Source organism: Callithrix jacchus, chromosome 2 (genome assembly GCF_049354715.1).
Source record: "Callithrix jacchus isolate 240 chromosome 2, calJac240_pri, whole genome shotgun sequence".
NCBI lineage: Eukaryota > Metazoa > Chordata > Mammalia > Primates > Cebidae > Callithrix > Callithrix jacchus.
Window position 1 is genome coordinate 187,675,225 of NC_133503.1, and position 121,896 is coordinate 187,797,120.

At 41.9% G+C, this 121,896-nt stretch overlaps 1 protein-coding gene and 2 long non-coding RNA genes across 5 annotated transcripts; all 3 read right to left on the reverse strand.

The window, feature by feature from the left end:
- Positions 1-4,956: 4,956 nt before the first annotated feature.
- On the reverse strand, positions 4,957-9,823 carry LOC118151588 (uncharacterized). Its single transcript, XR_004739982.3, has 2 exons — positions 9,347-9,823; positions 4,957-5,184 (listed from the first exon to the last, which is right to left on the reverse strand). It is a non-coding gene; the product is annotated as an uncharacterized LOC118151588 (long non-coding RNA).
- A 21,463-nt stretch (positions 9,824-31,286) lies between these two features.
- Positions 31,287-40,710, reverse strand: LOC128931397 (uncharacterized). Its single transcript, XR_008479749.2, has 3 exons — positions 40,333-40,710; positions 39,908-40,087; positions 31,287-32,103 (listed from the first exon to the last, which is right to left on the reverse strand). It is a non-coding gene; the product is annotated as an uncharacterized LOC128931397 (long non-coding RNA).
- Positions 40,711-60,193: 19,483 nt separating this feature from the next.
- Positions 60,194-121,221, reverse strand: LOC118151589 (uncharacterized). Of its 3 annotated transcripts, none has more exons than XM_054252319.2 (2): positions 121,098-121,220; positions 60,194-63,365 (listed from the first exon to the last, which is right to left on the reverse strand). In XM_054252319.2, the coding sequence occupies exon 2, from the start codon at positions 63,188-63,190 to the stop codon at positions 62,075-62,077; it is 1,116 nt and encodes a 371-aa protein (XP_054108294.2). In that variant the 5' UTR covers positions 63,191-63,365; positions 121,098-121,220; the 3' UTR covers positions 60,194-62,074. The 3 variants fall into 3 exon arrangements, 2 of the variants coding, with proteins under 2 accessions (XP_054108294.2, XP_078222053.1); XM_078365927.1 differs by lacking the exon at positions 121,098-121,220 and adding an exon at positions 91,555-91,698; XR_013532684.1 differs by lacking the exon at positions 60,194-63,365 and adding an exon at positions 91,555-91,698 and having other exon boundaries at positions 121,098-121,221.
- Between the last annotated feature and the right edge of the window lie 675 nt (positions 121,222-121,896).

The window sequence follows — 121,896 nt, forward strand, 5'->3', positions numbered from 1 at the left end:
ATCCTAGGGTGTGTAACACAGGCTGGAGGAGGGAGATCTCACTTTTATTGTAAATAGCAGAATTGTTTAAAGGTAGCTACATTAGCAGTCAGATCTCAAAGATGGTGGAAACACAAACATCTCCTTTCTCATTTGGGTCGGGGGCTCCAGCATAATTTCTCTAGACCAGAAAGATGGAGGCGTCTTCTCTTTCCTTCCAACTACATCCCTCACTCAATCCTAGATTGCACAGGGAAGTCAACAACATGTGTGTCCCCCAACAAACTCCAAATCCGTCTCTTCATAGCATTGTCAATAGATTGCCTTCATCCAATCTTGGAAGCAGTCTGGAAAAAGAAGCAGAAGACAGAAGAAAGGGGAAAAGTACAAAAGTAATTAAAGCTCTGCCAAAAAATCAATTAACGCCGATATACACAGAGAAATGAATGACAGAAACCATTGCAGCAATCATTTCCTTGTAACTCCTTCAACTGGCCAGGGCCAAACCAAGGTGTGCAAATAATCTGGGCAACTGTATACTTTGGCACACCTGTGTATACATATCTTCAACATTTATTTAGAGAAGGAGCTGGAAATTGCAAAGGCGGGACCAGGAAGGAACTGGCAGAAACGTTCAACTGCATGGCCAGAGTCCTGAGCTGTAGCTCCAGAGTCATGTGTCCTACTCTGCAGCCCTACACGTAGCAGGACCCATTCACCCCAGAGGCAGTGTAGCCTATTTCTTTGAGATCTCAGCCCCATCCCTCTAATGGTACCAAAGTACCCTGCATTTACATATAGTGCTCTCTTTAAAGTAGCCATGATAGACATCTACCCAAATTTACAAACAGAGAAACTGGAGTCCAAAGAACTATGTAATTAGCATAAATGCTGGGACTATACACTGCACATAATAAAATAGCATCAAAATATACAATTATGTATAGCACCTACGCACTGATATAGGTCAAACAGCTGAATGATTTAAAGGAGTTTTGTCATCAGTCAACTAGGTACTTCTTTTTTTGTTGGCTTTCTCTGTTGGCCAGTCTAGAATGCAGTGGCACAATCTCGGCTCACTCCAATGTCTGTCTCCAGGCTCAAGCAATTCTCCTGCCTCAGCCTCCCGAATAGCTGGCATTACAGGCATGTGCCACCCAGCCTGGCTAATTTTTGTATTTTTAATAGAGACAGGGTTTCACTATGTTGGCCAGGCTGTTCTCGAACTCCTGACCTCAGTTAATCATCTCTCCTTGGCCTCTCAAAGTGCTGGGATTCCAGGTGTGAGCCACCATGCCTGGCCAACTAGGTACTTCTTAATGCAGTCACTTTGGCATGATACAAACAAAATCTTTCAAACTACAACACATCGTAGAAACAGCAAATACTACTGTTCACTTAGCAAGGAAGGTTACAAGTAAATCTTCCAATATCTCCTCCTAAAGAAGTATTGTAACAAGATCCATTTGTATTAAATCAAATCACCGGACTAAGGCATCTATATTTTACCATTTACTCAAAGCAAGAGACAAAAGGACAGGCTTTGGGTTCATTTATATCAGCATTCTTCCACAGGTAGTCAGGGGAGGAAAGAGTACAATGTAATTTGATGGTGGATGAATTTACACAAATAGGAGACTAAAAAAGAAAGGTTATTGTGACCCAGCACTCACGGTTACCTTTTTAAAGTTGTGGGGAAAAGAAATGGCAAAGCTTTCTATTTCTGTGAGCTTTTATTCTAAAAAATTGAATTAAAAATAACAATACCTAATCATCTCTAAATTACTTCAACTAAAAACACCAGCAAAGACCTTACGATGTTTTTTTAAAGAATTCATTCTCATAATTTCTTCCTTGGCCCTAAAAACGATGGTTTAAAAATAGCTTGATTTGCATCTTATTCTTTTACTGCCTTTCTACAAATACTTCTGGAAAGGCTGTTGCCTGCTTAGCTTTCACTGTGTATGAGATCACTCTACTTCCCTCACCTGGAACTGCCCTGTTCTCTGTCCCTGCAACATGAAAGGCCATCCAATAAGGAGCATCCTTGCTAAATGATATCTTTAAAATATGTATAGCTATGTGTATTTTCAAATGCACAATTGGTTTCTCAAGAGAGAAGGGAACTCATGCCAGAAGCAAGGAAAAGATTGAAAGGCAGGCCAGGAAGCAGAGCTGGCCCAGAGCTGGAATATGGCAAAATGCTAGTATTATTTAAGACACCAGTACCATACCCTGATGATGAAACAGAAAACGTTCCCTTGCCCCCTCACAGGGTGTGTGACAGGAGAAGTGTCTGGCTTCTCCAGTGACCCACTGCTAAAACCTCTAGGGGAGCATGCAGATGGGTGGGTTGTGGGGCTCGGACCCCACAGGAGTGTCTAGAGGTGAATGTTTACAGCTGAAGCCCCAGTGGGTGTGAGTTACAGGGTGGTCTTTTAGTTTTGCCATCTGCAGGTGACTGGTGTTAGCTGAGTGAGACCCCCTTCCCTATGGCGAGAACAGAGGACTTTCTGTATCCCAGGGTTCTTGCCTTGGTGTACTGGAAGAATCAGATCACACATGGGCTTGGAGAATGAGTGGCAAGGCTTTATTGAGCAGAAGTAGCTCTCAGCAGATGGAGGAGCCAGAAGGGAGATGGAGTGGAAAGGTGATTTTTCCCTGGAATCAGGCCACTTAGCGGCCTGGCTCTCCTCCAACCGCCCAGCCAAACTCCACGGCCGTCCCCAGTCAGTGGCCTGCCAGCCTTTGCTGGTGCAGGTCCGTGTGCTCTTCCTGACATCTTCTGGATGTCCAGCCACTTCTGTGAGTGTCACTAAGCTCTCTTGGTTTCTATAGGCACAGGATGGGGGCATGGCAGTCTTGGGAAATGCAACATTTAGGCGCAAAGGCAGGAGTGCCTGCCCTCACCTAGGTCTGTGGGCAAAGGCTCAGGAGCAGAGCCCTCGCCAAATACCCGCCCTTCTCCTCCCAGCACTTCCCTGCCCCCTCCTGTGTCACCGACATCTGCATTTGTAGCTAGGGTAACCACGATAGTCTTCATATAGCTGCAAGCGTCTGGCTAATACACTGACATGGTTTGGGTCTGTGTCCCGGCTCAAATCTCATGTTGAATTGTATTCCCCATGCTGGGGGTAGGGCCTCATGGGAGGTGACTGGATCATGGGGGCGGATTTCCCATGAATGGTTTAAACCATCCCTTTGGTGTCTGTGAGACAGTGAGTGAATTCTCAAGAGAGAGATCTGGTTGTTTAAAAGTGTGTGGCATCGGGTGGGCACGGTGGCTCATGCCTGTAATTCCAGCACTTTGGGAGGCCGAGGTGGGCAGATCACAAGGTCAGGAGTTCGAGTCTTGCCTGCCCAACATGGAGAAACACCATCTCTACTAAAAATACTAAAAAAAATTATCCGGGTTTGGTGGTGGGCACCTGTAATCCCAACTACTCCAGAGGCTGAGGAAGGAGAATCACTTGAATTCAGGAGGTGGAGGTTGCGGTGAGCCAGGATCCTGCCACTGCACTCCAGCCTGGGCGACAGAGCAAAACTCCATCTCAAAAAAGAAAAAAAAAAGTGTAACACCTCACTCCCTCTCTCTTTCTTGCTCCTGCTTCAGTCACATGAGGTGCCTGCTGCCATCTCACCTTCCACAATGAGTCAAATCTCCCTGAGGCCTCCGCAGAAGCAGATGCTTCCTGTACAGCCTGCAGAACCCTGAGGCAATGAAACCTCTTTTCTTATAAATTACGCAGTTTCAGGTATTTCTTTACAGCAATGCAAGAACAGCCTAATACACACAGAATGTCTTCGAGTGAGGGTGAAGACAAGCTGAACATTTACTTCTTGAAATATCCACTATATGATAGTCAGATGTTTAAAGCATGTATGCATATAGCTTACATTATTAAAAATTATTTTAGAATAGAAAAAGGAAGAGTTTTAAAATATTATTTTGAACCATATCAAATTGCTGATATTTTATAATTTTTAGACAACAAAATTCTCAAATGAGAGCTTTGGGTCCGACAAGTTTGTTTTGCCCTGGGCAATTGATCCTTCTTCCAAGGAAAGCTAGGAAGTCTTTCAGTGACCTCTTAGTCCTCCTGTGTAGCTGTCTTTCTTCCACTTCATCAGAGCATCTCCCCTTGAATCCCCACTCCCCCAAGTCCCTCTTGCCCTTGCCTCACTGGTGTAATTCAGAGTGAAGCCACATCCAAGACTATCAGACGTTTTGCACATCCAAGCATGATCACTCCATGTTATATTATGCTAAGAGAGTCTCTGTAACCTTCTCTGCTTTGAGTTAAGTTACATAAGTCCCCTTTCAGTTACTCAGCCTTCGTGAGTGCCAGGTCCCTGAAAGGAAGCTACAGGAGCAGGTAAAAATTCTTTCCATATTTATTTGTATGGAATTTTCACTTTTCAACTGTATACCAGATGTAAGGAAGTGTTCTTGCTCTGGGGCCATCTGTCATTGCAGAGGTAGGTTAGATTCACATAATGATAGAGTAGAAAAAAAAATAAGCAAAGTGACTCAGGTTTAAATCCTGTCACCTGCTGTTATTGACTGTGTTCTTGACCTATAGAATTCTTAACTATAAAACTGAACTTGGGGCCATGCCTAGTCATAAAAGTTCATTGTAAAAATCAAACAAAACAAAGTCTGTTAAGTATTTTGAAATGCCAAGACACAACCATGTGATCGGGGAAATGTACATAGGGAACAGAGTTGAAATAGCATGATATTAGAAAAGTCAGAAAGCAGCTGGACACAGTGGTTCACACCTATCACCCCATCACTTTGGGAGGCCAATACAGTCGGATCACTGGTGTCCAGGAATTTGAGACCAGCCTGGGCAAAAAAGCAATACCTTGCCTTTACAAAAAAATATATATATTAAAACACACACACACACACACACACACACACACACACACACACATACAGAAAGGAAACTACAATGGGTCAAAGTTAAAGGCTCTAGTTCACTTCCAAAAGGCATATTTATTCAGAACACATCAAGGAGTCTATTGGAATTGCAAACATAGTCATCATACTTAAGGATAAGGACAGCCAATTCCTTAGATGCAGGTCTTCTGAGTCAGCGGACTCCTCCCAGGTCCAACACAGTCCTGGGCTTGCATCCGGGTTACCATCGACTTCTGTACTGATGCTTGCAGGGGAGGCTCCATGGACTCCCTGTATCTCTGGACACAGAAAAAAGAATGGTCAAGTTTTTCATGTGACAGTACAAATTTAATTTTTAACCTTTCTTTGTCACGCATGTCCATACTTTTCTTTGTGATCATCTCATCTGCAGCTTCTGAAAAAATAGGGGAAGATCTCATGGACTGTTAGGTTGGAAGGACATAGCTGCCCAAGACTTCTTAAAAGTTGACTCTAAGGGGACTCCTGGTTATGAATAGAATGCCATGGGTTGCAGGAGAACACAATCCTGTTAGACTAACTAAAAAACACAAATTAATTGCAAAAAATCTATTTAAGGAGATCAGTGAATTATAGAAACAAAAAGAATTAGAACAAAAATTCCAGACAGCAGAGTGTTTTACCTAGGTTAGGTAACTTTCACAGGCTATTTTCTCTCCTGGGATATCTGCTGATTTGAAACAGCTCAGACCTGGTTCATGCCGAAGCACCATAGGAAGGAAAGAGAAGCCAGCAAAGCTTGTGGCGTTCATAGAAACAAGCACAATTTGGAAACAAAAGTATCCCCGAATGCCTTGCCAATTTTCCTCAGAGTACCCTTGCTAAATTGAGGCTGAGTAAAAGGTTAGAAGTTTCTGCAAAGTAAGTTAAAATCACCAGAAGTCCCATAATAATTGGGAGAAAAAGTTCCACTTGAGGAAAGGCGTCTGGCACAGAACATGGCTGGTCTCCCCAAGATGCTCATCAAACTTGGATGGAGCGTATGGCAGGATACCGAACAGCCTGAACGTTCCACTGTCAATCAACAGTAAGGAAGAGATGGGCCTGACGAATAAATACAAAACTAGAGGTGGAGGGGATCTTACTAAAATATCCTCCTAGTCTTGATCTAACTCAGCCTCTTGGATTGAGGTGATGATCTTACCACTTCATCTGCCCCACAGAGAAAACACAAATTCCTATCTGGTTGAAGTAGCTTGATACAGAGCTTTGACATGTGTTTTATCCACAATATCTGGCATACAGTCACAAATTACTAACATAAAAAGAAGCAAGAGGTTGTGATCAATTACCAGGTGAAACAAACAAACAATATAAGCAGATGAAAATAAAAGTATATTTTATTTAGCATCTTAATATTACATTGAGATACAATGATCAATATATTAAAAAGATTGAAAGACAATATGAACAAATGATGGAAAAGATCTAAATCTGTAGAAAGTAATCATTCTAAGACTGAAAAACGCAATACTTGATATGAAGACTTCATTGGATGAGTTGAACAGTATACCCAAAGATTGCCTTGATGATCCCAAAGACAGATCAGCATAAAATATTTGACTAAAGCACAGATAATATAAAAGAATACACATATCAGTCACATGCAAGTCATAGTGCAAATGCCTTCATTCCTATTATTGGAGTTACTAAAGAAAAGAGAAAAAATAGGATGGGCGAAATATGTAAAGGAAGCATAGTCAAGAATTTCCCAAAACTCAGCCGGACATGGTGGCTCATGTCTGTAATCCCAGCACTTTGGGAGGCCAAGGTGGGCGGATCACCTGAGGTCGGGAGTTTGAGACCAGCCTGGCCAACAGGGAGAAACTCCATCTCTACTAAAAATACAAAATTAGCTGGGTGTGGGGGTGCATGTCTCTAATTCCAGCTACTCAGGAGGCTGAGGCAGGAGAATTGCTTGAACCTGGGAGGCAGAGGTTGCAGTGAGCTGAGATCATCCATTGCACTCCAGCCTGGGCAACAAGAGAGAAACTCCATCTCAAAAAAAAAAAAAAAAAAAAATTCCCAAAACTCTTAAAGCTAGCAATCTTCACATTCAAGAATCTCAGCCAACTCAGGACAGCTATAAAGAAGACCACAACTAGGCATTTCACAACTAAACTGCTGAAGACAAAAGACTTGCTGATTCTAATGGGCTAGATGATCAATGTGCCACATTCCTTATTTTAAACCCAAATAAAATATTTCACAAATTATCTGAATATTGCTAGTCTAAAAAGGAAATTCATTTCAACGAAGTCAAAACAAAGAACAAATGAAAGATGGATAAATTGTGTTTATCATTCAAAGGTTGTAGCTGCTTTTCAAAACAAATAAAAACCATTTGTTTCTAATTTGTCTTATAACTGAGATAAATAAAACCAATTTTAAGGAGAAACTTTATGCCTGACAAGTATGAGTCAATTGGAACATTGAGAAAATAATTCAAAAGAAGTAGAGTTTAGAACATTACATTTTAACTCTTATTTTGTTTTGGTTTGGTTTGGTTTCTGGTTTTTGGTTTTTTTGAAACAAAGTTTCACTCTTGTTGCCCAGGCTGGAGTGCAATGGCGCCATCTCGGCTCACTGCAACCTCCGCCTCCCAGGTTCAAGCGATTCTCATGCCTCAGCCTCCTGAGTAGCTGGGATTACAGGTATGTGCCAATACACCCAGCTAATTTTTATATTTTTACTGAAGATGAGGTTTCACCATGTTGATCAGGCTGGTCTTGAATATCTGACCTCAGGTCATCCACCCGCCTCAGCCTCCCAAAGTGCTGGGATTACAGACGTGAGCCACCACACGAGCCTTAAATCTTACTTTGTATGTTGACTTTAGAAAGCACAGATACACACTGTAGAAAGCTTGACAGAGGTTGCTCACATACCAGAATAATAGAGAATCAGGTATAACTGTGGGTAGAATCAGAAATAAGAACCAACATTTACTGAGCCCTTAACAGTGCCAGGCATTGGACTCTCACAGAGATCATTGCAGATATGAAATGAACTTCGCGTGGATCATACATGGATGTGGAAAAAAACTCATTCATTAGCCTGAACCTCCATAAGGTAACTCATTTCAGACAGTTCAGTATTTTCAGTTCCATCTCAGCCCTTTTTGCTTTCTATTGAGAAATAAACATTCATTCTAGCTGCTGGCTTCTGGATTTCTCTGGAGTGTTGCAGATCCAAGTGGAATCAGCCTGGGATCCCATCAACGTCTTTCTCCAGGAACTAAGCTTGTGTTCCTCTCCTTCCTCCTCTCAGAAACTATGGACCCCTCTTTCTCTTCACTCTCACCATCCTCTCCCCACCCACAAGCCTGACTATGAAATGGAATGTCACCCTACTTTTAGCTCCCCTTCCAGTACACATATTCACTTCCTCTTAAACTGTTTCCACTAATCACTTTGGGAAACAGATAATTACAATCATAAGCATGAAGGGAAAAAAATGAAATCATAAACATGAAGAAATTCAAAAACTCATCATTTGCCTGGAGCCTTGCTTCCTGGAGCACTCTTTATTCTCCATCTGAAATTATAACTAAGCACAGTTGGGATTCTGCCCCTCTTCTCCCACTGTCTCAGCTAATTTATTTCTGGGTCCTGTTCGTTAATTGAATTAAACCCTGCTGATGTGATGAAACATCCGATGTTTCCCTAGTCCAAGTGCTTAACTCACAACTCTGAGGCCCACCAGAAGAGGTCTCTGCTGACTCTACCAGCTCCTTCCTCCATAAGGTGATGATCTCCAAGGTAAACTATCCACCAGCACCTGGTACCTCTCCTTACCCTGACTCCTTGGAAAAAAAGGAAAAAGAGAATACAGCAGAAAAAAATTCCTCAAACCTAACGAAGTGTCCCAGTCCCTTTGGACAGAACTATGTACCCATGTGTCATAAGTAAACCTAAACAACAAGAACTTTACCATGTCTTTAAAAATTCCTGAGTTCCTGGCTTTCAAACCCTCAATGTGTCTCCCCTATTCACTCAACTGAGTCATTACCTTTCCAAGCTGGACACATAGGAGCTATCTTTTCCTCCTTCCTTATCCTTCCTATTTGATCTATGGTCATCACTTCTTCTCCTGTTTATTTTATAGCCCCCCTTTATCCTCATTCTTTTTCTTTCATATGCTGAATGTATTTGCTAGTTACATGTTAGTCACTCTTGAATTATCTTGGAAGAAACTCATACCCGCTGGTGTTTCCGAGATCGACTTTCTATACCTGTTCTGTACTTTCATTTTGGTGACTGTCTTTCTATTGTTTTAGGTTAATACTATTGTTTTCAGACCTTAAATAACTTTGATTCCCACAAAGTAGAGGGTTTTTTGTTGTTTGTTTGTTTTTAGCAGTTCCTACTTAAATCTTTATAAACACAACAACCGAGGAAAAGGGGGTTACTTTATATCTACCTTCCACTACTCCAGCTTTGATTCCTGGCACACAGCATGAAAAGCAAGCAGAGGAACACAGCAGTGAGCAACTTTCACCACGTTTCACCTTTTCTTCCCCCTTATTGAGGCTATCTAAAGAAGACATCACTGTGACTACTGGGAGAAGTCAGGCCTCAGAAAGGAAGTTGAAAATTATGTAAGAAATGAGCCCAGTGACCTCCATTTCCTTGCCTCCTTGGTAAATAATTTGTGGTTTTCCGAAACTGGAGGCATATTTTAGAGTTCAAGCAAGCTTGGCAGTAAATTGTCCCAAGACTCATAAAAATGTGCACACAGGGTTTTGCAGACACCAAATCAAATAACTAAAGTGAAGCGAAACCAAAACAGAGCAGATGCATGTGTGCACAGGCATATCCCAGTCCCCAAACTGCAGACAGAGTTGTCTGTCTTTCACTGCATCACATAAATTCTAGAATATTAAACAGTTCAGTAGTAGGGAGGCTCAAGTCACTCTTCCATTAACCTCCAAAATATTTCTAATACCCGGTTTTGACTGCTTTCATGAAAGAGATGGCTCCTGGGTTACCACTTCAAACTTCAGAACAATCCAGGGCTTAGCAAAGCCATTATCCTCTGCCTCTTGTCTTCTACATGTGTCGAGAGAGGCTGGGAAGGGAAGTCAGAGCTGTTAGTAAAGAAACCATGAGGACAGAGGCAGGACAAGCAAAGGCACAAGTTCTGGTGTTGGAGAAAAAGAAAAACAAACTTGGGGAATCCTAGCAGGCGGCAGGTCACAGGGATTAAGAAGAAACTGGCTCCAACTTAAATACTAAGTGTTCACTTCTATTTCCCTTCTGAATAAAACATTAAGTGATTGTGCCAATACCCTCCAGCAGTTAGCAGAAGAGTCCCAACTAGAATACACAACTTGAGACAGTGAGTTCACTGCTCAGTGGACATATACGCAGATCACAAACCCTTACAAATAGGACTTTCTACATCATCCCAGGCCCTCACACAGTTGTTTTCTAAAGGCGCCTGCCAGTATGACCCTCTTCAAGAGAAACCAGATCATAAGGCTTGTTCTCTTCTCTGCTGCAACCATGCAGTGGACCTTGGAATGACACAAAGGGAGAACCAGAGCCACACAGTGGCCTCCAGAGTGTCCACCATCTGCTGAGCTTACACCTCCACCCGCCCTGCCACCCTCACCTCTCAGGCCCTTCCAGCTGAACCCCTTTTTCACTCTGTCCCAACCAGATGGGACTCATCTCTGGCTCCGTGCCTTTGCGCTTTCTACTCCTCCCGCAGAGATCTTCTCACCCTGTTCTCTCTGTTCAGACATCACCTTCCCAGGGAGGCCTCTCTGACCATATCCTCTAAATGTGTAAATGACAACTCTTCAAGACTCCTGCCCCCACCTGGCTCTGCTTTTGCATACAGCACTTACCACCTTCTTTATTTTTTTCTTTGAGATGCAGTCTCGTTCTGTCCCCCAGGCTGGAGTGCAGTGGCGCCATCTCAGCTCACTGCAGCTTCCACCTCCTGGGTTCAAGCGATTCTCATGCCTCAGTCTCCTGAGTAGCTGGGATTACAGGCCAGCTTTGATTCCTGGCACACAGCATGAAAAGCAAGCAGAGGAACACAGCAGTTAGCAACTTTCACCACGTTTCACCTTTTCTTGCCCATTATTGAATCTATCTAAAGAAGACATCACTGTGACTGCTGGGAGATGTCAGGCCTCAGAAAGGAAGCTGCTGACTAATTTTAGTATTTTTAGTACAGACAAGGCTTCACCACGTTAGCCAGGGTAGTCTTGAATTCCTGACCTCAAGTAATCCATCCACCTTGGCTTCCCAAAATGTTAGGATTACAGGCATGAGCCATTGCGCTCGGCCCTCACCCTTATTGTAACTCTACGTGTTTTTTGTCTCCCTCATCAGGGTGTATAAGGGAGACCTGTGGGGATCGCTCCTGTGTGAGGCCCCTAGGAAATGGGCCTCGCCATACGGTGAGCTTGAGCCCTGACACAGATCCCCGGTTGGGGGAGTCAAGCTGAGGGAAAGCAGGAACCGAGAGAGGGACTATGTTATTCTAAATAATTAACAGACATTACTTTATGGATATGAGGACTTGGGAGGCAATGTGTCCACTTTTGGCTTCTTATGGTTTATTGCTTGATTGTGTTCATTTTGGACCCTTGTTACCTTCATTGTAAAATATTAACTTAAGTATTTACACTTGGTAACTTACTTACCGTAACTTACTTACCATAGCTTACAGGGTGTGACTGTAACTTACTTACCTTGACCTATTGGGCATAACCTACTTACTGGGCGTAGCCTACTTACTGGGCTTAACTTACTTACTGGGTGTAACTTGCTTACTGTAACTTAAGTATGTTGATCTGGCATAAACAACTTTAACTTCAGAAAAGTATATAATGAAACACATTGCAAAAATAAAATTGCTGCATGAGCATAGCGCATGTAGCCCTCCAGACCTCGCCTTTTCTATCTCCTTTTTTCTGGCGCGCGCTCTCTTCCAGGTTTGGGACCCTCTCGCTGGACGAGATTCCCGGGCTCACATTCAGTTCACAACAGGTGTAAGCTCTGTGAAGCCAATGAGCTTCCCTCTCTTTTCTTCATTGCGATATCCCAGCATAAAAAGTCATGTATTGTACACAGTAGGATTCAACAAGGAGATCTATGTGTTATTTATATGTTTTATGTATCTCATTTACAGATATGTTGTTTACATATACATCTTATTTACACATATCTCATATATATGTGCACAATATACATTTTGTGTTTATACATATATGTGATATATGTGAATAAGGTATATATGTTTAAACTTCACGATGGCTTCAACTTTACAATGGTGTGAAAGTGAAACACGTTCAGTAGAATCTCTACTTCAAGTACCCGTATAACCACTCTGCTTTTCACTTTCAGTACAGAACCCAATAAACCACATGAAATAGTCAACACTTTGCTATGAAATAGACTTGGCGATAGATGATTCTGTTCAACTGTAGGCCAATGCAAGTGTTGCACATTTGCATGGTAAGCGTATAAGCACATTTACAGTGGGCTAGGCTAAGCTGTCATGTTCAAAAATTCGGGTGCATTCATTGCATTTTTGACTTGGAGTATTTTCAGCTTACAGTGGGTTTATTAGAACTCCATCATAAGTTGAGAAGTGTCTTTCTCTTTCTATTTCTCTCTCTCTCTCTCTCTCTCTCTCTCCTTTCTCTAGCACTCTCTCTCTGTCTCTCTCTCTCTCTCTATATATATATATATACACATATACATACATATATATACATATACATACATATATATGTTCTGTGTATGTATGTATAGAAAGACAACTCTGTTCTGTGTGTGTGTGTGTGTGTGTGTGTGTGTGTGTGTACACACACAGAGAGAGAAAGAGAAATCAAATCATCCATGGCTAAATTTGAGAATAGATTTGTGTAATGATCTTTATTTTCCCAATCAAAAAGTTAATAAAGAAACGGAATGGACAAAAACAAGTACCAAGCAATATTGTACTTAAGGTTTTCCTCTTTTGATTTAATGACTAGACTTATTATGAATAAAGTTATGACATAACTTCTTATGAAATAAATTATTTGGCAGAATACAGGTTTCTTGGGGATCAGGAATTTTCAGACATTCAGAAGTCTGTTCTAGTCAGTCCTCTGGGGCTAATAGAAAGTTATTTGTTCAGTGTTTATGTGAAGCAGGAACCAGCAGAAGTGGGTGAATAAGCAGTCAAAGCACAGGGAGATCTTCAAGGATGACGGCTGTCGGAAGTCGAGCTGCGTATCTGGAAGCCATCTCTTCCTCAATTCATGACTTTAAGGATGAGTTGAACTTTTTAAAAAGGTACATGGTGGTTTCTTTATAGTTTGGCACAGTCCCTGTGGATTCAGGGTGTCCCAGACACAGGGAGCAAAGTGGGTGGCAGAGGAATCTAAGGGTGGTTCGTGGTCACTCTTTGATCCAGCAGACAGTTTTTAGACTTCTAAACAGTTAGCATTTTATGGCCTATTTAGTCATTTAAATCTTCATGGGCATTTGACCAGCAGAAGTGGGTGAATAACTACAGAGCAGTTCAACCTACACTTTCAATTACAAAAAAAAAAAAAATGAGGAGGCAGGGGTTTGCTGGTGAATAACAGTCTCTTCATGAGCTTCCCTGAAAAATAAAACAAAATTAAAGACTACTAAAAACTTATCTAACAATATTGACATTTCTTTCCCCAAAATATCAGCTTTAAAGAACTAAATAGAGGGTGGTGGAGAGACTGAGTCTTCCTTTATTACTGTTCTCTTTTGATCATTTCACTGCTCTTACTTTATTTTAATAACACGTCCAAAGACTGATTCAACCTCCCTCTCCCACTTTAATAAAGGTTCATTAGTGGATTAGGAGAGATTTGAAATCGAGCCCAGTGGTGTCAGCAGAGACAAGTTCCAAATAGCCCTTCAGCACATTTTGAAAAGTGCCAAGCTAGCAACTCGGAAAAGAGCCACCAATAAAATGTGGGTGCACTTATGTACATGGAGCCCCAGTGGACAGACAAAGCAACCCCACTTCCAGGAGGGGCAACATGGCTCACTGAAAATGTGCAAGGGAAAGATTCTTGTGTCTACTCTGAGCCAACTCCAACAAAATAAATACAGCCCATTCACATGAAAAATAGAGAGAAACTGATGACCGCATATATTATTACAATCAAAATAAGCGAATAGGTGCAGCCACTTGGGATACTCTGGGATCCCAGCATCCTCTTTGAAATCTACAAGCCCTTCTCTATAGTAGTGTGTTCGACTGCCCTGCCTGGCCTACAGAGGAAATCAATCACAGGTGTTTGAAAGCACGTAGGTGGTTTACACATCAATGCTTCCATTCCTTCTAAGCCTTCTCCAGGGGTGAAACTAGGGAGGGAGCTGTGGACTTCATCCTTTTTCCCGTTTCCACAGGTTTTTTTCAAAATTATTTCTGATTATGTTTTCAATATGTATATAAAAATACTACTTCTACTAATATTACCAATAATGATAACAAGCTAACATTTGAGCACTTGTGAATTTTTCTAAGGACGTTATAACTGTTAGCTCATTTAATATTCAGGATGCTGTAAGACACTATAACCCATACTCTTGATTGACTGACGTAAGCCTCATCTACAATCCCTTTTCTCTCCCAAATTCAAGCAAAGGTGGTCAGGAGACACAAATCAGGCCGATATGTGAGTTTCTGCTTATTGGAACTTTGAGAAAACTTTTGATTTTCTGATAAAAGGGCCAACTCAGCTAAAATTCTCTGTCTGTATTTTTCTGTCTGAAAAGTGGAACTGCACACAAAGTATGGCAGAGACAAAAAAACCTCATTTTTCTGACATTATTGACCAGCAGCACCTGCTATTTGGGTTTCTCTTCAAGCTACTGTAAGGTATAGTTTCTGGTGCTTGCAGGCAAAGGTATTCCTTTCACGTGCCATTTACAAGTGAGGAAATTGAGACATGATCAAATGAAGCCATCTGTCCGTGATCATCCAGGTGGGAAGTGCAAAAGCTTAGTTTAAACCCAAACCCTTTTTTCCCAGAGTCCACATGACTAACCACTATGGCATGCTGTGATGCTCCTGGCAACCATTAGATTAGAAATATGGACATTCTGGGCTGGCCTGGTGGTTCACATCTATAATCCCAGCACTTTGGGAGGCCCACACAGGCAGAACACTTGAGGTCATGAGTTTGAGGCTAGCCTGGACAACATGGTGAAATCCCATCTCTACTAAAAATGTACACAAAAAGTAGCCAGGCATGGTGGTGCATGCCTGCAGTCCAGCTACTCAGAAGGCTGAGGCAGGAAAATTGCTTGAGCCTGGCCGGGGGGTGATAATGTTGCAGAGAGCCAAGACTGCACCACTATACTCCGGCCTGAGCAACAGGGAAAGAAAAAGAAGAAAGAAAGAGAGAAAGAGAGAGAAGAAAGAAAGAAGGGAGGGAGGGAAGGAAAGAAAGAAGAAAGAAGAAAAGGAAGGAAGGAAGGAAGGAAGGAAGGAAGGAAGGAAGGAAGGAAGGAAGGAAGGAAGGAAGAAGGAAGGAAGGAAGACAGAGAAAGAAAGAAAGAGAAAGAAAGAAAGAAAGAAAGAAAGAAAGGAAGGAAGGAAGGAAGGAAGGAAGGAAGACAGAGAAAGAAAGAAAGAGAAAGAAAGAAAGAAAGAAAGAAAGGAAGGAAGGAAGGAAGGAAGGAAGGAAGGAAGGAAGGAAGGAAGGAAAGAGGGAGAGAAAGAGGATGGAGGGAGGGAAGGAAAGGAGGGAGGGAAGAAAAATAAAGCAGGGCTCTTCTCTCACATTTTAAAAATATAGGCATTATTGTGATTCTTTTACTCAAGTTCTCTGTACAACTTTCCTAGTAGCTATGGAAGCACAAAGTCAAGTTCTGGGGATCTTCCTGCCTCTGCTTGCAACTGTATTGCCATCTCACCTATCCTGGATCTAGCCAATACTTTAATTCTTTAATTTTAAATTATTTTAATCTGTGGAACATGCCAGTATGCCAAAGTTTTCTAACTGTATTCATTTATATAATGTCCCAGAAAAAATGGAAAGAAGAAAGAAAAGGGGTGGGGTATAAGGCAGTGAAGAAGAGGGAAGGGAAGGAAACATTGTTATAATTAATTTTACCAGAACTGATACAGTGTATTGGCATAACCTTTTGAACTTTCTATTTGGAAATAATGTTTAACTCTATAGAAAGTTGCAAAAATAAAAGTAGTATAAAGATCATCCATTCATTTAGCCTTTACCCAGATTCTGCTGCTGTTAACAGTTTATTCCCATTTGCTTTGTCATTTGTGATAGCTGATAGATGATCAATAGATCAACAGATTGATAGGCTGACAGATGATTGATAGATAAATAGATAAATAATTTTTTTCTGAACACTGTTCTTTACCCCTGCATACTTCAGAGTGTATCCTAAGGAATATTCTTTTCCACAACCACCAGTTATCAACTTTATAGATTTTCATTGACACAATAATTTTTTCTAATCTAACAATCATATTCCAGTTTTGTCCATTGACCTCATAATGTCCTTTCTTGCATTTTCTCCCTCCAGTGAAGAATTGGTAGAGCTTTATTATAAAAGCTGTTTGTTACTGCTGTTGCTGCTGCTGTCACTGTTTACGTGTTAATTCAATTATCTGATGGAAAACTTTTAGCCCCTGAATAGGGGTCAACCCATGGACAGCCCTTAACAGGACTCAGGCTTCCAAAGGTAGTTCATACTTGACCTCATCTCTTCCACGCGTACCCTCTGCTTTATCCTTTCCACTTCCTTTTTGTTACAGAAAGAAACAAACGGCAGGGCTCATGTTAGACTCAGGTGAGCTGGGACCCTCCCTCAGTCCTCATGATGCAGGGGCCCATGAAAATGTCTTTCATGATGGCACACCCTCCCACCCCCAATCCCTGGTTTCTGGGCCTGGCTAGAGTTGGTAGTGTTGTCTGGGCAGGTTTCCTGAGCCCAAATGGGGCTTTGCTTGTACCCAGTTTCTCTTTCTCCCCTTTAGAGTTCTTTCCCACACACTCTCTTAAGTGCAAGGTGGACTTGACATTCCAAAGAGCTCCAGAACTCATGCCTGCAAACTCATTCTGGGGCCCTGGGGCTGACCTCCAGTTCCAGAAAAGCAGCCTGGTGAGTAGATTGATTCTGCTGACTGGCATGGGATTGCTGTCATGGGGCGGTGTGCGATTGGGCTGCCAGAATGGTGCTGACACCCTGATTTTGACTGATTCTCACTCCCTTGGTCACAGGATGAATTCAGGACTCTGGGCCCCCAGCAGAGTCAGCCAGCCCTTGAGTTCGGGCTGCATGTGAGGTTTCCTGCCTCTTTAGTTATCCCCCTGCTGCTACTGTGGTGCTGCTTCCTCGGCAGCAGGCAATGTTTATGCTGTGCACCCCTGCTACTGAAACCCAGGGCCATCCCCCATCCCTCTGCAGGCTGCATCACAGTGCTTGAGGGTGGCTTCACCCATCTCCTCCAAGGGCTTTCCAGATTGTTCTGCAACACCAGCAGGCTCCTCCCATCCATGTTCATTCTTTCCTCTAGCTGATGTGGTGACTGCGCCTTCCCAGGTTAAGCTGAGCCAGATAAGGGTCAGGGATTCCTTGCATAAATGGGATCATTCTTCTTTCTCCACCACTAGAAACAGTGTGAGGAAACCAAGGGTGCAGTCAACATCGAAAGAAATCACATTTTAGGAATGCTGAGATTACAGCCTCAAAGGTTTGAGAGAGGGCATGGCTGGAAAATGTGTTGTTCTATATTTATACCATAAAGTTCCAGAGGATAAATTTAACATGGCCATAAAATAAATGACTGTGCACATTTTCCTGCATACTCTGTGCATTTGTGATCATCTTCAAAGAAGCACAGGCGCGACCTCTGGAAAAGCCATCGGAAGCCAGTATTCATGGGCAACAGGAAGGATGGTGCAGCATCATGACTAATAATATAACCAGCATGAAACAAATAACACTGAGGACTTTAGAGGCAAGGAAGAGTCAAAATGTCCCAATGTAGACAGGTTCTGACAAGCCATAGGGCTTGAATAATCACAAGATTGCACACTTTTTTCTCACAGTGAGAGATTTGAAATTACCCAGGACCAGCACATTTGACGGTAACAAATATGAAGAAATAATTCCTGGATCCGGAAGGGAAGAGGAGGTGTCGGGATACTACAAAGAATTATCAAGTCGTCTAGATAATAAACAGATACATCAGTACCTCTTACCCATCATTCTAAATCTTCAGTGATCAGTCACTAACCCTCATACACATTTAAAATTTGGCAAAGCATTTTTCAAAGGAATTGCTTGTATAAATGGGGAACCCACACACAAAAAAAATACTTGACTGGCTGGGCGCAGTGGCTCACATCTGTAATCCCAGCACTTTGGGAGGTGGGTGGACCACAAGGTCAGAAGTTCAAGAGCAGCCTGGCCAATACGGTGAAACCCCGTCTCTACTAAAAATACAAAATTAGCCAGGCATGGTGGCGGGCACCTGTAATTCCAGCTACTCAGGAAGCTGAGGCAGGAGGATTGTTAAAACCCAGGAGGTGGAGGTTGAGGTAAGCAGTGGTTGCACCATTGCACTCTAGCCTGGGCAACAAAAGCAAAACTCCGTCTCAAAAAATTAGAAACTTACCCAGAGTCCCAGACAACCTAGTGAGGGCCCTAAGACAAGAGGTAGGGTAGACATGTTCTCCATGTCCTCATTCTAGGAAGGGCATCACAAAGCGTGAAAGCATTCCAAAGACAGCTCTGAGTTTTTCTTATACCGTGATCAATTCCCATTGACTTTTAAGCACTGTAGAAAGTAGAAAAATTACAACTGGAAAATTTTTCTAGCATACAGGAAGATACCCTCTGAAACTTAAGACCAGAGTCAGAGAGACTGACTTCAGCCCAAAACAGTGAAGTCTCTCCAAGGCCACATGCACAGCCTTTGAACAAAGAAGAAAATATGGCTGTGCAATTGCACAACTTGAAGCATGGGGACAGGCTGCCAGTCCAGCTAGAGAAGGAAGCAAACAATCCCATTACTGCAAGCTAAGGAGAAGGACAGTGCATCAAGACAAGAAGCTTCTGTGGCAGTGTCTAGGGAGTCACTGTGACTTTATTCAACAGTAAAACAAAACTCGGAAGAGAAGCTGATCTGTTTTCACAACTGGTTGAGTCCCAGTCACCCGTTCCTTGGAAACCGCTTCATTTTCTTTCTGCTTCTTTTGTGCTACACCCACGTTTTCTTCCCCTTCCCTCTGGGTCTCCCGTTCTGCAGGATTAGAGTTCAGCCCAAAGCGGTATGTTCTGTTCCTCCCTAACAGCAACACTTCCAGATTCGGAAGTGCCAACCTATACAGCACAATTCTTCTCATGTCAGTTTCATTGTTCTTTCCCTCCTTCGCTTTGTGATAATTATGCCTATTGGTATCTCCATTCATTTTTCCAAAGAGCAGTAAGAAATGTATAACCCCAGAGCAACAGAAGCACAACCCACCACTACTTCCTTTTTTTTTTTTTGGAGTCTTTGGCTTGGATCAAGTTACCATTTGCTGTATTCATATGCTGGCAGGAAGAATTACAGAAATACATAAGTTAACTCTAACTTCAACAATACTGGAAACCATGATTCATTCAAACAAAAGGAATTTGCAGTGACTTTAACATTCAGAAAGGCCAAATTATGCTATCCTTTTTTTACTGAGTAAAGCATATTCCGCTAAGGAGAGTCTAATTTCTGTATTTCTGTCACTTCATCGGTAGTAGAGGATGTCTACACCTCTTTTTTTTTTTTTTAATTTCAGACATGACAAAGAAAAAGAACAAAAAATTAAAGAAAACAAAGAGTATGGTAAAACTGTGGGAGGGAAAGCAGGGAACAGAACAAATGAAAGAAAGAGATATGTCTGGTAGGATAGAGAAGGAATTAGTTCCGTGTATTAGATATTGACACTCTGGGGATATGGTCATCGGCCAGATGTCATATATGTTGTAAATGAAAGTGGGGTAGCAATAGCAGAGGTTGTTTTGAAAACTGAATTGGCTAATGGGAATTTGCCACATGACTATCTTACTCTATATATAAGGAACATTTTAAGCCCACTCGTTACACATCAGTATAATTTTTTATTGTTACATTTGAATGTCCCTCTTTAAATCACAGTGAGGACTGTGCAGGAAAAATGAAACCTGGATTCACTTAGCACAATTCCCTTTTTTTCTCAGCAATTCTATTACATAACAATTGTGCCACATGTCATAATACAAATACCAACAGACAGCTGGATACAGGGGTTCTTGTAATTCCAGCAGTTTGGGAGGCCAAGAAGGGAGGATTACTTGAGGTCAGGAGTTCAAGACCAGCATGGACAACATAGCAAGACCTCGTCTCTATGAAAAATCTTTTTTAAAAAAATTAGCCAAGCATGGTGGTGTGTGCCTGTAATTCCAGCTACTCAGGAGTCTGAAGCGGGACGATTACTTGAGCCCATGAGTTCAAGGCTGCAGTGAGCTTGCATGACTGCACTGCAGCCTGGGTGACAGAGCAAAACACTGTCAAAAAAAAAAAACCCAACCAAAGAATTTGGATACATTGGTTTTTTTCTGACTTTACAAGGAATTTCAGTATATGAGGAGATTTCATTGCTTAAATTATTTTGCTAAAATATTTAAATAATAGCCTGCCTTAGTGAGTGAGTGTGATGTTCTAGGCACACTTTCAGCTACTTTAATGTAATCATTTATGGAAACCTCACAATAGCCCTTCCCTCATTTTGCAGATGAGGAAACTGAGGCTCAAAGGCACTGAGCAACCTTCCCAAAGTTTCACATCTGTAAGTGATGAAGCTGGGTTACAACCACCGGGCAGTTTATCCGAAGCTACTTTTGAACTCTCGGATATTCCAACACGTTAAATCAATTAGCATCAGCTAGCATTTCTTAACGACTTTTTGATTTGATTCTACTTGCTGCCTCTACAGTTATTGTCATTCATCCACAAAACAAATATGCTTTCTCAATCTCCTGATTTTTAAAGTGCTCTGTGCTCCTGGACTTGGCAGAAGCTGAGTATTTATTCAGGAAGAAAACAACTGGTGAAATCTATTACACCATTCAGACACTCTCCCATGCAATAGATAAGAAACTGTCATGGATAGTTGAGTAATTTTTGAGAATCTACAAAGTCCTTAGAGCTGCACAGAAGAGGAAAGAATATTATCTCTACCTCACCTTCTTTAAAAAGCCAAAGAGAAACCAGCAGCACTTTTTGTTCCTGTACCTGCTGTCACAACATATACTTTTAGATCTGATCATTGAGATGAGCAGTGTTTCATTTTTTATTTTAAACCCCACCCTACAACCAGCAGAAGAGAAATTTTCTAAATCATGCAGACCCATATTACTTCTACAGTGGAGCTGGTGAAGGAGTAGGGTGCTGTTTTTAATTCTAGAAACCAACACACACAATGGAAATCTGATCCTACCATGCCGTACCTCTGGGACAGCCTCACCTTTCAGTCTCATAACATTTAATTGCCTATATAATTCACACTTTTAGAATATAATTATGGGTTAATATCGCATTTGCACACAAACTTCACACAGGCACAATAAATCAATTACAGCACCTGAAAAATCAAAGACATGTTATATCTCTGAGGTATTTACTTATCCATAAGCCTGTTTAGAAAAATTTCCCCTCCCTTTTTAGTTTGTCTCCAGGGCTAATAACCTAAATCCAGAAGACTCAGCCATCCCATCATTTCTACATCTCTTTTGTTCAAGGAGAGCTCTAAACTCTATTTTAGGACTTTTTCTCAAACAGGTTCTTTTAATGGTAATATTCAAATAAAGGCAGAAATACTTCAATATTAACAACTAGTCTTTTACTACCTCATTCTTGTAACACATCAGGCAACCCTGTGAAATCTCACAAGTGACATGTGATTATCAGCATTTTACACATAAAAAATTTGAGCTGAGAGAGGTGATGTAATATTATTACTCGTTACATGGCTGGGAGATACTATAGTCAAGTTTCATATCTAAGTTTTCCAAGGCTGAAATGTTCAGCGAAAATCCACTTTAATATGAATCAGTCCATATGCACACACATTTTATTAAACAACATTCTAGAAAATATCCCAAGCATAGACTGGAAGCATTCCCTGAGGTATTTTCTATGAATTCAAGCACACTACGGCTACCACCACATGAAAGACAGACGTGAAACCAGACTTGAAATGAAAACCAACAGAACTATTTTTATTGCCCATGCTTTGTATAAAAAGCAGGAGGAGAAAAAAAAACCTGAAGATCAAATGACAAAGCACTTTCTAAATCTGTCACTTAGCAACACACCGCTAAATTCTTGTTTTCTTCGTCCCAATATATTACAAGCCTGCCTTCTACAGAAGATTTTCTATTCTTTCTCTCTCTCTCCATACCCCACCTTCCCGCAGTGGGAGAATGACAGAGCAGCTGATTAATACATGCATAATACCAAAAATGTGTAAGACATGTAAAGTGAATTTTTTTTTTGTCTTCAACGTTGTCTGTGTTCTTCCCATTTTTGCTAAATTTTCAGGTATAAGCATTGTATAATGAAGTTCCAGGATACCACAAAGCCAGATGAAACAGGAAAGACATAACTTTCACCCCGGGAGATGCGCACATGCCCACAAACCCCACCCCTGAGCTGCCCCTTTCTCTATGTCTGCATTTCAGACCACGTCTAAAACATTTGTGGGCAACTTGTAATTCTTGCCAAATCCATATTTAACCTTCTGTAGTCACATTAGTGGATGGGGCTTCAGCATTCATTGCCTAGAAAACAGATCAATAGTCTCACTATTTTGAAGGGCATCAAATCCTCCAGGTCAGGGGCGGAGAGGCAGTGGGCCTCAAGAGAACCAGCAGCAGTCAGATCAAGCCTCACCGAGCTCCCTGTGCCAAACAGAGCAGAACTTTTCTGGGGCTTGCTGGGGCATTTCTCGTCTGGCAGGGACTGAGTTGCTGTGCTTCTGGGTGCTCAGAAATGCATCAGCCTGGGCCAACAAATCAAGGCCGAAGCTCAAACTAATTACAGTATGTGTGTGGCCAGAGCAATCCCAACAACCCCCATGATTAAACCTCAGAGGGGTTTCAAAACAGCGGCAGGTAGAAACATTCCAGCCCAGCCATCATCTCTCCCTTCAACATGTTCAAAAAATTGTTGGGCAAGATTACAGGAGATTCTCCCTCTCCCTATTATATGTTTCTGTAACAAGCTGAGTCTCCTTAAATGATAAGCAGATAGCCTTCTTATCAGAAAAATAAGTAATGCTTTAAAATTACCTCCAGCTCACTATTCTTTTTTATCATTGCTGTATCTGAATAAATGTTCAAATGAAAACTGTGTTGCCTCTGTTTAACAATCATTAAGGGCTGAGATGCTTCCAAAGACCGTGAAGAATGTGCTCCTGTTCAATTTAAATGATCTTCTCAATGTGGAATATGAGTAGGTTTTGTTAAGGCTTTCAGATTCGTTTCTAGGTCACATATCATCAAGTTTGTGCCATTCGCAACCATGAATAAAATGACAATTTGTAAATGAGTAAAGTGTAAAATTGCATGCACTACAATTTGATCCTTTCATTAGAAAGCTGAACAACCTGGCTTAGTTCTGGAAACTCCTTCAATAGACTGAGTTGGAAAATGTCCACCAAACTATGTGTTTATTTGAGAAGTAAAACACACCATATCCCACATCCAATGTCAAAAACGCTCTTGGCTCCACCTTCAAAGGCTTCCTCTTACCTAACCACTGCTCACTGCTTCTGCTGCTTTCATGCTGGCTCAAGCCATTATCCCTTGCCTAGATCACAGACTCGTTGTGATTCCATGCAGCCCCTCAAATGTCTGTCCCAAACACATGACCCTCTGAAAACATAATGATCACGTCACTGCTCTGCCCAATACCCTACAAAGGCTCCTCAGTTTCCTCTGAGGAAGAGCCAACACCCATAAGGGCCACCAGGCTCTCCTTGAATTGCTCCAATTGGAGTTTGCCTTGTCATCCCTGACCCAGCATAATGGCTTCTTGCTGTCCTCACTTAGGCCTTGGCTGTAGCTCCTCTCTGCCTAGGAACCTCTTCTCTACATATCTGCAGAGCTAATTCCCTTCACTTTCTTCAAATCTTTGCTCAAATTATCCCATTTCAGTGAGGCTTTCCCAGACCACCCTATTTAAATGGTAACTACTGCCTTTCTTCTTCCCCCACTACCCTACTCTACTGTTCCCTGTTGCCCTAGCATTTAGTCTCTTCTGGGATATTACATAAATTACTGCTGTATTATGCTGATGGTGTATCATCTATCTTTGTTCATTTGGTTCACGTGTGTATCTCAAATCACCCGGAACCATACTTGACCCATAGTAGGGCCTCAGTAAATATTTGGTAATGAATATTGAAAGAAAGATGAGTTGGAAATGGCTAGAAGTATGCCGTCCCTTACCAATATACCAATAGAATCCATTGCAAATTTTGGAATTTCCTTTTTCTTACATGCAGTTCTTAATATTGGTTTACCTCTCCAACATAATTCACAAGGAAATAAAATAAAGTTTAATTCCTCTCTATCTATTCCAACCAATTTACACTTTTTGAGGAGAGAAAATGGAAAGTGGGCCCTGTGAGCTCAAATTTTCTCCATTGTGCATAAACGTTGGCGTATGTGTATCCACTGTTAGAATGGCCTCATACATTGTAACGTCAATTCAGAAAAAGCCAAGTGAGAAATTCAGCTGAATATCATCTTAAACATTCATCAGAATTGTAAGCTTTTAAGTCCATGAAAGAATGCGGACTCACATCAAGAAAAGCATCTTTACCACTTTATATAAACTATACTTTTAAATATCTTGAGATTCCATCAATTGTCTTTAGACGGTACAATGGTCTTAAGAAGTCAAGGAAAAATATATTTACAAATCCTAAAAAACAAAAAAATGTTAGGTTCTATCAGGTCATCCACCTGGATAAAATCTGCAGATTTCTGTGAATAAAGAGAAGAATTGAGGGGCTATGTGTATGAAACTTCAAGCCAGAGGAATGGGCTACAGGACCAAAGAGGCCCACCCTTATTACATTTAAAGTCCATGAAATGACAACCGTAACACAGGGCTCCGTGTATCCATCCCACTGTGATCGTGCAAAGACTCCCGGTCTTAAGTAACCTGAATTAACAGGAGAGAGCCTACTATCTTCCATAAATTGGGAAGCATCTTTTTGCCTTGGGAAAATATAGAATTATGAAAGAAAATGGTAAGAGCCTGAAAATCTTGGTATATTATCTGTGTTTCAACAGAATCTAGAGGCCAGGTGTGGTGGTGTGAGCCTGTAGTCTCAGCTTCATAGGGCTGAGGTAAAAGCGTCCCTTGAACCCAGGATTTTGAGTGCAGTCTGAGCAACATAGCAAGATCCCACCATTAAAATTCTCTTTAAAAAATGTTTCATTAAAAATAGTCATAATAATGTATGCATGCCTGTAATTCCAGCATTTTGGGAGGCTGAGACAGGCAGATTGCTTGAGTCCAAAAGTTTGAGACCAACCTGAGTAGCATAGTGAAACCCCATCTCCACAAAAAACACAAAAAAATTCACTGCGTGTGATGGCATGTGCCTGTAGTGCCAGCTACTGAGGAGGCTGAGGCAGGAGGATCGCTGGAGTCCAGGAGGTGGAGGTTGCAGTGAGCGGAGATCACACCACTGCACTCCAGCCTGAGCAACAGAGTGAGACCCTGCCTCAAATAATGATAATAACAACAACGTGGAAGAATACTTGGCACAGAAAAGGTGTTCAATGAACTGGCCATTATTATATTAAAATGGAATCTATATGTATTTAATACGCTTCTCATGACCGCTTCTCAAACCAAACATTTCAAAATACTTGGAATGATTTGGCCTGTTGAAGAGGCAATCTTTTAATGTTCATTTAAAACATATGTTTAAGTCATTGTCTTAAACTTCAGGTCTTAAGATCTAAGTCTTAAGATGCTACGCCTGTTTATTATATAAGAATATCAAAGGTAATTAAGGCCCTCTTTATAAAGTGTATTTTTTATATTTATAATAGTTATTTAGGAGGAAGGAAAGTTTTATTTGTTAAGGCAGATAACAAAATTAAAGTTAAAAATTATAAAATGTATAAGTTCCTACTTACTAGAGTAATTATACCAGGATGAAATGGGGTTTAGGTCTGTAAATAGAACCAACATTATTCCAAGGCCCTTTAGAAATTATTGTGAAAATCTGCTAAGTAGGATAGAATAAAACAAAAAACCAAACCCAAGTATGGTCCTGGACTGGCTACATCAGTACTATCTGGAACTTGCTAGAAATGAAAATTCTCAGCTGCACCAAAGACCTACTGAATGGAAGACTTTGGGGTGATGCCCAGGCATCTGTCATTTAGCTAGCCTTCCAGGTGACTCTGTGTATGCTGAAGCTTTTAGTATTTTAAGATTCTTGCTGATGTTTTTATAACATTGATACTTTCAAATTCATATTATCAAAACTCATATTTTCAAATTCATATTTTTAAAACGTTTCCTCCTACGCATGAGGAAACATACCGAAGTCAGGGAGGATATGCGCAGGTTATATGTGTGTGTTGCATGATGCTGAGGTTTGCTCCTCCACTGATCCCGTCACCCAAGTAGTGAACATAATACCCAATAGTTTGTTTTCTGACCATTGCCCCGATGGAAACCTCCCCACTTTTGGAATCCCTGGTGTTTATTTATTTATTTTTGAGATGGAGTCTCAAAAATAGGCCTGAGTGCAGTGGCACAATCTTGGCTCACTGCAACTTCCACCTTCTGGGTTCAAGCAATTCTCCTGCCTCAGCCTCCTGAGTGGATGGAATTATAGGTATGTGCCACCACACCTGGTTAATTTTGACGTTTTTAGTAGAGACAGGGTTTCACCATGTTGGCCAGGCTGGTCTCGAACTCCTGACCTCAAGTGATCCACCTGCCTCAGTCTCCTAAAGTGCTGGGATTACAGACATGAGCCACCGCACCTGTGCCCCCAGGGTTGATTGTTCCCATGTTTGTGTCCATGTGTACCCAGTGTTTAGCTCCCACTGATTAGTGAGAACGTTTGGTATTTGGTTTTCTATTTCTGAGTTAATTGACTTTGGATAATGGCCTCCAACTGCATCCATATTGGTGTAAAGGATGTAGTCTCATTGTTTATGGCTGCATAGTATTCCATGGTGTATATGTACCACATTTTCTTTATCCATTCAACCACTGATGGGCACCTGGGTTGATTCCATATCTTTGCTATTGTGAATAGTGCTGTGATAAACATGAGTCAAGGTGTCTTTTGGTAGAATGATTTATTTTCATTTTGGTGTGTGCCCATCAATGCAATCGCTGGGTCGAATGGTAGTTCTATTTTTAGTTCTCTGAGAAATCTTCAAACTGCTTTCCATAGGGGCTGAGCTCATTTGCATTCCCACCAACAAGGTATAAATGTGCAGAGACTCCATTTTGGAATAAGCACTGAATAAGCGGGACTTGAGATAGTCCCGCTTTCAACTAATTTGTAAAATGGGATTGATAAATCGTCTTAAGTTGTGAAGAAAAGGGTAGACATTGTTCCTACCTATTCCTGTAACCACCCAGACCCAACAGGTTCTCCTTGCTGGCTGCCCAGAGTCTATTTATCTAGACAGGAGCTGCAATAGAGGTCACTTGAGGTCAGGAGTTCGAGACCAGCCTGGCCAGCATGATGAAACCCTGTCTCTACTAAAAACATCAAAATTAACCAGGTGTGGTGGCACACACCTGTAATTCCAGCTACTCAGGAGGCTGAGGCAGGAGAATTGCTTGAACCCAGAAGGCGGAGGTTGCAGTGAGCAGAGATTGTGCCACTGCACTCCAGCCTATTTTTGAGACTCTATCTCGAAAATAAATAAATAAATCCTTCATGCAGAGCTGCAGAGCTGGGTGTGCAGGAGACCAGAGTTTTCCGATTACTCAAATCACTCTGAACGTGTCTGGCTATGATGTTTAGCTGCACGACTTCTAAACCATCAATTCTAACCTTGTGGCGAATTTGTTGGTCCTACAAAGGGAGTCTGGGCCCCAGGCAAGAAGAGGGTTTGTTTTGGGAAAGGGCTGTTATCATCTTTGTTTCAAAGTTAAACTATGAACTGAGTTCCTCACAAAGCCCAGGAATGAACTAGAGCCGCTTGGGGGTTAGAAGCGAGATGGCGTCGCGTCGATCAGGTCAGGTCTCTTGCCACTTTCACAATTTTCTCACTGTTAAAATTTTTGCAAGGCGGTTTCATTCCTGAAGGCTGTCCTCTTCATTCTCTTGATGGGGTGCTCCTCCGGAGGGATATTGCAATTTATCAAGCCCTTTTTCTTACCCTCCTCCCTGGAGAGTAGAACGGCATCCGTGGCAGCGTCCTTCCCCTTCCTGTTACTGAGGTTTCCTCTTCACAGAGTGGCTGCTGAACAGGACATGCATAGAAGCAAACAATGGTGAGATGCTCCCTAACCGGCTGCAGAGAACCAGAGCCTTTAACGCTGCTGGTTTGAGACAAAACATTGAGAGCCCCACTGGTGAGCGTGAGTGACGCAGGCCTGAGAGCCTCGCTGGGGTGTTGAGAGGAAGAGGCAGCTTGAGGACCCAGCAGTGCTCGCTGCTTTGTGTGCGGGGGCACCGTGACCCTAGCCCTGTGTCACGACAGCTGGTCACCCATCTGTCCCCTCTCAGTGCAACTGGGGAGAGGATAATATGAAGGCCAAACCTAAGTGATTCCGTTTTGTTTTTCCACTATCTGCTGATGGTTTTGACAAAGGGATTAAAAGCAGGAAACATTAGCCCTCTCTCTCAACACTAGTAGCAACAAATATGGAGGAAAAAGGGTATTCTACGGGAAGTACAAATGGCTATCAGATAATTGCACTCATTTAACTTGAACAATGAGCCTGCTATGTTTACTCTGCGCTCCTGAGTCTTTCTCATGCTTAGCCTGCATACGCGCTATTTTCCTCTTAATAAAGTTTAATGTTTAGAGTTCAGGGGAAAGGTCAGCATAAGTTATTTGAGAGTTCTATTATTTGTCTCTGAATAACTTTTCAATTTAAAATATTTTAATCTAATATTCTGTTTGGCAGCTAATGTTTTGGAGAAGTTAAATACATTAATAAATATATGAATGCATGTATGTGTGTATGTGTATATATACATATATATGGCTATGTGTATGTGTATATACATATAGACACACGCATATATAAATATGTGTGTATATGTGTATATATACACATACATATTTTATATATATATATTTGGCATACTCTTGAAAAAATTATGAGCTTTATTACAATAACTTCTTTGTAGGCAATCTATCTTCTCTGTAAAGTTTGACTAAAGTAATATGCTTTTTTTTTAATGAATATGCCTGGTAACCTAACTCTGAAGTAAGTAGGCAATAACGTGCTTCTGTGTCTACAGAAGATGCTTTATTAAGTCTTCCTGATAAATGGGGATTATCCAATGAAATATTTATGAAAATAATTTTCTTTTGAAAGAGCCAATGCTGCAAAGATGGCTACCCAGACTTACAAGGACAACCTCAATTTGAAACATGGAATCACATTGCTATGTTCCAGTGCCAGTTTTTTATTAAGACAATGACTGGTTATATAAGGAATGGCAGAGCTGGGACACACATTGCCTCACAGGTTAATCAGTTTGGCTACACAGGACACTGAGGGTGAGAGGCTTGCTACCTTACTCAAAGCTACATAGTAAGTTTGTGTAAGCATCAAAAGCAGGACCCAGAGATTCTACCTCCTAGCTCAGTGTTCCTCCCTGAATGATGAAAGTATGTCCGGTTGCCAAGGAGAGGTCACTCATCAATGGACCCACCTGGGGAACCTAACTCTGAATCACCTCCTTAACCAGTGCTTTCCTGGTGGTGGGGAAAGTCATGGGCTGGGTTGGGCAAGGCAAGATTTCTGCAAGAATCTGTCTCCACAGTCCTTAGGGCAAAAAAAGCCAGTATAATTTTATGATTATTTTCTAATATTTCCAGTTCACAGGTTCTAAACCTGATGGTGGAGATGTGACTCCCATTTGGGTACTGTCCATGGTCCCTCTGCCCCACCTCTCTTTGCTTTTCACACTCACACTGGCCCAGCTACAAACAAGGGAATGGTCTGAAGCTCTGATGGTCTAAAGCTTTGCCTGGTACAAAACGAGGCAAAGTGCCCCATCATTTCCCTACAGGGATGCTGGACTAATGAATATCCAGGGAAACCCTGAAAGACATAAGGGGTCCCAGAAGTACACCCCAAAACCCGAATGGAAAGTGCAAAGGGAATTGAGCACACAACCTCTGTCTTTCTCTGCTGAGCTGATGTCTCACCTCGATCTCAGTTGAGAAACTTGGAGGTGGAGCAGGTTGTTTGTGTGGATCTGTCTATTCCTTCTCACCCCTAATTAGCCTGTGTTCCAAGATGGAGCCAGGATCCTCCACCCCCATCCACTCTATGATGAGTCATCTGTCCCTCCTGGGCACTGCCCAAAAGGGGAAGCCAGTCTATATCACCTCAGACGTGACTTCATTCTAACAACTCCATCAGGTGTTCAGTCAAAAAAAAAAAAAAAGCACCTGGTGACCAGTGTCAGAAATATATGGCTTATCCCCTTCTTCTCTCTTTGGATCTTATCAAATGCAAATCCTCTTTTGTTCATGATTTCCAAGAAGTAGATTTGAAGACGAAAGTAGATATTTGAGAGATTGGGGTGGGAGACATGGGAAGGAATAAGGGAGAGGAGGGGAGAGGGAGCAGGAATATGTAGAGGACGATCCTCGGACTGAGGGGCAGTTGTGACACCTGTGACAGGAGAGACAAAGTCGCATGATTTGGTAGGAGGGGCCTCAGTGTCCCGCAACCTCTGAGAGCGTCATGTCCATGCAGATGGCAAGCCCTGGAGCAAAGCTGACCCACTGGAGGAAACCCACGTTCTGCAGGAATGGCATGGTGCTAACACTTCTGCCTTGCTCAGTCGCAGGCTGGGAGCAGTCCAGGGAAGAGGTACCTTCTGCATGAATGCCCCAGTGCATCTGAAGACAGAGCGGCTGGAGGGTGTTCCCCAACCTCCCACCTTGAAGCAAGTTCTCTCAAAGGGAGAGCTGAGCAAGGCGCCTCTTGGCTGCCACATGTATACCTGCTATCTTGATATTTTGCTAGCTCTGCCCTAGAGCTTTCCCCAGGAAGACCAACAATTCAGCACCTGAAGAAGAAAATAGCATTAGCAATACACAACATAGGCACACTGGTAGTTCTTTTATCTTTTATTTTTTTTGGGCCAAAACAATTAGTCCTTATTACTGAAACAAGAATATTATATTTCTTTAACTCAATTATTGTATGTTAGAGACAAGAGGAAGCTTCAGAAGTCATTGAGTCGGTTTATGTGTGAAGAGATCTGATCTAACTTAAACAGGCTTTCTCTCTTACCTCTTACCCACCATGTATTTCTTGATCTTTCTTCAGTTCATTCACCTGGAAACCAGACATCTGGAGAAAACCAGACCGCCTGGAGGAATTCCAGGACTGCCCTTACTCTAGCACAATTCTAGCAGAGGCTTATGTGTGGATTTGATATCCATGGATTGTTCTTGGCCTCATCTAAATTCCAGCAAATGATCTCGCCCCACAGAATGCCCAACTGTGCTTACTTTATTGAGATAAACAGGGCTTATGTTTGTCCTGTGTTCCAAATGCACGTGACTCCATCCCTTGCCTGTTCTTCTCTTCCGCTAAAATCTACCTTCCTGTTCTTCACGTCCGTGTTGCCCTGACGACAGCTCAATTAGCTTAAGTGCAGCATTTTTTGAAATAGCTCAGAGCACGTATGTTCTCCAAGTTCTTTGGTCTCCTACACTTGGCTGTAGAATGTTTTTCAAAGCTCAGCAACCTGATTCAAATTGCCTAGAAAGCTTTTAATACTAGTTTGTTTCTCAGGCACACTGACACCCACTGTGTTCAATAATCCGTGGAAAGCCCATTTTTTGCTTCTTTTTGGCACAGGATAACTGGAACAATCAGATCATGTACTTAATTGGCATCACATCAGAGCAGATTTGCTTCTTAACCTAGAAGAGAAATAAGAATATCTCACTAATTGACTTGAAAGCTAGAACATGTGTTCATTTCCTACATCAGGCAGGGTTCTCATTGTTTATGTAAAACTCGAGGCATCTATCCATAGGCTATTAAGTTTCAGGATGCAGACAAGTCATTACAAAAATCCCTTACGCATGGCTCATCTGTATGCTTGTCTATTTTAGGCTAATATAGTGACTTCACTTGGAACGTTCTTTCATCACACTTCCACTTTTTCCTTATGATTTCAAGATAGTGCAAAAAAACATTGAGTCTGTACTGAGTATTGGGTACTATGTGCTAGATGCTGTGCACACAGCGGTAAACTGAGATCTTAATTATTTTGCAATGTAAATTCCATAAGCGTAAGGAATATGCTTCCTTTATTGCTGTTCCTTCCATATCATGAAGAAGAAGTTTTACCGAGAGCCAAAAAACATCATTATCTTTCCCAGGAGTGATTGTGGATTACAGAGCAATTCTACTCAGACACCTAGATAATATAGCTAAACACATTGGTTAAAGGGCTTTTTATATTAATAATAAATAATAGGCACTATTCGGCCAGGAGCAGTGGCTCATGCCTGTAATCCCAGCACTTTGGGATGCCAAGGCAGGCAGATCACGAGGTCAAGAGATCGAGACCATTCTGGCCAACATGGTGAAACCCCATCTCAGCTAAAAATACAAAAATTAGCCAGGCGTGGTGGTGCATGCCTGTAGTTCCAGCTACTTGGAAGGCTGAGGTGGAAGAATCACTTGAATCTGGGAGGTGGAGTTTGCAGTGAGCTGAGACTGGGCCACTGCACTCTAGCCTGGTGACAGAGTGAGACTCCATCTCAATAATAATAATAATAATAATAATAATAGGCACTGTTCTCATATTGGTAGATAGACATACAAAGATATTTTTACATATAGATATGTATGTATATACATATATATACAACTAATTTTCATTATTTGTAGTTTTTATCTTCTGTAAAGTTGTAACAAACACTACATTAGCAAATATTGATCCACTGCTCCTTTGGAAACTACACAGGTTTCTAAGAGCATCTGGTCACAATATTTTGATCAACTCACCAATTCATAATTGATTTGCTTTAGTTGTGTTTCTTAATATATAATGCTGATTCACTAACATTAAGCTCAACAGCACTGTAACTCATGTCTGAATGAAGCTTCTCTGACACACGTATTTTCTCCATAAGGCACCTCATGGACTTCCTGCCCTTAGGAACACTAGACAGGCCTTGAGCACTGCACATGGGGAACATTTTAGACATCAAAATCACCCACAGAAAGCACAGAAATGTGAAAATGTGGCATTACATATAGAGAGGGAGAAAAGGACCCTTGTTGCCAGCACGAGAGCTGAAACAAGAAGGCAAGACATCTAGCTATCTGAGCTCGCTGGGAAATGGGAGTCAGGCAATTCTCAAATGTTGCTATGCTGTGCATACCCACAAATGACCACAAAAATGCCACAAGACTTGGCTGATTAACTTGGAGGTTTGAAATAAATATGGGCAAGTAGGCAAAATTGCAAATACAGAATCTATAAATAAAGATAAGTGACTGTATGTGTATAAATACACACATATATCCATGTCCAGAGGAGGTTGTGTGTGGAGATGTTTAATCTCTCAACAGCCACCTGAGGCAGATAATACTCCTATTTTATAAACGGAGGGGGGAAAAGTTAGGTAGCTAGCCAAAAGCTATAAAGCTGGCAAAGTATTTAAATTTGCCAGGGATTTGTAATCCGGGACATGTTTACCTAATACTCAGTTAAGAGTTAACCGTTAGTTTTTGTCTTTTTTTTTTTTTTTTGCTTTATTTTCTAAATAAACAAGTTTCTATAGAAATAGAACATGAAGGCAGAAAATTACACATATCCTAAGTGTACACTTGATGAATTTCACTGAATGAAGAAGCCCAGGCAACCAGGACTGAGATCAAGAAACAGATCAGATACCCTTGAAGCCTCTTGAGGACGTCTCCCTGTCACCACCACCTTTCCAAGGGCAGCCACTGTCTTGACTTCTAAGTATTAGTTACTATTTAAAGTAAGATTCACATCTAGTGCCTCAACCTTGGTTTCTAATACCGTTCTTCAGTCAAAGGAACCAGGGCTCCTTGGAGAAATAGCTAGCTCTAAGACTGAAGCAGGAACACCTGGGCATCCTGTAATGCCAGAAAACAAAGAAGTCCTGAGCAGTAGTCACAGTAGCAAAATCATGGAATCACCCTAAATGCCCATCAGTGGTAGAACGGATAAAGAAAATGCGGTACATACACACTATGGAATACTACACAGTCATAAAAGAAGAACACGATCATACCTCTGCAGCAATATGGATGGAGCTGGAGGCCGTTATCCAAAGTGAACTAGGACAGGAACAGAAAACCAAACACTGCATGTTCTCACTTACAAGTGACAGCTAAACATTGAGTATACCTGGACACAGAGAAGGGAACAATGGACACCGGGGCCTGCTTAAGGGTGGGAGGAGGGAGAGGAAGGAGAGGTGGGAGGAGGGCGGGAGAAGGGAGAGGATCAGAAAACTACCTACTGGGTATACGCTTATTACCTGGGAAGGAAATAATATGTACACCAAACCCCCAGGCCAGGCAATTTATCTACAGAACCAACCTGCTCATGTACCCCTGAAATGAAAAGGTTTTTTCTAAGTGCTAAGAAAAAAAAATCCACAGTTATGGGCCTGTCAAGAGGACAAAGGCGCCAACAGAACATGCTCCCAGTGGCTTACGCTGGCACAGTTCAAGCACAAAGATGAATCAAATCTTTTGGGTCATAACCCAACATACACCATGAATACCCATGAGTTGATACTGATATAAATGATTGAAAAACTAAGTCAGTGGTGAAAACTAGACAATTTTTGAATTAACTCTTAACTGAGTATCAGGTTAAGTCTTAACTATCAGGTAAACATGCTCTGGATTCTAAATCCCTGAGTTTAAACACTTTGCCAGCTTTATAGCTTTCGGCTAGCTACCTAACTTTTCTGTCCCTCCGTTTATAAAATAGGGATAGTAGCAGTATCTACCTCGGGTGGCTGTTGTGAGCATTTGACATCTCCACACACACCCTCCTCTGGACATGGGTGTCTGTGTGTACTTATACACACATACTGTCACTTATCATTATTTATAGATTCCATAGACAGTTCTCCAGTGCAGAAGAATTCCAATATATAAAGATAATCTGCCTTCAAGGAGATAGAGAATAACTCTCCACTCCTTACGTGTGAGCTATGCACAGTTACTTTCTTCCAGAGAATCCTGTTCTCCATTGCGGCCCCGACCGTGAAGGCAATCTACCCTTTACTGATCTTCCTTCAATGACTTCCCATGGAGAAGAGTTCAGGTATACTTAAAAAACTTCAAACTAGGATTCACGAGACCTGAACTACTGGCTTAATTTTGACACATACTATTGGGTTGTCACAAATTTGGATCCTCCTTGCAAAATTGAGAAGAGAATTCTCTTTTGTCCTTGTAAGTTCTCATAATTGTGGTTATATGTACAGGCTCCCAAGACTGAGTTCAAATATCAACACCGCCACCTACTAGCTCTAAGCTCCTAGATAAGCAACTTGATCTCTTTCCACCTTAATATCCTCGTTTATAAAGTAAATAATAGTGCCTACATTCATGAGTGTTAATGAGGATTAAGTTACATGATACATAAAATGTGTAGCATTTGATGTAGGAAACAACCAATATATACGAGAAGCTAATCATAATACCACCAATAATAATATGCCTGCCCTTGGAAATCTACCCTGGATCCGAGATCATCTCCAGACAAGTCTTGGTTTAAAAGCAAAAAGCAATTCTGTGATTTCTTCTGCTTTTCTGGCCTCTCAATCCCCCATCTGTCGGACACATATTTTTCTTTAAATATATTGATACATTTCATTGACTGAGAGTTGAGGTCCCACTGTTCTAGGATCACTTTTCCCCTCATCAGTATCTTTGTGAATCCGTACTCTGCTTCCTTAAACTCAGTTTCACAGTGTCCTCAGGGGCTTTCTCATGTTTCCAAATTCAGCATTTATTTTATTTTATTTATTTATTTATTTGTGAGGCGGAGTCTCACTGTGTTGCCCAGGCTGGAGTGCAATGGCACTATCTCAGCTCATTACAACCTCTGCCTTCCAGTTTCAAGTGATTCTCCTGCCTCAGCCTCCCAAGTAGCTGGGATTACAGGCACCTGCCACCATGCCCAGCTAATTTTTGTATTTTTAGTAGAGATGGTTTCACCATGTTGGCCAGGCTGGTCTCAAACACCTGACCTCAGGTGATCCACCACCTCGGCCTCCCAAAGTGCTGGGATTACAGGTGTGAGCCACCATGCCAGCCTAATTCAGCATTCTGAAAGAGCTCATGGTAGTACCCAGTTTGGTCATAGCTCTGACTGGAGGTACTGTGGTTTCTTTGAGTAGACAAATAACCCTGTAATTAGATTTCAGTTACATGGCAAACATCTACCTACAGATCTTTAACACTTCATATCTAGAAACAGATTGAAGAAAAATGTGGAGCACACCCTCTTTACAATTAAGCCAAGTGGAAATGTAATATCTCATTATAGGCCTTGATTCAGTGTGTAATTTCTATTCATATGTCATATAGTAGACAGTAAATTAGAAAAAAATAAACTGAGATTCAAATGCTAAATTCATATCTACCGTACTTTGATATTAAAATGTTTCTTTGTTAAAGACTCAAAGTAAGCTTCGAATCCTCTCCAACTGAGATGCAGACAACTTTGGCAGGCAGTCGCGAACTCCTTCAATCTCCACCTTCTCACCTGCATGAATGCTTGCAAGCCAAATTCCCATCAGCAGGGCAATTTCGCAAACTTTACAAACTAATCTGTGTTCCTATTAGTAGTCATTATGAAATGTTTACGACACACAAAAATATGTGAACACCCATGGAATATCCACTAATTTAGAAAAGCCAAATGGCCAGTCGCTATGGCTCATGCCTGTCATCTCAGCACTTTGGGAGGCTGAGGCTGGTGGATCACCTGAGGTCAGGAGTTCGAGACCAGCCTGGACAACATGGTTAAACCGCATCTCTACTAAAAATACAAAATTAGCCTGGTGTGATGGTGCACACCTGTAATCCTAGCTATGGAGGAGGCTGAGGCAGCAGAATCACTTGAGCCCAGGAGGCAGAGTTTGCAGTGAGCCGGGATCACACCATTGCACTCCAGCCTGGGCGACAAGAGTAAAACTCTGTCTCAAAGTAAATAAATAAATGAATAAATAAATAAATAAAATTAAAAAGCCAAATGTTGATAATGAATTAAGCCCCACCCCATGACCTCCTCTCTACCCAACAAGAGTATCAAATATGTGAAGTGGTTAATATGAATTATCCTCTTAGAAAGATCAGGAAGTATAAGGTGATGTCTTATGCTTTGGGTAACATGCCCAAAGTTGTAATAAAGCAAATGGACATTCAGTCACAAGTGACTATAAAGGGAAATTCACACCCAAAGTTTCCTGGACAAACCATGAGCACAGTAAGTCCAGAGGGTGAAGAGAGAAACGGAGCTTTAAATCAGAGTAGGGAAATTCTTCAAAATAAGTAATGTATGTTATTACTTCACAGTAAGTGGATTTATTTCCCAGATTATGACAATATAGGGAGACAGCAAGACCAGGAAAACCCTGGACTTTGAATTCAAAAACCTGGGTTTGGCTATCTGCTATACTGACTCATCAAATGTGACATCAGGAATGAGTCAGAGAGTGTGATAATGTATCAGTTCTCATTCAGCTGCCAATAGGGGCATCAGCACAGCTAACTTTTAATGATCTCACACACAGTGAAACTCTAGGTAAATGGTTGCAAATTTGGTGCAGTAACAAACTGATGTTATCAGAGACGTAGTCTTCTTCTTATCCTCCCTTCATCCTTCATACCATTTCTCTATTTTCTGTCTCTGTCATCCAAGATATGCGATGAGTTTTTTTTTCCTTAGGCTAATTGTCTCATGGGTTCGACCGAGATAGCTGCCACAGAGCCAGAGTCATTCTCTTGCAGAATTGCATTCATGGCCGGAAATCAGGGCAAGGAGCAGAACCAGGGAGCTGTCTTCTTGCACCTGACCCTTTCCATAGAAAGAAACATCTCTCCCAGAAGCCCGTAAGTGGAATTCTCCTTAGATCTCATTGGTAACATGGTTACCCTGAGCTGCCAGGACAATCATTTATCAACTCTTGACAAACAACTTTTCCAGAATGAAAATGCAATGATTCAACTGCTTGATATTCAGCTAACAGTACCCATCAAGGATATACCTCGTTATTAATGGAATTGTGTGTTAGTTCGTGTCTATACTTGTATGCACACAGTCACACGTATGTTTTGATCATAAAATAATTGGGATACTTATTCCCTTTTATCAGAGTAGAACAGAGTAAATGACTGGAGATTTCTGCCCTTTCAAATAAATAAGGCATTTTACGATTACTTTGAAAATAATTTGCTAATGACAATTACTCTTAAATGTTCCTTAAACTTTACACATGTACTTAAAAATAATAAAATTACTTATGTAGTAATCACAATTTTAATCATAGGAGTCTTGACAGATTTTGTAATAATCACTGGAGTTTGACTACACCTGTGATTAAAGCCATTTTTAGTTTTATTTTTGTGATTTATTATATTATTTTTCAGTGTTTGCTTTTTAAATAATTGTTAGAGGAAATATGTAACCTTTTATAAAAGTAATTTGGGGTGTAAATCAATTTTTTCTCTTTCCAAATCGGGCTTTCGTTGCTATGAAGAAAATTAATGCAAAGTATCAAAAAGATAAGTAGCTAATAAGCTTAATGTCTACTGGGAATGAGGAAAATTATATTCCTCTTATAAAAAGGAAAAGTTATTCACCTCTGCCAAGAGTCATAGAGATATAAAATACTCACACAGAGATTTGCATAAATTGACTACAGACCATTATTAAAAAAATGAGACTCAAAAAAATAAAACAGGAAGATGGGTAAAGATAAATCTCTAGTTGTTTCAAAGAGCTAAGAAATACATGAGACAAAAGCCCAACAACTTGACAAATAATTTCAGGGACTTTGAATGACATATTTCTTGGAGAACAAAAAACTATGCTTCTAAAATGTCAACAAATTCTGAAAGAATTGAAAGTAAACACAGGTTAGATTAAACCATGGTTGACCATGAAGGGTGAGCATCATGCCTAGATACTGATGTATTTAAACGTTGTACACACATTGATCTTTGAAGATGATGCACTATAATACTGCTGTCAAGAGTTGCTCTTCTTTTATTGATTCTTAAAAGAAAGATATAAATTTAAGTGTTCAAAAATCTTTGAAACTCCACACCAGCTGCCCATGAAGAAGCCGTAGTTCCTAACTTGTTCCCTTTCATACCTCCAGCATCCAGCACACAATAATATTCTTGGTAAAATCTTAACTTTTACTATCTTTATAGTATTTTTTAATCATTTTTTAATAAAAATGAGCCATTTCATTTTAGCAAAAATTAAATCACAAATATGAAACTGCAGTTCACTTCAAGGCAAATTCATAGAAATAAGCTTTCAGTGGTAAGATGAGAGATATTAACATGTAAAGGAAAGCTGCAAATATCACCACAGCCCAGGAAAAATGCAAAAAGCTATTGAGTAGTCAGGATCTGTTACTCCATAGAGAAGCTGTTTCTCTTTATGCAACATTTAGTAATTATTTCTAAGCAACTACTTACCTGATTCTTTCAGAATTATTTAGGTGGAAAATTCAGACTCTTTTCCCTTAAACTTGGATGTAACTCCCTCTCAAGAGGAGAAAACTCAGCCTCCCACCCTCCTCCATGAACACAGGACTTAGGAGGGGAAGAGATTTCCTGTTACCTCGTCATCGCTTTTCCAAAGCACAGCTCCCCCACCTTGAAATAAAAACACCCGTGTTGAGGCTTATGGTACTCAGCTTTCCTGATCTCTCCTATCAACATGCTGACTCTCTCCCTGACATTTGTGGAAGATTCGAGTATCTTGTAGCTGCCTGCTTTTCTTCTCTATCTCCGTTCCTGAAAACGCTGCAGATGCTATCTGTGTATTAAAAGGGATGATTGACCTTATACCCTGGCATTAAGTACTTACTACCCTCGAACTTCTCAACTGCAGACTTTACCTCCAAAGCCAACTGAGCCACCCCATTCCATGGCAACTGTAGGGCATGGCCTTTGCTCTGAAATCTTCAGCTTTGCCTTATCACTGCAGGCTCGTAGTCTTCCCTCTCACTCCAAGCTTGAAATCCTTCCCTGTTGCATTCTCGATTTAAAAATCTAGTCTGCTGGCTGGGCGCAGTGGCTCACGCCTGTAATCCCAGTACTTTGGGAGGCCAAGGCAGGTGGATCATGAGGTCAGGATATCGAGACCATCCTGGCCAACATGGTGAAACCTTGTCTCTACAAAAAAAAAAAAAATTTTAATCTAGTCTGCACCCTCATCTCAGCACACAGAGCCCTCTGCAGTCTCTTCTCTGCCCGTTTGTCTCTCTGCATTTGCTACCCCACACAAACAGACTTGCCCCTTTCAAGACATCCTGGAAGGCTGTGTTTCCAGTGTGGCTTTGAGCTTCCAACACGGTGCTTCTTTTGTCCTGCTTTTTCTCTTTTGGTTTACTCCTACTCAGTCCTTCAAAACTGGTCTCAAAGTGTTCATTTCTGTTAAAAGCCTTTCCGTGCACCATCTGTGCAGTCTGCTTTATTTGCTCCTGGCTCCCAGAATATCCTTTATATAACTCTCGGGTACACTGGCTAAGGCCAGGAGGACGTCTTGCCCACATTAGTAACTGCCACACCCGGGACAAGGAAGACAGTGGCTAGGACAAGCCTTGAGGATACTTCTCAGAAAATATTAACACCAGAGAAACCAGAAAAGAGGGTGTAATTTCAAGTTTAAATTTTTTCTACTATGCACTTTATACTTGTTTGCTAATACCATCAGATATTTTTATTCACCCCTAGATAGTGGTTGCATTTGATTCCCTACTGAAGACACACACTGCATGGTTACTACATAACAGTACAGTACAGATGATGTTTGAAGGTTGGATGGAAGATGATCAAATGAGGTTAAGCTTTCAAGTTGGGAAAAAGCGGAGAAGGTAGGAAAAAGTATTACTATAAATTTTTTAAGTCATAAACATAATTATTTCTGTTTCTTTCTTTCTTTTTTTTTTTTTGAGCTGGAGTTTCGCTTTTATTGCCCAGGCTAGAATGCAGTGGCACAATCTCGGCTCATCACAACCTCCACCTCCTGGGTTAAGCAATTTTCTGCCTCAGCCTCCTGAGTAGCTGGGATTACAGGTGCCCGCCACCACACCCAGCTAATTTGCATTTTTAGTAGAGATGGGGTTTCTTCATGTTGGTCAGGTTGGTCTCAAACTCCCGACCTCAGGAGATCTGCCCACCTTGGCCTCCCAAAGTGCTGGGATTACAGGTGTGACCCACCATGCCCAGCCTATTTCTGTTTCTTAAGGGCCATTCTGAAAAATGTGAAGAAACTCACCACTTGGTTAAATTTCAGTCATCAGCTGAATTATCTAAAATAGGAAATCTGAGTTTGATTCCACTTTCATAAAAGAAACAAACCAGCAAAACAGGTGTTTAGAATTACTGTATTATAACCCTATAAGAAAAAAAGAATGTATTAAACTCCTCCAGTCCACAGGTCACTATACCCTTATTAAATAGATATATCACAGAAACATGGAGGACTACCGCCATGTACGTATGCGTAGTTTAAAATAGAAACGCAGCAGCGCGTTTAACACTCAGTCTTCTCTTCATCTTAGTTCTCCTTGAAAACCATCACCAGTGCCCTGGCGGCTGAAAAATTGAGCTGTAACTCAATCTGTGCCATTAACGGCAGAATCCTGGCTCAGACTATTAACCTATTTTGATTTCAGTTCCTCATTTGTAAAATGAGGAGAAGGGAAAGGATGGGTGATTTTTCAAATGTTTTATTAATCAACGGAACTCCCTTTTTTTCCCCAAAGAAAATGTTAGCAGGAATCCTGAGATAGGAAATCCGAAAGGCAGGATGAAGAAGATTCAGCCTTCCTCTCTCCCCCCAGGCATGCCCTAGAGTTCTGGGAAAGAGAGTTGGAAAAATAGCTCAGAGGGTCATATTTTGAGACTTTCACAAAAATCCTGGCAGGTCCTTGAGTGGGCCTGTAAGAAAGGATAAAACTAAGGCAGGTCTGCTAAACTGATAGCCTGCCTTAGCTCAAAGGAAAGAGAACACATTTTTCCTAGTTTTAAGTCTGAAAGTGGAATGAGAGTCCTGGGATAGCCTTGGAGGAATCTGTCTCCACCTCCCCGGTTACCATGTTGACTCTTTGAATGGTATTTCTGATGGCCTTTCTGCCCTGCATCTTCACTTTCCTGAAAACCCCTCAGCCTGCTCCCGTCCTTGAACCCAGTTTAACCTCTTCCTCCTCTTCATCTTCCTGTTAATCCACCACGTGGCTCCCAACACCCACAGTTTGGTCCATGATCCGTTCCCTCTGTGACCCACCGCAGCAGGCAGTGCTGATTCAGGAAACCAGGGTTATATTCACTGGAAAACAGATGCCTCAATGGCAATAGGATGAATGAACTTCGTAACCAAGGCGCTCATGGGTCCTTTATGACCTAAGATCTCTGAATCTCTTGCATTGTCTTGCTCAGTTGAAACAAGCCAGGGCTTTGTGTTTCCTCGCACCCACATTCAAGCAGCCAGCGCTGATGACACTTGATTTTCCTCACTCTCCATTCCTAAGACAAAGTGAGAAAATGCTTCCAAAACTAGCTCTAAATTGGCTCATTTTTGCTCTTTGGAAAAAAAAAAAGAGAGAGAGAGAAAGTCTCACTTTTTTACTCCTACAACTTATTTTAAAATTTGCAGAGGAATTCCGACAGAACTACTGCAGTTTTTAAAAATCAGTTAGCCTGTAAAATGTCCAGATATTCTTCGGCACCCAAAGCCTAGCCGGCAGCTGGTGCCACACGGGTCACTATTGTTATCCCACGCTGAGATTCACTTGTAAGAGCCTCACACACAGTAAACAAATGTCAGAGAGCGAACACAAAGCTCTCTCTAAACTCAAGACCTTCTAATTCTCGTTACTTTATCTGTTCACTGTCTAAATGTTTACCTGTCCCGTCAAGGTTCCAGGCATCTCAGATGTCAACTAAAAGAAAGACGCTGTGGCAAAATTAGCGTAAGTAGAGAGGTGATTTGGTCCAAGCTTGAGAATTGCAGCCCTAGAGAGTATTCATGGATTTTTAAAGGAAAAGAAGAACTCAGTTCCTGAGTTGTTTACCAAGGAATTATGTTAAAACAACATAAGCTGTTGATTGGCTATACCTTGTTCTTTGTATCACAGATTACAGGAACATGAAGATAATATGTTAGGCAGCTAATTTGGAGCAAAACGCCTTTAAGAAATTACCCCCAGGCAGGGAGGCAGGGTGGGGAGGGAATAATTGAAGTTCTATACCCTCTTGTCTCTCTGGGCCTGATAAATTTCACAGCCCTCACATAGCTCAGAATGCTCTATTTTTCTCTCCTCACAGACATGTGCCTTAGAACCCTATACTTTGAAAGTGAGAAGACAAATAATGCATTCCAGGGATCTCCGAGGTGATCTCCATCCAGCCCACTGCCGCGGCCTTGATCCCTTTCAACCCACCCTCCTCCTTCAAAGCCATCTCCTGGGGCCCAGCAGTCTCTCTGAAGGGGATAGAGATGCAGTGGCTTGAAGCTACAGATCCCAGACCTCCTGTCCTAATGACATTTCGTTGGTGTCCATCCAGTTAGTAAACAACAGGCAGGGAGGCAGTTAGTTGTTCTGCTTGCTGAGATGATGAAATAACAGACTCTTACTCACAGCTTCCCCTTTCTAAAGTGCTAGGTCACCGCAGGACTCATTCGGCGCCCCGTGGGAATGGAGAAAGGGATTACTTGTCAATAATACATGAGCACAGAAAGCCCTAGAAATGTGTGCCTAAGGCCAAGTTGAAATGGGGAGTGGGGGAGAGAGAAGTCCCTTGATGACACAGAAGGGAGAGAAAAGCTTTCTCAGAGCCCTCGTTCTGCTACAAATTTTCATTCAGCAAACACTTCTGTCCTCCTGGTCCTCCCACCCGGGTCAATTTCACATCAGCACTCCTGAAACAGGAAGGGTAGCAAATACAGCTCTTTCTAGAAAAGGGCAAGGGAGGGAAAAGAATAAAGGGAATCGGGAGAGCATTGATGGTGTGTGAGTGGGTACATGTGTGAATATAGAGTGTATGTGTGTGTGAGTGTATATGTGAGTTGGTGTCTGTGTGAGCATGTGAGTGTGTGTATGTGTATCTCTGTGTGTGTTCATCTTTATTATTACTCCTTTTATGCTTCAACATTGCTGTCTCACAAATTGCCCCCAGAAATGATTTTTGTTCTGTGAAATCTAATTTCCAATCTTCATCTCAATGGCGATGTGCACATTAATTTCTCAGTATTTCAAGGAATACATGGCTCTGTGTAACACTTTTCCAGATCACTGAATTTAACCTTTTAACTCAAACTTTCACTTTCAAATGAAACACCTCATATGCTATAAACTTATTTTCCTTCTTCAGTAAAATATGCAAACATTATTCAAAGTTTTCTTGATAGCTGAAGATCATAGTTCTGAGCCACTGTTTCTTTATGCTTTAATATAATCAGCCCTTCGTGGGCCATGACATGTAGCATGGTGACTTTCTACACAGCAAAATGGTTCCGGTTCTCTTCCTCACAGACCTGACAGGTCCTCCTCTTTATCACTGCCTGCTAGTCACTGATAGCCTAGGAAAATGACAGTCTCCATCTGCAGCCGATCAGCCACCACACTTGCGCCTCTCCACTAGGCTAGGCCGCTTTTCATTTATTTTGACTTATTTTATTCTGTTCCTGCTCCCTCCTCGAAGCTTCCTTCCCTTCCCCTTCTGGTCTGCAGCTCTCGGGCTGGCTCTAGCTGAAGGCTGTGCTGTTTGGTTCTGCTCTGATAAGTGCCGATCTCACCACCTTGAGGTATTTAGGTCTCCAGTTCTCATTTTTTCAGTTTTTGTTTTGTTTGGGGGTTTTTTTAATCCTAGTTCATTTTACCGCTGGAAATGCTTCCTTCCCCTCCCTCAACACCTTCCAACCTTCCAATTTAAGGTTTGATGTCATTCTGAGAATAGGAGGTGGCCCCAAAGCTGCCTCCGGATGCTCCAGGCTCTGCAGTGATTTCCAGATAGAGGATAAGGAATTGACAGTTGGAGAAATCAGAGCCAGCAGCTTTCCCTAAAATACATTAAAACTTTCCCTAACATTACATTAACTCCGAAAAGAGATGAAATAGGCATTTTGAGGGATGAACTCAACTTTTTGCTCTAAAAACGAAAATCCTAATATATAGGATATACAGGTATTGGATTCAGCAAACTATATGCTATATGAACCTGAAAGTTGCCTCTAATTTCCCAGCTGGTAACGTCAATTCTACAGGGATGGGCAGAGTCCATTGCCCCGTGGTCTCAACTCACTTTGGGAGCAGACCGTGTTTACCTGCCACAGTTGAGAGCAATCTTCCCAGTCTCGTACTGCTTCCTTTAGAGAAGGACGCGCTGAAGGCGGCCACCGCCTGTTCCACCTTCTGCAACCCTCAAGCTACCAGAATTGGACTTGACAACAGTTTGTCGAAAAATGGACAAGAGTGCCAGATATTCATTTGTCTATTCAAATGTCCAAGCTACCTTCCTAGTGAAATGTTGGTTGCAATTGCATTTGAATTAAACTTTAAAGTAGGGAGGAAAGAGATATGTGCATTTCCACATTTCAGTTCCTTTAAATGCTAGATAGACGTCATGATAGTCAGCCAGTCCCGCTTCCTGAGATTATTATCAGGCATACGAAAGAAAAACACTGAACTATTCTAGGGAAGTGCAGAATATATGACATTACAAGATAATGCCTTTCAAGGAGTTAATTTTCCATTTCCTTTAATGAATATAATCACTTGCTATCTCTTTGCTCTCCAGTCCATCACTTAATTAATCAGCTCCTCTATGCAAGGTGAACATATTCTGGTCCCTGAATAAAGTTGAGGAGTCCATCAGGCTCCAGGCACAGCTCTGTGGAGTTATCTGTATCCACAGCATCCCCTTGCTGGGGTACCGGTAGTCCACAGTTAATGCAGCCCTGGTTGACTAGGGGAGTGGCTTAAGCTTGATTCAGATGAAAAATGCACAAAAAGTTTTCCCACTCATCTGTCAAAGAACAACCACATTTTACTCCCCCCAGAAGGTAATGTTCCTTTATCAGATAAAAAAGTGTGGCTTACGTCATTAAGACCAAATCTGCAGGCAAAACTGAATGAGTCAACCATTAGCACACGGTCAGGAATTTGACTACCAAAGCCAGCACTGGTTTGTCATCACAGCTGGGTCAGTAGGTAGAAAGCTGTGAGGCATTGAAGGAAATTTTGGAAAGTAAAGACATCATATGCAGTTCTACAATACTAATATGATGAATTTCACACCATGAAAAGATTTTGAATAAGTATTGAGTAGAAGAGTCACGGTCTGCTCCCAAAGTGAGCTGAGACCACTGGGGAATGGACTCTGCCCATCATGAGAACTGAGGTTACCAGCTGAGAAATTAGAGGCAACTTTCAGGTTTGTATCGCACATAGTTTGCTGAATCCAATTCCTATACATCCTATATATTGGGATTTTTTTTGAGACAGAGTTTCACTCTTGTTACCCAGGCTGGAGTGCAATGGTGCGATCTCGGCTGACCGCAACCTCCGCCTCCTGGGTTCAGGCAATTCTCTTGCCTCCTGAGTAGCTGGGATTACAGGCACGTGCCACCATGCCCAGCTAATTTTTTGTATTTTTAGTAGAGACTGGGTTTCACCATGTTGACCAGGATGGTCTTGATCTCTTGACCTCGTGATCCACCCGCCTCGGCCTCCCAAAGTGCTGGGATTACAGGTGTGAGCCACCGCGGGATTTTTATTGACAAGAGTCAATGATAAGTTGCAGATTTCTTCTAGAGCCTGTGACCAAGATATAGCCCTACCACCAAGCAAGTTTGGGGCCACAGAAGTTGGGTTGCTCAGTTAACTTCTGCTATCCTAGTGATGCTGTAGCAATGTACCACAAACTGGGTACACTGTGGCTCAAACAACAGAAATTGATTGTCTAGCAGTTCTGGAGGCTGGAGGTCCAAGATCAAGGTACTGGCAGGGTTGGTTCCTTCTCAGGACTGTGAGACAGACCTGCTCAACGTCTCCTGCCAAACATCTGAGGCTGGGTTCAAGAGATTCTCCTGCCTCATAGAAATGTCATCCTGATCTCTCCCTTCATCCTCACATGGGGTTCTTCCCATGTACCCCTCTATGTCACCAAATTGCCACTTTTGTTAAGGACAACAGTCACCTGTGTCCTTATTTTTACTCCTTTCATTCTTCAACTGTTTTCTGACAGATTGCCCCCAGCAATGATTTGACTAGAGCCCACTTAACGGCCTCATTTTAGCTAACCTGCAAAGACCCAATTTCCACATAAGGTCACGGTCTGGAGTACAGGGGTTCAGGGCTTGAACATTTGTATTGGGGGAGAGAGTACACAACGCAACCCCTAACATCTTCCCTGGAGGTCAGTGCTGAGGTCTGAGGGAGGAGGAAAGAATGCTCGTCCAGCTAGAAACCTGTTTGCCAGCTGATCATTGAGCATGTATAGGAAGACAAAGCTAAAACCGTGACAGAGAACTGTGTGGCTAGATGGAGTTTGTCAAACCCTAACTTTGGATTAAAATCAATGAGTTCATTACTTTCCATATCTAGAATTTGATATGGTTCAGGTCTGTGTCACCACTCAAATCTCATGTTTGATTGTAATCCCTGGTGTTGGAGGTGGGGCCTGGTGGGAGGTGATCGGATATGGGAGTGGTTTCTCATGCTTGAGCATTATCCCACTGGCGGTGGTGTGATAATACTGAATTCTCACAAGATCTGTTTTTTTCAGTTGTTTGTTTGTTTGTTTGAAACAAAATTTCACTCTTGTTGCCCAGACTGGAGTACAATGGCACAATCTCAGCTCACTGCAACCTCCACCTCCTGGGGTCAAACAATTCTCCTGCCTCAGCCTCCCAAGTAGCTGGGATCATGCATGTGCCACCATGCCCAGCCAATTTTGTATTTTTTAGTCAAGATGGGGTTTCCCCATGTTGGTCGGGCTGGTCTCAAACTCCTGACCTCAGGTGATCTGCCCTCTTTGGCCTCCCAAAGTGCTGGGATTACAGGCATGACCCACTGTGCCCAGCACAAAATCTGTTTTTTCAATAATGTGTGGCACCTTCCCCTTCTCTCTTCCTCCTGGTCCAGCCATGTAAGACAAGCTTGCTTCTCCTTTGATTTCTTCCATGACTGTAAGTTTCCTGAGGCCAGCCCAGAGGCTGAGCCAACGCCAACATCATGCTTCCTATACAGCCTGCAGAACCATGATCCAATTAAACCTCTTCTTTATGAATTGCCCAGTCTGAGGTATTTCTTTATAGAAATATGAGAACAGACTAGCACAGAATTCATCTTTACCTCGTCTGAAGATGAAAATACATTCAAAAGAATATGCAAACTTCTTTCAACTTGCATCCATCATAATCCTGCATAGGTCAATATCATTGGGTGTTTTAGACAAAATAATCAGGAGAGTCAGCGAGGCACTGGACACAGGCTCTTTACTCAGAACAGAAACAAAAAGGAAGAGCTTGCACCAGGCTTTTATTTATTTCCTGTCATCAAACACACAAAATACAGGTCCACTGAAATTGAAAACATCACCAAAATATGATTTTGCATTCCAAACAAGCAGGGGGTAAAGCTTCATCCCTCCCACCCCCTTGAGGGTGAGCAGGACATAGTGACTCACTTCAAAGATAGTGAAACATAGTAACTATGCAGTGCAGACAGCTGGTAAGCACGATCTTACCCAAATGATCAAGGACAACATCACTAGTGATAAATCGTGTGTATGTCATGTAACCTTCAATAAGATGTGATGAGCATGGTGTTTTGCTCCTGTGTTACTTACTCTACGCCAAAACCTATAACCCCACGCTAATCTTAAGAAAAACATCAGACAAACCAAAATTGAAGAGTACTCTGTAACAAACTTGGCCAGTACCCTCAAAACTTTCGAGATGATGAAACACAAGGAAAGACTGAAAGGCTGGGCATGGTGGCTCACGCCTGTAACCCCAGCACTTTGGGAGGCCAAAACGGGTATATCACCTGAGGTCAGGAGTTCCAGACTAAGCTGCTGGCCAAAATCATGAAACTCTGTCTCTACTTAAAAAAAAAAAAAATTACAAAATGTAGTGGTGTATGCCTATAATCCCAGCTACTCAGGAGGCTGAGGCAGGAGAATCGCTTGAACCTGGGGGGCTGAGATTGCACCACTGCACCCCAGCCTGGGTGAAAGAATGAGACTCCATCTCAAAAGAAAAAAAAGGAAAAAACAGAAATTGTCACAGACCAGAGGAGACAAAGAAGACGTGACAACTAAATGCAATGTGGCAGCCTGGGTGGGATCCTAGGATAGAAAAAGACATTATGAAAAAGTAGTAAAACTTAAATATAGGCTGGAGTTTAGCTACTAGTAATGCAGCAACAATGGTTACTTAGTTTTGACAAATGCACCACAGTAATGTGAGATGATAACATGAAGGGAAACCAAAGCTGCATGAGAAATATATATATGTTTGTCCTGTCTTTAGAACTTCTCTGTAAACCCCAAATTTTTCCAAAATATGAAGTTTATTACAAAAGAGATAGATATAGATAGATAGATAGATAGATAGATAGATAGATAGATAGATGATAGATAGATGATAGATAGATATCATCATGTGGCAAAACATATCAAGCCTTGTTTTCTACCATATTCAAGTCTAAATATAAACCCACATTTAAAATTCTATGTAAAATATAGAGTCAGAAGTATAATACTTCAAATTTGAAAGAAAAAGTAACACAATGCTGCTCCTTGTTGATATTATTAAGACTTGAAATTTTCCTGTGTTTGAGAATGTTCAAGGGTCATGGTCCATGTCAGGCGGGATTACTCATGACACAAACCATACTGAAACTCCCTGCTCATAAAAGTGAAGCTCCTATTGTTGACATAATTCAAAAGAGAACCTCTATCACATGCCAATGTCACCCAACCTGAACCAAACAGAAAACATCCTAGTGCAGTTTTCTGCCCCAGATCCTGAGAAATCTCAGTTGAATGACTTGCCATGAAAGTCAACTTTGGGATGGGGAGCAATGTCGGAGCATTTGCCTGTGTTTTTTCTGGAATCTCAAGTACTTAATTTTCTCACAGTTATTCAAAATTTAAAGCTCTGGTTATTTGGATTCAGTGGAACATTTTGTTTACATGTATATGAAGAACTCAGAGTAAAAAGAATTCATTTCAAAGTTCATGGAATTTCAAAAAGAAATAAAGCAGACATCCACTGTGAAGTCATTGCATCATAAACTAAGAAAGCGTCCTGCTCCAGACCAGGGGGAACCACGGTGTGCTGAAGGAATAGAGACAAGAAAAAGTCCTTCTACAGAAAATCGACTCTATTACCTATACCAAGCAACAAATTTGGAAAAACCTTTTAGGCTAATTTCCAGGGGCGCCCCAGCCTTTCCTGACCCCACAATTCAGGAGGAATTCCCTCTTGACCTCAGCCTCTTTGCTCTGTTCGGGCCTTCAATTGAGTGGATGAGGTCCACACAAATTAGAGAGGAAAACTCATTTTATGTGGTCTACCAACGCAAATGTTAATCTCATCCAGAAATCCCTCACAGACATATCCAGAATCATGCAGAGGCAAATATCTGGGCACCTTGTGGTCCAGTCAAGTTAACACATAAAAGTAACCATCACCCATGCCATTCCTTCTATCAGATGTGAAACCCATTCCCCCCTCCCTGAATCAGACCTAGTCTGTGACTTGCTTTGACAAATGGAACAGCATTGAAGTGCTGTTGTGTGACAGGGAATCTTGCATCTCCCATGTTTTGCATTAATTTTTTTTTTGAGACAGAGTCTCACTCTGTTGCCCAGGCTGGAATGCAGTGGCGCAATCTTGGCTCACTGCAACCTCCATCTCCTGGGTTCAAGTGATTCTCCTGTCTCAGCCTCCCAAGTAGCTGAGACTACAGGTGCATGCCACCACACCCAGTTAATTTTTTGTATTTTTAGTAGACAGGGTTTCACCGTATTAGCCAGGATGGTCTCAATCTTCTGACCTCATGATCCATCCGCCTCAGCCTCCCAAAGTGCTGGGACTACAGGCATGAACCACCGCGCCTGGCTGTTTTGCATTTTTAGAAGACAGCTAGTATGTAAAGAATCTTGAGTTGGGCTACAGAATGATGAGAGAAAATGTGGAGAGAGAGAGAGATCCAGCAAGCCCACAGACATTGTAGACATTCCAGCTGAGGCAGCAGGGGTGGAATAACTACCTCAATTCTAGAGCAGTAATTCTGGCCAGCAAATGAATGAAATGAGGCTGACTGCTGAGACTTGTAAAGAAATTAGAGGGTTCTGGTGGACTTAAGTTTCTGGTTCTAGCCATCTAGATGTATTTTCTGTTTCTCCTGTTGCATAAGATATGTTGTTTGCTTCTAATAAATTCCCCCTTTATTTTTAAGCTAGTTAATGTCACTCGAAAACAAATAGGTCTGGCAAGGTGCTGTGGCTTGTGGGCGGATCTCTTAAGGCCAGGAGTTCAAGACCAGCCTGGGCAACATGGTAAAACTTTGTCTCTACTAAAAATACAAAAATTAGCAGAGTGTGGTGGTGCACATCTGTAGTCACAGCTCAGGAAACTGAGGTGTGAGGATCACCTGACCCCAGGAAGGCAAAGCTTGCAGTCAGTCATGATTATGCCACTGCACTCCAGCGTGGGCAACAGAGGGAGACCCTCACAAAAATAAATAAATAAATAAAAGGTCCTGAATAATATTTTGCTTCAAGAGTCATTATAAATTTCCACCCACTAATTTTCCTTGTAGAACGTTCTAAGAAAATAGCCAGCCAGGCGAGATGGCTTACACCTGTAATCCCAACACTTTGGGAGGCCCACAGGCGGATCACAAGGTCAGGAGATTGAGACCAACCTAGTCAATATGGTGAAACCCCATCTCTACTAAAAATACAAAAATTAGCTGTGTGTGGTGACACACACCTGTAGTCCCAGCTACTTGGGAGACTGAGGCAGAAGAATCACTTGAACCTGGGAGGCAGAGGCTGCAGTGAGCCGAGATCGCACCACTGCATTCAAGCCTGGGTGACAAACCAAGACTCCATTTCAAAAAAAAAAAAAAAAAGATAAAACAGCCAAAATCCTGGGGAAAAAAATCTGTGCAAAAAATCCATGCACTGCAATATTTGTCTCATTGCAATAATAAAAAATAGACAGTCTAGATAGCCAGCTATATGGAAATTATAAAATAAATTATATCATCTTTATAACCAATATCTTTAAGACTATGATGTGTCTACTGAGTGCGGTACCTATTTACTTTGTTTCTAGATTTTTTTGCTATTTAAACATAAGTAATATTTATAACAGTAGATTTTTTAAAAGAAGGATAAATTATATGTGCAACATGATTATAACTGTTCTAAAAATTATGTGGAAAAAGTCTAGAAGGAAATAAACCAAGATTACAGTGTGAATAATATATGCTAAAGCTTCTGGCTCCATTTTACATTTTTATAGCAAGCAATCATTAGAAAATTAGTAGTTATTCATTACATAAGTTGAGAATATGGCCCTTTCTGTCTTCCTACACTCAGAAGTCTACAAAATTGATGGGACATTTGGGCCACATATTGTTATAAATACTATATTCTAATTTCTTGAATTCTTAACTATCATATAAAGATGCAAATCATAGACAGTTCAGTACTCTTTGATATTCAGTCAACCTATTTGTGCTTTACAGAACCAAAATGCAATTGACATCACTACTGAACAAGTTTCACCTTATCCCACACCATCATTGTCTCTTAATCATGCAGTTAACCACCTAGGGCAACAAATTTTTTGTCGGAGTAATTACGTGTTCTCCAGTTCCCTTTTTTTTTCCAGATGGAATCTCCCTCCCGTTGCACAGGCTGGAATGCAGTGGCATGATCTCAGCTCACTGCAACCTCCACCTCTCAGGTTCAAGCAATTCTCCTTCCTCAGCCTTCTAAGTAGCTGGGATTACAGGCATGTGCCACAATGCCTGGCTAAGTTTTTTTTTTTTTTTTTTTTTTTTTTTTTGTATTTTTAGTAGAGATGGGTTTTAGCTATGTTAGCCAGGCTGATCTCAAACTCCTGACCTCAAGTAATCCACCCACCTTAACCTCCCAAAGTGCTGGGATTACAGGCTTGAGCCACCGAGCCTGGCCCATTTTTATTTTTAAGCAGCAATTCAATGGAAAATGAAAACAGAAATTCAACAACTTAAGCCAGTTTTCTTTTGCCATATGCTTGGACAACTGAATAAAATCTTTTGGTCCGCCAATTATTAATAACGTCCAAATTACTGAAACACTCTTTAGAACTATTAGTATTAATGCAACATGTTTATCATTGTATTTAAAAAGAAAAAAAATGAATGCTCACCCAGTAATTACTATTTGTGACTCATTACCCCGGAGCAGACAACAAAAGAAAATGCTTGACAACTTTTAAGGAGACTCAAATTACTGCTCCAGAATTATTAAGATAGTTATTACAGATTAATTGGATATCAGTTAATGGTGTAAAAGAACATTTACTGAGTCTTTTCAGGGTTCAAGGATTAAATTTAGCAAGTAGCTAGCTATTCAGGCAGAACTTTTTAATTTTACTTTTTTTTTTTTGAAATAGGGTCTCACTCTATTGCCCAGACTGGAGTACAGTGGGAAGATCAGAGCTCACTGAAGCTTTGACATCCTGGGTTCCAGTGAGCCTCACCCCTCAGCTTCCCAAGTAACTGGGACTACAGGCAGGTGCCACCACACGTGGGTAATGTTTTCGCAGTGTCATCTAGGCTGGTCTCAAACTCTTGGGCTCAATTGATCCTCCTGCCTTGGCCTCCCAAAGTGCTGGGGTTACAGGCATGAGCCTCTGCATCCAGCTTTTTTATTTTTCCCATTTTACCTCTATGTCTATATCTAACTGTTCTACATATGAGCTGGTTACTCAAATCAGTTAATACCTATCTATTTAGTGCTTATTATTTGCTATGAACATGTTGGAGATCTAGAAAGGAAAACACTAGAATAGTTTCCTGCCAACATGGAACTGGCTTCCCACCATCCTCTGACTTCCCCATTTGCATTAAGGATCTCACATAATCCAAAACTCACACACTGCTTTGCATTGGAGCCTGTGGCACCTTTTATGGGTGCTGAACAGATCAGAAGCATGACTGAACAGATCAGAAGCATGACCTAGCACCTGAGAAACATCTCGGCTTTCTTTGGGAAGCTTTTTCTTTGAAAATGATTAAAGTAAAAACTACTTCAGCCCTGAGTATGATATTCACCCAGAGTCAGGCTGCCCCTCATCGGTTACAGAGAGGTGTCAAGATGAATACAAGCTCTCTCCTCCTGCCCTTCTGTCAGGTAAACATGATGTTAGATTATCAAGAAACTTCAGCATATTTTTTTAAAATAATCCTCTTTCTCTCTTCCAAGGAAATGGTTTACGGCTGATCAATTTCCCATCCATGTCAACTAGATGAATAATACAGAATTGGAATAAGGTTGAAAGATTCAAAATGGGAGCATAATAGGGAGAAAAGGGCCATACATAACTAACAGCCAATTCTAGAAAATTGCATAGTAATATGTCTAACATTGTATTTATCAGATGCAATGAAAAGGATTTAATTCTGAGACCAAATATGTCCTGCAAGCCACGTTGTCTGTTTCTCTGCCTATGGTGACAATGGAAACTTGGGTTGCTGGTCAATATCATTGCCACCACAAGTATAGAAGTTACCTCAGAGTAACACCATTGGAGCCCAGACATGGAGAGACACAGTCCTACTGACAACATTTGCTCTCCTGGATCCAGCCATGCCTGAAGTTGGATGCCCCCTTAATGTTTCCCTTTGCATTAAAAAAAAAAAAAAAAAAAAAAAGAAGCCTTACTTGGCTTAAGCTAGCCTAAGTTGGGTTTCTGTAATCTGCAAGCAAAGAGATCTGACAAATAGAATCAGTTATAATACTTACACAAAAATAATCAAAACAAAAATATTGAAACTTGAAAGAAAAAAAAGTCACTCATAGGAACCAAAAGGAAGGCAATGTACCCTAATGCCATTTTTTTAAATGGCAGTCAAAGAAAGAAATAGAAACTTTTATCTCTACCAAGGATTGAAGAAGTTATGATAAAAGGATAAGGGTGAATTCAGAATAAGTTTAAATTTGGAATTAAAGCAAAACAGTTTTAGAATGAAAGGTACAGAACAGAATGCAATGCTACAGAATCGCAGTGTGCCAATAACAATGTAACCATCAAAAAGCAGAAGACGAGAGAGAATTCAAAGGATAAATGAATAATTAATAGTGCCTAAAATTTAAAGGTATTATTTAAAAAACAATGACTTCAACTTATTTAACTGAGTCCAAATCTTTTTTTCTTAATGTAGAGGTGTCTCTAAGGAAAAAAAAAATGGCAGGGTGGCGAGGAACTAATCCGAAGTTCAGCAATTCCTTTGCTTTCTTTTTTTTTTTTTTTCTAGTTATTTTAGGTAAAAGTTGGCCAGGTGTGGTGGCTCACACCTGTAATCTCAGCACTTTGGAAGGCCAAGGCAGGTGGATCACTTGAAGTCAGGAGTTTGAGACGAGCCTGGTCAACATGGTGAAATTGCATCTTTAATAAATACACAAAAATTAGCCAGGTGTGGTGGCATGCAGCACCTGTAATCCCAGCTACTTGGGAGGCTGAGGACGAAGAATAGCTTGAACCCAGGAAGTAGAGGCTGCAGGGAACTGAGCTCACGCCACGGCACTCTAGCCTGGGCAACATAGCTAAACCTCGTCTCAAAAAATAAAATAATAATTTAAAAAATAACTTGACAAGAGCAGTTTCAAAAAAGTGACAGCAGGAAACTCCAAGTTGCAATTGTTGGAAACAATGAAAGTGAAGTTAAAATAAGCATGCCGAGGATAGGAATTTGACTGCTAGAAATGGAAATATTGCTTCAATCAGAAGAGTTTATTTTTCTCACAGAACATAACATATAGAGGTGGATATCCCAGGGCCTAGATTCCAGAAATCTAGGCTATCTAGGCTGACACTAGACATCAATATTATACTAATTCTACCCTGTCACCTCATTTTTAGCACCAAGCTTCAATTCTCAAGGATGCCTCATGATCACATGATGGCTGCTAGTTCCAGCCATTACTTTCTACATTCCAAATAAGGAAAAATGAAAAAGGAGGAAGAGGACAAAGGACAGCTACTGGCTGAACAGTCATTTTTAAGATAGTTTTTCCAGAAGCAGCACTAGTGATTTGGATTTGTTTCTCATCAGCCTCATCTCTCTGCAAAGGATGCTAGAAAATGCACTCTCTCTACAAAACCGGAGCCTACCTCTTTCTACAAAACCAGAACTCTAGGGAGAAAGCAAAGAGTTGTTATTACAGAAATGTGGCCATTCCAGCTGAAGCCTGTTTCCAGGCTAGCAGTAAATAATCCTGCAGAGATCGGGCACTGTCTCTCACCCCTATAATCCCAGCACTTTGGGAGGCTGAGGAGGGTGGATCACTTGAAGTCAGGGGTTCTAGACCAGCCTGGTGAACCTGACACGGTGAAACCCTGTCTCTACCAAAAGTATATAAAATTAGCTGGGTGTGGTATTATGTACCTGTAATCCCAGCTACTTGGGAGGCTGAGGTGGGAGAATCTCTTGAATCTCTAAGGTTGAGGCTGCAGTGAGTAGAGATCACGCCACTGCACTCCAGCGTAGGTGACAGAGTGAGATCCTCTCTCAATAATAATAATAATAATAATTTTTTAAATGGCCAGGCATGGTGGTTCATGTCTGTAATCCCAGCACTTTAGGAGGCCAAGGCAGGTAGATCACCTGAAGTTAGGAGTTCTGGACCAGCCTGGCCAACACGATGAAACCCCGTCTCTACTAAAACTACAAAATTAACCAGGCATGGCAGCAGACAACTGTAATTCCAGCGACTTGGGAGGCTGAGGCAGAAGAATCGCTTGAACCCAGGAGGTGGAGTTTGCAGTGAGCTGAGATCGTGCCACTGCACTCCAGCCTGGGTGACAAGATGAAACTCCATCTTAAAAAAAAAAAAAAAAATTCTGCAGAAAGGGAGAGACCGTATAGAGGGCTTTGCCAGGATGGCAGAGGGAGAGGATAATATTTTTACATACTTTTAATGAAATACGTTTCTCTTCTCCCACTAGATCAACAACTTTCATTGGGAGGTCAGGCCCAGACTAACACATGGGGTCAGCTGAAGTGGTGAATGATTTTTCTTTTTTACATAAGTTTCATGGTGATCTTATACCAAAGTGCTTTTGAACTAGCAAATGCTTAGAGCTAGTGAGGGGAGAGTATTGCTCCCTAAACTAAAAGGGCTTTGATAGGAAGATGAAGACAGAGGTTGGACACCTAGAGCAAAGAGTCTGTCTCAGCTAACAGTGGAATAAGGAAGACTGCAGGATAACTCCTAATGCTGGCGACAGGAATTAACACTGCCCACTCCTTTTCATTTGCTTGTTGCCATTTCTTATTTTGCTGTAGTTAAGAGCCTGAAGAGGCCAGGCGCCGTGGCCCATGCCTGTAATCCCAGCACTTTGGGAGGCTGAGGTGGGCAGATCACCTGAGGTTGGGAGTTCGAGACCAGCCTGACCAACATGGAGAAACCCCGTCTCTACTAAAAATACAAAATTAGCTGGGCATGGTGGTGCATGCCTATAATCCCAGCTACTAAGGAGGCTGAGGCAGGAGAATAGCTTGAACCCTGGAGGCGGAGGTTGCAGTGAGCTGAGATCACGCCATTGCACTCCAGACCAAGCGACAAGAGCAAAACTCCGTCTCAAAAGAAAAAAGAAACTGAAGAGGGAAGAAAAATCAGATATGGTTGATTGTTTCTGCAGGTTGGGGGAAAAGGAAAGACTGTGGTTGATAATCCAGGCTGATGGGTGTGAGGGGTAGGAGAGAAATCTCCATCATACGTATGAGAAGCCAAAGGCGGAAAGGTGTTTCCATTTGGAATCCTAAGGGGAGACAGCTTCCCAGACTGCCTGCCCCACATGGAGCAGCTGCAACAGACCAGGATGGAAAAGCCCCTGAAGGGCTGGGAGGTCCCCAGCCCAGCCCCCCTTATTTCCAGTGAGGCCTGTAAAAGACCCAGAAATTTTCTCATAGGCCCTGAGGAGGAAAAGAACTGAAAATTAATTAGTTGTATGCCTGACAAGGGTCACCAAAGTGTGGGGCCAGGAGACCCCGTAGCAGAGACACAGGATGGACAGCCCAAAGCTGAGAGCCAGTGAAGGAGTCTTCCAAGTCCAGGGGAATCAGTGGAACTAAGGGGAAACGGGGAAATGGCAGAGCTCCCGACAACCAGCGTAAGGGCAGCCTGTGCTGAGAGAGCAGGCGTGGGGAGCTTGGGCACAGTGACTGGGGTGGGAAACGCCCACACCAACAAGACGAGGCATTTCTCAGAAACCAGCATCTGGAGCTGATGTGGGGATAGGAGACTACGCGTCCCAGATTGTGTCCGCATGGCTACATGGCACCCAGGGAGGCCACAGAAGCAAACAACTGGTTGGAAAATTCTCAAAAGAGACTTTTCCTTTCTTTTTTATTTTTGTTTTTAAAAAATGGGGTCTCACTGTGTTGCCCAGATTGGTCTCTAACTCCTGGACTCAAGTGATCCTCCCACCTTAGCCTCCGGAAAGTGCTAGGATTACAGGTGTAAGCCACTGCACCCAGCAAAAGATCCCTTTTCTAAAACAGAAAAAAAAAAAAAAAAAGACCAGGTGCGATGGTTCACGCCTGCATTTCCAGCACTTTCAGAGGCCAAGGCCGGCAGATCACCTGAAGTCACGAACTCGAGACAAGCCTGGGTAACACGGTGAAACCCTGTCTGTAATAAAAAATACAGAATTAGCTGGGCGTGGTGGCATGCCCCTGTAATCCTAGATACTTGGGAGACTGAGACAGGAGAACTGCTTGAACCCCGGTGGCAGAGCTGCAGTGAGCTGAGATCACACCATTGAACTCCAGCCTGGGTGACAGAATGAGACTGTTTCTCAAATAAATAAATAAATAGAAATAGAAAATAAATAAAACAGAAAAAAATGTTTGAAGAGAAATGTGTTTTTTGAGCAAACTGAGTTTTTGTTTGCTTGTTTTTGAGACAGAATTTTGTTCTTGTCACCCAGGCTGTAGTACAGTGGCACGGTCCTGGCTAACTGCAACCTCCACCTCTTGGGTTCAAGCACTACTCTGGCCATAGCCTCTGCCTAGAGTAGCTGGGATTACAGGCACAAACCACCACGCCAAGCTAATTTTTGTATTTTTAGTAGAGAAGAGGTTTCACCGTGTTGGCCAAGCTGGTCTCGAACTCCTGACCTCAGGTGATGTGCCTTCCTCAGCCTCCCAAACTGCTGGGATTACAGGCGTCAGCCACCGAGCTCTGCAAAGTTTTTCATTTTCAAGCTGAACGTTCAGATGGTCATTGGGTGGCTAGTCTGAATGGAGATGTCCTGCCAATGTAATATAAACATGGGTTTTCAAAGATTCAGTCCAAAAAGTATGTATCTAAATTATCTCTTTAATCATGTGGTATATGAATTACATATTTATACAATATAGTTTTGATGCGTGGATTAAATAAAATATATTATTAAAATTAATTTCACCTTTTTTTACTTCTTTAATGTGGCTGCTAAAAAATACATGGTTCACATTTGTGTCTCATTCAGTATTTTATTGGACAGCACAATTTTAGAAATAAAGCAAGCTGTGTTTCTGCAGGTATTCGCCCTGAATTAAGGGTCAAATATAGGTGTGAAAACTTTCTGATGTGTTACATATCCATTGATGTGTAAAACAACTTGATTTAAGTCAACATTTATTATCTCCCTGGTCTGTGTGTCAGGATTCTGGGTGCCACTTAGGTGGGCCTGCGGGCTCAGGGTATCTCATAAGCTGAAATCAAGGTGTCACCTGAGGCTCCCATCACCTCAAGGCTTAATTGGGGAAGGGTGCACATCCAGCCACCCCAGATGGTTGTTGGCAGGATGCAAACTCCTCATAGGCTGTTGAAGCCAATTCCTCATGGGCTGTTGAACTGAGGAACTCTGTGCATTGTTCCTGTTGGCCTAAGGCTGCCCTGAGTTCCCTGCCATTAGGACCTTTTCATAAGGCAACTTGCAACATGGCAGGTGCATCATCAGAGCCAGCTGGTGACAGAGTCCAAGCAAGATGAAAGTCACAGTCTTGGCCAGGCGTGGTGGCTCACACCTGTAATCCCAGCACTTTGGGAGGCCGAGGAGGGCAGATCACAATGTCAAGAGTTCAAGAGCAGCCTGACCAACATGGTGAAACCCCGTCCCTACTAAAAATGCAAAAAAATTGGCCAGGTGTGGGGGCAGGCACCTGTAATCCCAGCTACTCAGGAGTCTGAGGCAAGAGAATCATTTGAACCCAGGAGGTGGAGGCTGTAGTGAGCCGAGATTGTGCCACTGCACTCCAGCCTGGATGACAGAGCGAGACTTCATCTCAAAAAAAAAAAAGGAAAGAACGAAAAGAAAGTCACAGTCTTCCACAATCTGAACTTGGAAATGACAGCTCATCATTTTTGCCATATTCTTCTCATTAGAAGCAAATCAGGAAGTCCACACTCTAAGTAAGGAGATTGCACAAGGGCATAAATTCCAGGAGACAGGGATTGTTGAGGGCCTATTCAGAAGCTGCCTGCCTAGAACCAAGGAGTGCATGAAGGACACACAAGATGGTTCATCCTGGCAGAGGAGGAGCAGTTCTTCCCTCATAACTGAGCTGGAGAGGCACATGCGGCAGAAGGTAGAAGTAGACTGTCGTAGTTGGTAGTAACAAGTCATAGGACCAAAGCTGATGACATATTTGCTTTATCTCCATGAAGAAGGAAGCAAGATTGCCTGCTGAAGGAAAGGATGTGTGTGGTTTGGGGGCAAGCAGAAAGTTTGGGGAAGACCACCTACTAGAGAAACACAGTCCAACTACCAGGCAATGCCAAGTGAAAGTTCAAAATTACCAAAAGTTAAAACCAGTCAGCTCGATTGTGTGATTTTCTCCACCAACTTTCAGCTGCCAGGGTACTAGCTCAGACAAAGTGGCAAAACAAATATGCCGGCTTTAGGGTAGGAAACATTTTTTATCCACATGTTAGTGCAGCCAAGAAACAGTAGTGTGAATTATACTGGTTTATATTTCTCTCCAGTTAATTCTTCCAACCCACCCTGCCCAGCAGGCCTCTTTCTACTGAGCAGCCAGAAAATTAAACAGCCTGGTGTGTGAGCTTTTGATACAGCTGTTTTGGACCTGGAGTGCATGCTAATAATCTGCCTTTATTCCTCTCTGTACCCTGTATAGTGGCTCAGTGGGCAAAACTCTGAAGGACTTCAAAGGAGATCTGTGACATGGAACAGACCCGGGGGTCCTGTCTGCACATTACAGCTAAATACTGATGATAACGGCCTCCAAAATATCGCTAGACCTTCTATGCTAAAACTGCTTTTTAAATCTAGCTAAGATTTATGATAGAAAACATACAATGCTTATGAAACAGGAGGCTCTAGTATACCTTTTAAGATACCCAGAGGTTGGATGGTTGGTTGATTGATTGGTTGGTTGGTTGGTTGGTTGGTTGGTTGGTTATTTGGTTGGTTGACTGGTTGGTTGGTTGATTGGTTGGTTGCTTGCTTGCTTGGTTGACTGACTGACTGGTTGGTTGGTTGGTTGGTTGGTTGGTTGGTTGGTTGGTTGGTTGGTTGCTTGGTTGCTTGGTTGACTGGTTGGTTGCTTGGTTGGTTGTTTGGTTGGTTGATTGGTTGCTCGGTTGGTTGGTTGGTTGGTTGGTTGCTTGCTTGCTTGCTTGCTTGCTTGCTTGCTTGCTTGCTTGCTTTCTCGCTCGGTTGGTTGACTGGTTGGTTGCTTGCTTGCTTGCTTGCTTGCTTGCTTGCTTGCTTGCTTGCTTGCTTGCTTGCTTGCTTGCTTGGTTGCACGGTTGGTTGACTGGTTGGTTGCTTGCTTGCTTGCTTGCTTGGTTGCTTGCTTGCTTGCTTGCTTGCTTGCTTGCTTGCTTGCTTGCTTGCTTGCTTGCTTGCTTGCTTGCTTGGTTGCTCAGTTGGTTGACTGGTTGGTTGCTTGGTTGGTTGTTTGGTTGGTTGATTGGTTGCTCGGTTGGTTGGTTGCTTGCTTGCTTGGTTGCTTGGTTGCTCGGTTCGTTGACTGGTTGGTTGGTTGGTTGGTTGGTTGGTTGGTTGGTTGGTTGGTTGGTTGGTTGGTTGGTTGCTCGGTTCGTTGACTGGTTGGTTGGTTGGTTGGTTGCTCGGTTCGTTGACTGGTTGGTTGGTTGGTTGGTTGGTTGGTTGGTTGGTTGGTTGGTTGGTTGGTTGCTCAGTTGGTTGACTGGTTGGTTGCTTGCTTGCTTGCATGGTTGACTGACTGGTTGCTTGGTTGGTTGGTTGGTTGGTTGCTCGGTTGGTTGACTGGTTGGTTGGTTAGTTGCTTGCTTGCTTGGTTGCTTGGTTGCTTGCTTGGTTAGGTTTAAAGTCACAGGAAAAACAAGCCACATAAAGACGCAAAAGCACATCCCTTCCCACCAAATGCACATGCTTGCTAGGAAGATCATTTCATCCTCATCTTGTTGAGACTGTACTGAAGACCCATCAGTCCCAGGCAAACCCAGATGGTTAACCATACTTATTTACCCATGATCCCTCACAGAAGCGGTCCAGGAGCAAAGTTGCAAAGAAGAGAATTCCTAAGTCTGATCTTTTAGCAATTTCTCCTGATTCTCTGCACAACACCATGGTTGTGCAGAGTCATGGTTCTTTCTTGGCATCTCTGGTCCCTTACGCAGAGCTGACAGTTTCCTAGAAAGAAACAATCTCTCATGTTATTACTGTTTTCATTTCAGAGTGAATCAAATTCATCAAAAAAGATTTACCAGATGCTTATTATTTGCAAAATACAGTGATAAATGTGGCTGGAGACATGAAAGTATTAAAAAATTATTCCTGTCCTCAAAAAACTAATTTAATAGTGAATATAACGCAAAAATCTGTAGGGTAAAAAAGCCTAAATAATAATAAAACTGACACAGAGGACAAGCATTTAAAACATCACACGTCAGAATATGATTAACTGCAAACATATCCCTGGAAAAAGAGTAGCTTTTAGACTCCGAAAATTCATTTTGTTTTTGTTTTGTTTTTTAACAAAATAAAGGTAGCTTTTGTAGTGACCTGCTACCATTGGTTGAACAAAGCAGAGGAAAGGAATAGTTGTCACTTCAGACAACTTTTTTTTTTTTTTTAGACAGAGTCTCACCCAGACTGAAGTACACTGGCACGATCTCAGCTCACTGCCACTCTGCCTCCTGGGCTCACGCAATTCTCTTGCCTCAGCCTCCTGAGTTGCTGGGATTACAGGCACATGCCACCACATCCAGCCAATTTTTGTATTTTTGGTAGAGACAAGGTTTCACCATGTCAGCCAGGGTGGTCTCAAACTTCTGACCTCAAGTGATCTACTCACCATGGCCTCCCAAAGTGCTGGGATTACAGGCATGAGCCACCATGCCCAGCTACTTCAGACAACTTTTTAAGTTTGAAAACTGTGAACATAGGCTTTCAACTGAGACACACTGGGTCCCAATGTCATCACTGTCACCAACTAGGAGTTGGGAAACTCACTAATGCATTTCTTTTCTCACCTGAAACACTGGGATAATCTATCCCTATCTTAAAGTTGATGAGAGAATTCCTTGAAGTAAGGTGCAAAATCAATTAGCACATTACCTAGTATACATTGGGTGCCCAATAAATAGTTTTTGTCATGATTTGTGTAAGTATTAACAGGAAAATGGCAAGTATCACTTCACCTTCCCTCCACATTTTAACAATTCCTTTAATCTGAAAAGTCTGGTGCAATTCAAATTGTATATTAAGTCACAAGTGCTGCTGCATTGCCTCTGTGGATTGAAAAGGTACAGAGGACTCTTGCACGTTCATGTCTGAATGCATTTTCATTCGGAATGTTTTACATTTTGAAATTGTCAAATTCAGGCCATGTGTAATGCAAAAATTAATATAGTTGGCAACGCACTTAAACTTATGCATACAGCCTTGTCTGACCTTTCTTCCTATCATATTAGTTATCTATTGCTACATAACACTCCAAATGCAGCAGCTTACACCAACACATATTCATTATCTCATAGCTTCTGTAAGTCAGGGATCTGGGAAGGGCTGAATTGCATCCGCCACTGCAGGGTCTCTCCATGGGCTGGGCTGCAGCCATCTTATGGCTCATCTGGGGGAAGAACTGCTTCCAAGCTTATGAGACTGTTTTCAGGATTCAGTTCCTCTCAGACAGTTGAACTTAGGCTCTCAGTTCCTTGCTGCTGTTGTTCCTTGTCATGTTGGCCTCTTCATCATGGCAGCTTGCTTCCTCAAAGTGTTCAAGCCAAGAAGGCAATAGAGAGGCCAGCAGCAAAACGGAAGTCACAGTCTTTTGTAAGCTAATCCTTGAAGCTTGAAAACTGTGGCATCCCTTCAGCTTAGCTGGAGTAAGTTGATTAGAAGCAGGTCACTAGGCTTAGCCCATGTTTAAGGGGAGAGAATGGCACAAGGCCATCAAACCAGGCAGTGGTGGTCATCGTGGGCCATCTGAGAAGCCTGTGTACCACAGCCCTCTCTTAGAAGATCTTGGTCATGACTTGTCTACAATAAAGATGAATAAAACAAATAACATTGGAAGACAAACCAATGCTACCAAACGCACAGGGTCACAGAACCTCCGGCGGCAGAGCCATATGTCTTCCTGCAGAGGCAGCTGCATCACTGATTTTTTTTTTTTCTTTTGAGACATAGTTTTACTCTGTCACCCAGGCTGGAGTGCAGTGAGTGGCACTATTTCAGCTCACTGCAAGCTCCGTCTCTCAGGTTCAAGTGATTCTCATGCCTCAGCCTCCTGAGTAGCTGGGATTACAGGCATGTGCCACCACACCTGACTAATTTTTGTATTTTTAGTAGAGACAGCATTTCACATCATCTTGGCCAGGCTGGTCTCAAACTCCTGACCTCAAGTGATCTGCTCGCCTCGGCCTCCCAAAGTGCTGGGATTACAGGCATGAGCCACCGCGCTGGCCTGATTTTTAGTATTCATTGCAACTAAATAATCTCAGCATGTCCTGCACTACAACCTATCTGCCGCTTTAAAATTGGAATACCATCTTGCATTAATCTGAGTACAGTTGAATTTGACTACATTGAACCGTAATAACTTGAGGAGGGCTGGAATGACTGTCAGAAGTATCCATGAGCAAAAACAAAAAGAAAAGACTGCTAAAGACTGTTGGAAACTAGCCCCAAATCACAGAAAGCAAATAAAATTAGGGTATGTTTTTGGCCACTGGATTTGACTTTTCTGGTCTCGGTTTCCTTTGGAAACATGAGTGCTACACCAGATAATCTTTCAGACTCCTTCCGTCTTGAGAGTGACCCCAAGGTTTTACAACCAACTGCTAGTGAAAAAGCTGCAGTGTGCTAAGGCGCCTTTTCTAAATCCAAAAGCCTTCCACCAAAGAAGGGACAGCCCCAGGAGTGACCATGAAGGGTGGCTGAAATGAATGGTTTTCACAAGCCACGTCTGCAAAGCAGAGCTTAATTTTCTCCCACTTTTTGCCACAGAGGAAGCTAGTGAAAATTATCAAAGCTTTCGAAAGGTTGAGGGAGCATCTGGTGACAACAGCGCCACATCAGACGCTGAGAAAGGCTTAAGTGGAAGAGGGAACAGAGAAAAAAAAAGCCTGTAGGTATTTCTAAGTGGAAAGTGGCTTTGAGCCAGGCATCCTCCGTCCTCTCAAAACACCTTGCAAAGTGGCATTAGCGCCTCATGGGTGCACAGTGAATACTCATTGGCTGAACAAAGAAAACTGGGTATTTGAAGGTTTTGGAGGATTTTTGTGTTTGTTTTTTTCTGTAAGCTTGATATGGTATCTGTTGTCTTTCAGGTACAAATTCACAGAAATCAAGGATGGAAGGTGCTTGTATGTCCTCTGACATACGACAAGGTCCAGTTGACTCACTAAACTGCAAAACGCCATGCATACCTGTAAAAGAAAGGAAGAAGTAGCTTCAGTAAGCAGCCTAGTGAAATGGGAATCAGAACAGAAGGACTAAGATGAACTGGAAATGCCATGTTATTGAGCTAAAATCTCTAGAATAGAGACAGTGGCATCAGTTGGAGTCCTTAACAGTTGAGGTTTCCTGGCTGAACTGACTTCCCCAAGAGCATGCTAAGATGGGTAATACCATGTCTGCCTGTGACTCTCCTTTTAATCAGGTTTCCGAGTGGGCTCAACCTCCATTCAGAATGATGGTAGTAACACAGCTAATGAAAGAATGTTTTCTGCAATCCCAGCACTTTGGGAGGCCAAGGTGGACGGATCACCTGAAGTCAGGAGTTTGAGACAAGCCTGACCTACACAGAGAAACCCCATCTCTACTAAAAATTGAAAATTAGCTGGGTGTGGTGGCCCGCACCTGTAGTCCCAGCTACACAGTAGGCTAAGGAAGGAGAACCGCTTGAACCTGAAAAGCGGAGGTTGCAGTGAGTTGAAATCATGCCATTGCATTCCAGCCTGGGCAGCAAGAGCAAAACTCCGTCTCAAAAAAAAAAAAGAAAGAAAGAAAGAAAATATTTTCACTGGGTTAGAAAGTCCTAAAAGCCGGGTTTTTTTTTTTTTTTTCTATTTTAAGCGTTCTGTATATAATATTCTAATCTCATATGAGATGATTTCAAAGTTTAGCTCTCAGTGGGAATCATGTTTCCATATTCCAGGGAAACTGGAGGGAGCCCCTTAGTTCTAACAGTAGTACCTACAACCCATCACCTACAGTGAGCTGATATTTTGGGCAAGTCTGCATTCTTTTATGAGCCACAAAACCATAAAGCAGGAACTAAGATGCAGAGACCCTGTAATAAATACATGCCTTCCACCAGCTCTTATATGTCTGGTTCATAAATTGCTCCATTTGACAGTGAACGGGGAAACTGGATGAGAAACGTGGCCTCAAGCACGTGATGTGTACATGGTCAAACAGTCGTGACCCACATGGCCGCATGACCAGATAAGACCTCATTCTCACTTTCTCTACAACAGATAAGCACCAGCAGGATGGAAATACACTCTTCTCTCCAATTTAATTATACTTATATTATTACTTTTCTTATATGCACATAAGCAGCAACAGCTAATATAAAGGGGAAATTGTAATACAATTTCCATGTTGTGTCTTTGTTGTCTACAAAACTATACAAAAATGTGTCTCACCCTTTAGTTGAGACCATTTAGAAGCCTGAGGGCAATTACACAGAGTGTACTGGAGTTACCCGCACAATCTCCTAATGGCAGCTTGGCCCAAAGCCAAGCTTTAAGCCAAACCTCAGGGAATTCCAATTTAAAAGTCAGCTACATTAGAGGTAGTGATTCAGTTTGGAGAAGATATCGCTTTTCGTGATTTATTACAGCCAGTGCTTTCAGTACATTTAAAAGATGGTCTAGCTTAGTCGCATTTTCAAAGGAGTGCTACTGCATAAAATGAGAAACATCTGAACTGGAAGCTATCAGAATGGAAAAGCTTGACTAGGGATTGAACTATGTGGAAAGCGTAATTCTTCTTAGAAATAGATCCCCAAACACACAAAAGAATCAGCAAAAATGAGCTATACTTTCAACACCCCAATATCTAACTCGTGATCATTTGGTAGAGAAGGGTCTGTTACTGTGAAGTATTTTTAAATGACCGCAAAGATATTAATTTCCTAGCTGCAGAGTAATCATCCAGTAACAAGAATAAACATATGATTTAAAATATTAGCCTTGCTCATGTTTATGATCTATGAGTAAGCTGTACTTTCAAAGAGAATTCCAAATCTCTCCTCTCTGCAACCCAAGAGAATCTGCACAAAGACTTGTGACCTTATGAATTTCACTGGTTTTCCCAAAGGATGCCTTTGATGTCTGCTCTCTCGACTGCACATACACCGGTGAGTCAGTAAATCTTTTCAAAATATTTCTGTTCTTTCATACTCAGTTCAGATGTGGGGGGGAAATGCAGAAGCGACAGTTGTATTTAGAACAAAGCAGCTTAGGGAAAATATGTTAGTCTTATAAAAGTAAGAGCTACACATGTATCTTTGTCAGAAGAAGGCAACATCATGAACTTCAAGGCCATTTCCCACTGGCGTCTTCATTTTCATGTTTTATTGCGTTCCACAGTGGTTTTGCAACCAGTTATATCAAGAGTTTCCAAGAAAAATGTAAACAAAGATTTTGCAGTGACTCCAGCTAGAACACATGGATATGACCGAGAACAAAAGATCTCTGCTTGCTTTGGTCAGTTCTGTAATAACTAAATAAGTAAAGCGGAAAACAAAATAACTTAAAAAAAATAAGAGCTCTCCACTGAGCTGTCTGGAGACAAAAGATTGTGCTACATTCCAAATCACCAAGGTCCTTCCAGCACACACATCAGGAAGTGAAATAGATCTGCCTCGAAGGAACTCGGCAGAGACGCTTCTACCTGCAGGAAAACAACTCCCTTTCCATAATAAGCCTATAAATCACATAGTTATTACCTTGTGCCTATATGTAATGAGAAACATCGTGAGGTATTATCCACATATTTTTTTCTGGGATCTGTGGCTCCAAAGACCTTTCTCCAGCTCAGGCCACTTCCACTGCCTCAAGAAAGGAATAACTCAAGATGATCAGCTCCACTCATATATTCACCATTTTTTTAACAAACATTTATTGAGCCCCATCTATGTGCAAAACACTGTCCTAAGTGCTGAAAATAAAGCAGTGAACAAATTAGACCCAGTCCTTATCTTTAGTGACTTTTGTATTCTAGTAGGGAAAAGAAAATGAACAAATAACTAGAAAATTAAAAATGTTTTAAAGTACCAGTTGATGAAAATGCTGTGGAGAACAAGCAGACAAGATCATGGGACCAGGTGCAGTGGCCTGTAATCCCAGCACTTTGGGACGCCCAGGTCAGGAGTTCAAGACCAGTCTGGCCAACATGGAGGAATCCCTGTCTCTACTGAAAGTATAAAAATTAGCCAGGCATGGTGATGGATGCCTGTAATCCCAGCTACTGGAGAGGCTGAGGCAGGAGAATCACTTGAACCCAGGAGGCAGAGGTTGCAATGAGCCAAGATCACACCACTGCACTCTAGCCTGGATGACAGAGCAAGAGTCCATCTCAAAAAATAAAAATTAAAAAAAAGAAAGATAATGGGATAAAGGAGGCAGAGGGACAGGAGGCAGGCTGCTACCCTCAGCTTTTGAGTTTAAAAAGTCTAGGTGGGTCCCAGCCTAAAAACACAGGGAAGTAATTCTCATATCAGGCAGAGGTTCGTTTTTCTGTCCTGAATATGAAATGAAGTTCACTTCAGTGAGTAAAAAGAGGGGAAAGAAAGAATCAGAGGAGATGAGGAGGATTCAGAGCTGATGGGTGCCTAAGAAGAAGTCCTAAGCCCCAACCTCTCTTCCTTCCAATCCCAAAAGAGCACTGATAGGCTTGCAACCTACAACCTCTTCCTGGAAGAGCCCATGCAGGTCCTGGGAAAGCCATAAGATCCCAATACCCCAGGCATGGTGGCTCACACCTGCAATCCCAGCACTTTGGGAGGCTGAGGCAGGTGGATCACCTGAGGTTGGGAGTTTGAGACCAGCCTGACTAGTATAGTGAGACCTTGTCTCTACAAAAATCCAAAACTCTTAGCCGGGCGTAATGATGTGTGCCTATATCCCAGCTACTAAGGAGGCTGAGGCAGGAGAATAGCTTGAACTTGGGAGGTGGAGGTTGCAGTGATCCAAGATCAGGCCACTGCACTCCAGCCTTGGCAACAGAGCAAAACTCCATCTCAAAACAAAAAAGAAATTCCCAATGTTAGTGAGCGAGGAGCACAATAGGGTGCACAGACAGGAGGTCGATCTCGCTGCCCTGCGGGAGGCAGCGGGTATTTTTCTGGAAGTCAATGCCTGGCAGGCATCTACTGTTAGAGCCAGGGGAACCCTGAGCACTATCTGAATGAAGCAAGGACCAACAGGCAGGCAGAAATGAGTTGATGACAGAGACAGCCAGACCCTCTCCCATTCCCACAAGGCAGAGGCACCAGGTAAAGCTCCTTGGAAATGAGGCTGGACCCCATTAAAAATGAGGAGGGTGGGTAGGGACTAAATTAACTTAGATAAAGGTTTTGCTGCCTGGTAGAATGAAGGTTTATAATAGGAATTAAATTCCATTATTGAAAGATAAATTATGTTACATTTCCCGCACTCAGGAATCTGTGGCTTTTGATTTGTACTCACGAGGTCTTGTTGGGGGAGGCAGAGGAAGGGAGGGAAGGAAGAGAAAGAGAGAGCGTGTTCAGATTTATTTGCAAAGCCCGAAACTATAAAAGAAGGGTGGAAGGAGAAGAGCTACTGAGGGAGACTTTCAGGAAGTCTGTTCCTGGGGGTAAAAGAGCTTCATTCCTACAAAAAGCCATATCCAAGTTGGAGCTCACACACTTGGCTTCCTTCCTTCAGGGAGCTGGGAGTTGGGGTTACCCCACATTTCATAGCTGCAAGCTGATTGGGTAGCCCATTACAAAATTAAACCAAACTCAACCTACCCCTCGCCTGAAATGCCTATGGTTCAAAGAAGTAAGATCCATGAGAGTTCTCCAAAAGTGGATTATTCTGATCAGAATGAATATGATCTGCATTGTATGGTTTTTAGACACGATGATAGGCCCCCAGTATAGCAAATATCGGAAAGAATGAAGTATAGGAGACAGAAGAGAACAAACAATAACAGGGTGAGAAACAGTGAGTCTAACACAGCTGATTCAAAGTGCTTATTAGATGTTTGTGCTCTCAACCAAAAATAACATCAGGTGCACACTGTTTTTAATTAAAGAAAAAACTCAAATAAAGATTTTTAAGCCAAGACCTGGGAAACAGTTTTTGTTTATGAGTCCGAGAGTGATGAGGAAGCTTTGCTGTTAATTACGTTAATTTTGGTGCTAACTTTCTGTTGTGAATCCTTGGCATAGAGCGTGGTTCAGAAGAAAGGGGTAAATGAGGTAAAGAAAACAGGACGAGGGCATTGCAAGGTCATGTGTAAGAGGCTAAACGGTGGTAGGAAATATTCGGGGCATAGTCTGACAGGCATTGCAAATATTAGACAATTTAGACAGCAGTGCAGTTTGATTCCTGCCATCATCCATTGTTCAAGTACATGAATAAACTCTCAGAGACACAAGATGCTAGCTTGGGACCCGCCTATGGTCCTATCGGCCGCCTCTTCCTACATCACAACACAAATTCACAGAGAGTGACTCCTGAGGTTCCTCACGTTCTCGCATTTAAACAGACTGATGCAGAGCTCTGAGGACCGCAGAAGACTTTGGGTTGACTCACGGTGGATAATAAGCCCCAGACACAAACTAGACTCTGCATTTTCTTCTTCCTGTCATAACAAAAAGAAGAGGAGGCAAAGAGTGAAATTGTCTAAATCCTGAGAGAATCAACTTCTAGAAAAATGGTTAGAGATCAGCAGTTTGGCAGGGAGGAGGAATTGCAAATCAGCAGGATTCTGTCTCACAAGCAAAATTAAATACAAATTCATTGTCAAGGAGTAAGCCCAACATTTGACTCACATAGACACAGTCACAGTCAAGAGACAGCCAGACCCTGGGCACCATCTCACAATCTTTTAACAGACCTTAGTTAAAGATTCCTCTCCCATTCTAAAGGAGGCAGTTCCAAACCTTTGCAAGCTTCACACTGACTACTCAACTTCTGCTTCATTCGCCCTCAAACAAAAGAAAGAAGAATGGCTTCTTCCTTCAGCAAGAATATTGAGGCTATTTGCCTTGGATTAGCTAAACAAAACTCCACCCTGCCATCACCATCAAACTTAGTACCATCCACATTCATTCTCACTTCCTTTCCACCAGGGACAGAGAAAAAGGTGGGCCTGTCTCTTCACGTTCTTCAACGCAAGCTGCATTTCCCAGGGGTGCATCCCTGTGGCTCTGTTCCCCTCCACGGCTTTGGGCCATCAGTGCTCCCTGTCTCATCTGTATCTTCCATAGATTCCTCTTTACCAGCTCTTGTCCTTCAGCATTTAAAAGTGTCCACATTCCCCCATTGTGATAGGACTGAAGATTGATGAGAATAATTTTAAACGTACCCATAAACTAAAAACAGAGAACACACTGGATGGAAAAAAAAAATGCCTATTATATAATGCCTCCAATAGCAACTTAGAACATTGTTAGCCAGAGGTTTAGACCTTCAAACTCTTGATTACCTAACTCATTTTTTAAGTTGATATCTAAAATATTTCAATGTTGTTTTAAATGGTTGCAGTTGCAAAGGATATAATTTCCGGCACATATCTAAATTGTAATATTTTAAAACAAGACTGTTATTTGAAATATTAAAGCAATTTGAGCTCTATCATCATCCATTTTTAAAATATATTAATAAAGGCTGGGCATGGTGGCTCATGCCCATAATCCTAGCGGTTTGGGAGGTCAAGGGAGGAGGATTGCTTTAGGCCAGGGGTTTGAGAGAGCCTCAATGACCCATCTCTACAAAGAAAAATAAAACAGCCAGGTGTGGTGGTGCATGTCTGTAGTCCTACTTATCTGAGAGGCTGAGGCGGGAAAATCACTTAAGCCCAGGAGCTCAAGAGTATAGTAAACTGTTATCACACCACTGCATACCAGCTTGGGTGACAAAGTAAGACCTGTCTCAAAAAAGAATACATATATATATATGTATTAGCTCTTTTGTAAAAATAATAAATTTTACATTATTTCTTTTCTCCTTGAAATCATACTTTTATTTCATTTTCCCAGATAATTTATCATAATGTAATATATTTTTATGTTTGAATGTCTTCCATTGATCATTCTAAGTGATCAAACACAGGTAGATCATTTTAAGTTTATCTAATGTTTAAGTCATTGTGCTCATATCATTTTAAGTGTTACCATTTGGAGGGCTGGAGTTTCAGGAATCAATTGCATTATTAGTGCAAAGTTGATCCAGGCCAGGTGTGGTGGCTCACGCCTGTAATCCCACCACTTTGGCAGGCCAAGGTGGGCAGATGACTTGAGCTCAGGAGTTTGAGACCAGCCTGGCCAATATGGTGAAACTCATCTCTACAAAAGACAAAAATCAGCTGGGCATGGTGGCCTGTAATCCCAGCTACTTGGGAGGCTGAGGCACGAGAATTGCTTGAGCCTGGGAGGCGGAAGTTGCAGTGAGCTGAGATTGTGCCACTGCACTTCAGCCTGGGCAACACTGTGAGACTCTGTCTCAAAAAAAATAAAATTTAAATTTTAAAAAAAATGACCCAAACAACATAAATACATACATGTTGGTACTTAACAAGCAATAAAATGCAAAAAAAAATTGGAAATACATTTCTTAATGAAATAGACAGGCAAGGTGTGGGTGCATGGATTTTAAAAACTTATCTGATACCAATGTAGTGTTTTGAATTGTCCATGAAGTTCATTTTGAATGTCCTGAAGATCATTCATCACAAATAAGGCCACATAATAAAACTGACATAGAGGAGTGTCCTGCTGTCTTTTATAAAGTGGCAAAAATAATATTTTGCAAGGAGAGGTGGGAAGGAAAAGGACTGTGCACTGTCATGGACACCTTCTGAGGCAAATCATTTTCCAGGAAAGAGCACATGTGGAAACTGAGTATCTAGAACTTGAAGCCATTAACATTCTCCAGGGCTCCACCTAAAACGTGGAAAAAGTGCACTGGCTGCACGAGGTATGCACGCCCGGCTTGAGTATCACTAGGTGAGTTTATTGCTCAGCCACCCACAACTGGCCCCTCCTTTGTTTATTTCCTTTGTGTTTCCTTCTTTATGCACTATCAAAATAAGAAAGAATCTACAGCTAAAGTACGAATGTGTTCTTCCCAGTGGTGGAAATAGAGGAAATTATACTGGTCAGGCCATATAACATTTGGTATGACATTTTCCTTGTATTCACCCCACAGCTTGAGGCCTTAAGAGTAATATTTAAAAGGTCACATCTTGAGTTCATTCACGGGCATGCCCCATGCCAGTGTTGCTGGGGGCATAACTGCATATAAGTATATTCTGCTGTCAAAGGCCATCTACCAGATGTAGGGGATCGTGCTGCAGGGCAGGTGGCCAGTAAAAGCATCATTGGAAATCACTGTCACTTTGCTTTTAATTACAGGGAACAACTTCGGAGATCTGACTACTCACAGTGCAATGAGTAATGGAAGGCTATGGAGTGGCAAGAATTGCAAAGAAGGCCGGGCACAGTGGCTCATGCCTAGAATCCGAACACTTTGGGAAGCCAAAGCAGGACGATCTCTTGAGCTCAGGAGTTCAAGAGTCCGAGACCAGCCTAAGCAACATAGTAAGACCTTGCCTCTACTAAAAATTGAAAAAATTAGCTGAGTGTGATGGTGTACACCTGTAGTCCTCCAGCTACCTGGGAAGCTAAAGTGGGAGGTTCACTTGAGCTCAGGAATTGGAGGCTGCAGTGAGCTGTGATTGTACCACTGCACTCCAGCCTGGGCAACAGAGCAAGACCCTGTCCAAAAAAAAGAAAAGTCTGGGCACAGTGGCTCATGCCTGTACTCTCAGCACTTTGGAAGACCGAGGCAGGTGGATCACTGAGCACAGGAGTTCAAGACCAGCCTAAGCAACATGGTGAAACCCCTGTCTTTACTAAAAATACAAAAAAATTAGTGGGGCATGGTGACACATGCCTGTAATCTCAGCTACTGGGGAGGTTGAGACATGGGAATCTCTTGAAACTGGGAGGCAGAGATTGCAGTGAGCCAGGATCGCACCACTGCACTCCAGCCTAGGGAACAAGAGCAAGACTGTCTCAAAAAAAAAAAAAAGAAAGAAAGAAACAATAAAAGAACCATTTAGAAACCTTCATAAAATGCAGACTGCTGGGCCCAGCCCAATACCAATTGAAACACAAAGAAGGGTGAGGAGAAACACTTTTAACAAGTGATCCTGGCTTTCGGGGACCAATGACTTAGGAATCAAGCTTAGAAAAGAAAATGTGAACCTGTAAGGTTTCTAGGTCAGGAGTCCTGAACATTTTTATTGTACAGTTTTATTTCTTTTTATATTCCATCCATGTTATTTGTGTTAGCATCATAACATCGGCCAGGCGCAGTGGCTCACGCTTGTCATCCCAGCACATCGGAGAGGCGGAGGTGGGCAGATCACCTGACGGGAGTTCGAGACCAGCCTAAACAACATGGTGAAACCCCATCTCTACTAAAATACGAAAAATCAGCTGGGCATGGTGGCACATGCCTGTAATCCCAGCTACTCAGGAGGCTAAGGGAGGATCGCTTGAACCCGGGGAGGCAGAGGTTGCAGTGAACCGAGATCGCACCACTGCACTTCAGCCTGGGCTACAGTGTGAGGCTCCCTCTCAAAATAAGTAAGTAAACAAATAAATAAAACAAAGAAGAACTAGTGGGCTGAAATCCTGATCTTTATGGGTCAAGCTGATTCTTTTCCGTATATTAAATTTTTTTTCCTTCTATGTTTTTCCCTTTCCTTTCCAAATCTCCGAGCATCTTGCCTCATCCCACCCCATTTTAAAGCGAGTTCAGCTTGCACAAACGCAAAGCTCAGAGCTTTTGGTTTCCTAAAGCCCTATTTCAAAAATGAAGCAAAGGTCCTTTAGAATTTACATGGAAGGCTGTGTAAAATGAGAGAGACAAAAATCGCCGGCAGAAACATCCCCGAAGAAGCAATTTCTCCCTCAAAGACCAGAAAGTAATTCTTCCAGGTCAGGGGAATGGGGAGACATACAGAGAAAACAAGAGGCTTGGGGGTTCCTTGTGAAAGAACTGGACCTGGAGAGGCCATGCAGGAGAGGTGCAAGGGACTTTGAGCCCCCAAAGCCTCAGGAGAGCAGAGGACCCAAGTCTTGCAGCGCCTGCAGTCGTCACGCCCATGAGCCCCGCCTGTGTCCAGAAACGGTGCTATTTGACCCCTCAACCTGCAAGGACTTTGCTTCCCCAGCAGCCAGTTCACCTCTGGATACCCCTCCCTGCTGCAAATGTTGCTCCTGTCCTGTCTATTAAGATCAAGAGAACGGAGCCCATACCTGAGATCCGCATATGGGTAAGGAAAGTGCTGAACCGAAGGAGCTCCAAGACCTGGAACTGAGATCAAGGCTGGCAACATGGCGGGATTTTGCACCCCACCCCCAACGCCTTCCACCCCGCGCGCGCACACACTCACACACACACACACACACACACTCACACACGGTTTTCATTCTTTCTTTCATTTTATGGTGCGCATGGAATTACCAGTCAATTTGACATTTCTAAATATATTAACTAGTGTTTCCAATTCTTCTCCTGCTTCCAAGTTTGTTCTCACAATCTCCCAGAAAATGCTGGGGGAATAAAATATGTTGTAAATTAATCTAAACGATCTTTGAAACCTATGTCATATGTCTTTCCCACTGAATAAGCTAAACCAACCCGTGCAATTTGGTGACACTAGGGCAAGAAAACCAGGAATTACCCACACTTTCTTTTTCCAAATTCCCCACATCCAAATCTATGAATTCTACTGCAAGTACAGTGGCATATTAAAAAATATACACTTGGCTTTTGTTCCTGTTCTTGGCACAGACCTCCTAAAACCCTTGCAATTCCCTGAGTGATAGCAGTGTCTTTGTTATTCATAATGAGCCCTTTTCAATTATACCTGGGATTATGTGAATGGGGTGGCTCTTGGCAGGGCCCCTGGATTGCTTCAGGATGGGGGCTGGGCTGGTTGCCGGAGGAACCAAGCATGTGATTAGAGGGCAGAAATTTTCACCACCACCCCCCAACCTCCGGGGATAGGAATAGGGCTAGAGAATCATTTCAATCATCAATGGCAATAATTTAATCAATTTCACCTGCATAATGAAACTTCAATGACAATCCTGAGAGAAAGAGGCTGAGGATGTGTCTGAGCTGGTGAACCTGTTGAGGACAGAGGCTCCTGTGTGATGGACCATCCCACACTCCGCCCTCTGTGCTCTTCATTCGACTCATTTGTCTTTTTCATCATGAACTGCAACAGGAAGACGAGCACTTGCCTGCATTCTGTGTGTCATTCTAGCAAATTCTCAGACCTGAGCAGGGAGAGGTCATGGGAACCCCTACATTTGTAGTAGCCCAGGCAGAAGTGCGGATGGCCTGGAGACTAAATTTATGGCTGATGTCTGAAACAGGGGCAGTCTTGTGGGACTGAACCCTCAACCTGCGGGCTCTGTGCTCACCCTGAAGTTAGTATCAGAATTGAATTGACTTTTTGAACACCCAGTTGGTGTTGGAGAAATGGAGAATTGGTGGTAGCGAAAAATTACACAGGTACATATCCCAATTCGGACACTACTTTCTGTCTCCACTGCTACCCTTTTCGTCCCAATCCATCATCATCTCTTTCCTGGACTGCCATGCATAATGGGATCCTTACTAATCTTTTCTTTTTTTTTTTTTTGAGACTGAGTCTCGCTCTGTCCCCAAGGCTGAAGTGCAGTAGCACGATCTCGGCTCACTGCAAACCTCTGCCTCCCAGGTTCAATCAATTCTCCTGCCTCAGTCTCCCAAGTAGTTGGGATTATAGGCACCCATCACCACACCTGGATAATTTTTGTATCTTCAGTAGAAACAGGGTTTCACCATGTTGGCAGTCTGGTCTCGAACTCCTGACCTCAGGTGATCTACCCGCTTCAGCCTCCCAAAGTGTTGGAGAAATGGAGAATTGGTGGAGAATTGCTGTAATCCCTCATGCCTAGGATCATAGGCATGAGCTGTCACGGGGTTCCTTTCTAATCTTGCTTTCCTCTGTTGGTCTTATGATACCACGAACCCTCAGCCTGTGGAATGGGTTGTTTAAAACATAAACCACAATATATCCTTTGCTTAAAACCCTCCAGCAATTCCTATTACACTCATTAAAACCCAATCAGAACCCTATTCTGATGTTCAACGCCCTTGGTGAACTGGCCCCTTCCTATCTCATACCACACCCGTTTGCTCACTGAGTCCTTTCCATGCTGGCCTTCCTCCTGGTTTTTCATTTATTAAATCCACCAGTCTTCTGGATTTTGCTCATTGCTCCCTCAGCTTGGCATCCTCACCCTCTTCTCAACAAGCCAGTCTGAGCTGTCACTCAGAAGTCAGCTCAGAAATACCCTTCCGGACCACCCAGTCAGGACAGAGAGCCACCAGCACAGTAGGCCGGTTTAATTCCATGCACATCCTATCAGCATCTTCCACGTTCTGTGTTTATTTATTTGTTTATTGTCTGTCTACAAGCACTAGTACGTAACCTCCATGAGATATGGAACCTTATCTGTCTCATCTCTCACTCCGATCCTCAGTGTCCAAAACAGGACCTGACACACTCAGCCAACTGATGCCTATTTAGAGACCAGGTGGTTGAAGAAAGGCTTCACATAGGAGGTGAAAACCCGGGACTTAGCAATAACTGAATTTATTTACCAGAAAACAGTAGAGACCACAATTACTGTCAGCTGGTTCTGTGCTGTAGCATTGACTGGTGACAGGGACTCATGCCGGGAATGAAACTATTTCAAGGATTTGCTCCATGAAAGGGTCTGTTTATTAGAGCATCAGCAAATATAAACAACTTCTAGAAATCCAAACAGGAGGGCCAGCACCAAGCAAGGTTCCTGGCAAGCTTTTTTGCTCAGTAAGGTCCTCTCAACGCTGTTCCCATGAAAACAATTCATTCTGCAAGGCACTCGGCCTCCTGCCTCCCTGGGCACTAATTGCTCTGCCTGGTTAGACAATTTAGAAAAATGCACCACTTTCAACCTGGCAAGGGAAGGGGAAAGGAGGGGTCCCGGCTTTTCAAAAATACAATGAGCTCTGAGAAAAAGAAAACTCAGAAAAATATTTCAAGAGAGTAGAAGACCTCTAAGTGGAAATGAACGCTTTATCCGAGACCAGAAAGTGGATTCAACCCTCATGGCCTCAGTGTCCTCCAGGGAGTCCAGAGTCCCAGCTGCTCCAGAGAATCATGGCATTTCTTGAATCTGGCATTTGAAATGGCAAAGTTTTACCCCTAAACAGACAGACCCTGACAACCATCTGTTGGGTCAGCTTGCTGTTCAAAAACAAAGATACAATTTGGTGCATACTGATAGCCCAAAGTACAGTTTCCATGTAAATACGGCCAGCAGCTAATGCCAATGACTAATTCTAGCATATCTTTTCCCTACCATAATTATCCATCTCACAAGGGGCATCTCAAATTTCTGAAAAGACACCCTTTCACAGTGTGTACTTAAAGCCGTTAAAACGGTCATAGCCTTTTACCCAGTAATTGCACAACCAGAAATTCACACTGAAAGAAAACAATAAGAAATGCAGACAAGTACTTATTCTCAGGGATGTCCAAATCCAAAAAAAAAAAAAAAATGAACAACCTAAATGTCCATCAACAGGGAAACAGTAAATAAAAATTACTAAATGTGCCTATGTTGGTATGTTACATAGTCATTAAAATTATTTTGATTGGGAACTTTTGAAAGCACCCTTGTGCCTTAAGGAATCCAACCACGCTTCCAACAGGTTCACACAAACACTGGTTAATCCCAAAGAATTTCTGAGTTTCCTCAAAGCCTTTTTTTCCTCTTTTCTTTTTTGAAATCAGAGATGTTGCCATGCCATGGTCTAAAGCAGGGGAAGTTGGTCGGAAAGAAATGTAATCTTCACGTAAATCTATATCCACACCAAAAAATGAATGATCCTGTCCTTGGAAGAAAGGAAGTAAGGCAGAGTCAGAGTTTTGAATGTTTCTTCTTACCATCTGCTGATTCTATGCTTTCAAACTCTTTTTTGAGCAGCTGCTAAGCAGCTGTTTCAGCCTCCTGAGACAGGTAGAAAAGAAAAGAAAAGAAAGAAAAAAAGAATGCAAACCCACAGAGACTTCCACACCACCCAGATTTTAGGTAGAGTTGTGCTATTTATTTATATTAACTTTTTAATTAAAAAAAAAAAAAAAAAAAAATTTTAGGCCAGGCCCAGTGCCTCCTGCCTATAATCCCAGCACTTTGGGAGACTGAGGCGGGAGGATAACTTGAGACTAGGAGTTCAAGACCAGCCTGGCCAACACGGCGAAACCCCATCTCTACTAAAACTCTAAAAATACAAAAATTAACCAGGCATGGTGGCACACACCTGTAATACCAGCTACAAGGGAGGCCCAAGGAGGAGAATCACTTGACTCCTGGAGGTGGAGTTTGCAGTTAATCGAGATCGTGCCATTGCACTGCAGCCTGGGCTACAGAGTGATAATTTGTCTCAAAAAAACAAACAAAAAAAATTTATAGACACAGAGTCTCGCTTTGTCACCCAGGCTGGAGTGTAGTGGCACCATCATACTCACTGTAGCCTCAACCTCCTGGGCTCAAAGGATCCTCCTGTCTTAACCTCCTGAGTAGCTTGGATTATAGGCATGCACCACCACATCCAGCTAAGCCTTTTAAAAAAATTTTTTAGTAAAGACAGGGTCTCACTATGTTGCCCAGGCAGGTCTCGAACTTTTGGCCTCAAGCGATCCTCCTGCCTTAGTCTCCCAAAGTGCTGGATGACAGAATGAGCCACCACACCCAGCTGGGTTATATTGGATGGAGACAATCATATGAATCTTTCTAAATGGAGACCATCCAGTTCCGTGAATGCTTTGAGTGAGGGTACTTGACAACTGGCTCTCCAAGGCTGATGGGTTTGCAAGTAGAAACAGATCTAAATTGGCCTGCCCACCAATGGGGTAGTTGGCAGGGAGAGGGGTAGATAGGAGCTACATGAATTACGGGGGAGGGAAGCCTAGAAAAGGAAGGACTTTGGCGGAACAAAAATATCTCATCAATCTCTCCAAAACCACCAGAAAGCACAGCTAGATGTACTAGACTTCCTGTAATAAATGCAAACAACACTTGATGGGGCTTAACTGTATCTCAAAATGGGAAAACACACTTAGAGAGTTTGGGGGTCTGGGTGATTGTAAGATGAGTCTTACATGGTGGGGAAATGGTTGGGCCTGGCCAGAGTTTCTGACATAACAGGACTGGATTGAGGAGCAGTGGGGTGAGGAGTTTGAAGAGAGTCCTGAAGCGAGTAGCTGACTCTTTTGTTTGGGTTTTGGGGGTTGTTTCCTATGTTTTTTAAACAGAGACAGGAAAGTATGCCTGATCCCAGTATTGTTTAACACAGAGACAAAAAATTACATGTCGCTTTTTAATCTTACAGGATTGCAATGAAATTAGTGACTGTGTAATTGACACCCTTCCCTGCATCTCCTTGGAAATCTTTGGTAAAATCCACCTTGCTCACTAATGCTTTGCGAAACACCTTCTTTGGTATCTGTAAGTAAATGTGACACCTTGTTTCCAGGTCTGTGTGGTGATCAGAGATAACTATGTAGCCTGCATACCCATAGGATCATTCTAACAAGAATGAAAAGGTTATGATGGAGAAACAAGAATTCTTGGAGAATGAAGCTAAATTAAAGAGCTCTGGAAATCAGACAGATAGATTTAAACCAAGAATATTTGAATAGTAATGGCAGACTAAAGGGAATTATTTTTAAAAAAAAAGAAGAAGAAGAAGTCTAGGCTGGGCAACAGTGGCTCACACCTCTAATCCCAACACTTTGAGAAGCCAAGGCAGGTGGATCACTTGAAGTTAGGAGTTCGAGACCAGGTTGGCCATCACAGTGAAACCCTGTCACTACTAAAAATACGAACATTAGCAGGGCGTGGTGGTTCCTGCCTGTAGTCACAGCTACTCGGAAGGCTAAGGCAGGAGAATCACTTGAACACAGGAGGCAGAGGCTACAGTGAGCCAAGATTGTGCCACTGTATTCCAGTCTGGGCAACAGAGTGAGACTCCTTCTCAAAAAGAAAAAAAAAGTCTACATAATGTCTTCAGTTTATGATAGAAAAGAAAGAGGAAGAAGCCAATCGAAAGGCTGCCACAAAAACTGAACAAGCCTTGAATAAGGACATTCACAAAGTCAGTGGTAAAGAGACCAAATACAAACTCTGAACCGCAAGCAAACAGGCCACACACTTTGTCTGTGTTATCAGATGCAAAGAGTCAAAGAAAACTCCCAATTTTCAAGCCTTTTGATCGGGAAAATAATGATATCTTTGAGAATGAGGTACATAAGACAAAATATTGAGAGAAGGAAGAATACAGTTTGGGCAGGTTGGGTTCATCCAGTCACTGAGAGATCTAAGTGATAGCGCTAGAAATGATATAGGAGTTAAGAAGAAAGTACTCGGGCCGGGCGCGGTGGCTCAAGCCTGAAATCCCAGCACTTTGGGAGGCCGAGGTGGGTGGATCACGAGGTCAAGAGATCGAGACAATCCTGGTCGACATACTGAAACCCCGTCTCTACTAAAAATACAAAAATTAGCTGGGCATGGTGGCACGTGCCTGTAATCCCAGCTACTTGGGAGGCTGAGGCAGGAGAATTGCCTGAACCCAGGAGGCGGAGGTTGCGGTGAGCCGAGACCGCACCATTGCACTCCAGCCTGGGTAACAAGAGCTAAACTCCGTCTCAAAAAACAAAACAAAAAAAAAAAAAAGTACTTAGCCAGATAGTGAGGGTAGAGGAGTCCTTGGTAAGGTTTTCCTTCTAATGAATAGCAGCCCCAAATAATTTTCTTTTCTAACAAAGGCCCGTGTACAATGAAGATGCAGACATAGACAAGCAAGCTGGAAGCTTGCACCGGTGAATACCGGCTGTGCCAATAGGAAAAGACTATCTGTGACTAGGCATGATCAAATGGCAGTTCCATCTTCCCTTCTCTTTGCCAGCCACGTATACAGTAAGAAGCAGTCAAGATGGCACTGGCCAAGTGGAAAGGCCATTTGCATAAGATTAGGGTGCGATGCATGTCCTTAATCTTGGCGCAAGACGACAGACCCCGGGTATTTATTCCAGACAAAGATGCCACTTCAGAAGGTAGTTAGGGATGTGGGTGTGATGCTTTGGTGAAATGACAGAAGAAAGATTACACCAACTGCTGCATCTCAAGGGCATCCCACAGTCCAGATCCTGTGCTGTGGGATCCCATGGGTGAGATCTCTGCCAGCCTTGAGATGGCAGGAAGAGTAGGCAGGCACAGTTCTCTGTAGGAGAAAATCTGGCAGACATTCAAACTTCACAAACATGCAACATAAGAAGGAACCGTGAAAACAGGTCTAAACTTGCCCCAAGGGCACCATCAGCCCCTGCACACTGGGGCTCTCCTGGGCTGTGGGAAGTGTACCTGTGCCCATCTCATTCCCTCGCTTTCCTCCCTTGCCAATGCCCAGTCTCTCCTGCCCTATTTCTCCCAACACATGCTGCTGGGGTCTCTGGGACCCGTGTCCCTGGGTCCATGCTGAAGCCAGCTCCTTGGAGCTGGGGTGCCCACCTATCTCTCTCAGGAAACACCAGGGACCTTTCTTAGTGACCCTTCTTAGTGCACTAGTTACAACATAAGCAAATACCTTTCTCTGGTTAATTTTGAAGGATTCCTTGCATGCTTTGTTATGATTGAAAAATTCTCTCTTCTTTACAAAGGGTAAGAAAGAGGGATAGCAGAGGGTAGGCAAAGTTGAGACTAGAAAATTTGTTTTCCCAGTGGTGAAGTACTCATTCCCCCAAATGATTTTATTCTTAGGGGCTCTTAAATTTCATTCTGTAAAAAAGAAAGTGCAAGCAAGCTAGCCTGGGAGAAAGAGGAGAAATCTGCAGACCAGAAGAACAACTGGCTAGAGAAAAGTGATAGAAAGCAGCGTGCTGGAGGAGTAACCCCAGCAGAAGCCCTGGGGAACAAGGGGAGACCCAAAGTCACAGGACTTGACAATGAAGAGAGAGAGCATGACCTTCAAAAAAGCAGCATCAGGAGAAAGGAATGGCTACACTTCCTCGACGCAAATTACCCAGAAATCATCCGCTCTAATCCTGCACTTCCTGACATCACGTTCCCCACTTCTTATAAAAACACTCATATGTCAGACCCCTCCAATTCCATTGGTTAACTCAAGAAAGCAGAAGAAAACTTTATGTGAGTAATAAAACTGTGGGTTTGGTGATACGTGTGATCATTTGTAAAACTACGTTTTAACACGCACACAGAAAATTCAGTTTCAAGAAATGCTTCTTCCCAGTTTTGTGTTCTCTGTCACAAAGTGGCTCCAGGTTGTTTCCAAAAACTCTATATTTGTGGCTGCCTTTTTGGAAAAGTGCTAACAATGAACTCCACATCCAGCCTCGTCTCAAGCAGATTTCTGTTAGCCGAAATTATGAGAAGGTACACAAATTAGCCCAAACCCTAAACATCCATGCTAGTCTCCATTTCAGGGTCCTTATCAGAAACTAAACCACACGCCTCAGCTAGTGTTTGTTTTTAAACCAAGCTGAGCCTCTGACATCCTTGCTTAAGGTATTGAAATTTTGTGGAGATATCTTTACCACTTGCTTTGAACTTCACCCATCAGTCATGATTAAATGCTCTCAAATCCCTCACCCCTGTGTTCATGGATGCTTTCATTTGTAGATAGATAGATAGATATAGAGATATAGACATACATAGAGATATATACAGATATATCTGTCTTATATATATCTCATATGCATATATATATAATTTGAAGTTGGTCATGATTTTAAGTACTTTCATTCATCTAATTATATTACTAGAAGCTCAATCCTAGGAATATTTGCAATTAATACTTTCAAAGTTGAATCCCACAGCCAAATGAATTAAGTTTATAAGACGGTACTGTTTCATTTAATAAACCTTACATTTAATGTAACATGCAAGACATTTTCCAAACCATTAGCCATTCCTAGACTGTTTGCAATACAAATATGTCCACAGTAGCATGGTCTAAATGGTTACTTATGTCCATTGGACCAAGCCATTTCAGAAAGATAGCTAATTTTTAACATATATTTCAAGTTCAATAATGCAAATGGATGAGTCAAACAAAAGCAGCACTAGTGTTAGTATCATTCAGGGTTCCTCTGAGAAAAAAGTTAAGAGGATATATATTTATATGTGTGTGTATGTAAATATAAATATATATACATATAAATGTATATATACACATTTTTCAGTGAAGTACTTCAAGGAATTGCCTTGCGTGACTGTGGGAGTTGGCAGGACTGAAATGCATAGGGCGGGGGGACAGGATAAAAACTCTACCAAAATTTTTACTCTACAGTCTTGAGGCAAAGTTTCTTCTTCCCCCGCAGGAAGCCTCAGTTTTTGCTCTTAGGCCTTCAACGGATTGATCAAGGCCCACCTCTGTTATCAAGGCTCATCTCTTTCACTTAAATTCAACTGATGGCTGATATTAACCACATCTACAAAATACACTCACAGCAACCTCTAGATGCATATTTGATTAAATAACGTGGTACTATAGCCTAAAGTGACATACAAACTTGACATCCAAGTTGACAATTATAGTGTGGCAGTCCTCATGAATAAAGAATATAGTTTCAGTGTCAGCAAGTCTGAATCAGATTGGAAGGAGGTTACCAAGACATTGAAGGCATAGCTCCTGCTGTGCGAGAGAAGATCATCTAATGATAGAAACTGACATTCATATACTTTATAAAAGAAGACATACAAGAGGCCAACAAACATATAAAAATGATCATCATCACTGGTCGTTAGAGAAATGCAAATCGAAACTACACTGAGATACCATCTCAAGCCAGTTAGAATGGCAATCATTAAAAAATCTAGAGACAACAGATGCTGGAGAGGATGTGGAGAAATAGGAACACTTTTACACTGTTGGTGGGAGTGTAAATTAGTTCAACCATTGTGGAAGACAGTGTGGCGATTCCTCAAGGACCTAGAAATAGAAATTCCATTTGACCCAGCAATCCCATTACTGGGTATATATCCAAAGGATTATAAATCATTCTACTATAAGGACACATGCACACGAATGTTCATTGCAGCACTGTTTACAATAGCAAAGACCTGGAACCAACCCAAATGCCCATCGATGATAGACTGGGCAGGGAAAATGTGGCACATATACACCATGGAATATTATGCAGCCATAAAAAATGATGAGTTCGTGTCCTTTGTAGGGACATGGATGAACCTGGAGACCATCATTCTCAGCAAATTGACACAAGAACAGAAAATGACATACCGCATGTTCTCACTCATAGATGGGTGTTGAACAATGAGAACACATGGACACAGGGAGGGGAGCACTACACACTGGGGTCTGTTGGGGGGAATAGGGGAGAGACAGCAGGGGGTGGGGAGCTGGGGAGAGATAGCATGGGGAGAAATGCCAGATATAGGTGAAGGGGAGGAAGGCAGCAAATCACACTGCCACGTGTGTAGCTATGCAACTATCTTGCATGTTCTTCACATGTACCCCAAAACCTAAAATGCAATAAAAAAATAATAAAAATAAAAATAAAAAAAGAAACTGACAGTCATGTAAAACTGCACAAATACACATACACTATAACCACACAAGATAGATGTCTCTGTAAGGCCAAAACCCGACACCCATTAATTCACTGATTTTAGTTCTCTATACATTTTTGATGTCAAAACAAAAATCATTTGTTTTAAGAAAACCATACCATTATTAAAAAGTCAAAAAGTAACAGAAGCTGGCCAGGTTGTGGAGAAAAGGGAATGCTTATGCACTGGGGTGGGAATGTAAATTAGTTCAGCCACTGTGGAAACCAGTTTGGTGATTTCTCAAAAAACTTAACACAGAGCTACCATTCCACCAGCAATCCCATTATTGGGTGTATACCCAGAGGAATAGAAGTCATTCTACCACAAAGACACATGCACGCATATGTTCATTGCAGCATTACTCACAATAGCAAAGACACAGAATCAGCCTCAATGCTCATTGATGGTAGACTGGATTTTTAAAATGTGGTACACATACATGATGGAATACTATACAGCCATAAAAAAGAATGAGATCATGTCCTTTGCAGCAACATCAATAGAGCTATAGGCCATTCTCCTAAGCAAACTAACACAGGAACAGAAAACCAAATATTTCATGTTCTCCCTTATAAGCGAGAGCTAAACATTGAATACAATGGACACAAAGATAAGAACAGCGAACACCAGACTCTACTTGATGGTGGAGGGTGGGGATAGGGTGAGGATCAAAAACCTACCTATTGGGTACTAAGCTTATTACATGGGCGGCAAAATAATCTGCACATTAAACCTTTGCGACATGAATTTACCTATATAACAAATCTGAACATGCACCTTGAACATAAAATAAAATAAATGAAAACCATACCACACTAACAAAAAGATGTTATCTTAGGTAAAGAGGTCTCAATTTACATGCATTTTAATTTTACCCAAGATATGTAATAATTTTCGTTGTCAAGGTACACAATTACTATTTTTTTTTTCTTTTTCTTTTTAAATCCTTTTTTTCTTTTGCTGCCACCCAGGCTGGAGTGTAGTGGCAAAGTCTCTGCTTACTGCAACCTGCACCTCCTGGGCTCAAGCAATTCTCCTGCCTCAACCTCCCAAGTAGCTGTGATTACAGATGTGAGCCACCACGTCCAGCTAACTTTTGTATTTTTGGTAGAGATGGGGTTTCGCCATGTTGGCCAGGCTGGCCTCAAACTTTTGACCTCAGGTAATCCACCTACTCGGTCTCCCAAAGTGCTAGAATTACGGGCATGAGTCACAATGCCCAGCCATGATTACTCTTTTAACTTGACAGTACTACATAAAATAATTACAAAGCAACCTACTGAATATTCTACCCAGCTTCCCTAAAGCTTTATCATATAAAAGAGCTATCAATAAGGAAATGAAACAGGTGAAGGATAAAGAAGTTGCTATTATGAGCAGAATCACTTTTATTCTAGTGACCAGGCTTCTTTTACATCCTGGTTTCACTTCTTTTTTATCCCTTTACATTTTAAAAAAGAAATTACCATTAGAAAACCAGAACTATCAATATTAAATCTCTTGTTTTGAGCTTTGTGGTGGTTAATTTTCCAAGTCAACTTGGCTAGGCTGTGGTGCCCAGTTGTTTGGTTAAACACCAGTCTAGATATTGCTGTGACGGTATTTATGGATGTAATTAACATGGAAATCAGCAGAGTTTTAGTAAAACACAATACCTTTCATGATGTGATGGGCCTCATCCAATCAGTTGGAGGCCTTCAAAGTGGAGACTGAGGTTTCTCTTAGCTAAATTTCCTACCAGTCTGCCCTACCAATATTGGAGTTGCTGCTTTCCAGAATCATGTAAGCCAATTCCAATCAATCATCAATAGATAAATGCATGTATGTATGTATGAATATATGTACACATGTGTGCATGTGTATGTGTGTGTGTGATATGGTTTGGCTGAGTCCCCACTCAAATCTCATCCTGAATTCCCATGTGCTGTGGGAGGGACCCGGTGGGAGGTAGTTGAGTCATGGGGCAAGTCTTTCCTGTGCTGTTCTCATGATAGTGAATAAGTCCCACAAGATCTTATTCAGCACTGTGAAAACAGACTAACACACTGTGTGTACTGTTTCTCCAAGAACATTGATTAATGCCAGCTTTTTCCTTGGTTTGCTTACAAATATTTTAGACAAGAGATACAACTTATTGTAACAAAAAAAAATCTTCTATATGCCTATATTAGTCTGTTCTCATGCTACTAACAAACACCTTACCCTAGACTGAGAGATTTATAAAGGAAAGAGGATTAATGGACTCACAGTTCCACATGGCTGGAGAGGCCTGACAATCATGGTGGAAAGCAAAGGAGAAGCAAAGACATGTCTTACATGGGAGCAGGCAAGAGAGCTTGTTGGGAAACTCCCTTTTATAAAACCATCAGATCTACTGAGACTTATTCACTATCACCAGAACGGCACAGGAAACCACCTCCAACCCCCCGCCCCACCCCCCATAATTTAATTATCTCCACCTGGCCTCACCCCTGACATGTGGGATTATCATAATTTAAGATGAGATTTGGGTGGGGACACAGCCAAACCATATGAGCCTGTTTTACCAGTAACTAAATAACTCATTCCAATGGTATAAGATCACCTTAAGTTTATTTTTTCAAATATATGTATTTCTTATTTAGAATATAATTATAAAAAGCAAATTGTAAAACATAATGACATTGAATAGTCATTGGATGATACTAAGAAATGTGTTAATATTTTTGCACGAATCAATGGTTTGCAGTTATTTTACCAAAAAAAGTAACTATCTTTTGAAATACATATTGTTACATTTATAGATAAAGTGATAGAAAATTTAAGTCTTTCTACAGAATTGTATTTGGTATTTGTATTTTTAGTTACTCTTTTAACATACATTTATTTGTTACATTTACATTTCACCTACATTTATGTTTCTTTTTATAAAATAAAACATACAGCCAAGCATGGTTGCTCAGGCTTGTAATCCCAGCACTTGGGGAGCCTGAGGCAGGTGGATCACCTGAGGTCAGGAGTTCGAGACCAGCCTGACCAATATGGCGAAACCCCATCTCTACTAAATATACAAAAATTAGACAGGTGTGGTGTTACGTGCCCGAAATCCCAGCTACTCCAGAGGCTGAGGCAGGAGAATCGCTTGAATCCAGGAGGTAGAGGTTGCAGTGAGCTGAGATCATGCCAGTGCACTCCAGACTGGGCAACAAGAGAGAAACTCCATCTCAATAAATAAATAAATAATAAAACATATAAAACTTGCTACAGAAAAATTATTTCAACAGTGTAGCTAGATCATATTTAATTTCATGTTGTATATTTTTAAGGACAAGAGAAGGAAAAGGAAAAAAACATCACCGAATGCTTCCTATGTGCCAGGCCCTGTGTAGGTTACCTTCTAATTCTCAGAGCAGCCAGGAGTGGTGGATGGCATTTTATTCATTTCACAGCGGAGAAAACAGTGGTGGTGGAAGTGTGTATCATGAGGACAACAGACTGATTAAACTTAGCTCAAAAGTGGTGAGGTAGGAATCTCACTCCAGTACCTATATATACCTCTTCCCATTGCAGTGAACTATGTCCCTCAGAATAAGGAGGTTACATTGTTATTGATTGGCAAGCCAAAACAATCATTTAGCAGAATCCTTCATGCCAAATTAGTTATCTATACATGACATAGAACCTCAAATGACTTGGATAGTGTTCCAAAGAAAACTTCCCCCAAAGGAAGATGAAGATGATTCTATATTCACACCATGTATAGCCATAGCAGACCATGATATCATCTTTTCTGAAGTATTTTTTAAAATCACAAATCAGACAAGATTAGAAAAATGTATACAAAGCCTTCTATGAACACAAGAAAGTGGACATATTGATCTCTGAAGGTCAACTCTGTTGTGAACGAACTGAACATATGATCTTATAGAGGGGGTTACATTAAAGTTTATGTTTTAACAAATATCTGACCACGTATTCAGTGTGGCCACTATTATCATTTGAATTCGAGGTCACCTGAAGCTTTAACCTGAGAGGATTGGCATGTATTTTGTGTTTGTGTGTGACAGGGTCTCACTCCACCACCCAGGCTGGAGTACAGTGGCTCAATCTTGGCTCACTGCAGCCTCAACCTTCCAGGTTCCTGAGGCTCCCTGCCTCCACCTCCTGAATAGCAGGGACTACAGCTGTGCACCACCACACCCAGCTAATTTATTTTATTTTATTTTATCTATTTATTTTATTATTTTATTTTATTTGTTGGTAGAGATGGAGTCTCACTATGTTTCCTAGGCTGGCCTTGAACTCCTGGACTCAAGTGATCCTTCCACCTCGGCCTCCCAAAGTGCTGGAATTACAGGCATGGGCCACTGTGCCCAGCTGGTGTGTATTTATTTTGCTTTGTTTGCCCCTTCAGGGAGCCACATCACTGACCATTCTTAGACTGCAGTTGGCATGACTGGATGCACTCTATTCTTTCCAACGCTGCTTCCTCAGCACCCAAGGCTTTTCAGGTAGTGGATACTTGCCAGTCTAAATGGATTCCAGGTATTCAACATGGAAGCTGCATGCCTCTTCCTGGAACGGATAAAGATTTGCTGTGGTTAACTTGGAAACCAAAGCAAGACGGTGACTTGGGGCTGTCACCTGTGACTGCTTAGGATCATTCTATTATTAGGTTTTCTTAGTGTCCGCTCCTGTGGAGCCCTTTAATCAATTGGCATCCACCTAATTAACAATCTGATAGTCGCCATGCTTAAGGAACAGAGGAAAAGAATAGCAGACGTTTAATTATGTGAACATTAGTCTCTAGTTAGACTGCTTTATTGATGAAATTTGCTGAAATAGGTAAGATTTTCCCTGTTGCTATGGCAACCTGCCTACAGGAATAACCAATCTATACATCATTCCAGCAAGCGGTCTTTGCGATTTAATAAAAGAAAAAAATAAATGTAGCTGCAGAGTCACATATCGGAGAGAAGGCACAAAATAAAATACAGAAGGGAAAATGATAATGCTTGAAATGCTGGGTGTTGGCTTTGAAGACTGAAATGAAACATAGCTACTTTCCCAAAAGAAGGCCAACCCTAGGAGAGGTATAGAAGAGACGAGATATAGGTAGCATATGATCTTTCCCCTTCTCTCATCTTATTTTTTACCACTTCTCCTTATCTCTCCTTTCCATCATCATTGGACTTCTGGCCATTTCTCAAATGTGCTGTGCGACTTCCCACCACACTCCATATGTCCTTGTTTGTCCGCTTTCCCCGAAATGCACATGGTTCCCTCTCTCTCATATCCTACCTTCCTCTTAACAGAGAACCCTTTCCTGACTATTATTTATGACATAGACCCTGTCACCCACCACTGTCCTTGACTATCACTTTATAATTCTCAGATTTTTTCTCCAGAGCATTTATCTCCATGTGATACTAAATATGCATTTGCTGTTCATTCTTAGTTTCCCTTGCTGGAATGGAAGCTCCAGTAAGATTCAGATTGTTTTGGTCACTGCTCTATCTTCAGCACCCTGAACAGTGTCTTGTTTTTGTGCACACAGATTATTATTTGCTAATTAATAAAGTTCTGTTTCTAGTATTTTTAATTTAAAAAATAAAAATAGAGACGAGGTCCTACTATGTTGCCCAGGCTGGTCTCAAACTCCTGGACTCAAGCAACCCTCTCTTCACCCTCCCAAAATACTGGGATTACAGATGTGAGCCACTGCATCCAGCCTGCTCCCAATCTTTAAAAACTCTAGTTAGGGGGAAAAAAATCCAGTTATGGAAACAAATATATGTAAAGCAAGCATATGGTGTTAATATGATACAGACTAACGAGACAAAAACAAACCCAAAAGCAGCTGCGACGGGACACAGAATGGGTTAGAAGAGAAAAGTAAGAGCATCCTTAGGGAAACTGGACTTCGGTCACCAGCAGAAAAATCCTTCTAAAACATCATGTGGATCGTACCAGTCCTGAGCTAGATATTGCCTATTGGTTCTTCGCAGGGGCTAGAAGCCTGGAAACCACATTTCCCAGACCCCCATGCCGGCTCGGTTCCAGCAGAGGATCTGCCAAAAGGAGGCTGTTGCACGAGATTAGAAGGTAGAAGGAGAATACAAACCTTTCCTTTCGAGGCCTTAGCGGTTCTAAGCAGTTGCAAGCAGGTTTCTACAGCTCCTCACCTCTGAAAACCACACTCTCCTTTCCACTCCTCCAACCCTTCTAACAACTGTAATCTAATTCTAATGTAAATTGTAATCCAATTCTCCATATTAAATACCTCTCTGCTGGAAATACCTTAAGTGCTTTTCTTTTTATTTTCCTGACTGATTCTAAGCTGAGAACCAGCTACTTCTTAGCATATTCATTCTTTAATTCATATTCTCTATTAAATGTGCCTTTACTTTGTATTCTTTAATTCATATTCTAAATTTCTTATTTTTTTATTTTTTTATTGCATTTTAGGTTTTGGGGTACATGTGAAGAACATGCAAGATAGTTGCATAGGTACACACGTGGCAGTGTGATTTGCTGCCTTCCTCCCCTTCACCTATATCTGGCGTTTCTCCCCATGCCATCTCTCCCCAACTCCCCACCCCCTGCTGTCCCTTCCCTATTCTCCCCAACAGACCCCAGTGTGTAGTGCTCCCCTCCCTGTGTCCATGTGTTTTCATTGTTCAACACCCACCTATGAGTGAGAACATGCGGTATTTCATTTTCTGTTCTTGTGTCAGTTTGCTGAGAATGATGGTCTCCAGGTTCATCCATGTCCCTACAAAGGACACGAACTCATCATTTTTTATGGCTGCATAATATTCCATCGTGTATATGTGCCACATTTTCCCTGTCCAGTATATCATCAGTGGGCATTGGGTTAATTCCAGGTCTTTGCTATTGTAAATAGTGCTGCAATGAACATTTGTGTGCATGTGTCCTTATAGTAGAATGATTTATAATCCTTTGGATATATACCCAGAAATGGGATTGCTGAGTGAAATGGAATTTCTATTTCTAGGTCCTTGAGGAATCGCCACACTGTCTTCCACTACGGTTGAACTAATTTACACTCCCACCAGCAGTGTAAAAGTGTTCCTATTTCTCCACATCCTCTCCAGCATCTGTTGTCTCCCAGATTTTTTAATGATCACCATTCTAACTGGCGTGAGATGGTATCTCAATGTAGTTTTGATTTGCATTTCTCTAATGACCAGTGATGATGAGCATGTTTTCATATGTTTGTTGGCCTCATGTATGTCTTCTTTTGTAAAGTGTCTGTTCATATCCTTTGCCCACTTTTGAATGGGCTTGTTTGTTTTGTTCTTGTAAATCTGTTTTAGTTCTTTGTAAATTCTGGATATCAGCCCTTTGTCAGATGGGTAAACTGCAAAAATTTTGTCCCATTCTGTTGGTTGCCTGGTGGAGAAGAAGGCTACACAGGCAACCACCCTCAAGAAAGCTCTCTCCCGATCACAGAAGCCCAAGAGTTCAAGACCAGCCTAGGCAACAAAGTGAGACCCCATCTCTACAAAAAATAAACAAAGTAGTCAGGCATGGCGGGGCATGCCTGTGGTCCCAGCTACATAAGAGGCTGAGGCAGGAAGATAATTTGAGCCCAGGAAGTTAAGGCCCAATAAACCAAGATTGTGCCATTGCACTGGGCGACAGAACGAGAGCTTGTCTCGAAAAGAAAGAAAAAGAAAGAAAGAAAGAAAGAAAGAAAGAAAGAAAGAAAGAAAGAAAGAAAGAAAGAAAGAAAGAAAGAAAGAAAGAAAGAAAGAAAGAAAGAAAGAAAGAAAGAAAGAAAGAAAGAAAGAAAGAAAGAGAATAGAAAAGAGAAAAGAAAAGAAAGAAAGCAAGCTGTCCTAGGTGGCTCCCTCTGGCCAGCATTCATCTGTCTTTTGTCTGAATTCCTAAATTACGTATGGTAATCAGTACCCCACAATTTTCACCTAATTGCACACTGTCATACCTTACTCTGTATTTTGTTCTTAGATATAAAGTTGCACTCTCCAATTATATTTTATGTGTCCAGAAGGCAAGCCTCGGAGCTTTTGCTTTTATCTCTGGTAATACCTGTGACAGTATTGAGCATTTTGTCAATACTCAATATATAAACGTGTTAGTTTCACTTGAAAGGAATAAAAGAGTATTTCTCACATCAATGTGGAAGGGCGCTGATTTGGCCACAGTCATTGATTATATCGTTCTACTTGTCAGCCTTCCATAAACCACTTTAAACCTTAGTAACAGAGTTGAAGAAGTTAGAGAGAAATAAGGGGTAGGAAAAAATTAGCACGGAAGAACTATAGGACTCTTGGTTTTGCCAGTAAAATCTGTGATTTCCATTCAGTAAAAATGAGTCTGCTAATGCCTGGAGCCCAACAGCCGTTTTCAGCTAATTTCCACTAATTTCAAGCTTGCCAACATGTCACAGGATGCTGTCCTAACTAGGCTGACAACCTACTTCACTAAGCTCCCTTCATTGCCAGTCTCAACATTTGCTTATTTGTACCTGTTATTTTCTACTAGACATGAATTTGTGATTCAATAATAATTAGTGTCCTAAAATTAAGGGAATTATTTTTCAAATGTGTAAACAATTCTAATACATAATCAATTTAATTAAATAGGCTTGGACAAAAAGACAAGAAATCTCTCAAAGAAAGAATCTGTACAAGAAGTATCTTAATGAAAGGAGCCATACAAGCCAGGTATCTTGTGAGAATTTTGGAGCAAACTACCATCTTTGACCCTCCACAGAAAAATCATCTAAATTAAGAACCAGAATATAAGGCCTGGGAATCACAAGCAATTTTGCCCCTCTCAGAATACTCAGAGAGAGAGAGAGAGCACCAAGGCTCACATCATCAGAAACATCTTCCAGGACCTACAATTCCAACAGGAATTGATTTGTTATTCAATGTGCAAAGATAAAGTCAATATCTTCTTATTACTAATAAAGCCCTGAATAAGCTACTAACTTAGAACTGGTGAAATATCCAGGTGAGGAACTGAGAAGTAAAGATTTTCTTTCTGGATTCCAGAGAATATTAGGGTGAGACTTTTGTTGTTGTCGTTGTTGTTTTGGTTTTTTGTTTTTTGGTTTTTTTTTTTTTTTGAGATGAGTCTTGCTCTGTCACCCAGGCTGGAGTGCAATTGCACGATCTTGGCTCACTGCAACCTCCGCCTCCCAGGCTCAAGCAATTCTCCTGTCTCAGCCTCCGGAGCAGTCAGGATTACAGGTATGTGCCACAACGCTCGGCTAATTTTTTGTGTTTTTAGTAGAGATGGGGGTTTCACCATGTTGGCTAGGCTGGTCTCGAACTCTTGACCTCAAGTGATCCACCCACCTCAACCTCCCAAAGTGCTGGGATTACAAGTATGAGCCACCGTGCCCAATTCAGGTGAGTTTTTACATGAGGCATGTGTGCTTTATTTCCTTGATTAAAGATGCCCTTTAGTACTTTTTATTTTTTGTAGAGATGGGGTCTCACTTCGCCCCAATGTGATGCCCTTTGACATTAACCTGCACCTGTGGCTTTGTCTTGCCTGTGTCAACCAACTCAGATTGTCCTTACTGTGATAAGTTACATTATTCAGAGGTGTTAGTTATAAAAAGCAGTAGATTGGCTATTTAAGCAGAAAGAGATTTCATAAAGGGTAACAGGTAGTTCTCAGAGTCTCCTGATGGATCAGAGAATGGATTTATAGGCATTGTGACAAGGAAAAAAAAAAAACCTAAGTTTCACCAATCAACTGCCCACAGGCCACTGACATTTCCCAGAGCAAGGACCCTGGCAAGCAGCTCACGTCTCCGAGGCCTCAGGCTTTCCACTTTTGCTCTCAGCCGTGAGCAACCCAACCAAGCTGGCATGAACACTGTGTGTCAGGCCCCTGCCTCCTTTTGCTTGCTCTAAGTCATAGCCTGCCACAAGTGCACCTCATTGTGCGGTCTGGGTCACATACTTTGTTTAGCTGTAAAGGATACCGCCATGCTTGGCCATATTGAAGACAAAGTCAAAAGGGAAAATCTGCAATGCTCTCTTTGTTTTCAAATGCTGACCATCATAAATTTTTTTGAACTTTTTAAAATATTGCATTAAAATGTTATTTATCTTAGGCCAGGCATGGTGGCTCAGGTGTGCAATCCCAGTATTTTGGGAGGCTGAGGTGGGCGAATCACCTGATGTCAGGAGTCTGAGACCAGCCTGGATAACATGGAGAAACCTTGTCTCTACTAAAAATGAAAAAATTAACTGGGTGTGATGGCATGTGCTTATAATCTTAGCTCCTCAGGAGGCTGAGGTATGAGAATCACTTGAACTCAGGAGGTAGAGGTTGCAGTGAGCTGAGATAATGCCACTGCACTCCAGCCTGGGCAACAGAGCAAGACTCTGTCTCAAAAAAAAAAAAAAGTTGCTTATCTTGATTACTACATATATTGGTGGCCCTTAAATTTGTCCCGTGACGTAAGTGCCTCACTCACTCATGCTGACCACAGTCCATGCAAAGGAGGCTGGGAAAGTGAGCTTCTGGGTATGAAATTGAATGGGGGGAGGTGTGGTACATAGAAAACAGCCCCCAAAGAGATCCACGTCCTGACCCCAGAAATTGGTAATATACTACCTTACCTGACAAAGGGGACTTTGCAGACGTGACTGAGGAATTGGAGGTGGGAATATTATCTTGGATTATCCAGGTGTGCCTTATCTAATCACAGGGGTCCCTTGTGGGAGGAAGAAAGGTAGGGAGAGGAGGAGAGGAGACAGAGAAGCAGAGGACAGAGAGATCGGAAGACTATGCTGCTGACCTCAAAGATAAACAGGGCCGTGATCTAAGGCATGCAGGCAGTTTCTAGAAGCTGAAAAAAGCAGAGACCAATTCTAAATCCTTCAGAAGGCAGTCCTCCTGTCACCTTGACTTTACCCCAGAGAGAACTGTTTGGGCTGCTTCTGATCTCCAAAATTCTAAGATAATAAACCAGTAAGACTAAACCTAGTTGTGGAATTCTCCAGATAGCTTAAGAGTGTTTAAAATGTATCAGGCAGTCAGAAAACATGACCATTGCCCAGCAGCTGATGATTTTACATTTTCTACCTACATTTTCATCCTTTCACTCAAACTACGCTATTGACATGCTTTGGTGGCTCTTGCAATCAAGCTACAGACAAAACAGCATTTGTCAAGTGCAATGACAAGTTTGTTGTTGCTGATTTGGTTGCAATGGCACAATCTGGGCTCACTGCTTGATCCCTAACCATTAATTCACCAAGTGCCTTGTGTCATAATGTGCGCATGTGTTCAATTTTCTTACGCTGATTTTCACTTGTTAGAGTATAGGAGTCTTCTATGCTTTACAAACACTCAAGACCAAGACCCAGACCCCAAGACTTAGTTTCCACCCAAAAACAGCAGCCACAAAATGGCAGAGTAGCCCCTCTCATGCCTCCTTATTAGAAAACAGTAGCTTTATGTTTTTCCTTTTTTTTTTTTTGAGACGGAGTCTGTCTCAATTGCCCAAGCTGGAGTGCAGTGGCATGATCTCAGCTCACTGCAACCTCTGCCTCCCAGGTTCAAGTGATTCTCTTGCCTCAACCCTCAAAGTGGCTGGGATTACAGGTGCCTGCCATGATGCCCAACTAATTTCTGTATTTCTAGTAAAGATGGGGTTTCACCATGTTGGCCAGGCTGTTTACAAACTCCTAAGCTCAAATGACCCACCCGCCTCAGCCTCCCAAAGTGCTGGGATTACAAGTGTGAGCCACTGCACCCAGCCATGTTTTTCTTTAAAATAGTTCTAACCTAATAGAACGTGAGTCTCCTTCCTAGAATAAAAATAATAACAACATAGCCTTTATCTGTTTATAGAGTATTTTTTCCCTGAAAAGTTAAAACACTCTGACATAATAAGAAATAGGTTTTTTGTTTCTTGAGAGCTTGTTGGGCGGCTCTACCGGGGGTGCGCAGCTACTCGTATGCCCTTGACCAAAGACGGGTCCTCCTCTATCGGTGATGGTCGTCCTCTTCGACTGAGCGCATAGCCTCAGGAGGGACACATGGAGAAGCAAGGGCAGAAGGGGACACCCACCTAGCCAGCCAGATCAGCAGAATCAACCCTGGCAGTCAATGGGGTGACAGATGTCACAGCCAGATCGCCCTCACACCCAGTGTTTTGTTTCTTAGAAAAATTTTAGTAGATCATTTTAATAGATAAAAGATGGTCTCTAGCATAAATACAGATCTTATTCCAAAAGCGCATTTGTTGGTCAGTCATACGGAACTCAAAAATCTTTTTAATCATGGTACTATTATGATTATTCACACGTAGCAATCACTATAATTGTATTGTTATAACATAGAGAAAGTGTTGTCTTTCTAGAGTTGGTGCATGAATTCCATCTCCATGAGGGATCAGGTTTGTCTAGAAGATAATTTTGAGAGCACATAGCAGGGTGTCCCCCAAAGGGGGCAGCAATTTGCGATGAAAAAGAAAGCTGAGAGAAGTGAAGCAGGCTTCAGGGCTGTGTGAGGGAAAGAGCTTCTGGATGGCCAGTGAGAGTGGACTCAGGAATAAACAGACACCTTCTGGGGTCAGACCTCAGATGATCCGCCCGCCTTGGCCTCCAAAGTGCTTGGATTACAGGCGTGAGCCACCATGCCTGGCAGAAAGCTGAGAGAAGTGAAGCGGGCTTCAGGGCTGTGTGAGGGAAAGACCCTCTGGATGGCCAGTGAGAGTGAACTCAGGAATAAACAGACACCTTCTGGGGTCAACATTTTCAACAAGTTTAATAGTGCTCACTAGTGCCTTTGGTGTGAGTGGGTTTTTTTGTAGCGTGTCAGGGATTAAGAACAAAGGATGTAGGCATTACATAACACATAAAGCCCAGCAAAGACAAAAACAGAGTATAGGTAGAAATTACCGCATGTGTTAGTTTGTTCTCACATTGCTATGAAGAAACAACTGGGACTAGGTAATTTATAAAGAAAAGAGGTTTCCCCAGGTGTGGTGGCTCATGCCTGTAATCCTAGCACTTTGGGAGGCCGAGGTGGGTGGATTACAAATTCAGGAGTTTAAGACCAGCCTGGCCAACGTGATGAAAGGCCCTTTCTGTACCAAAAATACAAAAAATTAGCTGGGTGTGGTGGTGGGTAGCTACTTGGGAGGTTAAGGCAGGAGAATCGCTTGAACCCAGGGGCAGAGGTTGCAGTGAGCCAAGATTGCACCACTGCACTCCAGCCAGGGGTACAGAGCAAGCTTCCATCTCAAAAAAAAATAATAAAATAAAATAGTAAAGAAAAGAGGTTTAATTGGCTCATGGCTCTGCAGGCTGTACAAGAAGCATGGCGCATTTGCTCAGCTCCTGAGGAAGCCTCAGGAAACTTACAGTCATGGAGAAAGGGGAAGAAGAAAATGTTGACCCCAGAGGTGGGGAGGTACCACACACTTAAACAGCCAGATCACACAAGAAGTCACTTACTATTGCAAGGACAGCACAAAGGTTAATGCTAAACCATGGATGAGAAACCACTCCCATAATTCAATCATCTCCCACCAGGCCCCAGTTCCAATACTGGGGCTTACAGTTCAACATGAGATTTATAACCCACATCCAAATTATATCTCCATAGTTGGGTTACATTCTATTATAACCCAATATATTCATATTCAATAAAAACAATATTCAATAAAAACAACCCAATATTTATATTCAATAAAAACAAATGAGAGCCTCACAGTTCGTGGCTCCAAGTCCCAGGAGAAACCTGCTACTCATCCTTGAGAGCTGAGCTGTTAGTATGTGGTGAGAGGGTTAATCTCCAATTATTCCTTTGTTTCTGCAGTCTCAAAGACCCCCTAACCTCCAGGAAACAAAAACAAAGAATACAACCCTAAGCCAGAGTTGCTTTACTGGAAAAGACTCTTGAAGACAGACACACACGCATGCACACACACAGACACACACATGGCACCTTTTCAGGATCTCATTCTGAATTATTTGCTGGGTCAATTCCAGACAATGTAATGCAAAATGGTGGCCCCTAGAAGTGTGCAAAGAGGTGTGATGTGAAGAAAAAATTATTTTCCCTGGGGGAACTGTGAGCCATCATGAGTGTGAAAGTAAACAAAATTTGAGAACCACTACATGCTCAGTCTTCAGTCAAGAAAATACCACAGGGCTGCAAGGCTTTCTGAGGCCGGGGTGCGTCTGAGCCATATGTGTACTCACGGCTCCCACACTGCGTGTGGTACACCCCATCAACAAATCTTGTTAATTTTACCTTCAAACCTTATCCCCAATGCATCTGCTTCTCTCCTTTTCTATTATTGCCAACAAATCCAAGCCACCATCATCTTACACCTAGACCGTGACTTCCAAAACCATTTGATCATACACACATCAAAATACATATATAATATGTGTGAGTAAATGTGTGTGTATATATATATATATATATATATTTTTTTTTTTTTTTTTTTTTTTTTTTTTTAGAGAGAGGGGGCTTCACCCTGTCACCCGGACTAGAGTGCAGTGGCACAATTCCTGCAGCCCTAACCTCCTGGGCTCAAGTGATTTCTTCCCACCTCAGCCTCCAGAGTAGCTGAGACTATAGGCATACGCCACCACACCCTCCTAATTATTATTAATTTTTTGTACAAATGAGGTCTTACTATGTTGCCTAAGCTGGTCTCAAACTCCTGGACTCAAGCTATCCTCCTACCTTGGCCTCCCAAAACACTGGGATTACAGGTGTGAACTGCCACACCCCACCAATAAATTATTTTGGAGCACATATAATTCTCCATTAGATATACTGATTTATTTATAAGTAATGTGTATACTATTGTATCCACATATTATATATGTCATAAAATGTAAATGGAATGTTTTAAAGAAAAAGTTTGAATATATAGCACCATGGTCTGAAAGTTCGTGTCCCCCACAATAATTAAAATTTCTGTTGAAGCCTAATCCCCAGTGTGATGATACTTATAAAGAGGTGGGACTTTGAGGAGGTGATTAGGTCATGAGGGTACAGCAGTCATGAATGTGTTTGTCTTTATGTGATGGATGTGATGGGGTTTCACCATGTTGTAAACATCTGTCACACAGCCCTTCTTTGTATTTTTCCAGCATATTGAGTTTATTCCCACCTTGGGGCCTCTGGACCAAGTCTTCTTTCACAAATCTAATTCCTTATAAAAGAAACCCCGGAGAGCTGCCTCACCTCTTCCATTGGGTGAGGAAACCGCAAAACCCATCTAGAAATCAGGAAACAAATCCTCAGCAGACACGCAACCTGCCGGCACCTTGATCTTGGACTCCAGCCTCCAGAACTGTGAGAAGCAAATGTCTGATGTTTACAAGCTACCCGGTTCATGGCATTTGGTTATTGCATCCCAAATGGACTAAGATGTGTGTGTGTGTCTTTGTCTTGTGTGTCTGTGTATAAATGTATATACCCATACAGATGTATATTTTCTTCCACCACACGATGAAATTTTTCCACACACTCTGTACTACGTATATCCTAGCCCTAGCCTACTATTTAATATAATTCCTTCTTGATTGATCTCCCTATCTCTACTCTTATTTCCCTTTTTTTTTTGTTCAGAGACAGAATCTTGCTCTGTCGCCCAGGCTGGAGTGTAGTGACACAATCTCGGCTCACTGCAACCTCCATCTCCCAGGCTCAATCAATTATCCTGCCTCAGCCTTCTAAGTAGCTGGGGATTACAGGTGCTCACCACCACACCCAGTTACTTTTTGTATTTTAGTAGAGATGGGGGTTCACCATGTTGGTCAGTGTGGTCTCAAACTCCTGACCTCAGGTGATGTGCCCACCTGGGCCTCCCGAAGTGCTGGGATTGCAGGCATGAGCCACCACACCTGGCCAACTCTTATTTTCTATAATCAATTTTTCCCGAGCCTGCCATTTTTCTGCTGAAAACTCTCCAGTGGCTTTTCATTGCACTCATATCTAAACTCCTTCCCCCAACCTACAACCTCATGCATGGTCTAGGCCCTGCCCACTTCTCCAAGCTGCATCACACAGATCTTCTTTGTATTCTTCCAACGTACTGAGGATAGTCCCACGTTGGAACCTTTGGACCAAGTCTTCTCTCTGCTCTAAATGCTTTGCCCTGGGTCTTCAAAGGTCTAATTCCTTCTGGTCATGCAGACCTGACATCAATGGCTTCCCCTAAAAGAGAGTATCTCTAGCCCTCTCAGTTCAGGCACTGACCCAGCCAGGCTCTTACCTGTATCTGCTGTCCATTTGTGTATTCATGTTCACACGTTTGTACATTTGGATATCGCCATAAAAGAAGAGACAAAAATCTACTGTGTTAACTGTGATGCTTAGCTCATCTTAGGCCCTCAATAAACATTTGCCAAATAAATGAATTAATGAAGCAATTCATTAATAGAAATTTGATAAACTATTGATATGAAGTCAGTTGAATTAAGCATGGAACAGTTTTATTAAACCTATTTTTACTTAATTCCTTCTCCCAGGCAACCTCTGGGGGAGAAAAAAAAAAATAGATGGCTTTATACAAATAGCCTGGCAAGGGCTCAGATTTCTTTGAAACACCTACAAGCAAGGGAGTTTGAGGCTAAGAAGAGGATCACAGGTTTCCAAAAATAAATGTCCATTTAAAAACAGGCAACCTGCCATGCTTTGTAACAGGGCTTCAAAACCCCATGACCAAGCCCCTTCTAGGAAACCTCAGTGATGTGCATCTCATTCAATGGGCTCTAATTGGCTGAGTTCTTAAAGGGCCTTATCTGATTTGAATTCTATCCAAACCTTGTCATTGGAAGGCGATAAGGCTCTAGTGAAAGGTATCACATTGGGAAAGGAATGTTGAACTTCTCTCTGTTCCCCAACTAGATATTCAAGAGGAGGAAAAGTTAACTTGTATGTTCCTATTTAATAGTATTAAGCTTTGAGAGAACTAACCTTATAGAATGCAAATATCCAGACGCATTATTAAACTAAACAGTTAAAGGCATAAATATGCTACAAGAGTCCAATATGTGGTTCTCCATTGTTATTTTGTAGACAGAATTCCCATTCAAACATATTAATTATATGTAGTATGAAGCAGAATGAGAATTTATTATCATAATCAGCTTAGGTAAAACTGGGTCTTAGGAATTGGATGTCCATGCCCCCTAATCATATTCACAGACACACACACAAACACACACACACACACACACACACACACACACATGACTCATTCAATTAAAAAACCATCCAAGAAAGCACTTGATGTGATTTGTTAACATTTTAATATAAATGTACATCTGTGTCTTAAATCTTTCAGAAATATTTCTGTCTCGTTTTAACCATAAAATAAAATATTCTGTCTCTGACTGAGGCATTTTGATATTGAGCATGGAGTTGAGAGCATTATTTTTTGGTGGGGGTCAGCAGGCCAGGGTCTCATTCTGTTACCCAGGCTGCAGTGCAGTGGCACGAACATGGCTCACTATGGAAGGGTATTCTTTTAGAGTTGGAAACTTATCTCTTTCCTGAAATTACACCATTTGAGTAGCTAGCTACACACTACACACTAATGAGTCACTTTGGAAAATAGGAATTCTGCCCTCATCACCCATTTGGATGGAACTATTAACAGACACATGGACTCAAGGACTCAAGAGCTTCCACCTACCTTCTGGAAGCACCAACACACCCACACCCTCACATACCTTGTTTAGACCAACAGCTCAGGTAATGAAGCTGAGTTCAGTATCAGTTTCTTAATTATTCATCCTGACTGCACTTCAGTGAAAACAAAGACATTTCTATCCCACTTGCTTTCTCACATTTTCCTCCAAAAGAAAGCTCCTGTCAGAAACTATTATGACTTGTTAGAAATCCTATGCATTTCAGCAAACTCCAAGGTACTCAGAACACAGCCTAGGAAGGGTTTCTTATGAAAAGAACTGGCATCCTAATGAAGCAGCATAGAAAGAACGTGTAGACCCAGCTAAATCAAGACTAGTGGAAAAGAACTGAAGTTCGAATGGGCATGGAGGCTGGGCGTGGTGGCTCATGATTGTAATCTCAGCACTTTGGGAGGCCAAGGTGGGTGGATCACCTGAGGGCAGGAGTTCAAGACTAGCTGGCCAACATGGTGAAACCCCATCTCTACCAAAAATACGAATATTGGCCAGGTGTGGTGGCATGCACCTGTAATCCCAGCTACTCGGGAGGCTGAGGCAGGAAAATTGCTTGAAACTGGGAGGCGGAGGTTGAAGTGTACTGATATCGTGCTACTGTACTCCAACCTGGGTGACAAAGTGAGACTCCATCTCAAAAAAAAGAAAGAAAAGGGAATGGAAATGATACATAGCCTCAGACAACCTGCAGGCTCACCCGCCCTCTGACCACCTTCCCTGTTATGCAGCACAGTTACGCAAGCAGGATCTTCCAGTTAGAATTGTTTCAGGCCTACAGGTGAGTTTCTTAAGCCTCCTGCCCCGTCTCCAGATCACTGCCATCTCTTTAGCAAGAAATTGTGTTTTATTTTAGGTTTTGTAATTCCAGAACCTCCATAGTGTCTGTCACAGGATTGACACTTAGTCATGTTGGACAACATTATAGAGACACACTGATGGGTCCAGGAATCAGGTTGGACCAATCAGAGCCTTCCCCTTAAACTTTAAAATTTGGAACTACACACAATCATTACCTTCCATACTGCACAGCTGTAAGATGTAGACCAAGAGCTGCCAGAAGCCTTGTTGGCTGCTATGTGAAAGAAGCCGGTTGAAGTGCATGAGGCCAATTAATACAGAGAGAGCAACAGGAATGAAGATGGACAGGAAGAGTCCTGGTGGGATTTGTGCCTTGTGTCCAGCTGTGCCCACACCTTCTGCCCTTCCCTGAGCCACACAAGGCTTCCAAGAAATGTCCCTCTCCGCCTAAACTATGGTTGAGTTGAATTTGTATCATTCCATGAGAAACGGTGTTCTCCATACCCTCGTGTCTGTACTGTTTTCTCAACGTATCCTAAAGGTCCTGAGGGGAAAAGTTCTCCTGTTGTTTCCGTGAACTCTATGGAACCCATTGTTGCATTCAGTACACAAAAGGCACTCCAGCAACGCACTGATGCTTTCCTGATAAGGTACTCAGTGTCTCTCCCATTTTTTGTTCAAACAAGGCAGATGACAGAAGCTTTTAGATGGAGATGGAGCTGGGACAGTTTTAGACACCCTAACTGGGATAAGGGCTCCTGTGCTGACCAGCCCTCAAGGCGGCCCCAAGGAACTCAGCCTCCTGATACTTTGAGAGTCCCTTTTATGGTCCCTTTCTACTCTGTACCAGGAATGGGCTTTGATCCTTTGGTTTTCATGACAAACAGCAAATGACAGCAGTAATGTACTGCCACTTCCGATATTCGGTTACAGAACACTGAGACTCCCAGCTTGGCTCTCTCCAGCTCTTCAGCCTTCTTTCAGGGACACCACTAGCTCTGGGGAAAGCAGCTGCCACCATGTGAGCTACCCTGTGGAGAAGCCTATCATGGAAGGAACTCCAGTCCCCTCTGACAGCAGCTAGTGGAGGAACTGGGGCCTGCTGACAACTACATGAGTGAACTTGGATCTGAATCCTTCAGCCCCAGTCAAGTCTTGAGATGGCCGCGGCCCCAGCTGACATCTCAACTGCAACTTCATGAGACATACTGAGCCAGAATCACCCAGCCAGGCCACATTCAGATTCCCAACACCTGGAAACTGAAATCAGAAGGGTAACAAATAACTAATAAAGTTCTGTGGTCCTATAAATAAGTCAAAGATCTAGAGGGGTCCAAGATGGCAGTGCAGCATCTAGATATTCCATGGCCTCAGTAGTCAACTTAGCGCTAGGGGCCAGAAAGTGAAAAACAACAAAATAACAGCAACAACAGCAAACGAATATGAGTTTGATGGGAGCCAGAGATCTTGGAAATGAGTGCAGATGAAAAGAAATCTCAGTGCCATTTTTTTCTATGAGCTAAACAAGGTTTTTGGTACCAGGAACTCAATGGCAAAATGAGAAGCCCTCTGTGATGTCAGTAGTTCAAACTGCAAGTACCTAATACGCAAATGGGAGTGAGCAACTGGAATCTTAGGAGAATGCCTCTTCCTGGGATGAAAATGGCGCACGCTGGACTCCACAGACCTCCTATTGAGTACATGTAACTCTGTGTCTACCAGAAACCACAGGAGAGTTACAAAATATAATCAGTGTGTCATTTGCTGCTATGCAGGAACTGGAGACTTGAGGCTATTCTTTATTTGTTCAGAAATTTACATTTGCTACCATCTAGCACTGTCTACCCTCCAAAGCCTACAACCCCACCCCTCATCTCCTGAGCATAGACATTTTTCTGCCATCAGTTCATCGACAGTCTCCTTTCTGTGTTTTCTTGGATTGTCTGTTTCTTCTTTCATGGCTTCTTCAAATACTACTGAGTCTTTGACTCAGTTTACCCATTTTGTCCTCCATGAAACTTTGACCAGCTTTTTAGCCTACGTTAGTCTTTCTATCCACTGGAAACCTCAAGCACTAACATGAGAGCACTGAGTGCCTCAAGCACTCAAGACTGTCTGGCTGTGTCCCCACCCAAATCTCATTTTGAATTGTTACTCCCACAATTCCCATGTGTCATGGGAGGAACCCAGTGGGAGGTGATTGAATTATGGGGGCAGGTCTTTCCTGTACTGTTCTCATGATAGTGAATGAGTCTCATGAGATCTGATGGTTTTAAAAACGGGAGTCTCCCTATACAAGCTCTCTCTTTGCCTGCCACAATCCATTTAAGAAGTGACAGGCTCTTTCCCGCCTTCTGCCATGATTGTGAGGCTTCCCCAGCCACGTGGAACTGTAAGTCCACCAAACCTCTTTCTTTTGTAAATTGCCCAGTCACAGGTAAGTCTTTATCAGGAGGGTGAAAACAGACTAATACAAGCACTTACAGTGTAAACCACAGCACTGGGTACTTGGTTAGATATTGGATTATTAACCTTTCCTCCAAAATGTCTTGCCTTCTCACAAGACCATAAAAATGCAGTAGCTCATGCCTGTAATCCCAAAACTTTTGGAGGCTGAAGCAGGCAGATCACTTGAGCCCAGGAAATTTGAGACCAGCCTGGGCAACATAGCAAGACCCTATCTCTACTAAAAATAAATACAAATTACAGGCGGTACTCCCTGTAGTCCTAGCTACTCAGGAGGCTGAAGCAAGAGGATCACTTGAGCTCAGGAGGTTGTGGCTACAGTGAGCAGAGATCATGCCATTGCATTCTAGCCTAGGCAACAGAGAGCAATACCCTGTCAAAAAAAAAAGGACTGTAACATAGAATTCTTTGATAGTGTCAAGGTCAATGGTTTCCAAATCCAACCACCTGTTAAATCCTATTGTTAACTTGCAAAGCAAGTTTTATCTATTTCTGTATCTCTAGCTCCCAGAAGTGGGTCTGGCTGAGAGGAAAGGCTTCTAAGCACACCGCTTGACAACCGCTGATTTGCTTGCTGTCATTAGAGATTAGTTTTCAAGTTCTGCAGCTGCCCTGTCTTAGTGAGGGTAGTCACTGGTCTCACCAAAGATTTTGCTCTTATCCTTTCACTCTGACACTTGTTCTTATCAGTTTTTTGTGAAAAGGGGGCCTCAAAATCATGTTTGATGCCGTTTTAAAATATCCTTTAAAAGAATGCAGATTTCAAGTGCCCATGTCAGATTTATTGACTCAGAATTTGGGGGAGTAAAGCCCATGAGAATATCAAGTTAAGAAGCTCCCCAGATGGCTGCTAAGCCTCTAAGCCAGCCCAGCTCCACAGAAGCATGTTAGGCACATCATTAAATTCCCAAGAAGCGTTTTCTGGTAAACTGAATTGATTCTTCTAATCTGTCCCGCTTGTCTCACTTGGAAGTGATGGTAGATACACAGAAACAGGAAAACAGATAGCATAGACCTAGCCGACTGGAACTCTGATTGTATAAAATTGATTGAGTCATTCATTGCATAGTCAGAATTAAAACATTTGTACCTCCAAGGTAGAGAAATGAACAGATATGCAATAAAGCAAGTACAGTAAAGTGTTAGTGGTACAATCTAGGTGGTAGGTGTATGGGTGTTGACTTAAAATTCTTTTATATTCACAGTATGTTTTAAATTTTTTATCATATAATGTTGAAATAAAATTTTTTTAAAAATGACATATGCATCCGGAACATTCAGGCAACCTAAATTTGTTTTCCCTGGTGTTCTCTTCCTTCCTTTCCTTTTTCCCTTCTTTCCTTTTTCGTGCTCACTCTTTTAGTGGTCACTAGTGATTGTGATCACTAAAAGATAACCTTAAAAGAAGAAGCACGTGGCGGGACACGGTGGCTCACACCTATAATCCCAGCACTCTGGGAGGCCGAGGAGGGTGGATACAAAAAATTATCCAGGCGTGATGGTGAGCACCTGTATTCCCAGCTTCTCGGGAGGCTGAGGCAGGAGAATTGCTTGAATCCAGGAAGCGGAGGTTGCATTTAGCCAAGATCACACCGTTGCACTCCGGCCTGGTGACAGAACAAAACTCCATCTCAAAAAAGAAAGAAAGAAGGAAGAAAAAAAGGAAAAGGAAAAACAGCAACAACAACTCGTCATCAAGAATATTATTTTTATTGCATTTTAGGTTTTGGGGTACATGTGAAGAACATGCAAGATTGTTGCATAGGTACATACATGGCAGTGTGACGTGCTGCCTTCCTCCCCATCACCTATATCTGGCATTTCTCCCCATGCTATCTCTCCCCAACTCCCCACCCCCTGCTGTCCCTCCCCTATTTTCCCCCAACAGACCCCAATGTGTGATGCTCCCCTCCCTGTGTCCATGTGTTCCCATTGTTCAACACCCACCTATGAGTGAAAACATGCAGTGTTGATTTTCTGTTCTTGTGTCAGTTTGCTGAGAATGATGGTTTCCAGGTTCACCCATGTCCCTACAAAGGACACAAACTCATCGTTTTTGATGGCTGCATAATATTCCATGGGGTATATGTGCCACATTTTCCCTGTCCAGTCTATCATCAATGGGCATTTGGATTGGTTCCAGGTTTTTGCTATTGTAAACAGTGCTGCAATGAACATTCGTGTGCATGTGTCCTTATAGTAGAACGATTTATAATCCTCTAGATATATACCCAGTAGTGGGATTGCTGGGTTAAATGAAATTTCTTTTTCTAGGTCCTTGAGGAATCGCCACACTGTCTTCCACAATGGTTGAACTAATTTACACTCCCACCAACAGTGTAAAAGTGTTCCTATTTCTCCACATCCTCTCCAGCATCTGTTGTCTCCAGACTTTTTTTTTTTTTGAGACGGAGTTTCACTCTTTTCACCCAAGCTGGAGTACAATGGTGTAATCTCAGCTCACCGCAACCTCCGCCTCCTGGGTTCAGGCAATTCTCCTGCTTCAGCCTCCTGAGTAGCTGAGATTACAGGCACGTGCCACCGTGCCCAGCTAATTTTTTGTATTTTTAGTAGAGACGGGGTTTCACCATGTTGACCAGAATGGTCTCGATCTCTTGACCTCGTGATCCACCCGCCTCAGCCTCCCAGAGTGCTGGGATTACAGGCTTGAGCCACCGCGCCCGGCCCAGATTTTTTAATGATCACCATTCTAACTGGTGTGAGATGGTATCTCAATGTAGTTTGATTTGCATTTCTCTAATGACCAGTGATGATGAGCATTTTTTCATATGTTTGTTGGCCTCATGCATGTCTTCTTTTGTAAAGTGTCTGTTCATATCCTTCACCCACTTTTGAATGGGCTTTTTTCTTGTAAATCTGTTTTAGTTCTTTGTAGATTCTGGATATTAGCCCTTTGTCAGATGGGTAGATTGCAAAAAAATTTTCCCATTCTGTTGGTTGCCAGTTCACTGTAATGACTGTTTCTTTTGCTGTACAGAAGCTGTGGAGTTTGATTAGGTCCCATTTGCCTATTTTGGCTTTTGTTGCCAATGCCTTTGGTGTTTTGGTCATGAAGTCCTTGCCAACTCCTATGTCCTGAATGGTTTTACCTAGATTTTCTTCTAGGATTTTTACGGTGTTAGGTCTTATGTTTAAGTCTTTAATCCATCTGGAGTTAATTTTGGTGTAAGGTGTCAGGAAAGGGTCCAGTTTCTGCTTTCTGCACATGGCTAGCCAGTTTTCCCAACACCATTTATTTAAACAGGAACTCCTTTCCCCATTGTTTGTTTTTATCAGGTTTGTCAAAGATCGGATGGTTGTAGATGTGTTGTGTTGCCTCTGAGGCCTCTATTCTGTTCCATTGGTCTATATCTCTGTTTTGGTACGAGTACCATGCTGTTTTGATTACTGTAGCCTTGTACTATCGTTTGAAGTCCAGTAGTGTGATGCCTCCCGCTTTGTTCTTTTCTTGAACCTGAGCTTAGTTGGGAATTTTACAAAGAAAATATTTTAATCTTGCAAAACGTCAACTCTGACACTTGGACTACAAATGCTGATTTAGATGCTTTTATTAAAACAGTCAATCTATATAAGATAATTTCATACTAAAGGGTGGAAAATATTTTTAAGTATTTTTATGGCTTCAATGAAAAATATGACCAAAGTAAAGAATATATAAATTATTCTAGTTGTTCCATAATATTTCAGCATCATCACCTCTCAGAAAATGAGAAGCTGTGACAACAGTAGATATGATTTAATAGATAATTATATTTAATATAATACAAGTGTTTATCTATCAATCCAAGGCTGAATATTTTCTTCTGCCAGGTCAATGAGTATGTCTCATGGGCATAAAATGGTCAGTGCAAAGAATGAGCAGTCTATAAAAGCAGGTTTTATACAGCATGATATCAGGTAAATGCCACATGATAGCTATTTGGCTTGAAGTGCTGTTTAAAAAGCTGGGAGAGAAGGTGTAAAGGGGTTCACTGTGAAGAGTCCAGCATATGCCCGTGGCCTTCTAATTTGATTACATGCATATTTGATATGGTTTGGCTGCGTCCCCACCCAAATCTCATCTTGAATTTTAGCTCTCATAATTGTCACATGTTGTGGGAGGGACCTGGTGGGAGATAAGTGAATCATGGGCACAGTTTGCCCCATACTGCTCCTGCGGTAGTGAATAAGTCTTAGGAGACCAGATGGTTTCATAAAGCGTTTCCCCTTTCACTTGGTTCTCATTCTCTCTTGCCTGCTGCCATGTAAAATGTACCTTTCACCTTCTACCATGATTGTGAAGCCTCACCAGCCACACTGAACTGTGAGTTCCTTAAACCTCTTTTCCTTTATAAATTACTCAGTCTCCAGTATACCCTTATCAGCAGCATGGAAATGAACTAACAGTGTTAAAGAACATATTATGACTGTATCTCACAGAGTTCTTCAGAGAAACAGAGCTAACCGGGTATGTATAGAAATACAGAAAGAGATTGAGCATGAGAGATTGGCTCACATGGTTATGGGGGCTGAGAAGGCCTGTGATCTGCCCTCTGTGAACAGGAGGCCCAGGCAAGCTGGTGGTGTCATTCCAGCTAAACTTAAAAGCCTGAGAACCAGAGAAGCCAATGGTTTAAAATCTCAGTCCAAGTCTGAAGACCTAAGAATGGGGGGATGGGCCAAGGATGGAAATCCTGCTACAAGTCTGAAAGTGCAAGAATCAAGAGCACCAATGTCTAAGCACAGGAGAAGACAGATGTCCCAGCTCAAGAAAAGTGAATTCGCCCTGCTAAGAAATTGTTCACAGAGAGGTTGTTAGAGTGGGGCAGTTCTAGTCTACCTAAGCCCAACAGAAACAGCAAAATAAAAATAGAGACTTTACCAGCAGAAACTGCAGCTGCCCTCTAACTAAGGTCTTTCCATTCTAACCAATCAAATATATTTTCTTTGTCTTACTCCTGTACCCACCTAGTAAAGCTCTCTGCCCACACTGCTGAATCAGAGCATTCTGTACCTCTTCTGATTCATGGAAGAGGTTTAATTTAATAAACTGTTAAATTAATATTGTCTAAAATTTGGGGGTTTTTTTTCAAGATTGGTTTTTTTTTTCAAACAATCTTTTCTCTACCTTTTTGTTTCTATCTGGGCCCTCATGGGATTGGACCATATCCACTCACACTAGTGAGCACAGTCTTCCTTACTCAGTCAGCCAACTCAAAGGCTAATGTCTTCCAAAAACACCCTCACAGACATACCCAGAAATAATGTTTTAGCAGCTACTTGGGCATCTTTTAACCTAGTCAAGTTAACACATAAAATGAACCATTACAATGGCCATGCAATGCATAGAGAAGAATCAAATGTATACCCCTGTCAACCTAAGGGAAGAAGCTGGAGCACAAAATATAATTTTAAGCAGTTTTCTTGGCCAGGCTCAGTGGCTCGTCCCTGTAATCCCAACACTTTGGGAGGCTGAGGCAGGTGGATCACTTGAGGCCAGGTGTTTGAGACCAGCCTGGCCAACATGGTGAAACCCTGTCTCTACTAAAAATGCAAAACTTAGCTGGGCCAGTGGCTCACACTTGTAATCCCAGTTAATCCAGAGGCTGAGGCAAGAGAATCACTTGAGCCTAGGAGGCTGAGGTTGCAGTGAGCCAAGATCACGCCATTGCACTCCAGCCTGAGCCACAGAGTGAGAATCCATATCAAAAAAAAAAAAAAAAAAAAAGTTTTACTTGAGCCAAGATGAGAATAGCTACTTGGAAGACTCAGACCCAAGTAACTTTAAATATGAGCCTTTGTTACAAGCAGGTTCTGAAATGCAGAAAAGGGACCAGAAGTGGCTATTACAAACTTGCTTGACAGGGTTTCTCATTGGCTTACAAAAGTAACATTGATTAGTGATTGCCTATACATTTTTCTTTGTATCACAAATTCCAGGAACATGAAGACAGTACATGGCAGTCACATGGTGCAACTTGCAGTGACATTTTAGGTAATTTATCAGCTAGTTTGGAAACCACCCAGAATAAAAGAAAGAACAAAGTGCCTTGAAACAATTGCCCTAAACATGGGTGCAGGGATGGGGAAAAATGACTGAAGTCTCGTGCTCGCATCTCTCTGGACCTGATAGATTTTGACTATCTCACCTTCCTCAGAATGCTCTGAGCGATTTTTCTTTCTCACCCACAACTAAAATGTTAGCAGTCATGTTTTCTCAACTTCACTTATAAGATAGCTCTAACAAAAATGTCCATATGTCAACAAGTTTCCCCCTAAAATAACTCTAAACACTCTCTTTCCTCACTAAACACTCGCCAGTGAAGTACCTTCCCATCAACAGTGATCTCCTGTTCCTCAAACACACCCTGCACTTCCCTGGCTCCCCACTCTCAATCTCATCACTTTCCCTGGCTGACATTCTAATCCTCGCCCTCCCTCCCCACCATTTTTACCTCTACCTACACTTTTTTTAGGGGGGAGGGAGACAAAGTTTTGCTCTCTTGCCCAGCCTGGAGTGCAATGGTGCAATCTCAGCTCATTGCAACCTCCACCTCCTGGGTTCAAGTGATTCTCCTGCCTCAGCTTCCCAAGTAGCTAGGATTACAGTCATGCACCACCATGCCTGGCTAACTTTTGTATTTTTAGTAGAAATGAGGTTTCATCATGTTGGCAGGCTGGTTTCAAACTCCTGACCTCAGATGATCCTCCCACCTCAACCTCCCAAAGTGCTGGGATTACAGGCATGAGCCACCGCACCCAGCCCACCTACACTTTTTGTACCTATCCTCCCAATTGCTCCTCCTCTGTAAAGACTTCCAGACCACATCATTCCAGAGTCACTTCTCCCCCTTCTGAATTTATTTGATGTACACACTCTGCAATATTTATTTGGAAACTGATAAGAATTTATTTTATCTTATATTTTCTAAATCATCACTTATTTATGATTTATCTTACCAATTATGTGGAACCCATCTATAATAGAAAGACTGTCTTATATTTATGTGTGAGCCCAGAAACATCTAATAACTGGGAGGAGGACAATGCACACTTGTTGCTTGATTATTGTAAATTTATGAAAGGATGAGGAAAAAAGTAAAAACAATAATAGTTAACATTTACTGAGTGTATTACTCTGTTTTCATGATGCTGATAAAGAAATACCCAAGACTGGGAAGAAAAAGAGGTGTAATTGGACTCACATTTCTGCATGGCTGGGCAGGCCTCAGAATCGTGGTGGGAGGCAAAAGGCACTTCTTACATAGTGGTGGCAAGAGAAAATGAGAAAGATACAAAAGCGGAAACCCCAGATAAAACTATTACTTCTCATGAAACTTACTGACTACCACAAGAACCATATGGGGAAACCGCCCATATGATTCAAATTCTCTCCCACCATGTCCCTCCCATAACACATGGGAATTATGAAAGTACAATTCAGGATGAGATTTGGGTGGGGACACAGAGCCAAGCCATATCATTAAGTGTTTACCTATCTGTCAGATACTTATTGTTCAAGCTACTATTTCCATATCACTTAATCTCCACATTCTATGAGATCAGATATTCTCATTATCTTCATCCTGCAAATGAGAGATAGGCACAGAGGGGTGGAATATGCCCACCAACGTCTGCTCCTTCAGCTAGTCAGTTGCAGAGCATTTGAACTCAGCCAAACAATTCGCCCCAGCACCATCTAACAGCTACAGGTTAGTACAGTTAATTGTTTTGATGAGTTTTTGACCCCCCACACAACAAATATCTCAGGCATTCTGTGGTTTGAGAAACCTACCAGTGTTCAAAAGGAAGAATGTTCTCGAAGAAAAATTTTCTTCTCTATCCCACTGAGCCCTCCCCTTTAGCCCACTCAACCCCAGGGCTGAGGTTGAGTTCAGGCTTTTGATGAGTCCGGGCAGTTCTGTCCTACCTGAAAATCCGGTTTAACTGATGTGAACCATTTCAACCACTGTCTTATCAGCCTTGCTTCTAAACCTTGGAGCAAATACAAATAGCTGAGCCCTACCTGTTCCCATTTAAGTTTGTGCTAAAGAACAATAAAAGTATCAACGTTAACAAAAGCTAACCTCAACTTCTAAGATAATAAAATATTAAAATATGTAAGACATTTTGCATAAAGCAAACTATTTTGACTCAATAAACCGATTGCCAGGATAACCTCAACTTAAAAAAAAGCCGACATTTATTTGGTTGAAAAACACCTGTGTATTTCCTGCAATACCTGACTACACCAGGAACTCCAAAGCCACCATTTTTGCTCATCTCACTTTGACCTACTGCCTAAAATGCACACGAGGAACTTGGAGTATTTCAAAAATCATTAACCATTTCCCTCTTAAAGACAGAACTATTTTAGGCTCCGGAAAAAAAAACACACAAAAAGAGTGAAGCAAAATGGTAGCCATAATATATGGCTGCCAGAAAAGCCTCTAAAAACTAGCTGCATTGAATGAGTTGATCTCTCTAACCTTTCTTTAGGGAATATCGAGGACATTCATAACTTATAAGAAAATTAATTATGAAATAATGCATCTAGGAGTTCCTCTATATTCACATAAAAAATTAACATTAATAGAGATAGTGTTGCCTCCCACAGCACCTACCCCTGACTGTCCTAGTTAATTAAAGCTTACACAGTGGCTTTAGCCTTGGGCAATCCTTTGAATCATATACGGTGCCATCATCCTCTGTATTCAGAGAAGTTGTGCTGACAGTTTTATTTCCCTGATGAACTGAAGTGATTGAACTGAAGAATGCAAAACAAACAGTCTATATTCACCGGATGTTTCCCCTCGAGTCTGTCCTTGGGTGAAGATGTGACTTTTCTCTCTGCCCTGCTTGAAAGTAAGAACTTGGAACAGGACAGTCTAACAAGAATACTGAAGTGTTGACTTAGAGGTCTTGAGATATAATTTTGGAGTAAATATTTATGTTTATGGTTAAACTGTTCATTATGTTGTCAATTTTCTGGATGGCTGAACTGATGGCAAAGTTACATTGGGAAAGAAGAAAAAAGAGAGGGAGGGAGGGAAGGAGGAGAGGGAGAGAGGGAGGGAGGGAAGGAGGAAGGGCATCACAAAATAAGGGTTGCTGATGATCAGAATTCTCACACTTTGTTCTTATCATGGTTGTAACCAGCACATTGGGGCAGTGAGCCTCCAACACCAAGTCTGTCTCCAGAATTTAACAAGAAAGTCAGAAAAGGTCACATCTGCAACAGAATCTAAAAATCAGAGAAGGGGGCAGTGAAGGGGGTATGGGTGGAAGGAGAGAAAGATTAACCATTTATCCAAGGGGAACCAAGTTAGAGATTTTTTTTTTTTTTTTTTTGAGACGGAGTTTCGCTCTTCTTACCCAGGCTGGAGTGCAATGGCGCGATCTCGGCTCACCGCAACCTCTGCCTCCTGGGTTCAGGCAATTCTCCCGCCTCAGCCTCCCGAGTAGCTGGGATTACAGGCACGCACCACCATGCCCAGCTAATTTTTTGTATTCTTAGTAGAGACGGGGTTTCACCATGTTGACCAAGATGGTCTCGATCTCTTGACCTCATAATCCACCCGCCTCGGCCTCCCAAAGTGCTGGGATTACAGGCACCCGGTCCTGAGATGTTTTTTAAGTATGGCACCAATGAGGTTAGTATAATTTCTGACTCTGCTTGAGAAGACCAAGCAATAACCATGACCGAGCCACAGTAACATCCGCTGTATCATGTCCAAGTATTGTGAGCTTTCTTAAATCAATTTGGCTGCTAAGCTGTTATGAGGTTCTTTTGGTTAAAGTTTGGGTAATACCAGTGGTAATCATTAGTGCTATTTATAAATATTCAGGTTATCATCCTCTGAGACACATGTTCACCCTGTACATCCTGACACTCACTTGCTGGGCTGAGTTACCTGACCAGCTCATGTTGAGTTGCAAGGAATCTTTTTACATTACCAAGGTCATATCTGCCAGCACTCTTGCTCATGTGCGCTACAAACAGAAATGCTCCGGATTGCGGTTGTTCCATTGGCCTGTGTTGCAAAGCAAGATCAGCCATGACACAGAGCAGAGCCTCCAGCGAACCCCTGGTGGGCATGTTATGTGAGCCAGAAATAACCCTTTGTTGCTTTAACCCACAGCAAAACCTACCTCAGCAGTTCTCAAAAAGTGCTCCACAACCAGCAGCGGCAGCATCACCTGGGCCTGTGCAATGCAAGGTCTCAGCCTCTCAGAGATTAAGATTGACAGACTCGGAAACTCAAGGACTGGGGCCCAGCCACCTGTGTGCTAACCAGCAACCCCAGGTGATACTGATGCTGGTGGCTAAAGCTGGAGAGCCAAGGACCTACTCATCCATCCTTCTGGAGCTACCTGTTCTTTCTGCCAATACCAGGTGGTAGATTACAAAGAAAGCAAGTCTTAGTCCAATTCCTGATAAGGGTAGAAATATTTACTAGCAAGCAGGCACTGAACAGTCATAAGACCTTTTCTATAGCTCAGGAAAGTCTCCTATCTGGAATTCTGACTGGCACCATACATAAAAGTTGCACTCTCAGGCAGATTAAAGGATATTCTGCAGATAGGACGAGGTCCTGGTAAATTGTCAGCGCCCTCCATAAAACAGAGCAATGCAGGACTAACATGACTCTAGACTGTAACGCTACACTGACTGTTTCAGCCCCTGGGCTTCCTGGGTCCTATACTAAAGACACTGGGACCCATCCAATGTTTCTAACCATTCACTGACTTTGGAACACACTCCCTTCACCACTGAAAAATTATTGCCTACATTCCAGTTGCTAATTAATAAATCTCTTAATTGCAAGAGACATGAAGTAGTAAGTAAATGAAGAGTTGGCTCCTCACTGTGATACTTTAAATGCTAACTACTCAACCTAGAAAATCAATTCTGACTATGGTGCTTCAACTGCCTTTAAGGTGTAAAGTTAATTTTGACCTGAGGCATTACACTATGTGTACACAAAGAAACATTGTAACAGCGGCCATGGTTTCATGGGATATAGTGAGAAGAGAACCAAAGAGTCAGTGTATCTGTATCAATGTATCAACTGATATAACAAATCATTAATACATTGCATCATTGATACAAGAGCTCAAGAACTATTCAGAAAAACAGTTCTAGTAGCCGTTACTGCCTATCTGGATAGAAATATTTGTAGAGAACAAAAGACAATTTGCCAAGCTCTAATACTACACTTTCTTGTCCATATCTATTGGTATAATTCTGTGCTCACCAAGCAAGTTCTCATTTGGTCTCCTCACTTTCCCTGGTAAAAGAGTGACCTAAGTAACAAAGGCAATTCCAGTTATCCTATCAGATGTCTTAAAACTATTACTTTAAAATTGCCATTCTGGTTTTTAAATCAGCACATTGTTAGTGTGCGAGGCTGAATAATGCCCACCCCCCTACACACACACACACACACACACACACACACACACAGAGGCCCATATCCTTCTCCCAGACTCTGTGAATATGTTACCTTACAGGGCAAAAGGGATTTTTCAGGTGTGATTAAATTAAGGCTCTTGAGATGGGTAGATTATCCTGGATTATCAACTTGGGCTCAAAGTAATTACTGTGACGTTAACAAGAGGGAGCCAGGATCCTCAAAGTTAGGGAGGAAGATGTGATGATGGAAACAGAAGTCAGATATTTGAGAGGCTCTGAAGATGCTGCAGTGCTGGCTTTGAAGATGGAGGAAGGGGTTCTGAGCCTCCAGTAGGAGCCAGCCCTACAGATACCTTGACTTTAGCTCAGTGAGACCAATGTTGGACTTTTAACCTCTAGAACTGTAAAATAATAAATGTGTGGGGTTTGTTTCAAGCCACTATGTTTGTGATAATGTGTCACCACAGCAATAGGATACTAATAGTTAGTATGATTTAATTTTCCAATATTCGATAACCTTTAGATAAACTAAAAGATTAAATTTCTGAAAGATGAAACCAGGTCCTGGGGTTATGATGAAGCCCTATGGGCATTCTCTCTCTCTCTCTCCTCTCTCTCAATTCTCTCTCTCTCTCTCTCTCTCTCTCTCTCTCTCTGTCTCTCTCATATCATAATCATCTTCACAGCCTGAAAAAAAAAATAGAAAGTAGGGATTCATTCTAGAATTGTATTCCTTGAGCATTCAGATACGATAAAAGAACACATTACTGCAGTAGAGTTTACCTAATATTTTCAATTGCCTGCAACAGAAAAAAAATATCCAGAACTGTTAACAACAGGCCAAGTTAGATGTAACGCATTCCATTCAGTAAATTTCTTCTACTTGACCGCTCAGAGAGTACCTAAGTTAGAACTACTCACTAAGTTCTAACAAGCTCAGTGATCTATTTGTCCAGCCCCATTGTATGATGGGCCTGTAGATCTGAAGCCACAGATCAGAAAGTGGAAATGTGGAGTGAATTACTAAAAGAGATCTCGTATCAGCAAAAAGAAGTGAGAGATCAAAACCTGACAGCAGGAATGAGGGAGAAGAATTCTTAAAATATAGACCTCAGGATTTAAAAAGAAAAATAAATAAGGCAGCAGTCCAGTGGGGCCATTTAGTGAAGGACCAACTAGACCTACCCACCTCAGTGGGAGCATCTGGGCACATCAATGCAAAATTTGGAGTTCTTTATGATAAATCTGTCATCAATATTGCTTTAGATTGTGGTTTTTACAAAATCTTAACAAGGCAGAGAAATATATGTTTCTTTATATAATAAAGATAAATATGTGTTTTATTGCTTATTGGCACAAGATGACTTAATGATTTACAAAATAGGAAGCCTCTCACTCCTTAACCATGCCAAACAAATAGTGTTAAAATACTATTAAAAGCCAGGCATGATGGCTTACACCTGTAATCCCAGCACTTTTGGTGGCTAAAGCAGGTGGATTACTTTGAGGTCAGGAGTTCAAGACCAGCCTGGCCAACATGATGAAATTCCATCTCTACAAACATATAAAAATTAGTGAGGTGTGGTGACACATACCTGTAATCCCAGCTGCTCAGGAGGCTGAGGCAAGAGAATCATTTGAAGCCAGGAGGCAGAGGTTGCAGTGAGCCAAGATTGCAACACTGCGCTCCAGCCTGGGCAACACAGCAAGACTGCATCTCAAAACAAGAAAACAAACAAACATAAATATATATATAATTAAATATATAAATATATTTATACATAAAATATATAAAATACATAAAAATATACATAAAATATATAAATATATATAAATATAAAAATGTATAATATATATTAAATATATAATTAAATATATAATATATTTTTATATATATTCTATATGTATATAATTAAAACTTTAGCCCTAAGCATAGATTTCTTTTCCAAATGAAAGTAAGGTGAATTTATGTGACCCTACTAGTTTACAGATGACCTAAGCCTTTAGAACAAGAAGATGAAGTCAGTTTTTTGGCATATACAGATCTTCAACACTCCCAGCCCTGAGTTTCCTAAGGCAAGGATTACATTAAGTCCCATGAACTGATTTGGTAATCATCACTTTGCATATCATAAAAGGTAGTATGTTAGGTAAGTATTTCATACTCCCTGGGGACTCTGTTGAAGGAAGTAAATAGATTACCAGGCATAGCCGTAAACCAGAGTGAAAAGGTCTGTCAGACAACATGCTGGATGGCTCCACAGCTTGGAGCTTCATCTCCAGATTCCAGATATTACCTTACTGAGCAACTCTAGTAAATCTCATTCCAGAAAAAAATGTTAAACATTTCCCAAGCTTCAAACTCGAAGTAGAACATGAGTGAAAAGCATGTAT

What these genes read in the sequence shown, in the direction of transcription:
- LOC118151589 (XM_054252319.2), bottom strand. Translation starts at nt 63,190, where the DNA reads ATGGTTAACCATCTGGGTTTGCCTGGGACTGATGGGTCTTCAGTACAG.